At 40.9% G+C, this 144,179-nt stretch overlaps 1 long non-coding RNA gene and 2 pseudogenes across 1 annotated transcript; 1 reads left to right on the top strand and 2 right to left on the bottom strand.

Annotated features, from left to right (window-relative positions):
- Nucleotides 1-64,839: 64,839 nt before the first annotated feature.
- Nucleotides 64,840-65,619, top strand: LOC101438926 (acidic leucine-rich nuclear phosphoprotein 32 family member B pseudogene; annotated as a pseudogene).
- Nucleotides 65,620-68,552: 2,933 nt separating this feature from the next.
- On the bottom strand, nucleotides 68,553-69,225 carry LOC101444944 (lactoylglutathione lyase pseudogene; annotated as a pseudogene).
- Nucleotides 69,226-82,698: 13,473 nt separating this feature from the next.
- Nucleotides 82,699-126,579, bottom strand: LOC139437043 (uncharacterized). The gene is made up of 3 exons (XR_011646612.1): nucleotides 126,384-126,579; nucleotides 125,247-125,342; nucleotides 82,699-84,828 (listed from the first exon to the last, which is right to left on the bottom strand). It is a non-coding gene; the product is annotated as an uncharacterized lncRNA (long non-coding RNA).
- Between the last annotated feature and the right edge of the window lie 17,600 nt (nucleotides 126,580-144,179).

Genomic DNA, 144,179 nt, shown 5'->3' with positions numbered 1-144,179 from the left:
GTAAACAAAGAAGCTATTGAGAGTTCCTATATAAACTTCTTCTGATTTTCTATGATGTTACATCTTATATAAAACTGATACCTTTACCACCACAAGGAAATAATATTGGTATAGTTTAATTACTTAAGAACAGTCTATATTGGAATTTCACCCATTTATAATAAAATTATCTTTTTATTTTAAGATCCAAGCCAAGACACCACATTTAATCTTGAATTCATGTCCTTTAGTCTATTCTGGTGAGTGGAAGTTTGTGTTTTCTGTTGTATTTCAGAGGAATGTTCTGTAGATGGGAATGTGTCAATAATTTGATAGTGCTATATCAGTTCATCTATATATGTACTTAATTCCTTCCATCTTTTCTGTCAGTCACTGTGCCTAGAGTGATGAAGTCTGCAACTATAATTTTGGCTTGCCTCTTGTTCTAGTTTTCCATCAGATAGGATTTTTGTGTCTTTTGCAGAAGTTACAATATTATCAGTAAGCATTTTCCTTCTTTATCAGCAAAAATTTTGCTTTTTTTGAAGTCTACTTGTCTGAAACTCATATTGTATTTCCATTGCATATATTAACCCATCCCTCACTATTTAAAATTCTGTTTATATTTCAAGTGACTTTTTTGGGGGCAATTACACTTGCATTGTGATTATTTTATCCAATATAACTACTATTGTTTTAACTGGTGTATTAGGATCATTCACATTTGTAGCCTTTGTTTTTAGGCCAATTAAAATCTAATACCCTGCAAGGTGTTTATGTGTGGTGGGTAGTAGTGGTGGGGAAGAATTGTGAGAGTTAAGAAACTTGCAGTGATTGATGTCTTCACTAACTTGGTGTTTATCATCCAGTTTTACACAAACTGAAACATGTATTCATTTACACATATTAACTAAGTACAGCTTATCATGTGAAATTATATCTAAATTAATCTGTTAAATAGAACAATTGATATATTAATATTTGTTTGGAAGGAGGAATAGAGAAATGAATAAAATGTCAGAGATTACTTAAAATTCACTTGCATTGACCCTGGCTATCACTACATTCTTTAATCCTAGAATGCAACAAAAGTGCACAATGCTCTCATGAGAGGAAGGGTGATCATGAAATCTCACATGGCATGACCATCTTCATCCTGTACTTGAGGGGAATTGTGGTGTCCAGTGTGGAGGAGCACAGGCCCAGACACTGGGGCTCTCTCACCAGGTATGAGCTCTTGGAAACATTACATACCACTCTTTGCTTCCATTTGTAGTTTTTCATCTGTAAGTGGAGGTAATATTGACACCTACTGCACATGTTTTGTGAGCACATGCATACATGAAAAAGAGGAGCAGAGCTATGTGTTTAGCCAAGCTCACTCACATAATAAGAAATCCCATTTTCCCAATGGCTATTAATCCCCAAGACCATCATATTTGCTGTGAGCACTGCCTTTTCTGAAAATATCCTACCCCAGAGCTGCTATATAGTGATAGGACAAGAAAATATAGGTCCTTCATTCTTGTGGTTAAAGCTGGTTCACCATGACCTAGCAGGTCTCAGAGAGAAGCCCAGGCCCTGAATGCTCAGGTCATTCCCATTGATGTTTAGCCCTGAGCTGAGGCTATTCACCAGGGAGTTTAGGCTTAGATGGGTTTTTCTTTCTGCCATTTCATAAGGTTATTTATGGATAGCACAATATGTTGTATACACTAATGGATGTGAGAGAGGAAAAGAATGGTATGTGGCAGTTTTCCAGACCAGAATATCTTTTGGTAGATAGGTGTCCAGTATGATATATAGAAGTTTGAGTCTGGGTGAAACTTGGCACAACCTTGGGGGCCTCTGTGACTCTCCCCTATAGTCAGTAGATCTACCTGCAGTAGTCGTGACCTGCAGTAGTTGTGACATGAAAAGGGTCAGCCAGAACACAGGGGAGTGGCCATAGATGATCTCATAAATTGGTAGTGGTGGTGGTTATACATAGTTCGCAGACTATGCGATGGGTTGACTTGCCATCTCCAGGGACAATGCACAGAATACACTGTATGTTCAAATAGGCAGCCTGAGAGCCAAGGATATAGCTTTTTGTTACTGTTCAAAATATGTATTAAGGGCAAGTCAGTGTGAGCCATGAAAGAAACCTCCTATGACTGGAAGACCTGGTTGTTCATCTGGGTTTGTCAGGACCCACTAAGCCAGCTGACAAGCAGGTGTCAATGGGAGACTCTTTTCCTGTAAGGGTCTGGGTCTTATTAGCCATCTAATAATTCACCAAAGGACATCTCTAGCCTTAGGATTTTATATGTACTGATGTCTCTGAATTAGGAGTTATTCATAGTAAATAGAGGAAGCAATCTCACATCATTAAAAAGGTAAATGCCAATTTTGCAGACAGAAAAAAGACAGGTTTCTGCTAGAGACAGGGGGATTTATCAGTCTATGATGCAAGCGTGACCCTGGATGGAGTTAGGAAATCTGAGTGATATTTTCCTCACCCACTGGGCAGTTCATGGATGATACAGCTAGGCCCATGGAGCATCATGGAGCCAAAGGTGGCAGTCAGTGATTCCAGTGCCTCTTAGAAATGGCCTGTCTCAGTATTCCCCAGGTGTCAGTCATTGCCTGGGGAAGCCCACAGATTACTTGTCTTTTGCACTGTCTTACTTTGCCAGGCAGACAGAATATATACCACAAAGGGTGTTAAATCAGCAACAAGAATTTTTTGGAAAGTTACAAAAGGCATTAGAGAGGCAAATCTTTCTCTCATGAGTGTGTAGAGTAGTGGTGCTTGCTTGCTACAATCCTTGAAGTTCCATGGCTGGTACCCTTGCCTCCTGTCACATTGAGACCCCAATCCCCTTGTTTTTGTAATTCAGATTTCCTCTGGCTTCCTGCTGCTATTCCTCCCTGAAGCTTTCTCTGGCTTCTGACTTCTGGGTACCTCTATTTATATTGTTTCTAAAAATAGAAACTAAGATCCATCCTGATTCAATTTGGCCACCATAACTAAAAACAGCATATTCGAATTTTCCTTTTAAAAATAAGTTCACATTAAAAGAATATGGATTTAAATTAAGAATGCGTTTTGAAGACCTACATAACTTAGTAAAACAGCACGCAAAATCTCCTGGGTTTGAAATTGCAGAACATAGGTCATTGGGCAGTATGTTCAGTGGAGTTAGAAAAAAGGCAGACTTTTTATGCAAGAAAATATGGTTAATTTGAATCTCCTTCATGAGGTAAAGAAGCAAACATGTGGACTATAAATAACTGCGGGTACAAAATTTACTTCAATTGCATCTATCCATATTTCTGTGGTATGTCCTGTGGCCCAGACATGACTTTCCCATTAGAAATTGTTAAATATACTGCAAGAACCCTTATTACTATTTTCTCTCCATCAACAAAAAATATTTGAAAAGAATAAGTTTAGACTTTTCCCTGTAAATGTTTTCTGTGTTCTGACTACTCCACTGACTAGACATTCCTCCCATTTTTCTCTTTCATCAGATTTCCATATTCTCAGAGTTTAGAAGAAAAACAGTGCTCACTGGGATGTGGAGACCAATGATTGCAGGGAGAAAATTTATTGGGAAGCTCTCCCAATAGAAGGAGTCTGCAGAATAGACCAGCTCCCCTGCCAGCATGGTGGGGGTCTAAAGAGAGACTTCAGCCCTCCCCTGGCAGAGGCAGTCATAAATTTATACAGTACATCTACAGGCAGGAAAATGCTTAGTCAGTGGGAGAGGGCTGGGGTTGGGGTTTGGGGAAGATCTGAGGGACAATAGGGAACTGTAAAAGTGAAGTTTTCCCCTTGTATGACAATCTGGTGGTGGGCTAGGGGTAGTGAAGTCTAGGAATATAGGAAGGTTTGGTGGTGCCATGTGGTGATTTGGTCTATTATTGTGAGGAAATGAGCTGTATCTGAGCACATAGACTCTGGATGGGAGTGTCCTATGTCATGGAAATGTGTCACTGTTTTTTCAAATATATTTTTATTTATTTTTAAAAGATACATCCAGTCTGCCCTTTTCCCTCCCCCCGACAGCAGCAACAGCCAGGCGTGGGCGGGAAACTCAAGTCTGCCCTCCACCCCAGCAACAGCAGCCACCAATCCCTAAACCCTGCCCCTTCCCCCAGCAACAGCGACAGCCAATCCCTAACCACCACCCCTCCCCCGTCCAGTACCGCCCACTGACCTTTCGCCGGCAACCAATCAGAACAGGGCGTGGCTTCGACCAATCAGCCTTCCCCAGCCCCTATAAAACTGTTGCCTCTCCCTCAGTAAAGTGGACTTGCGTGTTTACCTTGTCTCCGCGGTGGTTCTTCTGCCGTGCGCCCTCCAGTCCTGAGAGCCCCCGACAAGGGCCTGGCCTCCCTTGTCCCCAGTTCGTCGCCTGCTTCTCCGGGCGACCCCTTCGTCGCCTGCTTCTCCGGGCGACCCCTTCGTCGCCGGCTTCGCCGGGCGACCCCGTCAGCCGAACCACGCAACCCCTTGTGAGACCGATCCCTCGTCTGCTGCCGGACCGACCCCTCGTCCCAAGTGGGACCGACCCCTCGTCCCAAGTGGGACCGACCCCTCGTCCCAAGCGGGACCGACCCCTCGTCCAGAGCTGGACCGACCCCTCGTCCGCAGCCAGACCCCACCTCTACCGACCGAGCAAGCCGCCGCAGATACATAGATCACACAATATATTACATTAAAAATACAGGAGGAAAGCCACTGTTAGCCATTGTAAATCTTGTGATCTGTTAATCATTATAAACATTGTAAGGGAGAAACCTTTAACATTTCTAACATATATATATATATATGGCAAGGGACCTAAGTAGGGGTGAAAGGTACTGGGCTAGATAGAAGGGTGAGAGGATTGGGGGCATTGGATTCATCTAATTACTTCCTGCTCTCAAGGTGGGGTTTCCTTTCCATTCTGCTCTGGTTGTTCTGATCCCTGGTTCTGAAGAGGCTGATATAGGCATTCATGCTGCAGAAATATGCTGTTCATATATTTCTGAGTTATTGATTGTATAATTTGATATATGAATTGGATGAGGAGCTGTACGAGACAAGGCCTAAAGAGAAAAAGAGGCACTAATATCAGTAGTGGTGTTACGAGTGGTAAAATGATTGATTTCAGGGATGAGGAGAAATAAGAAGAGAAATGAGGATAGCCATGATTGAATGGGTTTTATACCTTGTTAGGCACTACTGGAAAGGGGATAATGAGGAATGCTTCTGAAAGAGGGTTTAAGATTATTATAACAGGTTGGTGCTGTGTCATGACTAAAGGGGAACTGGTGTCCCATACATGGGTACTTATTTCTGTCTGCAATGTGAGAAGGATATCAGAAGGAAATGGGGAAGGTATGAGTTTGGTGGACATAAGAAGAAGGATTTTGGTTTGCAACAATGGGAGGGTAAAGGAGATAGAGGAGTGTAGTTGGACAATATGTCACAACCTTGAAGAGGTGAAGGACAAGTAGGGATTATAAGGAACTGATGAAAAAATGTGAAATTCTCTAATGGGCATATAACTGATTTGGTGATTAAAGGAGAAGAGGCGATGCCATCAAACCCACAATAGAGATTAAGGAAGTGGATAAAAGTTCTGAATATTTTAGGAAGACTGAATATCTGGCCCTCATATTAACTACAAGGGAGATTGCCTAACCTCCACCCTTGATGCTTAACTTCGGTTTGGACTTGTTGATGGAGATGTAGGACCATAGCAAACCAGGGAATCATCAGTCATTTGTTATTAATTCACGGAGGTATGGAAAGGAGGATGCCAGACCCAGGTCAGTAGGGCATGCTAGAGGAACTTTCCTGGAAACAGAGTTTTCAGGACATTCAAACTTCCAAAGACTTTTATGACAATATACTGGTCAAGGCCCAAGTATATGCCTGGGGTTAGGACAGGAGTGTATTCAGTGCCCTTCCTTTCTGCACTTAAAACAGAGTCCCATAGGTGGCCAAAGAGAGGAGGGGGAATTAGGTTTCTGAGATTGGACCTGAGGGCAGCAGTTATGAGGGAAGCTTTAGCCTGATTCCATTTATGTTTTTATAATTTGGCTTCCTCTTCTCTGTTGTTAAAAACCTTAAAAAGTTGCTTTAATCAGGTAATTCTGAGGGGTTTGAAGGCTTTCTTCCTAATTTCTATAACTTTTTCTAATGTCTGAATAAGATTGTGTGATAAAGCGGGTGTGTAGATATAGCTGACTAGAGTCTGACTTAGAATTTAAACTGGTGTATTTAAGGAGGGACTCAGTTATTCTATTCATAAAAGCAGCTGGATTGTCATCAAGACTTGGTGAAGCATCTTTAATTTTATCATAATTAAGTTTCATAAGAGCAGTGTTTCTCATTCCTTTTATTATCCAGTTTAAAAAGTTGGCCAACTTCCTCCCCTCAGCTCTCTGCTGTGCTGTTTTCTGCCCATCCTTTCACTCCTTCTCACATTCATTTACACTAATTTACATCCTCCCCCACATCCATAAACACAAAATTAACCCCTCTCCACCTCTTAATTCTATGCAAACATCAATAACCCTCTTACTTTTCAGAGAAGTAGCAGAAGCTGAAGGAAGAGTTAAGGTGCATGTTACCTTCTCACTCTCAGATTTAAGTCTTATAGAAAACCAGTTATTCTCATTCTCTAAAAGTCCTGCCACATACATTAAAGAATTCCAAAACCTCACCCACTCACATGATCTCAAATATCAGAACATATATATGATCCTTACCTCTTCAACTACACCCGAGAATAAACTGCACTTGAGGGTCTGCTACTGCTTTTGCAGATTCCATGCACTTCACACTCAAAACCCCAATAAACACTCAGCAAACCCCACTACAGTTTCAAACAATAACCAACCCTGGGACTGTCAGCTAGCATCTGCTGACCTCCCCACATGGCCCACTTTTTAACCTGTATAATAGAAGACTTGAAAAATGCTGCCCTTAAGGCAGTTAATTATGATAAAATTAAAGAGATTTCATAAAGGCTTGATGAAAATCCAGCTGTTCTTATGAACAGATTAACTGAGTTTCTCCTTCAATACACCAATTTAGATCCCCAGTTAGACTTGTTAGCTATACCTACCCACTTTAGCACACAGTCTAATTCAGACATTAGAAAAATGACAGAAATTAGAAAAAAAAAACACTCAAACACCTCATAAAAATCTGAGAAAAGTCACTTTTAAGGTCTTTAACAATAAAGAAGAACTCAAATTACAAAAACACCAATGAGATCAGGCTAAATCCTCCCTTCTAGCTGATGCCCTCAGGTCCAATTCACAGAAACCTAATCCCCCTTTTTCCCTTCAGCCAGCTCTAGGACCCTGTTTCAACTGTGGAAAGGAAGAACACTGAATACAAACCTGTCCAAGTCTCAGATATACATAGGTGCCTTAACAAGTATGTTATTATAAATGTCATTGGAAGTCTGACTGTCCTGAAAATCCTGTTTCCAGAAAACTTCTTCCAGTGCACCCTACAGATCTGGAGCCAAAATCTTCCTTTCCAGACCTTCTTGGCCTAACTAAAGACAACTGACAGTTCCCAGGTTTCAGCACCAAATGTAGAAAAGAAACAGTGCTCACTGGGATGTAGGGACTGATGATTGTTGGGAGAAAAAATATTGGGAAGCCCTACCATTGGAGTGAGGCTGAAGTCTCTCTTCAGATCCCTGCTATGCTGGTGTGGGCCTGAAGTCTTTTCTTCAGACACCCACTATTGGGAAAGCTTCTCAATAAACTTTCTTCCTGTAATCATTAGTCTTTCCATCCCAGTGAGCACCACTTTTCTCCTACACAGTGATACCAAATATTGAAATTAGGCCAATAGATACCCACACAATGTAATCTTAATGTACAAGAGAATGGAAGGGTCACACTTCTCTCTAAATGAAAATCTAGAAATGATTACTCTTAATGAGGAATTAATGTGAAAGGCTGAGATAGGCCAACATTTAGGCCTCTTTTGCCAAACAGTCAACTTGTGAATACAAAGGAACAATTTTTGCAGGAAATTAAAAATGCTGCTCCAGTGAACACATGAATTATAAAAAAGCTAAACAGCCTTATTACTTATATGGAGAAAGTTATAGTGGTATTTATAGACAATCAATACAGCCACAACATTCCCTTGAGCCAAAGCCTAATTCAGAGCAAGACTCTAAATTTTTTAAAGTTTTATCTAGTCTGATAGAGGTGAAAGAGATGCAGAAGAAAATTTTAAAGTTAAAAGTGTTTGTTTTACGAGGTTTAAAGAAAGAAGCCATCTCCATAACATTGAAATGCAAGACACAGCAGCAAGTGGCAGCAAGTATTCCAGAAGATATAGCTATGATAACTGACGAAGGTAGCTATGGTAAATAAAAGATTTTCAATGTAGACGACACAGACTTATATTGGAAAAGATGTCATTAAGTTTTTTTTGTGCCTAGAGGAGAAGTCAATGCCTGCCTTCAGTGACTCAAAGAATGAACAGAATCAAATGCAGGTCTAATCAGCTGGTGACTTTAAGTTGAAGTCAATGCTCATTTACCATTTCAAAAACTTTAGTGTCTTAATATTTATGATATGGACATGGTGGCTGATGGGTATGGGGAATGGCAGGAAGAGATGAGATGTGGAGGCGCCTTTGGGACTTGGAGTCACCGGACATTGTAAATCCTCCCAGGGCCCACTGGATGGAACGGGGGAGAATATGGGCCATGATGTGGACCAGTGACCATGAGGTGCAGAGATGCCCAGAGATGTACTTACCAAATGCAATGGATGTGTCATGATGATGGGAGTGAATGTTGCTGGGGGGGAAGTGGTGGGGTGGGGGTGGTGGGGTTGAATGGGACCTCATATTTTTTTTAATGTAATATTTTTACAAAATCAATGAAAAAATAAAAAATAAAATGTGGTATATACATAAAAAAAAATTTATGATAAATCTACTTTACCTGTCCTCTATAAAAGGAACAACAAATCCAGTATGACAGCACATTTGCTTACATCAGTGTTTACTGAATATTTTAAGGTCGCTGTGGCAATATACTGATAAAAATTATTCCTTTCAAAAAAGAATGGTTTGCTGAAATTGCACCTCATCATTAAAGAGCTCTGATGGCTGCAGACTTGGCCCAGTGGTTAGGAAATCCATCTACCACATGGGAGGTCCGCGGTTCAAACCCTGGGCCTTCTTGTCCTGTGTGGAGCTGGCCCATGTGCAGTGCTGATGCGCGCAAGGAGTGCCGTGCCATGCAGGGGTGTCCCCCGCATAGGGGAGCCCCATATGCAAAGGAGTGTGCCCCATAAGGAGAGCTGCCCAGCGTGGAAGAAAGCGCAGCCTGCCTAAGAATGGCGCCGCCCACACGGAGAGCTGACACAAGATTACACAATGAAAAGAAACACAGATTCCCATGCTACTAACGACAACAGAAGTGAACAAAGAAGAAGACACAGCAAATAGACACAGAGAACAGACAACCGGGGTTTGGAGGGGAGGGAAGAAAGAAAGAAAGAAAGAAATCTTAAAAAATAAATAAAGAGCTCTGATGGAGATGTACAATGAGATGAATATTGTTTCATTCCTGCTAACACCACATCCATTCTGCAGCCCATGAATCAAGGAGTAATTTTTCATTTATTATTACTAAAGAAATAAACTTCTTAAAGCTATAACTATCATAAATATTCCTCTAGGAGATCAGGCAAAGAAAATTGGAAACTTTCTGGAGAGGATTCCCCATTCTAGGTGCCATTAAGGATATTTATGATTCATGGGAGGAGGGCAAAGATCAAAATATCAGTATTAACAGGAGTTTGGGATGACTTGATTCCATCACTAATTGATGACATTAAAGAATTCAAGACATCAGAGAAAGGATCTTCAAATGTGGTGGTAATAGCAAGAGAACTAGATTTAGCAATGTAGTTTTAAGATGCGACTGAATTGCTGCATCTTAAGTTAAAACTTTAACAAATGAAGAATTTCTACTTATAACTGTGCAAAGAAACTGGTTTCTTCTAATGGAATCTACTCCTGGTAATGATGCTGTGAATATTATTGAAATGATTTAAAAAAAGAATTTAGAATATTATATTAACTTAGTTGATATATCAGTTGAAGGGTTTATGAGGATTGACTCCAATTTTGAAAGAAGTTGTACTGTGTGTAAAATTCTATCAAAATATATCAGAATAGCATGCTACAGAGAACTATTTTGGGAAAGGCAGTGTCAATCTATGAGGGAGAACTGGGCTAAGAACATTTACAAGTAACCTGCGAACCAAGTAAACTGTCAAAGTTAAACACAGATTTCAAAGCTAAACAGAAGGGAGACTTTTATGCCTTTAGCATTTCAAGGAACTCTTTGACCCTAATTGATGGCACATGAAGTTTCTTTTATTTTGATCACTAGTCACATCTTTTATAGGCACAACTGAGTTTAAACTGAGAAGTTTCATGTTTATTTCCTCATTTCTTTAAGGAGACACAATATGAGGTTTCTGGGCCTCAGATTTATTTGTTTTCTTTTCTTACAAAGGTTTAAATAGAATTCAGGGTTCTATGCAGAGGCTGGTCTTGGCTATACTGTGGCCATGTGGACAAGAAGTAGGCAGAATTTCCTGATTTCCTAAGAGACTCCTTTGGGAAGTTTGCTGGTAGGCTAGAGACCACACCCATTATTTTAGGAAGAATGAAGACACACCCTTTAGTTGACTGTTCAGGCATCCCAGAGACTATTCTGACTAAGTTCACTGCTCCACACAATTTGGAGCTGAAGCCCTGTCTCAGGGTCCTGAATATTTATTTTCAGGGTGTAATTGGCTCACAAGCATCCTTGTGGGCAGTTCTTGAGATTATCTGATTCTGGATATCAGATAAATGAGTCCAAGCTGACTGGGAGGCCTGAGCAGTGGCCCCCAAATCAAAGCACCTGAGATATTTGTCCCAGGAAATATTTGGCTACTTTCTGAATGGATGGGCCCAAGGAATTGGGGCCATTCAGTTTCCTGCCTTGGTTCTTGGCACCCCTACTTTCCAGGGTCCAAGGCTGACCCAAACAGAAGTTCCTGAGTTAAATTTCAGGAAATGTTTGGCTGCTTCTTGATTTCTGCCACCCCAGGAAATCAGAAAGGCCCTGTCACTTGGTATTCCCAGAGCAGGTGGGACTTGGGAGACAGGCAGAATTGATTTTCAACCTGAAGCTTCCAAGCCAAATTGTGCTTCTTCCTCCTATCCTTCCAGAATTATTAAATGGAGTCTTAGTTCTGACTTTAATGTCTGAGAGTTTTCCAGTTAAACCAATTACTAAAAGGCCATTAAGTGATTAGAGGTTAATTGTATAAAGTTAACAGACTCTAGGGTTTTAAGGCAACAATAGCTTCCTTGCTAAACAAAGGCACCTTCCATAAGAACTTTATTTTCACAGTTTTTAAAAAACAGACCAAAGCATAAACTTACAAAGAGAGATTCAGCAAAAATGTAAAACATTGTTAAAGATTAGAAATTGCAAGGGTATTCTGGTCACGTGGCCTCCCTGAGGAAGGGAGTCTCCCACGGTATGGATATTGGCTCTGAGGCACTTCCCATTCATCCCCCAGGGAACTGGGTGTGGTCAGACAGGAACTCCAATTGAAGAGGCATGGATCCAGTGGGAATGGTAAACTCTCAGGCTTTCCATTACCACCACATTCGCATTCCCTCTAAAGAGGGTGGGAAAAGGCAGTGGTCACCCACCCCACAGGCAGAGCCTCCTGCTGCTTAAACAGCTTGAAAGACCAGGAGCACAGTGAAATTCAGTTCTGTGATACAGTCCTCCTGACTACTGCTGCACACAGGGCAGGGTGTGTGGCAAGGATGCAAAGAATTCTGGAGCCTCAACCCCTTCCCTTCTGGGATTACAATCTGCAGGGGTTCATACCCAAACCCAATTAAAATAGAGAACCAAAGGAAGGCACTAAGCAGGCTGTAGGCCATAATTTCACTCACCAATAAACTCCTGGACTAGCTCACAAATATGTTACCATATTCTATTTGGTTCTTAGCTATGATGCAGAAATGAATTTCAAAAGAATGCTGGGTGAGTTATACCAGTAATTTATTCAGGTAGGGAGGGAAGAGAAATGTGAGAAAATAATAGAAAATAACAGAGTGGGGGCCCCATGTAGTGAGGAAGAGGATGAAAAGAGATGAAGAGGGCTGATTTACAAGCTACAATTCCCCATTATTGATTATAAATCCCCAGGTTTACTAGCATGACCATGTGGTGGAGGAAAAATGGCAACAGCATTGCAGAAAGGGAAGGATGGGTCCAGAGATGAGAGAGCAGGGTGAGAGTAATGCTAAATGTTTAACAGGAATTTTTGCCTACCCTTGCTGCCCACAAAATAAGCTCATTTGCAATCTGGCACTGAAACAAAGACTTATTTCTGGCTAAATCTTTCCACGGTTTAACTCATATTTAGTCCAAGCTTGATTATAAAAACCAACCCACATTTCTGTAACCAAGAGTTTCCAAGTCCAGACAAATTTTTCAGGTGCATTAGGACTTAAAGCCATCAAAGTCCTTTTCCACTATAATCAAACCTTCACTATCTTAGTGGAGGCAGAACCAAAACCAGATGCTAACACACAGTTAGCTAAACTTAAATATCAGGCTTTTATTCCTTGTCTTTCAGACCTGGAGAAGATAGCTTCCTCCTGAATTTTTGGAGGTACTGGGGTCTTCTTTGGGAGCTGGTCAGGCTCATTTTCTAACATTTAAAATTAGGTCCCCCTGGGGTCTTACCTTTATTTTTCTTCATTCTCAGGGTCTCTTTTCAACTCTCCAGTGCCTCTGGATTTTCTAGGAGGGCCCTGGTGGAGTCCACAACCTTTTTCTGGACTAAGGGAGTCCATGAGCAGTCAGGACTGGGGTGCACCCAAGCCCTCCCAGCTTCCCCAGAGACATTCAGGAGGGGAAATCAGCCACTGCTGTCTCTGGCCCTCTCAGCATGTCCAGATGAGCCCCCAAATGTTGTGGAGAGAGAGAAGTTTGGTGTACATGGTACTGAAGTCCAGGACATGTGAAGCTGAGAAGGAAGATTTATTACAACTGGCTGGACTCAGCAGACTACTATCCTAATGAAAACTGAGCCCCAAATAGGATTTTTTGGGTTCCTTTTATACAGAGGATATAGGAGTGGGGAGGAAAACAGTGCTTATATGCAAAAGGACTTTTTGCTAGTTTCTTAGAGTTCCGAGATGTTTTATCTGAGCATTAGATAGGTTTTATTTTATTTTTTTATTTCTTTTATTTCTTTTTTTAAAATTAAAGTTAATAGATCACAAGGAATGTTACATTAAAAAACATTTAAAAAAACAAGAAACATAAGAGGTTCCCATATAATCCACTCCCCACCCTCCACCACATCATTTTTGTAAATTGTATTTTTTAAAAAATGTCTACATCACAAAAAAAAGTTAAACTAAAAAATATAAGAGGTTCCTGTATACTCTCCACCCCACACACACAGTCCTCCCACACCAGTAACCTCCCTCACCATGCAGCACATACTCATCACACGTGGTAAACACATTTTGGGGCATTGCTGCACTACACAGATAATAGTTCACCCTGTAGTTTGCACTCTCCCCCAGTACATTCAGTGGGTTATGGCAGGATATATAAGGCCAGCATCTGACCCTGCAATATCATTAAGGACAACTCAAAATCCCAAAAATGCCCCCACATCACATCTCTTCTAACATACTCTGCAGGTAAGCTTGAATTAACACAGACCCGCCACATTCCAGATAACCTTGAATTAACACATTTAGCTTACACACACAGCCTAGCTTATTTATGAAGAAATACACAGCCCCTGCTCACAGCCCATATCAAACATAGTTTGTCCTCATTGTGATTCCAGGGGAGATGAGGTGTGTCCTCCTTCCACCGAATATAGTGCTGAAGAATAAGTCTGATAAGATTCCCCCAAATTCTCCAGAGATCACACTGATTCCCAAAAGAACTTCCATATCAATATTCTGAAGAGAGGGACTCTGACAACATGGCCTCAGGAGGAGACATGTGATCCCCCATATAATAGACAACACCACAATTGGGACATATGACATTGAATGGATATGCAACACTGAAGTTCATCTTCCACAATTTTCCCTCAGTTATCAGTTCCCAAGTTGCATACTAAGAATTACTTTCAGGGAAGTGGACTTGGCCCAAGAGATAGGGCACCTGCCTACCACATGGGAGGTCTGTGGTTCAAACCCTGGGCCTCCTTGACTCATGTGGAGCTGACCCACATGCAGTGCTGATGTTGTGCAAGGAGTGCCTTGCCACACAGGGGTGTCCCCTGCATAGGGGAGCCCCCCGTGCAAGGAGTGCACCCCATAAGGAGAGCCTCCCAGCACAAAAGAAAGTTCAGCCTGCCCAGGAGTGGTGGCCACACACACAGAGAGCTGATGCAGGAAGATGATGCAGCAAGAATAGACACAGATTCCTGGTGCCACTGACAACAATACAACAGTGGAAGCAGACACGGAAGAACACGCAGTGAATAGACACAGAGAACTGACAACTGTGGGGGAGGGGAGAGAAATAAAAAAAAAATTACTTTCAGGATTTCTTGGATCTTGAGGACCAACCCATAGAAACTTTCCTGCTCCTGGGAGCTGGATTCTTCAAAAGAACCATGTGTGATTATGATAACCAGAGAGGGCATAAATATTTAATAAATCTTAGCCTACAAAATGAATGCCTATATCTATATATTGAAATAAAATATTTATTGTATTTTTCCAAAGCAAACAATATATTAATAAAATGTATACTAAGGGAAGCAGACTTGGCCCAGTGGTTAGGGCTTCTGTCTACCATATGGGAGGTCTGTGGTTCAAACCCCGGGTCTCCCTGACCCATGTGGAGCTGGCCCACATGCAGTGCTGATGCATGCAAGTGTTCTGCCACACAGGGCTGTCCCCCGTGCAGGGGAGCCCCACGCACAAGGAGTGTGCCCAGTAAGGAGAGCCACCCAAAATGAAAGAAAGTGCAGCCTGCCCAGGAATGGTGCCACACACACGGAGAGCTGACACACAAGATGATGCAACAAAAAGAAACACAGATTCCTGTGCCACTGACAACAACAGAAGTGGATAAAGAACACACAGCAAATAGACACAGAGAAAGACAACTGGGACAGGGGGGAGAAGGGAAATAAATAAATAAATAAATTATAAAAAAGAAAATTTAAAAATGTATACTAAGTAGCAACTATAGTTTCAGATATAAATGGAAATCCGATTTCATGTTGTTTTCTTATTACACACATGACACACAAATGGTTTTACAGAAATACATACATTCACATGTAGGTGGTGATATAAATTCATTTGAGACTATATAGAATATGGCATAATTTTACCTCTTAAGAAAATACCAGGATACTTCCTTCATATTAATGAAAATCTTACAAAATACCCAGCACAAAATTGCACTACCACAAGTAATTAATGCAGTATTAAATGTATCATTTTTACCTGGTGTTTGTTTTATTTTTATAATAATAACAATAAATAAATGCAATTTGAAATTAAATTGTCTTTTTTAAAGGTACATAGATCACAAAAAAATGTTACATTAAAAAATACAAGAGGTACCCATATACCCCAACCCCATTCCCCACTCCTCCCACATCAACAACCTGTTTTGTCATTGTGGCAAACTCATTGCATTGGTGAATAAATTTTGAAGCACTGATGCACTGCAAGGAATATAGTTTACACTGTTGTTTCCACTCTCTCCCAGCCCATTCAGTGGGTTATGGCAGGATATATAATGCCCAGCATTCATCCCTGCAATATCATTTAGGACAACTCCAAACCCCCACATCTCATCTCCTCTTCCCTCTCCTATTATGTAAGAGTCACTGAGAACATATTACAGTTTAGTTAACCACAGAAGTGAAATCGTTAGCAATTTTAACGTTATTTTCCTGAATATGTTAAAATAACGTCAACAAAAATGTACAAGAAAGCTTCTACCACTAAAGATAATGGTATTAGGTTGGTACAAAAGTAATTGCTGAATTGCATTTTGAAATTTGCCACTTGATATTGGATATATTCTTAAATTTATATGGCCATATTATTCATGATTTTAATGTGCATTTCTCACTTTAGGTTTTTTGATAATGATTTATTACATGTTATTTGTTTTATATTTATTTTAGACTATGAAAATGATGTTAGACAAAAAGCAATTTTGAGAGATTTTCTTATTTGAGTTCAAAATGGGTCATAAACCAGTGGAGACAACTCACAATATCAAGAACGTGTTTGGCCAGAAACTGCTAATGAACATACTGTACAGTAGTGGTTCAAGGAGTTTTGCAAAGATGAGAGCCTTGAAGATGAGAAGCATAGTGGTTGGCCATCGGAAGTTTACAATGACCAATTTAGAGCAATCATTGGGGCTGTTCCTCTTATGACTACATGAGAAGTTTCCAAAGAACTCAATGTCAACCATTCTATAGAAATTTGGAATTTGAAGAAAATCGGAAAGATGCAAATGCCCAAGAAGTGTATACCTCATGAGTTGACCAAAAATTTTTTTAAAAAAATCATTTTGAAGTGTCATCTTCTCTTATTCTATGCAACAACAACAAACCATATCTCAATCATGTTGTGACATATGATGAAAAGTGGATTTTATACAACTAGAGATGACCAGTTCAGTGGTCGGACTAAGAAGGAGCTTCAAAGCACTTCCCAAAGTGAAACATGCACCAAAACAAGGTCATGGTCACTGTTTGTTGGTCTGCTGCTAGCCTAATCCAACACAGTCCTATGAATCCTGGCAAAACCATTACACCTGAGAAGTATGTTCAGCAAATCAATGAGATACACTGAAAACTGCAGGGCTTGCAGCTGACATTGGTCAAAAGAAAGGGAACAATTCTTCTCCATAACAACAACTAACTGCACATCACATTGCACATCCAATCCTTCAAAAGTTGAACGAATAGAGCTATAAAGATTTCCCTCACTTGCCAAGTTCACCTGACCTCTCACCAGATGACCACCACTTCTTCAAAGCATCTCAACAACTTTTTGCAGTGAAAAAACTTCCACAAACAGTAGGATGCCGAAAATGCTTTCCAAGAGCTTATAAAATCCCAAAGCATGGCTTTCTTATGCTATAGAAATAAACAACTTATTTCTCTTTGGCATAAATGTGTTGATTGTATGGTTCCTATTTTAATTAATAAAGATGAGCCTAGTTAAAATGATTTGAAATTTATAATCTGAAACCTCAATTACTTTTGCACCAACCTAGTACAAATATCACCATGACTTTCTAAGTGATAATAGGAAAATGCAAGTTCATGAAATTCATACCTTCATCTTGCTTACTGAAACATTATTTTAATGTATAACTCTAACTTTCTACTAATAGAACTATGTTTAAAAAGGGTCATTATAAATTTATAAACCAATCATAAAATGAAATATTGCTGGAGGAATATTCATTATCTAAGTCACATGAAGGTGATGTGTGTGAATATAATGTAACACATAAGGAGGCCCATGAGTATCTCCTTATATGATCCATTATTTGTCTATTATTGGCAAAAAAAAGAGAAGGTAAACCAAGGTTTAACAATAGCTAAACCCAGAATTTATATTGCATACAGTGTGCTCTTGGTATTTGACATACCATTAAGTACAAAGGTACAGTATATTGCAATGGCAACCACAAAGTTAGAGGTTACTGGGTGTAGCAGTTTGATAGTATTGATTAATTCCAAAAAGAATTATTAGATCATGTCTGTAAACTAGTCTTTTCTCCTGGTCATGTTAGATTATATTGGATTCAGAGGCTTAAGTAATCAAGAAAACCTCTTTGCCAATATGGTCTTGAGTCCTCGCACATGGTGGGTGGGGACTCACAGATAAAAGTCATGCCAAAGGAGATAATATGAAGATTTTTGTTTTGTTTTGTTTTAATTAATTTCTGGAAATATATAACCCACACACAAGCATACATAAACAATAAGTGTATAGTAATAGTTGTGAATTTACAAAACAAACGTATATAAGAACATGCAGGACTCTCATAACTCACCCTGCCACCAGCACCTTACATTCTTGTTAAACCTTTTTAACTAATGATTAAAGAGCATTGTCAAAATATTACTACTAACCAAAGTTTTCCCCCCAATCCTCCCTATTATTAACTTTATACCACTTATATATGAACACAGATAAACAATTAAGTGTATAGTAAAAGTTGTGAATTACAAAGCAAACATGCATAACATCATACAGGGGTCCCATACATAAATCCTCCACCCACACCTTGCATTGTCATAAGACATTTGTTAAAAATTATGAAAGATTATTGTCAAAATCTTACTACCAATCATAGTCATTATCTTGCATTTGGTGTGTTTTCCCCCAACCCGCCCTACTATAATTTTTTAAATATACTTTTTATGACAGAAGTTTTAAACTTATAAAACAATCATGCATACGTGCAGAATTCCCAAAGAAAACCCCTCCATCAACACACCACACTGTGGTGGAACATTTGTGACAGATAGAATAATATCATCTGATTTTTACCATATCAATAGGATACATTTGTCTCATATTTTCCACACTGCCTCTTTATCAACACAGTACATCTTTGGCATCAATGCAAGAATATTATATTATAACTGCTAACCACATAGCATAGGTCATACCAGTTGTATATTTCCCATGCTTCTCCACATTCCCAACACCCTGCAGTAGTGACAAACATTTGCTCTAGCTCACAAAGGATATTCTTGCATCTGTATCCTCAACCACAATTCTCATTCTCCTCTTGGTTTACTGTGCTATTCAGTTTCTCAATTATTCTCTAGCATTGTCAATTAGCATTTACATACCTATACTACCATTTTCAGTCACATCCCCATTTATAAACTAGCTGTTCCTCACTGTGTGTTAGCATCCACTCTATACGTTTCCACACTTTTACAGTAAATCTAATTAAAACTTCTACACACATTAAACATCAATCGTCCAGTCAGTCCTCCTCTTATCTCCTTTAAGAATCCACCACCTACCACCATGTCTTGAAGATATTTTCCTACAATATCTTATACAAGTTTTATGGTTCTTGCTTTTATTTTTAGGTTTTTGATCCATTTTGAGTTAATTTTTGGATAAGGTGTCAGATAGGGTCCTCTTTCCTTCTTTTGGCTATGGATATCCAATTCTTTCAGCACCATTTATTAAATGGATTGTTCTGCCCCAGCTGTGTGAATTTGACAGGCTAGTCAAAAATCACTTGACCATATATGTTAGGGACTGTTTCTGAACCATCAATTTGGTACCATTGGTCTATTATGTCTGTCGTTAGGCCAGTATCATGCTGTTTTTACCACTATAGCTAGGTAATACGATTTAAAGTCTGAAGATGAGGGTTTGCTTTTTCTTTTTATGGCATTTCTCGCTATTCAGGACCCCTTACCCTTCCAAGTAAATTTGATGATTGCATTTTCAATTTTTTCTTTAATGCTGGTGGAATTTTTATTGGAATTGCATTGAATCTGTATATCAATTTGAGTGAATTTGGCATCTTAACGATATTTAGTCTTCCAATCCATGAGCATGGAATTGCCTTCTAGTTATTTATGCCTTTTTTTAATTTCTTTTAACATTAAGTTGCAGTTTTCTGAATACAAGTGCTTTACATTTTTGCTTAAGTTTATTCCAGACTATTTGAGTTTTATCTGTCATATTTTATTGTCACCACTCTTTTGACACTTTTACTTACCTTTATTGGTATAATCTTCATTTCTAGACTCTTCCAGGCCACTCTCTCCTATCTTTTCTTTTCAGGCTCTAGCACACCCTTTAGTATTGCCTGAAAATCTGGTCTCTTGCTTAGAAATTCTCTCAGTTTCTGTTTATCTGTGAATATTCTAATCTTGCCCTCATTTGTGAAAGAGAATCTTGCTGGATATAAGAATATTGGCTGAAAGTTTTTCTCTTGTAGTATCTTAAATATATCAGACAACTGTCTTCTGCCTCCATGGTTTCTGGTGAGAAATCAGCACTCAATCTTATTTGGTATCCCTTACGTATCAGGCTTTGCTTTTTGCTTGCTGTTCTCAGAATTCTCTGTCTTTGATATTTGACATTCTGATGAGTATGTGTCTTGGAGTTGGTCTATTTGGAATTTTTCAGATGGGAGTATGTTGTGCTTCTTGAACATAGATATCTATGTCCTTCAATAAGATTGGGAAATTTTCTACCATTATCTCTTCAAATATTCCTTCTGCCCCTTGGAACCTTCTTTTCTCCTTCTGGGACATCCATGACATGTATGTTTGCATGCCTTTCACTTCATTCAGTTCCCTGAAACTTTGTTCAATTTTTTTCCATTCTTTTCTTCATCTGTTCTTTTGTACGTTCACTTTCAGAGGCTATTTCTTCAAGCTTCCCAATCCTTTCTTCTGCCTCCTCAAATCTGCTATTATATGATTCCAAAATTTTAAAAATTTCATTTATTGCTCCTTTCATTCCCATAAAGTCTGCTATTTTTTAACGTATGCTTTCAAATTCTTCTTTTTACTCATCCAATGTCTTCTTAATATCCTTAATATCCTTAGCCATCTCATTGAATTTATTAAGAAGACTTGTTTGAACATCTATGATTAGTTGTCTCCACTCCTTTATGTCATCTGGAGGCTTATCTTGCTCCTTTAACTGGGCCATAGCTTCCTCTTTCTTGGTGTGGATTGTAATTTTTGTTGGTGTCTTGGCATCTGTCTTCACATTTATTCTGGCTGAGGTTTTTCTCTTTTGTTTAAGGCTTCCTTTTTCCCTTGCTGGTTGTGAGGTAGGAGCCAAGCATATCGTTGGTGCTGTAAGCTGTGGAGGCTTATGCTGTACTCATTGTGCCAGAAACCAATGTAGCTTCTTCCAACTTTCTCCTCTGCAGGGGCAGGGACAGAATCACAGCTGTGTGGAATAATCCAAGTTGCCCAGAAAGACTGATGAAGCTTCATGCCCCTTTCTCCCCTGCCTATGGTGGGGGTAGAGATGCAGGTGTGGGCAGCAATCTATGCAGTGTGGATCCAAGATGACTGCAGTTGCCCTGGTAGACTTCCAATTTTCAATCTGTGCCAGCCAAAGTTAAGTGAGTTACCTGGATAGGTTGGTGCAGGGCCCTCCAGCATCATCCCTGCCAGAGGTGTGGTTGAAACCTAGCTAGGGCTGCAGGATGATCTGGGTGAGAGAAACTGGTTCCTCCTGTCACTGAGATTTTCAGTCAATCCAGCTTGCCCTCAGACTGGGGGTGGAGTCAAAATGGTGACCACTAGCCTCATTCAGACTTGGACTGGTTCACACCCCAGTGGTTCCCAGGGTTATACCTTAGCCAGCCAAGCCTACCAATCAGTAGCCAAAATTGGCAGCCAACCATCTTCTGTTTTTGGGAAATGGAGCTTCCAATTCTGGCCACAGAATAGCTCCTGGTTGCTTATACCCCCAGAGTAGGATAATCACTGGCCTCCACAGCTTGGCCAGTAATTTTCCGAAGAGCCTGGCACAGGTCCCCGCAGCTTCCTCCCTGCTGTATATGGCACTGGGCCTAGGATAGAGCTGCAATCTGACCTGGATAGAAAGAAGCCAGTCACCACCAGCACTGTGATTTTCAGTCTGCCCTGCTTCCCCTGTGTCAGGTGTGGAGTTAAGATGGGCAGCTGTCAGCCTCTTTCTGGCTTGGACAGGCTCAAACTTTAGCTATTTTCAGGATTATACTTTAGCCTGCTGAATTTACTCATCAGTAGCTGAAATTGGTACCCAAATGTCTCTTCCTCCCCTGTTTTTGTTTCAATTCCAGCTATGGTACAGCTCCGGAGGTGGCTTGTGCCTACAGTGGAGGATGGACATTGGCCTCCAGGGTGTGGAGCCTCTACTTACAAGTCTTCTCTGCAGATGGGCAGTCTCCTCCTTCCATTCCTTCAAGGATGTGGCAGGATGACCTTCTGACCTCCTGAAGTCCCCAAACAGGTGCTTCAGCTAGCTCCAGAGAGCTCTGGTTGTTTACTAACTGCCCTGTAGCAGAAGTTGACTCTAGGAGCTCCTTTTTCCATTGCCATCTTGCTGGTTCTCCACTAACCATTTTATTTTAAGGCAAAATACACCTTAATACATTTCAGTTAGCATTCCCACAAACTTTTTACCTTTTTCAATATTCACTTAACTTTTACATCTTTCATTTTATCCTGTGATGAAAAATAAATTATTCATTTCAACTTAAGCAAGAACTATTTTTATGAAGAGACTTATAGTAATTCTATTAATCAAGACTTACAACTATAGAGATCTCACTACCATTTTAAACTTAGGTAATAATATAAGTGCTTATTTAATTTTTTGGCCATTTGAATAGTACTCTTTCAGAACCTTCTATTTATCAAATTATATCACCATCTGGAGGTATCAAAATATACACTAATTATTTCTTTATTTCCTTTTCTTTTTTCCTTCCTTTCTCTTTTTCTTTCTTTTTTGAACAATCACACACACTGACACAATTACAACACACACACTGACATTGAACAAACACAAAAGCAGTTCCAAATCTATTCTAGAATTTCTTCATTGCTTCCTTTTTTAATTCAATATTTCTTTTCTCCCTCTCAATTTCCTTCTAAATTTCTTTCTGTCCCCAGCCATACTTGCTTTATGATGCCATCCTTGAACAAGTTCTGTAGTTTAGATAAGTTGATGTAATGCCATTGTTGTCTTTGGAATGAGACCCAGCCATGCAGTTTCCAGTGTCTGTCTCTCCATCTGCATGACCGGAGGTTCTGAGTTCCACAGGAACTTTTGTTATCTCTTGCTGTCCATGACAGGATTCCATCCATTGAACTGGCACCCACACAGGATGTTCTCCATCTCCTGGGGAAATACAGGCAAAGACTTAGAAGACTTTCCAAACCACTCAGGCCTCTGCCCTGTCACAACCTCTTTAGTTTTGCTTGAAGTGATCCTTCTTCACTTTGGATCCCTGTTCAGGTGTCAGTTGCTCTGAGCCTTCTTCCCTTTGAGCCACACATTAGGTACCATTTGCTGAGCTTCCCTTCAGGCCCCACATTGGGCACTAGTTTCTGAGCTTCCCTTTGGGTCCCAAGTTTGGGTGTCAGCTGCTGGGATCAGCTCAATGATAGGTTGGCTCAAAGGGAAGGTAACACAGAACTTTATGAAATAAAGGACAGAGAGAAAGACACAAGAGAGGAGAAAAAGATGGGACCAGGTGACTCACAACTTCTGGAACCGAGAGCCTCAACCCTAGTTTCCATATTGTATTTATTGGAAACTACCAAGAAGCTGTTTTCTATCAGAACTACAACATCATCTACAAAAATAGGGAATAACTGGAACATCTACAATAAGGAACAACTGCAACATCTACAATAAGGACCAGAACATACAAAGTTCAAATACAATTTAAACTCTTTTTCCCACAGCCATTCAATGAAGGGAACCAAAGATACAATTCACCATGGGGTTTGACTTAAGCTGAGTTTTTATTGTTGCATTTTTAAAAGGACCTTTATGGATAAAAATAAATATTAAGTATATGAGTGTATATAAGTGAGTGAAATAATGAGTATTTGTGACAGTTTTCTGACTAAGATTTCTTAGTGCCTGGAGGTGCCAAATGTGGAGTGCAGATGGTAGAGTTCGGGAGAGACTTGTTGTGGACTGAGGGGGACTCTGATACTCTCCTGGACATCCTTTGGATTCACCTTCAATAACACTTGATGGGCTTGTACCAAGAGGGTCCCAGGAGTGGTCTGGAGTGATGGAAGTATGTGTCACACTATGCAGATTCTATAAAGGGGCAGTTCATCATCTCAGGACCAAAGGCCTAGAGCATGCTGTGTCTGCAAATGGATAGACTGAAAGCCAAGGACACTGCTGTGCATTAATGAGTGAGACCCAGTGAAGGGAGTTAGTGTGAACCCAGACTCAAACCTCTCCTGCAAAGTAGTCTCCAGGGGACTCAGGACCCCATAGATCTAAGATCATGTGGAGACAGAGGCATGAGGTGGCATTTTTGTCATCTGAAGATTTCTCTATGGGTCTGTGTTTCTTCTTCTCTCCCAGTGATCAGTTCTGATCAATAATCAGGGTCCCTATGGATACATTAAGAGGTCAGCCACTGAAAGCAGAGTAAGTTCAGTACCCACAGGGTCTTTGGGAACCCAGAGGAGCCTGCAGATCCTGGGCATCTACAACAGCACTACTGAGCACAACTGTAGTTCAGTCATCAGTGGCCAGGGCTCTTACCAAGGACAGTTCTAGGCACCACCTACAGAGAACCTGAGTGCTAAAGATGAAAGATTTGCTGTGTGGGACCTACTTTGCACAGAAGAATATAGGAGCCCAGGCCTACAGCTCCCTATTGGACCCACAGAACTGAGTGCAGGGGGAAGTCAGGAACATGAAACCCAGGGACAAGGACAAGGGGCAAGGGAGGGGAAGCTTAGTATCACTTAGCCAAAAAGAAGGTACAGTGGAGTTACAAGGGGAGCTCCAGATCATGGGGTCCAGGGACCTAGATGGGCATTAGGTGGAGGGAGAGTTATGGACCAGTGAGTCCAGGGGCCATGAATATTGACAGGTTCAAGGGAACTCAGCACTACTGAATCCAAAGGGCAGGACCTGGAGCAGTTGTAGGGAGAGCTTGGGACCATGAGCCCTAGTATCCAGGGCCAAGGCAGGGGCAGAAGGTGTTGGGCCTTAAAGCAAGTGTTCATAGTTAAACACAGACTGTAAAAAGAAAACCTCAATATGAGAATTACATAAAACTAACATTTATTATGTCTGCAAACAGGAGACAGGGTCAATCTAAAGTGAATCAGACCCAACTCCCTGTGCTGTGGTTTCACTCTTGCTTAAAAACCTGTTACTACTTAGCATTTGCTTTGATTATGCAGTACCTTTTTTGCATACAAATGAATATACATAGCTAGTGATAAAATTGTATGATTAGTGTGTTCAGGAAATCATGCTTGCACATACATTCCATGGTCAAATTCTGGGGTGGGAATTTTACTCTGTTAATTAAGGAAATTGAAGTCACAGCCAGGGGCTTCTTCTACACAGGTCCAGCCAAATGTTTGAAGCTGGTATTTCAAAATTCATTGCTTCAACAGGATTCTTGACCACAAGTAATGGAATCCATCATGAAAGGAGGTTTACATCTCATCACCTTCTAATTTACATAAAATTATGTCCTTTGTATCCTAGCAACAGGGAATAAATAAGTTACTTTCAGATATTTGGTCATCCTACATCTGCCAATTCCCTCCTTCTAGTTTTTGGCAATATTCTTATTGCAGCGGAAAGGGTTGAAGCTCAGATCTCCTGTAAACACTTCCTGCTCATACTAAGGGCACTAATCTCTTAGGAAACTGTGGTAAGAGGGTGGTCTGAGGAGGAAAAGTCAGTCTGTTAGAGTTTACAATTGCTTTTGGATAAAGAATTGCATGCAAAATATGAGTATGGGTGCAACTACCAAAATAATTAAGATAATAATAAATGAAAGGGAGTGGCCACTTGATGAAGCTGGTTGTATTTGAGGAGAAATTATTTCTCTGTGATATGAGGTCACTGGATTTGTTCTTTAAATTTTTTTAATGCTTCCTTTTAGAGTAATGGTGCTCACTGGGATATGGAGACTGATAATTGCAGGCAGGAATTTTATTGAGCAGCTTTCCCAATGGAGGGTTTCTGAAGAATAGATTTCAGTCCTCCTGCCAGCATGGCAGGGGTCTGAAGAGAGATTTCAGCCCACTCATAGATGGTGGTGGATATGAATTTATACAGTACATCAATAGGCAGGGAAATGTTAATCCATGGGGAGGAGTTTAGAGTCTGAGTACAGCCTGGGGCCAATAAGGGGCTATAAAAGTGAATTCTTTCCTTGTATGGCTAGGGGTTATTGGGCTAGGAGGTAGGGTATTCTTGGAATGTGGGAGAGTTTGATGGTGCCTGGTCCCAGAAGGAATGAGTATCCTTATCTGCTCCATCCCACCCTGGTACAGCTCTTTGTTCTTCCTTGAGGTGAAATGCACTGCCTTCCCACATGTAGGCTGTAGCTTGCTCAATCAATCAGAATGGAGTCAGAGCCTTATGACCTACTAAGCATTGCAGACCTTGTAGTTGGGAACCTCTAAAATTCTTAACATTTTGATTATATATATGTATATATGACAAAGGACGTAAATAATGGGAATGCTGGACAGAAAGGAAGGGTGAGGGATTTGGGATGTCAACTCAGTCTGGCTACTACTTCTTGCTCTTATGGGGTGGCAAAGAGTACCCTTCCATTCCATCCAGTGGGTTCTTAATAATGTTCCCAAAGAGTTTGGTATTGGCATTCATGTAGCAAAAAGATGCTGTTTACATATTACTGAGTTGTTGAATGTACAGTTTGGCATATGAATGAATGGGAAGCTGGAAGAGACAAGGGCCAAATGAAAAAAAAAAGCAGCAGCAATAATAACAGTAGTGGTGTTATAATAGACAAAGGGATTGATTTTAGGGGTGAAGTAAAGTAAGAGATAAATGAGATTAAACATTACTGGTTCCCATAATTATTATCTCAGTCTCTGAATGATTTCTGTTTTCTTTTAGGAATTAAAGATTCTCTCTATCTGCCCTGTCCTATTAATAGAGAAACAATAAGTTTCATTTATGATTGCACAGGTACTTGTTGCAATTTTGTAGTATTCTCATGGTTGGTTTTGAGATTAGTCCATCTGGTTGGTTTAGGTGCAGTGGTGGGGTTTGGAGTCATCTGTTATTGGGGCAGGGGTGACCTGCTGGCACTGACCAGGGTCATGGAGGTTATTTTGCTGAAAGAGATTAACATTCCCAACTCTTTTTGATATGGTTCAGTGGAGAGGGGAACAGAAAGGTGGGTGTTGATCACCTGGCTGCTTTCTGCTGTTATGGGGGATTGTGGGATCCAGTTATTGTTCCGCTTTACTCATTGATATACTGTGACTTCTGGCTCAGAGGGGCTGGCACAGTATTTTTGCAGCAGGAGAATATATACAGGATCATGGGTGACATTTCAGATGGCTGTTTGGATAAACTGAGTTACTACATAGAAGATGTATGGACCTGCTGATAAAATGAGAGTTTTAATTGTGGTAAGGACAGGAATTGACCATGAAATTTAGGGTAGGCTGTGAGGTTATAACCTCCAGGAGCCTGAGGAGAAGGAATAATAAGATTATACATTCAACATTGAGCATTAATGGTTGACAGTGAAATTACATGATTTGGTGGACTTACACACATAGAGTTTTAGTGGAAATAGGAGACTTTAGATTATTATCTGTGGTTTCATAATAGTGTTTCTGAGTGATTTTTTGTTTTTCATGGATTTAAGATTCCCAACCAGTGGGGTTGCATAGGCCTATAGCTAAAATGATTTTATCTTCTCCCAGTTTGTATAGTTTGAGACATAGGCAATAACAAATTATTATTATTTCCCTTTTTGTGCCACAGGTTAAGACTGGATACAGTCTCTTAGTTCATTGTTGTAAAGATTTCTTATCACCATTTATTTATTATTTTAAAAGGCAATTTATTCTCTCTTTAAGATCTGCATAGTAGGCTGCTGATTACAAGAGTTTCATGGCAGTGTCTGTGGCAGTGAAAGCATACCTTGCTCCTGCCAAGAGTAGGAGAGGACCAATATATCCACTTGACATCATCTACTGGAGACTGCTCAGCCAGTATGTTTCATCCAGTGAATAAGTGTCACAGTCATTGGAATGAGCACAATAAACACTCATGGGTGATGTTTATCAGCTGCTGGTCAGTGACAGGAAGTTGGAAATGCTGGGCAAGGCATTACAAGAGCTGACATCCATGATGTTCAGCTTTTTGGTGGAGTCACTCTGCTGCTTTTTGGGACACAATAGTATCACAATGGATCTTCATGAAGGCATCTTTCTCAACAGTCCCAAGAGAGATGTTAAAGGAGAGCACAGGAATATAGACAGTTAGCTGTCACTGCTAGCAGGCATCTCAGAAGTTCTTTTCAGATCCCTCTCTCACCAAGGGCAGCCCACAACAGTTCATTGTTCCTGTCTTGTTTTTAGTATCTGCAATCCACTCCTGCATAGGGATGCTGAGTGACTGGACACTACTGAGTTAAGCCTTTTTTTTTTTGCATTTTGGACTCTTCCCACAATTGTGATTAAAACCCAAGGGGTATTTGTTTAGAATGTTGCCTCTGCCACAAAAACCACCCAAAGCCAATATTGGTTCTGGCTACATAAAATTTACAGGGTAAATTAAGGTTCACCACCCATGTTACTGCTTAAACTTGTGTAATTGTCCTCTATAAAGCAGCCTGCCCAGGGTATTTTCCCATTTCCATGCACAACCTTTTCTGGTTAATACATAAAATGGTTTTAATATCTGAGCTAAAGTGGGGATGAAGGATTTTCATATCCCAATACTATGAGCCTTATTAATATGAGAAAAAAAACTGTACTTTATTAATTACAGTAGTTTTTTTTTAATTTTACTCAAATGAGCACAATTTAAGAATTTGGTAGACAGCCAGGACTTTGTAGCTTGTCCTAATTGTCTATTCCAGGCTCTTAAGATAACATTGGCTCTGATGCTTCTTATAATTCTGAAATATATGATTACTGATTAATATAATATCAATAGGGTTACAGCCACAGGGCTTTTTTTCCCACACAACCAGAATCTTTGCCACCAGGCAAGGACAAATGGTTGGGCTATGCAAACACCCTTGCAGAAGCCCTGCAAAATCCACTGTTGCCCTTCTCACATGAAGGTGAATGCGGGCTGGCTTGATTTACCAAAGAAGATACTAAAAAAAGCCTTAGCAAGTTTTAAAACAAGGTGATAGTGACATAATTGGATATTAATTTTTGCAAAACATTTACAATATTAGGGGCTGCTGCAGATAGCAGTGATGTTACTATAATTCATGATTATCTACTGTTATGCACCACCTCTGGCAGTTCACAATGAACACTCTTTTTCTGCTGCCATAGAGCTGCTTCTTTAGTGGAGGTGGGACAAATCAGAACATGAGGTAAAGCACTGGCCTCTTGATTTCTAGGTATACATTGTTTCTGTGACACACATTTCATTTTTTTCAAGGTGAAAGATATTTTTCAGAACTTGACTGTGAGAAGATAGGTTTGAAAATTATGTACTTTTAAAAGAACCAAGGAAATGATAAGGTTAAAGTAAAAGAAGCTATTTTTATAAAAGAGATTTTTCCTTTGTGTACTGATTATTCAGGAGAAAAACTTTTTGCAAACTTTTGCTGAAACAGACTTTGATTTGGGCAATTTTGTTCTTTTAACAGAGAAAGAACAAAATTTTAACTTTGCATCAGTATGTTATTTAATATTACAGCTTTTAAAACTTTATAGATGGACACAAATTTTACTCAACTTTACAAAAATTTCTGTATTCATTCAGGTTTTGTTTTATAAGTTAACTTTTCTTCATAAACAGACCTTTTATTTTTTGACAAAATTACCATCTCTTTCTTTAATAATAAAACTGCATTTTATGCACCCTACATGCATAAGCTATTAAAATGATTTTGGGGGAAGAGGACTTGACCCAGTGGTTAGGGCATCCATCTACCACATGGGAGGTCCGCAGTTCAAACCCCGGGCCTCCTTGACCCATGTGCAGCTGGACCATGCACGGTGCTGATGCACACAATGAGTGCCGTGCCACACAGGGGTGTCCCCATGTAGGGGAGCCCCATGTGCAAGGAGTGTGCCCCATAAGGAGAGCCGCCCAGAGTGAAAGAAATTGCAGCCTGCCTAAGAACGGAGCCGCACACATGGAGAGCTGACACAACAAGATGACGCAACAAAAAGAAACACAGATTCCTGTGCCGCTGACAACAGAAGCGGACAGAGAAGAACACGCAGCGAATAGACACAGAGAACAGACAACAGGGGGAGGGGAGAGAAATAAATAAATAAATCTTTAAAAAATAAAATAAAATTATTTTGGGGCTGTCTCAAAGCAAATTTCTTGCAATATACAATTACCATGATTACATTAATTAACAGGTATTTTATTTTAGCAGTGCAGGAAAAACTTTCTCCATTATTTTATGAAAATCTAAGGTTCCCAATGGAAGCAAAATTATCTTATGCCTATTACTGCTTTAATATGCTAATTTAGGTGGCTGCTGACAGATTTTTCTGTTATGCATGAATTCAGTTTCTCTTTAATAATGACTTTCTGTAATTAGCTCTTTGAATATTCCAGTTTAACCAATGCTTCAACAAACTTCTGATAACCATTCATAACTACATAGAATATGGTTCCTTTATTTCAAGACAAATTCTGCCTTCACAGAACACATTCCCTTACTTAGTTCTACCCCAATACTTTCTACAACTTGCCATATGCATTTAAGTTTTGTCCTACATACTTTCATTCTGATTTTATGAAAACCAGCCATCTCATCTTAGGACAAAATACACTTCTTTGAACAAACATCAAATTTCAGTCAGTACTCCCACAAACGTTTTACTTTTTTGAATATCCGTTTAAGTTCACATCCTTCATTTCACTTCATGAAGAAAAATAAACTATTCATTTCAAATTAGACAAGAACTATCTGTTATGAGGAAATGTATAGTAATTTCATTAGTCAAGACTTACAATTTCATCACTTTAAAGATTTAATATAAATAATGCAAATTTATCTTCTTAGCATTCCTAATTATTAATATAAGCAGTTATTTATTTTTTGGCCATTTGAATAGAGCTTTTTTTAGGATTTTCATATATCAATTTAATATTACCATCTGGAGGAATTAAAATATACACTGGCTCTGAACAAACTGACAAATACAAAAAAGAGTCATGACACTCTGAAAGAAACATAAATCTCATTAATTTGACCGATAATTCTTTCTCCTTTCATATGGGTATTTTTACTGCCTTTAAGATTTTTTTCTGGAATTAGTGTTGCTTGTAATATACAAGCTTGTTGTTTGGAAAGACTTCTAATAGTAATCAGCAACCAGTTAGGAATATTTGAGCATTGTAAATGCAGTTAAGCTTTAATCTAGCAGTTTAGGTAGACAGGTATTTGACACATATGTTTTGGATTATTGTTTTATAGGCATGCACTTAGACTTAGGAGTCAGCTAAATGCTTGTAAGAGGCAAGCAATTGTATGGTTTTTTTTTAAAGATTTATTTTTATTTCTTTCCCCTTCCACCCCACCCCCCAGATTTGTCTGATCTCTGTGTCCATTTGCTGCATGTTCTTCTTTGTCCACTTCTGTTATTGTCAGTAGCATGGGAATCTGTGTTTCTTTTTGTTGTGTCATCTTGCTGTGTCAGCTCTCCTTGTGTGGGGTACCATTCTTGGGCAGGCTGAACTTTCTTTCATGCTGGGCGGCTCTCCTTATGGGGTGCACTCCTTGTACGTGGGGCTCCCCTATGTGGCGGGGGGGGGGCACCCATGTGGCATGGCACTCCTTACATGCATCAGCACTGCACGTGGGCCAGCTGCACATGGGTCAAGGAGGCCCAGGGCTTGAACCGCAGACCTCCCATGTGGTAGATGGACATCCCTATCCATTGGGTCAAGTCCTCTTCCCTAATTGTATGTTGATTTGGAAGAACTAATTGATAAAATGAGAGGAATCAGAGGAATAGGATTCAGATGGTGATAGATTTGCGAGAGCTCAGAGAGGGAGAAGGGGATGTTGACATGCATAATGTTTTATGACTTGGGCACTTCCTAGAGAGGAAGGACTGCAGCTGGGGAAGGAGGCTTGAGAGTGGAGATTTGGGCTTGAGAGTGGGAAGTGGGTGGGTGTTAAAGGCTTGCAATAATTAACAAGCTCAGTTTCCTCTGATATGCATTGGCCAAAGGCTAAGTCCATCCCCCATAAGCCGATGTGTTTAATGGCACAGCACTTCCTACAATTTAAACAAAGAAACTATGTACATAGAGATGGGAGTAAAGGGAAATGGAAACCTTCCCTACCTGCATATTAGAGGGAGATTTAAAAAAACTTTTAATCCCTACAGATCAAAGAAACATATGCCCCGGCAGCATTCCAAGAAACAATAACTCCCTAACCCACTATTTTCTAGTCACTATCAGGGAAAATTTTCACCTCTAGGACTTCCTATTCGTCCCTGCACTTCACTCAGACCCCTGATACCCTCCCACTATCATTTCCCTGCCTAGGAAAGTTCTATATAAATCAAATCCCCTCCTTCCATGAGTGGGCTGAAGTCTCTCTTCAGACTCCCACCATGCTGGTGTGGGGAGTAAAGTCTATTCTTCAGACCCCCCTCTGTTGGGAAAGCTTATTCTGTTGGGAATAAATTCTTTCTCTGCCTGTGGTCATATCAGTCTCTGTGTCCCAGTATGTGCCATTTTTCTCCAACAGTGGGAAAAAACAGAGTGAGTGCAGAAGGAAGTGTGGGGGAGGGGGAGTTCAGGAGGCACTGAAGAGGCATACAGTGGGGGAGGCGGGATGTGACTGGAGAGATCAGTCAGAAGAAGGTTTCTGTTTGCAGAAGGGGGAGGGCCAGGGAGGAGATGAGAGCACCAGCCTTGGCACCTCTATGAGGAGGGGATAAAGTTGGGATAGAAGGCAGTGATGACAAGGAGGGGAAGGAAGGGGAATCAGAGGATGAGGAGGGTGAGGTGGAGGTAATGTCTGAGGTTTATATGGAGGAGGTATATGGGGATCCTGATTAGCTGGATCAAAGTTGTGGTTTTCATGGGGATTGGAGGTGGAAGGGAGGAAGAAAAAAGCTTTTGAGGAGTTTTTGGTGTAAAAGAATAATTTGGTAAGAAGAACAGGATTGACAGAGAGAGGAGGGGTGGTTACCACGATGACAGATGGCCTGAATATAAGGAACTTTGGGCCCATTGTTACTGTGTTGGATAGCTTTTTAAGACTTAGACAACTTGGATATCAAATGTGTGCTTTCTGGGCATTGAAATTCATTGTCTAATTCATATTATGGCCACACGGGTGTTGAAGAGAAAATGAGTTTCTTGGGTCTGACGTCTTTCCTGGGGTACAGTGTTTTAAGGTTGTGGAGACAGGCTAGAGTGTGTTTTTTTTGGGGGGGGGGGACAAATTTGAATTCCCCATTTTAACTGACTTGGGTAAGACCAAAGGGTTTTTATGACAGGGGAGATTCTGAGTGAGATGGGCCTCCCTGAATAATTCATAAATCACCCAAGGAAACAGGAAACCATGCTTACAGCCCAATATCACTGGACTCAAGGGATTTAATCTCACAAGGATGCAGGCTTTCTGACCACCATGGCCCTCAGAGACAGTGAGGATCACTGATATAGCACTAGGATTTTTGGTAGGTTATCCTGGTAAAACAAAAAAGAGAAGAAAGAGAAGAGCGCTCTCCAATAGAGAAATCCTCAACTTGTAAAGTTGAGATTCAATATCTGGTGAAAAATGGGCATTCAGCCATAGCAGGGGGAGATTCCTCACCAATCAATCAGTCTCAACTCAACACCAGACCTGAACTTTCAGCACCATATATTAAAGAAATGGCACTCACTGGGACATGGAGACTGATGATTGCAGGCAGAAAGTTTATTTAGAAGCTATCCCAATGGAGTGCTCTGAAGAATAGACTTCAGCCCCCCACTGGCATGGCAGGGTTCTGAAGAGAGACTTCAGCCTGTTCAAAGAAGATGATGGATATGACTTTATACAATACTCAATAGACAGGGAGTAATCCATGGGGTGGTGGTTAGAATTTGAGTACAGCCTGGGGCCAATAAGGGGCTGTAAAAGTGAATTCTTCCCATGTATGGCTAGGGGATAGTGGGCTAGAAGGTAGAGTACTCTTCAAATGTGGGAGGGTTTGATGGTGCCTGGTCTCAGAAGGGATGAGTGTCCTTATCTGCTCCATTCCCACTGTGATATGGCTCATTTATTCATTCTTGGGGAGAGATGATTTGCCTTCCCACATGTAGGCTGTAGTTTGTTCAATGAGTCAGATGGAGTCAGAGACTTATGACTTATTAAGCATTGCAAAACTTGTAAGGGATAACTTCTAACACTGTTGTAGCGCTTTGATATTATTGATGAATTCCAAAAAGAAATATTGGATTATGTTTGTAAACTGATCTTTTCCTCTGGGCATATTAGATTATATTGGATTCAGAGGTTTACTTGATTAAGTAATCAGGTAAACCTCTTGTGCCAGTAGGGTATTGGACAGATAAAAGGTATGACAAAGGACAGAGTTGAGGGTTTCTGATGTTGGAGTTTCATACTGAGGCCTTAAGCTGGAGCCCTGGGAAGTAAGCTCACAGAGGAAAGAGAAGCAAGACCTAGAAAGGGAGGAACCCAGGAAACCTGAGCCCTCGCAGATGTCAGTAGCCATCTTGCTCCAACACATGAAAATAGACTTTGGTGACAGAAGTAACTTATGCTTTATGGTGTCTGTAAGCTACTATCCCAAATGAATATCCTTTATAAAAACCAATCAATTTCTGGTATTTTGCATCAGTATCTGTTTGGCTGACTAATACAAATGTCAAAGACTTTGATTTATTTACATAGTGATATTGAAAAGTTCATTTGTAAATTGCTACTTTGGAAATCATAGTAATATCAAAGTTCAATAAGAACATCAATTAAATGAAAGCAACTAAATGGAAATGAGATCAAACAAATTTACATTTAAAGAGGGCAAACCCTGGCAGATGTCTTGACGTAGTTGAAGATGTGATTGTATTCAATGCTGCAGGAATGAGTGAGGGAATAGTTTAAGTTTTTATTTTTTTTTTTATTTTTAAGTATCCATGGAGGAAAGTGTGTTTGGCACTATGTTCTCCAATTTGTAGATATCTTTTCTCAGTTGTAACATCATGTGTGAAATTTTGGTAGGTTTTCAGAGCTGTTATATATGTTCATTACCCTTATTAGTGGTATAATCCCCTCTAGGAGTCAGAGAGGACCTGTGTGTGCCCTCCCTTCTGACCACCATGCCCAATCTCCGCTTGCCCTGGTACTGCCCCTGAGATGTCACACTAGTGCTATGGCAGGTCAACCCCACTTACCCTCAGGGTCCCCATTTAAACATTGATTGGTTTTGCTCCACTCTTCACTGAATGTCTTTCTAGCTTTTTAATTGATGGACAGAACTGAAAAGAAGCATAATGCAGCCTGGATAGTCAACATTATATGTTAAAATTTAAATAAATTTTGTAAGACCTTTCTTTCTACCCAAGTTCCAAGTTGGTGAGGCAGCATTGTGAGTTAAAAAGGAATTTGCCAGGACAATAAAGACACAAATAAATACATTCTGTTTAAGATGGCAAAAATATCAATCGAAATCCATTATAATCAACATTGAAAGGGAATATATATATTATATTATATAGATATGATATCCATATATATGGAATAGATATGCATGTAAACATACAGAAATAAATAAATGCATACATATATGTATATGTACATCTATATGTATATGTATATTATGAATGTATGTATTCTGGAATTACGATTCAATGACCATATTCCCAGAGCCAATCTTGATCCTTGGCCTTGGCCACATCTGACCACCATTCAACATATTATCTATTTGGAAGTAAAGGGAACTTGGTTTCATAAGGGGCACCCTGTGGAGAGGACCATGTCCTCTGAGGGCTCAGCCAGTATCCCCTTCCATTGTGCCCCTAAGACAAGGACCTCCACTCAACTCCTCTCATTTCACATACAGAGTCACCTCCCAAATGTAAATCATTACAGAGAAGAACAAAGGAAACCAGAGCAAACATTTACTTAAATTCAGGTTCCTCCTCAGTCTGGAAAATATTTCCTGGGACACATGGACCTCATTCACAACAATATGAAAGTCTTGATTTTCTTCCTCTTTCTGGTGGCAGTTCCCAGATGTGAGTGTCTCAGGATTCAGACATGAAGGTAATGGGATGATGCATCTGGACACATGATTCACTGTGATTTTCCTTGTCATCAGGTGTTCTGTCCCAGGTGCAGTTAAGGAGTCAGGACCTGACTTGGTGAAGCCCTCGCAGAACCCCTCACTTACCTGCAAAGCCTCTGGATTCTCTTTAACTGGCTATGATATATACTGGATCTACCAGTCCTCATGAAAAGGGCTGGAATGGGTCGGCAGGATAACTAGCAGTGGAAGCACAAACTATAACCCAGCACTTCAGTCTCGACTCAGCATCACCAGGGACACATCCAAGAATGAAGTTTATTTAAAACTGAGCAGCCTGAGAACTGAGAACACTGCCAGGTATTATCGTGCTGGAGACAGTGAGGGGAAATCATTGTGAGCCCAGACAAAAACTTCCCCTGCAGGGCACTGGAGGTGGCTGGACTGCAGGGGAAGATTTTGGCCACCAGAGGACGATCAGGGTCCAACCCCAGGGGCACTGGGGAGGCGTTTCTTACCCTTTCCTTAGGGTCCCTCTTTTTGCTTCTCAACATGAAACCCCCAGAGAACAGCCATTGCATCCTTTCTAAGCAGTGCTATGATGTACCCAAGATTCAAACTCAGAAAAGTTTCTTTTAATGTTACTAAATACATGTATAAATACATTCTTACATATATAACATATGATTTTATGTAAATTGTGCGAATTGGTTCTGTCTTGTGAATATCCTAGAAAATGTGAAGAATATTTACCATCTCTGTGAAGTTACTTCCCTCAATTTAACTCAAATTTCTGAGAATTCTCAGTAAAATTAACCCCCCATTCTACATTATGTAGAGTCCCATGTCCTTAGATGGAAGGAGAAGGAATTGGAAAGCCTGGCCCTCTCTAGGAAAAGCATCCAAGTGCCTTACTTTATTTTTTCCATTTCAGGTAGCATCAAAGATCAGTTCCCTGCACTCATAAGTCCCTTAGACATTATGATTCTATTATAAAAAATGACCTCATTTTATCATTCACACAGCTTTCCCATATAATAGATAAATAAGATAAAAAAAGCAGATATACACAGGGTGGACTGAGGGAGAGTGTAGACTACAATTTAGACCATTGTCCATGTGGTCCAGCTGTGCTCCAAAATGTATTCACCAGGTACAGTGAATGTACCACAATGATGGAAGAGGTTGTTGATGTGGGAGGAGTGGGGTGAGGGGGTTAGGAGGTATATGGGTACCTCATTTTTTTAATGTAACATTAAAAGAAAATAAAGAAGAAATAAAAGAGCAGGTACATAATGAATCATTTTTAATCCAAATAACATTACTGATTCATTTATATTTAATTAAAGATTATTTTAATTTTTTTCATACCTGTACCAATCACTCATTTGTCATCTATTCTTTTCCCTAACATCAACAAATATTTTACATATATCTAGTATTTACCTCCCTCTAATAAATTTCTTTGAAGCAAGTCACATCTTCAGAAAGAACTGCTGACACTCTACTCTTCCCCACACATCCACAGTTATCCAAAGGCAGAGCTGACCTGAGGGTTCTGACAGGGAGGACTGACCTAATCAGAATGTGCTTGACCTCATATTCCAGTACATTTTGGGAAGCAGAGCATAACTCCAAATGCCTCTTCCCTGCTCTGCATCTCCCTGTGGGAATCAGCTTTATTATCAGTGTGACTTGTGTTAAAGAGAGTACTTGTTCCCAGTTGTGCAGGCCCAAATATGCTTATAGATAACAGTATTAGGTACTTAGCTTTGTTTTGAAGATGCATTTCAGGCTGTTTAATGATTGGTATTCATATGCTTTCACAGGTGTTCCTGGTGAACTGGCACCTTTTTGGACAGTTGGTTTTATTCAGGATTAGTGAACCAAGTTGGAAATTCTTTTAGCTGTGGGAGTGATCAGAATTACAGAATAAACATCTTTTTCCTACATTTTGGTTTTAATTGAATAATTTCTGGTAATTTTGACTGTTTAATAGGTGACCCACTGCTAGTAGCAAGCTTCATTTTGTTGCACAGTAGAGTACAGCAGAGTAGTAGGATGGTGAGCCTGGTATTAATTAACTGGTTACCTGGTAAGCAACTAGTGGCCCATTGTTTTTAGCTAAGATGGCTATTTTATTTTATAGATGTGTTCATTAACTATTTAGAAAATGAAGTTTACCAGGAATTTAAAATGTCTAATGTACTTTTGTACCTGATTTAGAATATAAAAGATAACATTATAATTATTAGGCATATATTTACAACAGGATAAAGGTACTGCACTTAATATTAATTAATGTATTACTTATTGCATAAGTATTCTGAGTTGCAATTAATAGTTTTAAGTTTCAGGTTTGTAATATTTTACATGTTATCTCTCCATGGGAGCAGGCCATAATGCCAATTGTGTTTAAGTTCTACTTACAGTATTCTGGTATTTATTGCTCCACTTTATATGTTTTTCACAGAAGCTACAGTACCATTGATCCTAGAGAGAAACTAGGGAGTAGATTTCACCAGCCTGGTGCATAGTGCTCTCTGGCACTATGAAACAGTACCAGTTTAAAGATAATACTCATTTATATTTGGCTGTCCTTAGCCACTATTGACTGCTGCAGGAGCTCGAAACTTCAAAGTAGTTTCCATCCACGTTAGGAGCATGACCAGAAAGGTAGTAGTTATTTATTGTTTTAAAGGTTAGTGACCAAATTAGCCAATAACTCATATGGAGAGGCAACCTGCAATGTATTCAAGGCCTGGCTTGAATGCGCAAGAGAGTTTGACAATGTTAAAGTTTATCCCTTGATTTTATATATTTTTAAACATTTTTAATGCAACACATCACATATCAAATGACTTTATTTTTACACTTTACCATGAAGATATTAGTAGGCATTTTACCTTAGTAGCAGAAGAAAAAATGATTTTTCATTGTTAAAATGAAAATGGAAGATTTCTAACAGAATTAAAGTAACCTTTTCTTACCATTACTTAAATATGCACCTCGTGGTGATTTTAGACAGGTTTCATTACTATGAAATTACTTCTTGTCATTAATATTAATCCAGGTATTTAGTTAATAATGGCTTTTTAGAACTAGAACCATTTAAATGCTTCAGTTTGGAAAATGCTTTTACAAACATTTACAACTGACCACGATTATAGACTGGCAAATGTACTTTAGATTACAATTAGTGACTAATGGAATTTACCTTATGCATTTAAGAGAGAGCAGTTCTATATTTAATTTAATTTCATTAAACATGTGCTTACAGTTCTTATTTTAAAGATCCAACACATATGTTAACTTATTAACCTGCTATTCTATAAACTTAAGAGTTAATACTTAAGCTGAACAAGTTGAAACTGTTATTGATTAAACAAAAATGTTGTTTTCCTTTTTTTACAGGGGCTTAAAACTTTTGTTTTTGATAATTTAAAAACTGTGAATAATTTCAAAAGCATACTAACTTTTAGGTTCTGGAATATAAAGCAATTATTTAACCTATTTTAATTATAATTTAATAAGGATTTCATAGCTTTTTAACTGTTCTGTATTTAGATTTTTTACATGACCTTTTATACCATTTAGTTTAATTTGGGTTTCAGGAATATATATATTACTTATATAACTGCATAATTAACTTTAATAATTTGAGCAAATAGGCAGACATGAATAGTTTGATACAGAAACACAATTTAGTTATTTAAAACTTTTTCTTTGCTGGTTAATTTAAAATATAGTTCCCTCACTAGCTTTCCTGGTTATATTGCTGTTTGGAGGGAACCTGGCAAGCATTTGGGATTCTGTTTAGACTGGAAAGAAACTGGGTAGCTTTTACTCTTTTTTTTTTTTTTTTCTCTGAGACAGCCTGAATACTGGGGGTTGCTTAGTAAGGCCTGGAACATTGGCACTTTCTACTGGATCCCTCCAGTGCCCACTGGACATTGGTTTCATTTGCATTTCCCATGCAGAAAAATTGTTTTTTAGTGGAACTAAGGAGGTGATTGTGGGTGTATAGCATGGGTCCTACTTCACTTTTGAGCACCTCTCTGCCTTTATATTTTAAGATTTTTCTTAGCTCTGTGACATCAATTTTTGGACATGCTGAGGACATTTTGATAATTTGCAGTTTTCCAACAAAATACTGGTTTTGTTTGCGTTCCACATGCAAGTTAATTCTTTGTCCTGTAGTGGAGCTAGGGAGGTTGCTGTGGGTGTATTTCTACAACGTATGCTCTTCCTCTTGGGGATAGGAGTTTTGTTTATTTGTTTTGCATATTTTATGCTGTTTTTGGGGGGTGTTCTCCCTAATTCTGCAGGAAAAGAAGGCAATACAGTAGCAATCTGTTCTCTAAGAGACTCTCTTTAGCGAATTTGCAAATAGTTAAATTTGACTTTATCAAAATCAACAACTAGTGATTTAAGGGAATCCACATTAAGGGAATAAAGCTAGAATAGATAGAATGAGAGAAAACATTTATACATCCTATATCTATTAATGGCCTTGTATCTAGAATATGTTAATTACTTACATCTCAACAAAAAAACACAGAAAGATGTAAAAATGGTTAATAAGCAAATGGAAATAGTGTTGCATGATTTGACATCATGGGAATATAAATCAAATCTACAGTAAAATACTATTTTACACCCACAAGGAAGGGTAAATAAAAATTAGGAGAGCAACAAGTATTCAAGTGGATATGAGAAATAGCCACCCTTTTACAATGCTGGTGGGAACGTTAAATAATCAAGATGCTTTGAGGGATGCGGACTTGGCCCAGTGGATAGGGTGACCATCGACCACATGGGAGGCCCATGGTTCAAACCCTGGGCCTCCTTGACCCATGTGCAGCTGGCCCATGCACAGTGCTGATACATGCAAGGAGTGCCGTGCCATGGAGGGGTGTCCCCGCATGGGGGAGCCACACACACAAGGAGTGTGCCCCATAAGGAGAGCTGCCCAGCGCGAAAGAAAGTGCAGCCTGCCCTGGAATGGTGCTGCACACATGGAGAGCTGACACAAGATGATGCAACAAAAAGAAACACAGATTCCTATGCCACTGACAACAGAAGTGGACAAAGAAGAACATGCAGCAAACAGACACAGAGAACAGAAAACTGGGGGGTGGGGAGTGGAGGGGAGAGAAATAAAATAAATAAATCTCTAAAAAATAATTCTTTGAAATACAGACATGAAAGCCCTCAAATTATTAAAGGATAAAACTATCATGTGAACCTACAATTCCACTTCTAGATATATACCACAAAATATGAAAAACAGATTCCAATATATATTTGTACAGCAAAGTTCATACTAGCACAATTTACAAAAACTAAGTTTTAGGCAATTCAAATTTTTATCATCAGATGAATGAACAAATGGCTACACACAATAGACTATCAGTCACTTGCACAAAGACAAGACACACGGTATAATATGAACACTGAAATGTGCACTTGAATTAAACAGGTCAAGTAAAGAGGGAAAATGTATGATTCACTAACATGTAATGCCTAGAAAATGATAATACATTTACAAGAAGTAGATTAGTGATTACCACATTAAGGATCAAATTGAGAGTGATTTCTTAATAGGTACAGATATTCTGATGTAATGAAAAATTTGGTGATGTTTGTTGGTGACTCTAGCATACAACTGTGAATTCAATGAGTAGTCCTCAATCATACACATATAAGTGGTTAAAGTTAGGATGTTGTGTTGTACAAAAGTCACACAAATAATTTTTTGGTTATAAAATAGAAATGAAGTATTGATACTTGCCATCACATGGACGAACATTGAAAACAATATTATAACTGAAAGAAGTTGGTCATGAATTATAATATAATATGTTTCTTTTAATATCAACGTCAAGAATAACTATAGAGATAAAAAGTAGATTTATTGTTTATTGTGGCTAAATGGGAGGTAGAAGAATAGGAGGATATTATTTAGAATGTGTTTTTTCTTTGTGAGTTAATAAAAATATTCTAATACAGGCTGGTGTTTTAACAAATATTTATGTATAAAATAATAACTATTCAATTATATGCTTTAAATAGATGAACTATATGGTATATGGCTTGTATCTTAATAAAACTTTCTTATAAAAAAGAAGCTAAGTTGTTCCTTGGAGAGAAGGGAATACGTGAGAGGCAGAAATTAAAGTAATGAAGGAAAACTTTTGGGAGTTCAGTATCAGTGCGGTGGTGACGGTTACCATGTGTGCATATATGTAAAGACTTAACAATTGATACACTTAAATATGTGATGATTATCAAAGGCCAATTATGCTTCAATAATGTTGATGCAAATAAATCAATAGATATGAGTAGAATGAAGAGACAGAGAAATCATGATCTGTGAAATGGAAGATAGTACTTTAAATACATCTGCATTCTCTCTACATTTTTTAGGTAGAGTCTAAGTATGCAGCAATACCACACAATTTTCTCATTACACAAAGAGGGATCTACACATCTATCTAGGCATGGCCCACTCTGTCCTCTAGTAGGTTCAGGGGAGCCATGGGGTCTAGTGATGAGGAACACAGGCCAGACATTGGGGTTCACTATCAGTATACACAGATTTTGGGTATTGACCAAACAATCAAACTTTTTGTTTGAAAGTTTACTTCTGCAAATATGTATAAATGAAGTAAGATCAAGTCTTCAAAGTGTTTATTCCAGCACTATCAAACAATATTGTCCCAAATACTGCCATTGCCACTCAACTCCCTAAGGACACTCACACCTGCTCTGGGCACTTCCTTTTTCCAAGGCTCCACCACAGAGCCAATGGTATATTAGGAGGACTTGCAGATTGTTTCCCTCCAGTTGCTGATGTAAACCAGCCACCCCTGATCCTGCAGGTCTAGGAGAGGAGCCTCAGCCCAGGGATACCAGATGTTCCAATTTATTGATCAGGAATGAACAGAGACAAATCCGTATGGCATTAATTCTCAGCTGGGTTTTCTCATCACTATTTTAAAAGAGTAATTTATGGGGAACAAGAGACATTGAGTATGTGAGTTGATATGAGTGGGAGAAACAAGGGATAGGTATGGCCATTTTCCTGACAGGATGTTTGTGCTTTCAGGTGTTCTGTTGGTGGAGTCAGGGTGAGAATTTATACAGCACAGGATGTCTCTGACACTCTCTTTGGAAGCTTCTAGATGCACCCCCAATAGCTGCAACCTAAACTCGATCCTGCAGGTTCCAGGAATGGGCTCCAGTGAGTCTCAGACATTAGTTATTCTGCCATTTCCACACACAATACAGAACTCTGAAGGGTCAATTCACCATCCCCAGATGGTTTTGCATGAACACTCTGTCTGCAGAGAGAGAGAGCTGAGGACACAGCCAAGTATTGCTGAGGGAGACACTGTGAGGGAAGGCAAGGAGATTCCAATCTAAACCCTACCTTGCAGGGGTTGGGAGGTGGTTAGGATGCAGGGGTAGTCAACACTCACTGAGCACAGGTCCCACTAACAGGAAGAGGGAAGAGGGGGTTTAACGGATGGTTTCCTCTTAGGTCTGGGGCTTCCACTAAATATAATCTTTTCTCCTGGGAACTGCTCCAAATTGTGGGATTTTCCACTGGATTGACTGAAGTAGGAAAGTGTTAAGATCAGTTTAGCAACAGGTTGGCTAAAAGGGAAAGCAATGCAGAACTTATGAAATAAAAGGGTAGAGAGAAAGACATAAGAGAGGAGATAAAGATGGGACAAGGGGACTCACAGCTTCTGGAACTGAGAACCTTGACCCTAGTTTCCACATTGTATTTATTGGAAACTACCAAGCAGCTGTTTGTTATCAGAACTGCAACAATCATCTACAATAATAGGGAACAAGTGAAACATCTACAATAAGGCAACAGCTACAATAGAACAGGTGAAACTCTTTTTTTCCAACAGGAAAGTTTCATTGCATTTGGAGGAAACATTCTTACTCAGAGACTCTACTTATGGAAAGAGAAATGGCTCTGCCAGCAGTGGTCTCTAGGATCAGATATCCTATGCAGCTCAGGGCAGCTTGGTGAGTCTTTTCCCATCAGACTCAGGAAAAGACATCAGTGTGATTCTCCAAGCGGACAATCTTTGTAATTCAGGTCAGAACCAAGAGAAATGGTATGCCAGGGTCAGTATCTTTAAACCATAATAGATTTCTCATGTAATACTCCTCTACACACAGAATTCTGCATATTAGACTTAACACTGGTCTGGTTGTCTCTTTTTTTACCATTTTTACCATTTTAATTTTCCCTATTATAGCAAGGCTATTTGGATGTACCCGAACCAAATTTGCACATCAAATGAATACTTTGACTCCCAGGACCTGTTTTGCCTTAGTATGGCTTCCAAGCTTAGTCCTTGGCTCAGAGTGGCCCCCAGGTCTCCTGTCTTTCACACGACCATGGTGATGAGCTCCAGGAAGAGCAGCTGGGCCCTCACTCCTTTTTTCCCTCTATGTGGAGGAATGGGAGGGACATTTTCATAGCCAGGACACTATGTACTGCTATTAATACTAAAAAAAGTATTTTTTAATTTTACTCATTTTGATGATATAGGCTCACAACTGTGACTGCAAAAACTTTCATTGGTCACATTCAAACCCAACTGCATTATTTCTGGGTGCTGTGTGATTAATCATTTTTAACTTAATTGCATTATTCCTGAAAGTTGTGCTATATGCTGTTGCTTACATGTCTTTCTCATTAGGAATTATTAAATGTAAAGTATTGACATGTGGTCCCAATTTCATTGACTTTTCTCCATGTAAAGTTCATGCAATAGAGTAAGATAATCCCTTTCCACACACTGTCCCCTATTTTCCCAACAGAATAGCAGAGATTTACCTAACAGCTCACTGTGGAGGAGACATGGGTCCTGCAATCCTCAAAGTCTGCAGAGAACACCAGCTGTGGATAAATAGATTCAGGGCATTCCCAGTGTTGGAAGACCTTGAGGTGCCCCTGGCTTTGAGTGCTGCTTATGTCTATGTAATGAAGGGTTCAGAATCCAGAAACTGACACATCTTAGCTCCTTCTGCTACTCATACTCCTAGGAATAGATGTTGCGATGTAATCTCCATCTTCATAACACCTGTTTCTCTTTCTTGTGTGCTGTAAGTTTGATTAGAAAGAAGTGCTAACATTTATTTGGCCTCCTCTATCCTAAGAATCTGCTGAATTTTTATAGTGAACAACAAAACACTGATTTTTCAATACACTGTAATGTGTGAATTTGCAAATGTCAATGATTGTCTAGAATCCTATTTATATCAGAAAAATCAGTAATCACCTTTGTTACCTTCTTTTATGAGGAATGAGAAAATGTCATTCCAACACTGGTAGATATGTAAGAATGATTCATTTGAAAAGAATTTTAGTGACTTCAATTTTGTTTATATCCCTTGAAGCATTGTGACTAAATTCATGAGTAGATAGATAAACTGTTTTCAAATGCTGGATTAATGAACAGTTTAACTATATATTCTGGGGGAAACTCCTGAGTGTTCTGTGTACTGAGCCCAGCTCCCATTGGGTGAAAACATGAAACTACAAGTTACAGGGGAGGGAGGGCAGGGAAGAGCAGGGCAAGGTAAGAAGGGGTTACTGTCAGGATACAGGCCTTCCTCTCCTTGGGGTTGCCTATGTCTCTTTTCTCTTTCTAGGATACTGTTGGTTTTGGGGAAAAACCTCTCAGTTTACTTTAATGTACTGACTGAACTGAGACATGAGGTTGTAAAACCTAGCTTCTTAGGCTGCCCCTTCAGAATGACCTCTGGAGAGCCAATCCCCTGTCCTTTTCTCTTTATCCTGAGTCTGCAAACCCTGTGCTCCTCTCCTCACTCTGCTTCTTCCCTCCCCTCCCCATCATGGTAACTTCTACTTTGGCTCCTGGAAACCTGATGGTCTTCTGGAGCCCCTACCTCTGGTCACCTGCTTCTCCCCCTCCACAGGCATTTCATCCCCTCCGCTGCCCCAAGAAGCACTCCTTGTTCTATCCTTGCTCATGTTCCCCCTTCCCCAGAGTCAGGCAGGCGATTCCAACAGTGCCATTGCTATCATACTGGAATCTTCTTTAAAAATGGTCTCCACATCTTTCGCTGATCTTCTGGCTCCATCTCCCCTTTGCTTGCTGGATGTCTGCACCTGATGTCCCACAGCAATTCTGACCTGCCCTAACCTCCAGCCTCCCTCATTCCTGTCAGATTTTAAATGGGTTTGTGACCTGCCACTTTCATGCAAACCTTTCAAAACATAATCCAAAATTAGAGTGCATTTTAATAGCTTAACGTCAAAAGACACATTCCCTTAAGGTGTTCTTCACTCAAAATGCATTTGAGGATGATTCAGAAAATGGAAGGACAGCCCTTGGCTCCCACAGAACAGGGTGGCATAAGAGTCTGAGTCTGTGCTGTAGTTCCCTGCCTCAGCTGCTGCTGGAGGTGAAGGACTTAGGGGGACTCTCCAGAAAGAGCTACTCTGGAGCTTCTTCTGCTGCAGTCTCCCCAGAGAGAAAGGAACCTGCCAGTGAAACCAAGAAAAACACTGACATTTTGCTAAAGGCCATTGGAGACACCCCCATCATGAAACAAAGAAGATAGTTATAGAACAAACCTGAAACATCCAAGGACTCATCAAACTCTTTAAAAAGTTCCTTAAACTTGTGGACTCAGAACAGGTATATGTTTATGTGAATCCGGTGTCCAATTCTCCAGACCTGGAAATTAGAATGTTCTATTAGCATTTTGGCAGTGATGGTAAGCTGTTCCTAAATTACTGCAAATTTCAGGCATGGGAGATAAACCACTGAGGAAAACCACCTGCACCCTAAAATTAATCTGCACACACAAAATTTGCAGCTCTGACACATTTTGATGCTAGCAGCAAGAGATTTAAGATATGATCTATTCAGCATGTATCTACTATGATTTATGTTTACATATAAGAAAGCATCCATAGATTGAACTCATAAAAATATAACTTGCATTAATATACAAATTATAAAAGATAGATTATCCCCATTTCTGTACTCCATAATCCAGATTTACCTCCAAGATACTGGGAAAAGACTGTATAAAGCTTCATTACCTGGTTCTCAAAATGACTAAAATTGTTTATTTGTAGAATTAGCACAAATTTGATGTTTTTTCACTGTAGAAGTTCACTTACTAAATATTAATTTTGTCTTATTCAGGGATGTTCAGCTTCTCAGGAGTGTGGGGTATACCTCTGTGTTTGTCTGTATATATACACACAGTTGTATTTTTAAAGTATCTAGTTATCTTTTTTCTCTGTTTTTTAAAATGTTACATTAAAAAATCTAAGGTCCCCATATACCCCCCTTCCCCCCTCACTCTACTCCTGCCACATCAACAACTTCTTTCATCATCGTTGGACATTCATTGCATTTGATGAATACATTTTGGAGCACTGCTGCACCACATGGATAATATTTTACATTGTAGCTTACACTCTCCCCCAGTCCACCCCCTGGGCCAAGGCAGGACTTACTGTAAAACATCTGCTGGCTGTATTTCTTATATTGACCAAAAGAGGGCAGCATAGCTGGCAGAAAGTTGAGCAGTTCGGTTTAATTTCTTTGCCAGGTGATAATGGGGGAAAAGCTGTTCCTGCTAATTTCTAGTAAGCACCCAGCCAGGAAAGCAAACAAGTTGACAAAGACAAAATCAGAGACTATGCATAGTTTAAAATGATTTTTTTTTTCATTGGGAATGGGAAGGAATTTTACGAATTTTTTTTTTTTAAAAGATTTATTTATTTAATTTCCCCCCCTCCCCTGGTTGTCTGTTCTTGGTGTCTATTTGCTGCGTCTTGTTTCTTTGTCCACTTCTGTTGTCGTCAGCGGCAGGGGAAGTGTGGACAGCGCCATTCCTGGGCAGGCTGCTCTTTCTTTTCACGCTGGGCGGCTCTCCTCACGGGCGCACTCCTTGCGCGTGGGGCTCCCCCACGCGGGGGACACCCTTGCGTGGCACGGCACTCCTTGCATGCATCAGCGCTGCACATGGCCAGCTCCACACGGGTCAAGGAGGCCCGGGGTTTGAACCGCGGACCTCCCATATGGTAGACGGATGCCCTAACCACTGGGCCAAAGTCCGTTTCCCCATTACGAATTTTAGATGATGGAATGAATAGGTCTTTTCAATCCTATCATTCAATGATTCCTGAACCCCAGTGGTATAACTGCAGTGTTTATCTTTTATTTATGCAATTTCAAAAGCAGCTGTTGGGTATTACTGGAAAGATCTTTGTGTGTTTCATATGTAATTTCTAACAAGAAAACCTTCGAAGAATCATTGAAAAATACTTTAAGTATTATGTGTATTTCATGCAATGACTAAAAGCAAATCATTTTTCTGATGCTACTATGATAGGTAATCCTTGAAGTTAGAATTCACTATTTATTCATTCCATATTGTGTTTACAATGTATCTTTTTTAAAAAAAGCATTACAATAAATTCAATGGAATGTCCGAAATGAGTATATATAGAGTATTTACTAGAAGTGAAAGCATCTATTTTCAAAGATAATGGTGGAGAACATGATTTTGAATTACATTTATATCCCTTAAATCCTTGAATATCTTATGATTAGTGAGCTGCCATACTTTAGCTTTAGATCATGCTATGTAGCAATTCAGTTCACTGTGTTGAAATCCTTCAAATCTCATTTTCTGCTCCAAAACATGAATTTTTGAATCCCATTATACCATCATCCCTGTGTAACAATTTAATATAGCCAATAATTAGCACTGGGAAAACAAAGGTTGAAATGCGCAAATTTATCTTATACAGTTAGATAAGAAATTTGTACATGTGCTTGAAAGAAGGTAAATTATTTTGGAGTCAAATAAATTGGATGTAGTAAAGATCCGTTCTCTAAATTTGCCCACTTACAGTTAAGTTTAGAAGATGCATATATTTACATATATAATTAATAGCAAAAATGTTAAATTTATGCATTAAGTTTACCTTTGAGGTTTTAGATAGAATATTTACTAAGTCAACAATCATACTTGAGTTTTAGATTTGTAACAATGATTTAAATGTCCTTTTCATTTTAATGACTTATTAGTTTATTAAATTAAGATTAAATTAAGGTTAGCTAAAAAAAATGCAGTGACAATCACCCCTGCACTTACCTCTAGATTCACCATCGACCAAACACCTTGCCTATGCTCACAATACATATATTCGATTTTTTCAAATCCTCTGGTTGGTAGTTTGCAAAAGACGACATAGTGTCTGTGTGTGTATGTGTGTGTAAGAGAGAAAAAAGTTGTGCATGTAGAGACATCCTGTCCACATACACAACTGTCACTCCCATTCCCCTGTGATCATAGTTTGCACACATTTCCAGGCCCTTCATATCAGGGATGGTTATATGATTAATTACGCAAAATGGAAAGTATACAGCTATAACCTATGCAGCTTGCAGACTGGACAAGTAGAATATGCCACATCTGAAATCCCAAATTCTCTCCCATTCCACACTTAATATTCTATACATGAGATGAGGATACATGTTATAAGTAGGTGCATGTCTGGGTTCTTGAGCAATTTCTTGAATCAGATTCCACTCCTTAGCAAGACTTCCAACCTTATCACTTTATAAATAAATGTGAGCAAGCTATTGACCTTTCTTGTTAGAATTTTTTCCACTGATATTTGGGTGTGATTGTTAAAAGACTTTGAGTACTCTGAAAGGAGACCTAGACAAATTGAGGTGGACAATTAGACCTCCATAGAGTCAGGCTCAAGCTGTAGGAAACAAGGTGAAAGCCAATCAGGAGGAGCAACTCCATAAACCTTTTTTTTTTTTTTTAAGTTCCATAAACCTTTACGCTAACACCTGTACTTTGTCTCACTGGCCCAAGGTACAGCCCAGACATTTTGTTGAATGAAGGATTTAAAAGTCTCTAAGCAATACTGGAAAAATCTACCTTTTATTGTTATTCCATGACATTGTTAATTGTCTAATTCCTACAGGAAAATAAAACATCAAGAATTAGTTTGAGATCTATTTTGTAACTCCCTGACAGTTCTGTGTCAAAACCAGGGGACCTTTTCCTTGAACACGCTCAGAGGCCAGGGCATGGCTATATGCATTCTGTGCATATCAAGTGAGTGGGAGCATGGTCAGCCCTGGAGGGAGGGCAGAAGGGGGCTGCAGGGAAAGCTCTGGACCCTCTGGACTCAGGGTCCCCCAGGGGCAGGTGCAGATGGAGGCTGGGGAGGGGCCTCCTGTCAGGGTCTGCAGTTTCCTCTCCTTGTCTGAAAAATTGTTCCCAAGGGTAGTTAGTCTTCTTCCAGTCACTGAGATGCCCTCATTTATTTGACTTTTCCAGACAAGTGATATATTTGCTCTTCAGTTTTGTGGTGCAGACTAAGAAGCCTGCCTGGAACAGGGGCTTTGTCAGTTCTCAATGTGAGGTATGGGCTGCATAGAATCCCTAGGTCATTTGTTTCATTTTGCTTCTGAGTATATAAAATAATTGAATCTTTAAAATATTTTTAGTGCTTTTCTTACAATTTACAATATGCATTTTAACTATTCTGAATCCACATTCAAGTAACTCAGTCAAAATAACACTATACAATACAGGTAACTGAAAAGAACGTATTCTTAATTCCTACCTCACATCCCTTATAACGTCATGGTCATTGATTATCCATGTTATCATCATGGGATACCACACCATAACTGCTTAAACAATTTTATTTTAGGTCGATTAAAATAAGAAAAACTAACATTTGATTTAACCTCATTTTTTATTATCATGCTTTTCCTTCTTTGTGGAAAGGAAAATTCCCATTTATGTAATTTCCTTTCTCCCTGAAGAATTTCTTTTAGCATTTCTTTATGGGCAGCTCTGATAGCTATGGAGCCTGCCTTTTTCTTAGACTGCAGTAGCCATTATTTCTCTTTCCTTTTGAATGATATTTTCAATACAGAATTTTTGGTGTTTTGTTTTTAATTACTTTCAACATTTTATATATTTTAATTCATTCTTTTTGTCTGCATGACACTTGATGGTATGTGCATGAATTTCTTATTCTATTTACGCTATAAAAAGTTATATTTTTCCTTTTATTGCTTGTTTTGTCAAGGTTTTTCTCCAGTTTCACATGATATGTCTATGTATTTTATTATATATACTTGGTAGTCTCTGAAAATTCACTCTGTATTCACTTTACATCACAAAATATATCGGACACTTCAAGTTGAGTAACACAGTGAAAAGGACGGTGACATGATCAAGATACTCAACTAGCAACAAGCTAGTTATGAGGAAGAGCACATCTGGGTATTTGACCCTCATTTGTGCAACTGCTGGAGAGGGACACAGAGGTGAAGGGGCTCTAAGTGAACTGGTCATCCTGGCATCCAGGTATTCATACTCTCATTTATCCCCCCCCACAAAATCGCACACCTGCACAAACTCATGTGATTATGGGCAGGACTTGTACAGTATCACTCTGTATCTCCCTTCATCACTGGCTTGGAAGAAACAAGCAGCCATTAATCCTACAGCCTCAAAAGCATTAATTCTGCCAATAATCTGATCCTGGGATGCTGGATAACAACTTGATGAATCTTTGTGAAAATTGAGCAGAAGATCAAGCTAAACAGACTGCAGACTCCTCAGGAACATAAAATGAGATAATAAATTTTTTCTTTTTTTTTTTAATTGGACAAGCAGCAATATCATGTTTGTCATTTAATGTAGATACAATTATTAGGTTATCTGTCATATTACAATATTTAGGTTTTTAAAAATTTTATGTCCTTTAAGATACAATAAAAAAACATTGAGATAATAAATTAATGTTGTTTTAAGGTTCTAATTTTGTGGGAATTTCACAGACACACACACAAAAGCATATATTGTGGAAATAATCACATTATACATGTGCTTCAAAATTATCTTCCCTCTACTCTTGCTCCCATTTGAACAAATTTCCCTGTAACATGCATCTCCACACTACATGCAAATCATTCAACTCTCCAGTTCTTATTCTCCTCAGCCTTATTGGGAAAGGAGTTAAAGTGATTTCATTTTGGACCAAGTGGCCTAAGGCATCATGAGTAATCACATGAGGGATGCAACCTCAAGGTTATAAACCAGTAGTTGCAGGATGATCACCAGGTACTGCCTGGGCTCACTGTACATTTTTTCTTCCTTTCTTATTTCTCCCCCGCTTCCATCTGTGTCCACTCACTATGTGTTCTTCTGTATCTGTTGTATTGTCATTAGGCAGCTCCAGGAACCCATCCTGGGACCTTCTGGAGTGGGAGAGGGGTGATCATTCTACTGCTCCAATCTCTGGTCCCGAGTTCATTGCATCTCATACTGTCTCTTCTCTGTGTCTTTTTTTTTTTTGCATCATCTTGCTGCATCAGCTCTCCCTGTGAACGACACCATTCCTGGCCAGTCTGCTTTCCTGTGCAGGGCTGCACTCCATTGTATGGGGGCCACTCCTTGCACTGGGGGCATCCTTGTGTGGGTTGACACTCCTTGTGTGTGGCAGCACTCCACATGGGCCAGTCTGCCACACAGGCCAAGAAGCCCTGGTTATCGAACCCTAAACCTCCTATATGGTAGGCAGAAGCGCAATCTGTTGAACTATATCCACTTCCCTCACTGTTCCCTTGATAATGAGCAGGAGGAGGCATAAATCTGGCTCCTCCATGGGGCATCAGTGATGGCTTCCACCATGGCCATGTCCATCCACTGCAGGACACTGGGGATGGAGACAAAGGAACTGGAGGGTGGCCAGAAGCTTCATTACAGCACCAGATTGAGGAGAATTGGGGATGCTGTGAAGAAGCTTCTAACTTCACCACAGTGAGCCCCTTCTTTTCCCTATCAGGCCCTCACCAGCACACTCAGCAGAGATCTCTTGTCTGTTCTGTAAAGGTCTCAGAGTTGTAGCAGTTACCCCTATTGAGAGTAGAACGTCAGTTTATACTCTCTAGGGTAGAAGTCCACACATAGCCTGAGACCCTTAACCAGAAGTTGCAGGAGAGCAGGGAGGAGGACTGGAGGGAGAGAAACATTCATTGTCTGTGTGATGTGCAGCACGGTTGGGAGGAAGTTGGTTGCTGCCCCACCTACAAGACTTCCAGGCAGCACCTCCCTGATAAACCACGCAACTCCTTTGAATGGAAGATGGGGTGTCAGGTGGAAGCTCACAGGGTCAGACCTAGCAGGTCATTAAGCTTAGCCTCTGGTTTATTTCCCTGTGGAAGCAAAGGAAACATGATGTGATTCCCCATTCATGGGGCAGCTGTTGTAAGCTCTGACACACAGTTGTTCAGAGACTCTGTCTCTAGCTCCCTGAAATCAGCTGATGGAGGACAGAATATGCTTGCTGTCATGTGAGCCATGTGGGTGTGACAATGGGAGAAACATGGACAGTACGGACAGTTCTTCAGGAGAAGGTGGAAGGAGAAAGCACTGTACTGTTTCTAGTACTGAAATGCTTTTCCATGCTCTCAGCATCAGAGAAATCTTTCCTTATTGTCACAGACAGCTCTGGATGCAGAGACTACAGGGCAAGTGAGAGCCTCAGGTGCAGGGAGGGAGCTGATGTGCCCTCTGGGGAGAGGACATGCAAATGGGGTCCCTCCCTCTGGTCCTGAAATCCAGCCCAGGCCCAGACCTTGTAGCTCTGAGAGAGGAGCCCCCTACCCTGTGTCTGAGCTCTCCCTAATCTGAGCCCAGGACTGAGGAAAAGGAGGCACCATGCAGTGTGTACTGGTCTGGACTTTGCTTTTCTCAATTTTCCAAGGTAATATTAACAAGAAATTGGTTTTGCTGCAGTATGAATGTGTGTGAATTCGTATTGTGTGTGCCTGTGTGAGACTATGCATGACTCAACTTCTAATATCTGTTCACAGGTGTCCTGTGTGAAGTTCAGTTGGTGGAGTCTGGGGGTGACTTGAGACCACCAGGAGGATCTCTGCGCCTCTCCTGTTTAGCCTCAGGATACACATTTGATAACTATTACATGAGCTGGGTCCGCCAGGCTCCAGGGAAGGGGCTGGAGTGGGTCTCATACATTAATTATGGTGGTGGTAGCACATACTATGCAGACTCCGTGAAGGGCCGATTCACCATCTCCAGGGACAACAACAAGAACCAGCTGTATCTGCAAATGAACAACCTGAAACCTGAGGACACTGCCCTCTATTACTGTGCTAGAGACACAGTGAGGGAAAGGCAATGGTGATCAAGACAAAAACCTCTTCTGTGTGGTAGCCACAAGGGGATGCTCAGAAACCACTGAGCACAAGGAGCAGTAGCAGGGCTGGTGTAGCAAGGTGGTTAAGAAATGGTTTCCTGTCAGGATCTAGAGTTCCTCTTCAGCTGTTTCACCAGGAAGCATCTCTAAATTTATCATCCTGTGCCTATCACTGATGCAATAATTTAGAATAGTTTTATTCCATAGGGGGAAGCATAATCTCATGCAAAATCAGCAAACTCCCTTATGAAAGCAGAAATGGCTCTGCCAATGTTTGCCAGGTTCAGAATTCTGAGTGGCTCATGGCAACCAAGTGAATCTTTCACAGTGATGAAAGGCACATGATTCAGTAATATACATCATTAGGAACAACTGTGCTTCACATGTGAACCAAGAGAGAGGTTGTTCCAGTGTCTAGATTGCACTAGATTTCAAATTGCACTCCTATACATGCCAAAGTGTTAACATCAGACTCAGCATTGACCTGATTATCTATTTGTCTGATGATCTATTTTCCCTGAATCTTTTTTTGTTCTCATATTTCCCTTTGTTCCTTATATTCCCTATCAATGTATTATGTGTTTCATGTGGTCTAAATCCCAAGGATCAGGCATATTACCTACAATGTCTGTGGCTCCTACACATGTCTATGAAAGGGTGAGGGAACTTCATAATATGCCATTGCCTGAGACTCTCCTCTGTCCTGTGTGCATGGCATCATGTGGGAAATACAAATGGCCAATTCTCTCCATGTGGATAATGGTTGTTAGGTCAAAATGAGGTTTAAATATCAAGTCAAAATCTTGTGCTGCTGAAACTGTCATGCTGTCACCTCCATTTCCTCTGGCACTGGGAAGAGCTGCTGAGTCCTACTGTGCTGTGAGTTCTGGAGGACAAGACCAGGTCTCTCTTTGTGAGCTGAGTCCTTGTTTTTCCACATGATGACCACACAACTCAGGAAGCAGAATGAGAGCTGCATGAAGTGACCACTTCCAGGTGGCCATCTAAGAACTATGGGTTTCCTTCCCTAACCTTTCTATGACTATCCTCACTCATTTATTTTCCCTCCATTCTCTAATGGAAAAATAACACAATTTTTGGCATGCACAGAACAGTGAAGAGGAGGCAATTTTCATGTCTTCCACAATGCTTCAGGTAAAAAGAAAAACCATGCTTTACAAAATATACTTTCCTAAATGAGAGTGTTTAATCATAGGAATTCTGGTAGAAAATTTGGAAATTGATTTGCCTCATTGAGAGATTTCCATTCTTGCCTAACTGCTGCATTTACTTGGAGATAAGTGTGTGCTCATTTCATGTAGGAATTACAGGATTAGCTGCTTTCTTCCATGGGGATGCAGATGTGATGTCTTCAGTAGTGACTGGTTGTGGGTAATGGGAAAACATTCATTATCATCCCTTAGCCAGGACAGGAGAGGGCCCGTTCAGCATCATATTTAACTAGGGTTCCTTCAGGTTTTGTTTTGTTTTGTAGGTTTATTCACAAACTTTGTCTTTCAAAAATTTTGCAATGTAAAAATTTCTTGTCATATATAAAGAGCACCACCAAGTTATTTCCTTTCTTGGTCTTGGTAAGCAATCATAAAGAAAAGCCATCACTGTGCAGGATGCTGTGGGGTACTGAGGTGAGTAGCATAGAAGGGGCTTTTAGCTTGTGGAGTGGACAGTTTGTCAGATTGTGCAGGTGTCCTGCTCTGGGGGAGAAATCAGGGCTCAGCTCTCATTGCTGATTGAATTGTCAAGGGTAGGTGCATCAGGGTCTGTCCGTGAAATGGTGTTTTGCCTGATACGATCATGAAGAATATGCATGAAAGGAAAAGCTTCAGAAATCACCCTGATTGTCTCCCATGTGGGGGTTTCAGGAGAGAAAGTGTTGATCCATGCATCAGTCCTTCTTACAAATGGAGGGGACAGAGGCAGAATTATCCACCTTGTGGACCCTGTTAGAGCAACACTCAAGTGAAGAGAAGAAGAGCACTGCCATGACTAAATTGATGAATAACACAAATAAATGTGGGCCTATCAGTTTATCATGGGAAAATAAAACCATAAGCAGTTTCATTAAAGTATACATTGAATTTCCTCTGAATATCATCACAATATATAATATACAATTTTAAGATCTAATATAATCCCTAATTTCTAAGCATGTTTGAACATGGATAATTAAATATATATATATATATATATTTAAATCATATATAAATATAGTATGCAGAAAGTACAAAGTTCTCATATATTCATCCACAATTTTATCTATTATTATGCATTCATGTGTTATTTTGTTGCAACTTATGAAACAATATTATTATAATTGTACTTTTAAGTCTATTCTTTAGGACTCACTGTGTTGTAAAGATTTATGTTTCTAAAAATTTTATTCTGATAGTATCTATACAAATACTTTTCAAGTAATTCATGAACATTTTGTATTTTACATTTGCTCATACAGGATCTTCTATTCAATAAGTTTATTAGGTTGCAACAGAAGGGACACTGAAATGCCAATAAAATGAATTACCAAAATCTATATTAGCAAAAATTTTTTGGTTGTGCTGTGACTGGAATCAGTAATTACAAATAAATTGTGTATGTGTATCATAATGTGTAGAATCACAGCACTATGACTGTCATAATCCACCATTAGGGGGTATTAATCTTTTCAAATTTAAGAGCATGTCATATAAGGCTGTTAAATGGAGTATCACTGGGCATTAAGATCCTTTTATAAGTCTTATACAGATGGTTTCTATCCATGGGTATCATTTTGTTAAGTCAATTTGCAATGACATAAACTATATAACCATAATTTTTAGTCATTGGTCAGAGCATCCATAGCATTATGGAATATTTCTGGGAAATAGGGGCTATGACCATTGGGAATTTATGTAAGACAAAGTTTTCAAATTAAGGTGAGGCATATCTGTTTTTCCTTCCTTTCATATTTGGAAATTCTCATAAGAATATATGGGGCGCTGTATTAGATTAACATGCTGTTATAAAAAAATAGCACTTATTGGTTGGCTTGACAAGAGAAATATGTTATCACACATATTACAGAAGCTAGAAATCCAAAACTGAGGCACAAGCAAGACCGTGCTACCTCCCCAAATCTCTAGCATTATGTGGTAGACTTACCCCAAACTTAGGGTTCATTAACTTGTATATCAGCCCACTGTTATATTACATCCTCTCCAATTTCCACTGACTTTCAACTTCTCACCCCTCTCATTGAGTCCAATTTTCTTCTCTTACAAAGGCTTTTATAGAAATTGACTAACCTCATTCAGTTTGCCACATAACAGAACAATAGAAGATCTATTTCAAAAATATAGGTTCACTCCTAAAGTGATATTACATAATCAAAGATGTCATTTACAAAGGGTTCATACCATGAGGAACAACAATTAATATAAAGATATGTCGTTCTTTGGTACTGCCAAAGTCAGCCTTCTGGACCCCATAGATATGTTCTTTCCACTTGCAAAATGCATTTACCACATAGCAATAGCCTAAAACCCTTAAGCCTTTCAGTAACTACTCAGTCATAGAAAGATCAGCCATGAGTGTGTTCATCCTAAGGAAAATTCCTGTCCATCTGTCAAATTGTGAAAGCTGGACAACCACTTATTCATTTCCAAAATATGATGGTGGGACAGGTGTAGTGTCAAAATTTCCACTCTAGTAGGGAGAAACTGGAAGATAAACTGAGTTTACAGTTTACCTGAACTTCATCAGGGTAATCTCTATTAGGTTTTTTTCACCTTTTTATTTTTTTAAAGTTTCTTCAATTATATAAATGTTACAGAGACTATATAGGGGATTCCCATATGTCCCACTTCCCACACCTCCCACATTTTTCCATATTAGCAACATCTTTTATCAGTGTGGTACATTCCTTGCAATTGATAAACACATTTTGGAACATTGCCACTGAGCATGGATTATAGCTTACATTGTAGTTTACACTCTATCCTATTTGACTCTGTGGGTTATTGCCAGATATATAATCACCTATATCTGTCATTCTAACGTCATTCAGGATGATCCATAAATCCAAAATATGTCCTCTATTACACCTGTTTTTCCCTCTCCCTAATGCCAGAACATCCATGGGGTACTTCCTCCATAACAATGGTATTTATTCTATTGCGAGAATCACAATAAGTCTGTAATAGAACACTAGTAAGTTTACTTTAGTCCATAGTTTGTTTCCCAATCCTGAAGACCCCGGGATGGTGCTGCCCACTCCACCACTAATTTAGAGGAACATTGATCATATACATCCAATAGATGGGACTCTCCTGCTTGCAGTGATAGGCACTCTCAAATCTGTGGTATGCTGTTTTTCCCTCATCTCCTCTCTGTTAGTTGTCCTGAGTGAGTCCATTGAACTGGAGAGTAGGTGTTGCAACTCCATTGAGATTCAGGACTCAGCTGGCACATGGATAGCCCAAAGATTCAAGTCTCTTGGACATATACCTACCAACTCTAGTACTAATTATATGTTCAACAGAAGGACAGAAGAGGCATACATAGGGAAACCACTGCTGAGTCTGTCAAACAGGGCAAATATCAGATTAGGGTCCACTGACAAGGGGCCAAATTCATGAGCTATTTGCCCTGATTACAGTGTCTAGATGTCTACATATCCTTCAGGAGCTTTGTTACTTGAAGTAGTATCTATTTTGACTGTCAATGTGATGCTGGTGAGATGTGCATAAGTGCTACAGCTGGGATGGCCTCCCAACTTAGTTTGAAATCTACTAAATTTTAATGTCTGAAAGTCAACTTCAGATACACTAGATTTCTTCCAGTCCTGCTGGAATTGCAGCCAACATTTCCACAGCCTTGTGCAGAGGCCATGCTCTCCCTGAATGCTGGTGCATAACCCAAACTCTCTCCAAACACTAGGGTGTTGTATTCATACTGCAATGTCTCATCCAAGCACCCTTTTGTCTTGTCCCAATTAGAAATCTTCAGTTCTTACTTCTGCTCCCATGGTTCTGTCCATTCCACCTCTATTTTCATCCAGGCTGACAGTATTTTGGCTCTTGCAAAATTCTCAAAAACATTGTTGATTTATCAGGTAGTTCAAAGGGGTCCATGTCATTAGAAAAAAAAATCTATTTTCAATTCTAGCTTCCTCTGCAATTGGTGACTGGATACATAAGTTCTATGCCTACTCTCCATAGAAAAGCAAGTTTCGGGTAAGCCCAAAAGTGCAGTCCTGTTCTCTTTGAAGTCATCTTGGGGAAGCATACTGCAGGCTATTGAGAACCACCTCTGGCTTGAGTCTCAGAATAGTCTATCTGGGTAAGTTGAGAATTTTCAGGTACTGCCTTCTTTTGGACACTAGCACATACTTCTACTAAGCTCAATGTCTCCTCATACCAAGGATCTCTTTTCTTTCAGTTTTCAATATTATATTCATCATTTCATTCTAGGGCCTCACTGGAACTGGCTTCAGCATCCTTATTTTTACCAACATTCTGGCCATAATAAGTTACATATTCTATATAATGGTAGCAACTTTCTCTTCTTTCACCTGTTTCTAAACTGCTACAGAAATGTCTTTAATATCCATACCTTTCCCAACATTTCCTTCAAAGCAATCCAAGCATTTCTTACCAAGAAAGTCCAAATTTTTTCAGCCAATATTCATTAACCATTTCCAAGTCATTTCCACATTGTTAGGTTTATGTAATAGTAGCACCCCACTTTCTGGTACTAAAAGCTGCCACTGATTTCAGACTACTATGACAAATGCCACACTCTGCTTTGCTTAATAAAAGAACTTTATTAGCTCATAGTTTGAGTCTTTAACCAATGAAGATTTGTAGCATGATCTAAAGTCAGGCAGTGTGATTTATCCAGTTTAAACTTTATTTTTCAATATATTTTTGATTATTCAGTGCCCTCTGACCTTCCAAATAATTTCATGATAGACGTATCCAATTCAGTAAAAAATGCAGTTGTAATTTTTATGGAGATTGCATTGAATTTGTAAATTAATTTGGATAGGGTAGATATTTTAATGATATTTATGTTACAATCCATGATCATGGAACATTATTCCATTTATTTAGGTCATCCTTAATTCCTTTAACAATGTTATGTATTTTTGTGTGTACAAGTCCTTTATATCCTTAGTTAAGTTTATTCCTACTAGATATTTTCATCTTTTTGTTGCTATTGTAATGGGAATATTTTTCTTGATTTCTTCCTCAGATCGTTCATTATCGGTGCACAGAAATACTACTGATTTTTCTGCGTTCATCTTAAAACCTGTGACTTAACTCATTTATAAGCTCTAAAAGCTTTCTTGTAGATTTCTCAGGACTTTCTATGTATTGGATCATGCCATCTGCAAATACTGAAATTTTTACTTCTTCCTTTCCAATTTGGATGCTTTTATTCTTTTTCTTGCCTAAGTGTTCTAGTTAGTACTTCTAAAATGATGTTAAATTAGAGTAGTGACATTGGGCCTCCTTTTCTTGTTATGGATATTAAGAGGGAAATTCTTTAGCATTCCACCATTGAGTATGATGTTTCCTGTGGCTTTTCCATATATACCCTTTGTAATGTTGAGGAAGTTTACTTCTATTTCTATCTTTTGAAGTGTTTTTATCAAGAAAGGATGTTGTATTTCATCAAATGCTTTTTCTGCATCAATATAGAAGGTGTTTTTTTTTTCAATTTTTTAAAGTGGTGTATTACATTGACATTCTGATGTTAAACCCACTTGACAAGGGTGTAAAATTCATTTAATATGTTGTTGAATATGATTAGCATGTATTTTGTTGGGGATTTTAGCATTCAGGTTCATTCGAGAGACAGGTCTGTAGTTTCCTTGTGGCATCTTTATGTGACTTTGGTATTACAGTGATTTTGGCATCGTACAATGATTTATGTAATGTTCCCTCCACTTCTATTTCTTTGAAGCATTTAAGCAGGCTTAATGTTAGTGTTTTTTTCTGGAATGATTGGTGGTATTTACCCATGAAGCCATCTGGTCCTAGACTTTCCTTGGTTTGGAGGTTTCTAATGACTAATTTAATCTCTTAGTTGTGATTGGTCTGAGATCACCAATTTCTTTTCTCAGCGTAGGTTATTTCTGTGATTCTATAAGTTTTCCCATTTCAGCTGTTGTCTATCTTCTTGGAATACAATTTTTCAAAGAATCATCTTATGATACTCTTTATTTCTGTGTGCTCAGGGGTGATATCACCACCCTTGTTTCTTTAAAAATTTTATTTATTTACATTTCCTCCATTTTCTATGTTAGTCTGGCTAAGGGTGCATCAATTATATTAGTCTTACCTAACAAGCAGCCTTTTTATATTTCTAGGGCTATTTTATTTTCAATTGCACTCTGTTTTGCTCTTATCTTTGTTATTTCCTTATTTTTGCTTGCTTAGCAATTAGTTTATATTTTTTTAAATTTTTATTTTTAGTTGTACTTTTTTGAAGCTATATAGATCACAAAACTGTTATAATAAAAAATATAAGAGGTTCCCATATACCCCACCCCCATCCCCCCACACCTCCCACATCAACAAACTCTTTGAGGTACATTCATTTCATTTGGCGAATACATTTTGGAGCACTGCTGCATTGCATGGATAATAGTTTACATTGTAGTTTACACTCTCCCCCAGTATATTTGGTGGGTTATGGCAGGATATATCATGTCCAGCATTTGTCCCTGCAATATCATTTTAGGACAAGTCCAAGTCCCAAAAATGTCCCAACATCACATCTCTTCTTCTCTCTCCCTGCCCTCAGCAGAAACCATGGCCACTTTCTCCACATCAATCCTATAAATTCTTCCATTACTAGACACAATGGTTCTATAGTAGAATGCTAGTAAGTCCACTGTAATCCATATTTTATTCCTCCATCCTGTGGACACTGGGATGGTGATGTTCATTCCACCTCTATATCAACAGGGATCTTAGATCCCACATGGTTGTTGAATGCAATTTTCCTGCTTGCAGTTACAGGCAATCTCAGTTCCCAGATGTAGTGGTTGACCATCTTCACCTCCCTGTTAGCTGACATGGGTAAGTCCAATGAACCAGAGAGTAGGGACTGCAACTGTGTTGAGGCTCAGGGCCCAGCTGGCACACGGCCAGTCCAGCAATTCAAGTCTCCTGAGTATACACCAACCTCAGCACCAACCACAGGTTCAGTAAAAAGTGACAGGAACGGCATGTGTAGAAAGGTCACACACAAGTCCAACTGCATCACACTCAGAAACACGAATTCCAAAGTAGGGCCAACTGATACGACACAGAACTCCAAAGCCATCTGCCATGACCACAGAACCTGTGGGTCTCCATAGCCCTCAGGAGAACCAGTACCTGGGGTTGTATCTACTTTGGATGTCTCTGAGGTCTTGCTTTGTGTGCATAAGCCTGACCCCTCTGATGACCCCCTGACTCTTTTGTGAAGACTCTTAGCCATATAAACTCATTTGTCTTTGCCATTTCCTCCTTTTATTCAAGGTCAAAAGGGAATTTTTAACATATGATCCTACATGTAGGCTGAGATATTCTCCTGGTCTGAGTTTACCCTTTTACTCAAGGTCTCTTTCTAGATTCATCACCAGTTAGTGATTGGTAGTAATCCCTTGGTGCCAGGGAGGCTCATCCCTGGGAGTCATGTCCCATGCTGGGAATAAGGTAATGTATTTACATGATGAATTCTGCTTCTATTTTCTCCAAGTGTGCAGTTAGGTCTTTGATTTTAGCTCTTTTATTCTTTTTTAATAAAATCATTTATTGCTATAAATTTCACTCTCGGCACTCCTTTTGCTGCATCCCATAGGTTTGAAATTTTTGTTCTAATTTCCATTCATTACAAGATATCTACATATTTCTTTTGCAATTTCCTTGACTCACTGATTGAGAGTGTTGTTTAAGTTTCATATCTTTGTGTATAATTCAGTTCTGTGCCCTTTATTAATTTCCAGTTTCATTCCATTGTAGCCGGATAAATTACTTTGTATAATTTCAATCTTTCTAACTTCATTCAGACTTGTTCTGTGACCTACCATGTGGTCTATCCTGGGGAATGATCCATGTATATCATAAGCATCTATTTTCATTCCATGGTTTCTCAGGATTTTTTTCATAATTCATTTTTTTCATAATTTTCTATAAGCAATTTCTTTTGTTTACTTTTTAACCTAACTTCTTTCAAGACTAACAGAGTTAATACATAATTTACCTAGATACATTTTCTATTTTGATGTTTCCTTAATTTTGGTTTTGTAGTATTTGTTATTTTTCCTGAATTGTTCTGTGAGCTTCCTGGAGTCTTGGGGTATACAGTCTCCAATTAATTTTGGAAAATTCTCTCATTCTTGATTCAAATATTTCTTCTCTCCTCTCTTATTCTTCTGACTATTCAATTAAACATGCCACATAATTAGAAACTGCCCAATATTCTCGGTGACTGAACATTTTTCATTCTTTTCTTGCTTTTCATTTCATTTTGGGAAATTTCTATTGACCTATACTCAGACTCAGTGGCTCTTTCCTCATCCATTTCCATACTACTGATGAGCTCACCACAGATATTCATCATTTATATTAGAGCATTTTTATTTTTTGTTTCATTTTTTCAATTTTTTTTCCTGCTTATATTACCCCTCTACTCTTTCACATTGTCTATTAGTTCCATTAGCGCCCTTACCATATAAAACATGATTTTTTTCTAAATCCCTGTTTGACAATTCTAAAAGGTGAATCATTTCTTTGTGTAGATCTAATGTTTGATTTTTCTATAAAAACTGATTTTCCTTTCCTTTTAGTATGTCACATGTTTTTTGAAAGCTTAACATGATGAATTTGCTAATAGGAACTGAGGTAAAAAGACTTTGTCCTCCGAATTTGTTAATTTAGACAGGAACTGGGTTAAATCTGGTGTAAGTTATAATAGTAAGTACCGGAGACTTATTTTATTGGCCTTGTTCTGTAACTCCTTTTCACTATGGGCTACATTAAAATGCCCTCCTCATCTGAAAGCCTGTGTCTTGCCATTTTTTCAGCTTTAGTCCAAATTTATTCATAAGCTGTGATTAGTATAGTTCACTGTAGGTGCTTTTGTGAGGTTGGAGGAGAAAGCATGTTTTATACAGTCTTATGATAAATCTCAATGTTTAAAGCCGAGCAGCCACAGTGCTGTGTCACCAGCTTAAGCGCAGGTGCAGGCCTCGGCCTGAGGCAGCTGAAGAGAGAGACTAGATTTGCTGTGCTCCAGCACCTTTTCCCTCCAGAGTTATCTTGGCTTCCAAGAGTAATTTGGCTCTAGGGGCTGCGCTTGCCGCCCCACCCTCACCCGCTGCCCTGCTCCACCCGGCGCTGAGGCCACCAAGAGTACTCCCAGTGGGCTCCGCTGCGCAGGCTGGGTTGCCTCTACCCACTCTGCCCCACCGCGGAAAGTTAAGTGTGACGATGGCGGTGGGGGGGGGGGGGGGCCGGGGAGGGGGGGCCATGGACTTGAAGAGGAGGCTCCACCTCCACCTGGAGCTAAGGAACAGGGGAACAGGACCCCCCAACAGCGGTTCCGGAACTTGTTCTGGAAAACTGCAAATCAAATGATGGGAAAAATGAGGGCTTAACAGCTGAATTTGTGAACTTAGATTTCCTCAGCTTAATAAATGTAGGCTTGATTTCAGTTTCAAAGCTCTCCAAACTACCTAAATTGAAAAAGCTTGAGCTCGATGACAAAAGAATCTTTGGAGGTCTGGACATGTTAGCAGAAAAAACTTCTGAATCTCACACATCTAAATTTAAATGGAAATAAACTGAAAGATATCAGCACCTTGGAACCTTTGAAAAAGTTGGATTGTCTGAAGAGCCTGGATCTGTTTAACTATGAGGTCACCAACCTGAATGACTATGGCGAGAGCATCTTCAGGGTCCTGCCGCAGCTGACCTATCTGGATGGCTATGACCAAGAGGACCAGGAGCCCCCAAATACTCTCCAATGCCGAAGTGGACAGTGTGGACGAAGAGTAGAATGAAGGAGAAGATGAGGAGGATGAGGACGGTGAAGATGAAGAATTTGAGGATGAAGAGGATGAAAATGAAGATGAAGATGTGGAAGGGGAGGAAGATGAAGATGAAGTCAGTGGGGAGGAAGAGGAGTTTGGACATGATGGTGAAGATGAAGACGAAGATGACCAGGATGAGGATGAGGAGGAAGAGAAGAAAAAAGCAGGAAAGACGAAAAGAACGAGAGAAACAGAAAATGAAGGAGAAGATGATTAAGACCCCAAATAACCTGCAAAAAAGAACTGTTCAGGGGAAACGGACTTTGGCCCAGTGGTTAGGGCGTCCGTCTACCATATGGGAGGTCCGCGGTTCAAACCCCGGGCCTCCTTGACCCGTGTGGAGCTGGCCGTGCGCAGTGCTGATGCGCGCAAGGAGTGCCGTGCCACGCAAGGGTGTCCCCCGCGTGGGGGAGCCCCACGCGCAAGGAGTGCGCCCGTGAGGAAAGCCGCCCAGCGTGGAAAGAAAGAGCAGCCTGCCCAGGAATGGCGCCGCCCACACTTCCCGTGCCGCTGATGACAACAGAAGCGGACAAACAAGACGCAGCGAATAGACACCAAGAACAGACAACCAGGGGAGGGGGGGAAATTAAATAAATAAATAAATCTTTAAAAAAAAAAAAAAAAAAAAAAAAAAAAAGAACTGTTCAGTATTGGTTGGACCACTCCTTTGACTTCAGTAGCTGTTTTTTTTTTTTTAAAAAAAAACAGTGGCTGTGATGTAAGCCCCAGGAAACCCACCCAAAAGCCAGAGAATAGTTCCTGTGACATTCCGCCTTCCTCCATTTAGTCCCTCTGGGAAATCTACCACCAAGCTTGGGGACCTCACCCCAACAAAATTGTAAGCACTGTTATGTTTTTACATAAGATTTGCTGTAGCATGGCCAGCTGTGATGGTGATTCCTAACAACATGTGGCTACCAGCTACACTGAGGTTGTAACACCATTTTTTTTTTTACATCTATTTTCTTTTTTTTTTTTATTGACTTTGTAATAATATTACATTAAAAATATATATGTGAGGTCCCATTCAACCCCACCCCCCCACCCCCCTCTCCCCCCAACAACAACACTCGTTCCCATCATCATGACACATCCATTGGATTTGGTAAGTACATCTTTGGGCACCTCTGCACCTCTTTTTACCTTCTGTACAACAAAAGAAGCTTTGTAAATAAAACCTTAACATAAAAAAAAAAAAAAAACAACTCAATGTTTCAGAGTGTCTGTGAACTTCACAAATGTTTCCCCTTTGTACCTTACACCCCTGTCAGATTGCAGAGTTCCCTATCTATTTCCTTGATGAACTTACCCCTTTTTATTATTTTTAGTAGACAAAGGCAGCCAAAGGGGAGTCTAGAGCAGGGAAGGTTTTCATCCCCAGTCTGGAATACAGGTTTGGAAAAACCCTTACCCTCGAGAGTGGCTTTATTTATAAGAAGGATTTGAGTCTATTTCACAGGGATTGATTTTCTGCAACCCCTTTGAGAACTAGAAGAGTACCTTTTGGTTCTGCATCTTGATAACCTGGTGAAATCCTACAAAATTTTGAGACCTCCTTAAGATAGTGACACCCAGCAGTTCCTTGCTCTCAAGCTTGCCTATACTCTTCCATTCCTCCAACAAAATTGCATCTGATTCTTCTTACCAGTTTATGGCTCTGCTGGCTTCTGAGCCAGGTAAACGGAATGCAGCTGTGTCTACATCATATTAGTGGTTTGCTCATTGAACTCAGTTCACTGATGGGTCTAAGAAAAAATAACATTTTTCTTTTTTTTAGCCTATTGCTAAGTGTTTAGTTTTGTATATTTGGATATGATCACCAGACTCTTTTTTTTTCACAAGTTAAACACAGATTTATTTCAAATTTTATCTTATTTAACTTTAAAAGTACAGATATTTGTTTGAATTGTTTACATAAATCCATTCCATCTTAAGAAGGAAACATAATACACTTCTAGCAGTGCAAACAAAGTTGGCATACCTATCCAAAGATCTTCCACCAGTGTAAAAAAAAAATTTCAAATGTAGTTAAAACATGAACTGGATGCTTTTATTCTTAGGAACACAAGAGATTTTCAAAATCACTTTGATTTCTAAAACTAATCAAATATCATTCACAGCAGGGAAGATGACTTAGCTGATTTCTGATATGTTATCAATGAACATAATTTATAAGAAATGATTAATGGCATAATGAAGGCCTTGGGTTAGAGCCTCTTCAGGAGTAACAAAGACCATTTGTGCAGAAATAACCTGGCTCTCCCCAGGAGAGTCATGTGCTAGAGTTCCTCCATTGCTTATTCCACACCATGATAATCAGGCCTGAGAGCTGAGAGGATGGTGCTTATGCTTGCCTAGAGTTTTTACAGGAGATTAGAGAAGAAGGTATACATGACAATAAGATCTTGAGCCTATTTATATTGCCTTCAATTTACTAAAGTTACATATTCTAGTCTTTCTCATGGGATAGTTGTGAGGATAAATTAGATAAAATATGTGCCTAGTCCAGTGTGTATTAAGTAAAAAAATATTCTCTTCCTCCTCCTCCCCATCCTAAAACAAATGAAATTAGTCCTTGAACTCTGGAAGTACTTTATAAATGAAAAGAAATTTTTACTATCAGCATCCTTGTCAGTGTGATTCTGAATTGCTCCCGAGTACCTTTTCTTCTGTAAAATTAACACTTCATTGTGTTTGTTTGAAGTACACATGAGGTTTCATTTTTGTTCAGTGTTCTTTGATTTCCATTGGGAGAAGTTATTTCTGAGGTATGAAACCCCAGAAGATATCCATAACAAAAACACATTCAATGTTTTTTGAAAATGATGATTCAAATCATCATTGAGGAGATGTCATATTTAGCAGACAGATGAAGGCCAATGGAGCCTTGAGGGAATTGTTCTAATAATTACTTTAAAAGGTAAAGTTACAGAATCACATTCAAGGGCTTAAGATAAAGCACTACTTTAAAATGAGAATGACTGAACATTTAGGTGATAAAGGAAAAGGAAATGGACTTCAGAATAATTTGAATTGGGAAACCGATCCATCAGTGCTAAATGCTTCTGTTACATGAATATCTTGAATCACACTGTTTCCTTTCTTTTACTACTGTCTTCATTGAAATCACAAAGAAGTCTTCTCACAGAACTAAGTAATAGTTATCATTTTGTTAGGATTCAAAAGTTCAATCCAACAGCTATCAGCATCTTGAGTAAATGCCAGGCCTTTCAAGTTACCATCATCTGGTTTCTTCACAAATTTGATTCACAGTTCTTCAAATCTTTTACAAGCACATCAGGAAGAGCAATTCCAATATGACCAAATCTCCAGGGTCTGAAATGACAGTGTGTTAACTCAGAGTTGCATCTTCTTCTGTGCCCCAAATATGTGTCAGCTCAGAGGTTTTCTTGGAGAATACCCATGCTACTCTTCCATTTTTACCTTTGGGGATGTCATTTTTATCCTCATAAGCCAAGAAATAGGGTGGAAATTTCAGTGAGAAAACCTAATTTTTCAGTTAGTGTCATTCCAAGAATTCTATCATAAATATCAAATGACTTCTTAGGATTCTTAATTTGTAGCACAGTCTGCTGCAATAGGAAATCCTTGGTTCTGGGGTCCACATCAGAGCAGCAACTGAGGGCAGGCTTGTCCATAAGGCCAGCAGCCATGGGCAGCGGCTCTGCCATAGCTGCACTGCTGAATTTCGAATGATGTGCCAGAGGAACCAAGGAGCCACTGACACCCCTCCTGAGTCCTCAGATCATCAGACTTTAAACAGGCCTATCATTATTTTACACACAGTAAAAATTTAGAAGCAAGTATAAATACCTGCAATAGAACATATAAATATAAATAAAGATGAATATGAATATGAATAGAAACATGAATATGAATGTAAAAACCACTTTCAGAATAAAAAACAGAATTAAGTGAAACAAATATTTTGCTTGTATATCCTAACTTTTTGATAGCTATTCTTATGTCATATATGCTATCAGTTACCTTTTAGCCATATCCAAATTATCTATAAGTAATTTCTTTTAATTTAAGCATCTGGCTCTTAGTTTTCTCTTAAATCATCCATTATCATTGATTTCAACATAGCATTTACAATTTCACTGATGTCACAGTGCCTTTAGCATGACTGATCATTCATCTCTAAGTCAACACTAAATTATCTCTCAAACAACTGAATTAGCTACATTCCCTGAAGATAAGCCTCATGACACCACCTATGAAAATCCCTCTTAATTCACCTTTTGATCACTGTTCTTCACTTCTCTTCCTTATTCTTCCTTTTTCACTGAATCCTTTCCAGGGCTGACTATTTCCTTACTCTGTTCCCTTTCTTCTCTCTGTATGACTGCACAAAACATTCTCAAATCTGCCAATCCATTTAATACTCCCAATGAATCTCTATCCTTATTCTGTTAGCTCTCAATAATCTCTATTCTTTCTTGAATGTTAGTTTATGTTCACAATTTTTGCAATATCACTATCACTGCCCCATTCTGTTAATAGAAGTCATCTTTCTATAATCAATAAATTCTCAATCACCCATCTTCTCCAAACCCTTTCAATTCCTCCATTACCTCTCTTGTCTCCATTTTCTATCATTACTTTATTATCAATTTATTTTCTTTCCCAATCTCAGTACCATTCATATCTCTTAATTTTCTCAATATTTTCCTTCCCCATCTATCACCATCATATTTTAAAATCCTGCAGTATACCTTGGTAACAAAAATCCCCATCATCTCTCAGTTAGGAACTTCTCTACATTCCCAATAACATCTGTGTACTCTATAAAAAGGCAAATCTTTATTGCTATTTCAGACTAGTTTTTGGGTCAGTGTCAGATCAATCAAATTCTTAACCATCCTCTCAGGCCTCTTATTTATGACTAGCACTTTTACCTATATCACTTTAAATTGAATCTCCTCCATAGGCGGACACCTCCAGCTGACTATGTCTTTTGTATACATGTCAAACATCCCTGGAACTCCTATCTTGATCTTTCCACAATCTTTTTTCAACTCATCTTCAACATCATCTATTGCCTTTCAAAGAATTATTTCAAAATAAGCAATCTCTTTTTATTCACTCTCAGGCACCACTCAACCTTCTTTAAATCACCTTTCCATCATCTCCCTCGACCAATTCTCCAGTCCATCTATCATTGCTTCCTCTCTTTCATCACTTCACAACTCCATTACTTCTCAACCAACACTTGATAGCTCAGTAACGTCCATAAAAACCAGAAAATATCCAGCATGCATCATGCAAAATATGATAATATCCCTAAGAGGGTGGTGTCTTGAGATGCAAATAATTTTATATTTTCAGAGTGGGAAGGGATATTTCTATTTGGATGGGCAATGATTTTCTCAATTGAAATTCAAATTTTTAAGGGAAATCTGATAGAAATGAGGAAGCCAGCCATGCAAGTGTAAGAACTTTCCTGACCTCAGGAGAACAGGAGCAAACACCATGATGGCAGGAGGCCAAAACAATGCCCAGAGGCCAGAGTAGAGGTTGTGTGGTAGGACTGTGGAGACAAAGTCCAAAAGTTAACACAGACAAAACACAGGACTCAGAGGCCATAGCATTGCATGGCTTTGAGGATGAGAGTAAAAAACTCTTCAGGGCTGTCAGCACAGGTGTGAAAAAGGTATATATATATATATATGAGATGAATTATTCTGTTTGCTCTGTTGAAAATAATATAAATTGATGCAAGGACAGAACTTAAACATTTCTGAAGCATACATCACAGTGATACAAATAAAGAACAGTGGTGTCTCGCAACATGATAAAAATGAGTGTGAAAATAATATACTGTCAATCTGGGATATATTTTGAAAATAGATGTGATATAACTGAGGATTTAAGTTGGTTCTGAGTAACCGGGATGGGTAAATTTGCAACAATTGAAACAGCAAGTCTTAGGTAGAAGACAACTACCAAGACATGATCTAAAATAAATTAGATTAAGTTTTATATATACCATAATATAATTAAACATATAGAGATGGCTAATTTACATGTCAGATTGGCTGGATTATAGTGCAAGTTGTTTGGCCATTAATATGAAGGTATTTTGTATATATCAATAGCATAAACAATCAGTTGTCTTAAAAGAAAACAGATTACCAATTCCTGATATCAAGGGCTTGAAGAGATGGTGATTCCCATCAAATCACCATTCATTTCACTTATTTGACCTGTTCAGTAAACAAATGTCAGCTTTCCATCTCACAAGATCAAGTAAAACAGTATGCTCTATCACTAGCCAATCTACAGATGGTACTAGACCATTTCCAACAAGAGGAAAAAGCAATGTATACTGCTGAACTAGAAAAGCAAAATAAGGTCATATATAAATGGAAGGCAAAGGCAGAAAATCTGGAAGGAAATCTTGCATCATTACAGGAACATTTGGATGAAGCAAATGCTGTGTTGGACTCAGCATTGAGACCTACACAACAGTTAGATCAGAAGGAAGAAGAAATTGAAAAACTTGAAAAACAAAATGAGCTCCAACAAGAAATGCTTGATTATTTACTAAAGAAATTTATTAATTTAGTAAACAACAAAGAAGGAAAAGTAGACAAAGTCCTAATGAGAAACCTCTTCATTAAATATTTTCACACTCCAAAAAACAAGCATCATATGTATTAAGATTAATGGGAAGCAGCCTGGGAATCAAAAAGGAGGAAATGGAAGAGCTGTTCACTGAAGATCAGGGTGGAGTTACTAGATAGTGAGTGGGTGGCTAATCTCATCCATCTGTCCCACCACCAAAGCTTCCTGTTCATGATATGAAACTTGGAGATTTACCGGGAAGGACAAAACTAGGCACAAATGTACCATCATGTTTCAAAGATACAGCAGGGTTCAGAACCAGTAGAAGAGCAGGTGGGAATCCGTTCTTAGCTACCCACTCTGTCGCTGGGCCTCTTATCAGCCTTACTGGACTTGGAAATGGTGAGTCTGGGAATATTGTGAAGCCCATTTCAGATGTGTTACCCACATTTACATCTTTGCCGTGTTACCTGACAACAGCACTGGAGATGTATTGAAAGACTTTTTAAAACAACAGGTGATTCTCAAAACAGAAAAAAACTTCCCACTTTAAAACAGTGAAACCAACCTTGAACATTATATCTATATATTTTATCAAAACACAGCCTTTTGGAATAGTCATGTGTTTGTTTGTAGTTGTAATTTCCCTGTAATTAATAAAAATATCTTTAACACTTTTAGAAATTGCAGATGTCACAGAAAAAGTGTGCTACATAACCTGCTTTTTTCTCTGATTTGAACCAATTTAAACTAAGTCATGTATCTTTTATCATAATTTACAAAAAGAAAAAGAAAGAAATGCAAATAGCCATAGATCAGTTCTTTATTTCCTTCTCTGATTATATGAGAAACAAGCCCTATGTCTAGTTTCCCACAGTGGAGCTCCAGGAGACAGTAAGTTCCGGAGGGGAAGGCAGGGATCTCACAGAAATAGGCAGCCATCTTTGCCATGTGACAGGACCTGAAGATCACGAGTGCTGACACTGTTGAGAAAGAATCTCTGCTGGTGTATTGATTTGGACATTTCACAGCCTCAGCAATATAAATTTCTATGCTACGTAAATCTCTATTATGATTTACTGGATTTATCTAAATGTGTCAGGAAGAATATCTGAGGATTCTATACATTAGGCCTAACTCCCAGGGCAGGACAGGGGTGAGGACATCCAAGTTACAGGTCAGGGAGAAGAGATGAAGAGTGTGATAGTAAGGAGGGATGACTTGCTGCTTCCAGTGTTTCCTCTCCTATGAACACTCAACATCATGTTTCTCATTCTAATTCAGTACCTTGATGGAAGCCCATGCAAAAGGATGTAAGAATCTGCTCCTTTCAGAATTAACACTGGGATCCCCAAGCCCATGGTCCTTCCTCTCTGTCCTGACTCTGCACTCCTGTTCCCCCACTTCCCCTGGGTCACCTCCCAGTGACTGCATGGCCACTGTCACCATCCTCTCCATCATGACACCTTCTGCTTTGGCACCAGGAAGACATGACAATCTTGTTGACATCATATCTCTTGTCTGCACACCAGTGCCTCCCCAGCCTCTTGATCCCCTCCCCCCATTCCATGTGCCACCCCCTTGAAGTCCACCCATGGTCATATCATCCATTTCCCCATATCCAGAAAATCCATTCCAAGAGCACATAGCTAGCTCACTATAACCTGCTTTATAAATTGGCTTTATGACTCAAGTAGTTCCTCTGTCTCCACCCCATCTGCTTGTGGGAACCCTATGCCTGAGTCAAAAGTTCCAGCTCACCCAACTTCATAGCTGCTAAGACTTTCCTGTCTTGCATAGTGATACTCACATGCAAAATGATGGGACTGGCATATTTAAACTACTCCATTCCTTCCCTTCACTTCACCAAGTGAGTTTCTCTCATTTATTATGAATATTTTATTATTTGTGTAAGTAATAAGTCTAAATGATGACAACACTAAAGTAAATTATGAGTTTTACCATGGAATAATATCACTGACCTACAATGACCAATTAATCTGAATGGTTTGGAATTTCTGGCTGGTATTGATGTACAGCTCTTCTGACCACATTTTATATATATATAAACAGAGAGATAGAGATAGAGAATGTGTCCTAGGGACAAGTGTCTGTGCATGGGCAGGTATGCAGACAAAATGAGTTCCTCTTTCTTGGAAAATGCTGAAATCACAAACAACTGCAGCACAAAGTGCTTCATCAAGAGTCACATGTACTCCAAAGGACAGTGAAAAGCTGTGTCCTTCCCAAGAAAATCTCGTGAAGCTGATGCCCTGGAATAGAAACACCTAAGATATGAGGATTCACTAGTTGTAAGAATAGAAGGCAAAGGCAATGAGTGTGGAAGTGTGAGACCAGAACCAGGTCTGCCCTTCAGGGGGCCCAGGAGGGGAATGGGCTGAGTGGGATCAGGACCAACAAGCACAAGCTCATCCCAGGAGCAGGGACAGGGGAGGCAAGGGAGGGGCTTCCTGCCAGGGTCCTGGGCTTCCTCTCTCACCTCACCTCCCAGCTTCAAGTTTCTGGCTCCTTCCCTGACTGTGAAAATTACAAGCTATATTTTTAGAGAAAATGTCTATCAGATGTGGGCAGAGCCTAGATTGTCACTGAGAAAGAGAGAAGAGGCCATGGCTTTCATTTTTGCCATTGTTATGTGCCCTGGGGGCCCCAGGGCAGCCCCTAGGTGCCTTTCCTCATCTGACTCAGAAGAGATCTGAGGGAGATGATTTAACAGAGCTTAAAGAGATTAAGGAGAGAAGGAAGGGAACTCATATAAATTAAAACAACAAAGTGATAAAAACTTTCCAGTATTGACTGTGATGGTGATGCCTATCAGTGAATAAAATGAATACCTCTGAATTTTACACTTGAACTGTTTGACATTTAAGGTATAACTCAACAACCTTATTTAAAAAGGGAGATCAAACATTGCCTGGAGAAATAGGAAGGGCTGGATTTATGAATTATAGATGGAAAAGAGAAAAATTTAGGGTGTTCACTATCTACTTTGTAGTAATGGTCATACATGTTCATGTATATGTAATACTGTACTTTTTTATTGCAATAAAATATTCTCTAGAACGGGAATGGATTTTAAATAATTTTCTATGCTAGTTTAGTTCTGACAAAGGGAGGGGTTGGTTAGAAGGTAGCTTTAGAAAGCTCTCTTGCAACTGTGGTATTCTCAGGGTTAATTCCAACATTCTGGAGCTAGCTTGAGCAATTTAACTGAAGTTTCTGTGTGATACTGACCCTGGTCAATGTGTGGACATTTTTTTCCAAAAATCAATTAGGTCTATGAGGTTTATTAATCATTTTCTATTATCTGGTGATGTTTTACCTGAAATTGTCTTTGCATTCTCCACATTTTCTCTATTACCTCTTAAGTAGTTTTTCTCTTTTTTCATGAAAAGTATGTGTTGTGGGGTTCCACTGACCACTCCTATCCTATAGACTTTGACACTGTATCTTCAGCACCTAAATTTGATACGGAAAACATGGGAAGGAACAAAATATGTTTTACCCAACTCTACACTTCCAGAACCAAGCATGATGTACTCTGCTGTCATACAACCCAAACTTATTTTGCAATGATTGGTCCTGAGAATGAAAACATACCCAGGTTTATGTCAGTGTAAATAATTCACTAAAGTCTTAAAGAAGGTAAAGATTTGAAATTGAAGTAAAACAATGCAGGAAAGACTAGGTATTGGTGACACAATCCTAGCCATCAAATAAAATGGCATTGCATTTAAAAAGAAAATTATTTTTTTCCAACAATTTCTTCAAGATAGAAACATGGAATACCATAACATAATCAGTGGCAAATGACTAAACAACAATTAAAAAAAAAATGACTTTTATGTATTATCACCGATGACTGTCTCAAAACTTCAATTGGGTATTATTGCTGGTTCAAGTCCTATAAAATATTAACAATCTTGCCATAAATATTTACACATTCGTTTAAAGAATGGTGGTTTGATATCACTTTTCCATTTGCTATAGTGGCATTTTTCACACCCTTAAACTTCCCAATGCTACAATTTTAACAAAAGTGAAGGCATCTTTTAATGGACAAATAGCTGCTCTAAGGAATTTTCAGGTGTTAGACAACGTACTCATGGTTGTGACTCAGTGGAGGACAGTGGAGTTATTCTTATGGGATGAGGAAGACTTAAAGCATAAAGATCAACTCAGAAAATTCTTTCTGTCCAACTGACTTCTAGGAAATCTCTGATTGGTGAATCTTCTGCATTGAGGGATAATAAACCATTGACAAAGTAGACACACCCTAGGGTGCTGAATAAAATAGCACTTGGGCTGGTATAGGGACATCATGATTAGAAATGTCCCATCCATGTCTAATTTCTCAAGTTGAAAGGAAAAGTTAGATGTGTATTAAATACTGAATGAATAGCACCATTAAGTTTCACCTTGAAGGTGTCTGTCTCCCTGGAGCTTCCTTTTCTGGCACATGTAGGATGAAAATATAATTCCTACCTAAAAGAACAGACTCATGTTCCTAGATTTCTCATAAAATCACTGCTTCTCTTTCTCCCTAACCAAGGATCTCTGGACCTGTGATTGACATTGACTTTGAGTGGAGGGCATGAATTTAGCTAATGGAGAGGCCCTGGTCTCTGCTTGTAGGTCTTTACAATAAGCCTTAACTCTATGGGCAGTTTTGATTACACAGGACTCCACAACTGAGTATCTATTCCCATAGCAAACTTGTGAGTCAGCACATCCTCCAAGGGCACACTTCCCAGACCTGCCATCCTCTACAATGTCCTGTGCTTTGTCCTCCCCAAGGTAATTCTATGTATCAGTGATCTCCCACCAATAATAGAATATATTTGTAATTCTAGAAACCACTTCCATGAATAAGATATATTTTCATATATCCTTCACATCATTAGTTAGATACTGGTCCAGGTCCTCCAAGAAAATTAGGTTCTCATGCCCCAAGCTACAGAATGAATTGGTAGAGTTCATTACCTCATGCTTTTTGAGGGAACTGCAAATATTTATACAATAGCCCCACGGTCTAGTGTAAATTCCTGGATTACCCCATGCAGCTCTTCCCCTCTATCACTCACCTATCTCACAACCTTCTCTTCCCAGCTTGCATGATTATCATCTGGTTCCAGAGACTGTCCTCAATTCCCAAACTCTGCCCTCAAAGTGGGAGAGACTTCTGTCTCCCAACATATCAGCCCTACATCATTTTCCTTTTAATTCAATTATTATTTAATAAACACCCTGTGATATTCTGTATTCCAGTTCATCAGTTCTAGGTACTGCTATTATTCCCTCTGTGTGAACATACATATATACATATTCACATATATTATAAAATGGTATATATAAAATACGGGATTTTTTCTCTTTCTGAATATGCCTGTAAGTGTGAACAGAACTTATATTTACCATCTCTTTGAAGGTTTTTCTCTCAGCTCAAGTGAGAATGTCCAGACCAAACTGTAACCACCCACTATCAATGTAGAGGCCATATGTTCTCACGGAAAAGGAGGAAGGGGGAAATTCTGGCATGGACATAGGTGCATCATCCAAGGATTTTTCTTTCTTTCCATCATCTCATGTGGCATCAAGGAAGAGGGTGGCAAAGTAATTTAAAGACCCTTATAAATTATGATTCAATGCAAAGGCCATTAAATTTATGTCATGCTTCTTACACACACACATGCAGGTTTTCAAAACTGTATAGTAGAAATAAAAAATAAAAATAGCAGAATGTATTATTTCTTTATCCAAAATATATTTGATACCATTTATATTTAATTTAGAAATTGCTCTTAATAATTCACACATGTATCATTCATTAGCATATTTATTTTCCTAAAATTTAAGCCAATTTTTAATATATAATGTCCAGATCCCCATCAAAGTGTACTATGATGCCAGTAGATCAGCAAAAAATTGTCCCATCCCTCATCCATGGGTTTCTGAAGGCTGAGCTTAACTGATGGTCCTCACAGAGAGGCCAGACCTACACTGAGATGTGTATGTGTGAAGTCCAGCATGCCTCCAATTGCCTGCACCTTGCCTTGCTTGTCCCGGGGGAAATGGCTTCCTCATCATTGTGACTTGTGCTTAAGGAATAAGAGTTCCTCTTACTGGTAGAGAAGGCCCAAGTGCACCTTTAGTGCCAAGTACAAAGACAGGAACACCCTTCCAGAACAGGTTTTTAGGCTGTTAGACATTCTGATTCTCAGGTTCCTGGGGAGAGGCTGGGATATGAGGTGGATGGACAGTGCTGGGAACACTATCCAAGTTTCTCAGCCCTCCTCCCAGACAATGCTTAGCTTATAATAGATTTCTTCCCCCTCCCTGGTGTACACTATCTTTTTTTCCCAGTTTTCCCTCCCCAAGGTACACTGGTTTCCCACCAATGTCCTCATCTTATTTTTTATTCCATCACCTGCTTTTATTTCTCAGTGATAAGGCAAATATTAGAGGAAATATAAAGTAACCAGGGCATGCCTAATTCAAATACCAAAGTGATTTTTATTCTCAAACTCTCCAAGACACTCAAGGAATCATTTCAATGGAAGGATCAAATCCAGGGTTACAGCTCTAAGATACATATTTAACACCACAGAAAACAGTAAGAAAATGTGCTTTGTATTTCAAGTGCATGGATAACATATTTTTCCACTAATATAAATTATCTTTAAGAATGCTCTAGAGAATATCATGCAAAGACTGAGGGGAATCCTATGGAAAGAGCTTTACTTTCCAGATTTGTGGCTAAGTTTTTGCTAACATACACGGCATCCCATTGAGAGTCATACAAAATCTACAAAGATTATAAGATAATTACAGTAGAAAAATTGTGATTCAAATTAGACTTTTGTTAGACAAGTTAGATTTTTGTTCCTACCAGAACTCGTTGCCTTAACAGATCATGTAAGACTATCGAAGACTACACATCTGTTTTAATTTGAGGTGCCCCATGATGTAATAGTCAATAGCTTAGGTCTCAGCAAGTCAATTTCCCATGGCTGCTTTAAATCTGTGGTTCATTATGCTATCCACAACCACCCTGTATTAGGCGATTAGGTGATACCACTTTGCTTCTGCCAGCTAGGATTCTGGTTATTCCAATTTTGTTTAAAGATCCAAGTTCAGTGACAGCAGTCTCCATTGTAATAGCTGACATGCAGAGATTATCAAAAACAGATCTCTTCTGGGACTAAGGACTTAATCAAAATTAACAAACAGAACCCCTTCTAACTCCTTGAGTTACAAAACTAAATCCAGAATCTCTGATTAGTGGGCCCATATCAATAACTTCATCCTGATCCAACTTCATATTCCTTTCACCATTACTTCATATCCTTAATAAGCATTTCCATGCATATTCCCCTGATATCTGCCTACAGCAAGCCAATTACCTCAGGGCATTCCTTTGCAGTTTCATCTGGTGAGATAGGATAGGGATAGGATTCCCTAGGTTAGGATACAGCTTGAGTGGTGCAAGTTTACCGTTGGGTGATCTCCTCAGGGTGGATCAATACATGTTAATTTGGCAAAATCTCAGGAGAATTTCGAGTTTAATTGTCCCCACTGCCATAATTATCAACCCAAATGTCTCCATCCCAATCATCAAGATTCCACAACTTTCCAATCAATGCATTCACTTGACAGCAGATACCTTGCAAAGTTGAGATTTTCATTTCCACTGTAACTCTGCTACTCATATGATACTCTGAGTCTTGTTTTCAGAGACCTCAAATCTGTACCTTCAGGAATAAAATTTTCTTTCTCCACAAAACTCTGGTAAGGTGTTAAAAACACTCTCATCCAGATCCTTTCATCTTATGAATATGGAAGTAGTCATATCATGTAATATTTTGCATATCTCTATTGCCAACTCATGCTATGAACTTTCACTGCCATCTTGATTATCAGAAACAGTCCTTAGTGTCCTTGAATATAATCACAGTAGAGAATCAATTTTAAAACTCCCAGAACCAATTCAGAAATCCCATTTTTAGATTTAGTTTCTCAAGACACACCCTAGTCTTGGTTCTAAGCTATATTAATCAGGGATTCCTAGGAAAACAGAACTGACAAGAGATATACTTGACTACTATACAATTTTATAAAAATGTCTCATGACCATGGAGATGCCCAAGTCTAAATTCCATAAGGTAGGCTGCAAGCCAGAGACTCAGATGAAGGTTCTCACTGAATTCCTTGGGAGACTTTAGCTATCTTAAATAGAGATAGGAATTCTCTTTCTGAAAGATGAGATCAGTTCTCCTTTTAAAGCTTTCAAATGATAGGAGGAGACATCACTCATTGCTGATGGCAATCTCCTCATTTGATTGTAGATTTAATCTGCCATCTTTGCAATCAACTCACAGATGATTAAAGTCCGCAAAATGCCCTAATATTGCAATTAGCCCAGACCTTTCCTGAACAGCCAACTGCATAGCATTACCTGCTTGAGGTGACAAAGCCTAACCATTACACCAATTGAAAATGGGCAGAGTTAGAGTTAAATCTTTAGTCTTTTCATTTGCTGGTTGAGCCCTGAATCTCAGCAGAGGTTTAAGAACACCTACTCTCCCAGAACATCTAACAAAAGGATGTCAAAAGTCAAGGAGTATCTACAAATGCAAGCAAAATATTTCCTTCCATCTGCCCCATAAGATCTAACCTCCTTGCTGTCTGAAGTATGGCAGGCATCACTATTCCACATTCCTCAAGACTGAGGAAAGAACAATCATGAGGGGGGATGCAAACATGGACCAAAGTAGACCTTCTATTATTCAAATAAAGGAAAACCTTTTAACACTGATTTAAAGGTAGTGGTTACCAGACTTTCTCAGGGGAGGAGGAGGGAAGAATAGTTAAAAAATCAAGACATTTTCAGGGCAATGGAATTGTTCTGCATGACACTGCAATGATGTTTATGGGCTATATTAGGGTTTTCTAGGGAAACAGAATCAACAAGGGATATCTGTCAAGAGTATATGATTTTTTAAATCTCTCACACAGCCATGGGACTGCACAAATCCAGGTTCTGCAGGCAGGCTGTAACCAGGGGCTTCAATGAAAGTACAATGAAGGTTCTTGATGAGTTCTGGAGATGCTGGCGATACAAAGATGAGCTGGAAATTTCTCTCTCAATGCTGGAATCACTTCCCCTTTTAAGGTATTCAACTAATTGAATTAAGCATCACTCATTGCTGATGGCAATCTCCCTGACTGATGTCATTGTAATCAGCCATCTGCAATATATCACTGCAGTAAATTCAATGGTGACTAAAGTCCATAAATACTCTTGTATTAAAGTTAGCCCAATGCTTGCTTGAACTAACAATTGGGCACAATTACCTGGCCAAGTTGACACAATAGTCTAAGCAACCCATTGGCCATTTTACTTTTTGCCAATACCTATACAATTACATGGTAAAAAGTGTAAACCGTAATGTAAACTACAGTGCATAGTAAGTAGCAATGCTTCAGTACTCACCAGGTGTAACAAATGTAACACATTAAAGGAAGAAACTATTAAAAGTGGAATTTTGAAAGGCAGACAGGTGGGGTATACTGACTCCCCATCTCCTTGGTGAGCTGATAAAATTGGCCTCTTACTTAAGAACACACATGGAAGAGGAGAGAGTTCTGTTATGTTTGATCCTGGGGCCCTGAGGAGAGTTGAATCATTCACTTGACATTTTGTAACTGAAGAGAACATATCAGTTGAACATGCCCAGAAAGAAATGAGACCTAAGCCAGAGACTGATACAGGAAGCCCTGAGAAACCAGGCAGAGACCTCCTGCCCTCTTGCTTCAATACATGGCAAACGACTTTGGGAGAAAACAGCTTTCAGTCAGACTCTTTAGAGTCTTGTATTTGTACATGATTATCCCAAAGAAATAGTCTTTTAAAAAGCTAACAGATTTCTGGTGCTTTGTATTAGCCCCCTTTGGCAGACTAATACAGAATTTGGTACTGGGAATGGGGTCATGCTTTTGCATTACCAAAAATGCTGGAAAAGTTTTATGAATGAGTAAGGGATATTACTGGATGGATTTTAAGATACTTGATAGAAAAGTCTAGATCACTGTGAAGAGAATGTTGGTAGGAATATGGCTGCTAAAGAGACTTCAGATGAGGACTTAGAAGTAAATACTGAAATTATTATTGGAAAGTGGAAGAAAGGTGATCTGTGTTTTAAAGTTGTGGAGAATTTAGCAAAATGGACTCTTGATTTTACATGGAAGGCAGAATTTGAAAATTACAAGCTTGGACATGTGGTCAAGGAGATTTCCAAACTAAATGTAGAAAATGCAGCTTGGCTTCTCTTTGCAACTTATAATTAAATACTAGAAGAAATAGATAAGCTGCGAACTGAATTGGTCAGAAAGAAACCAGAAACTGAGCCCAGAAATAACAAGCCTCTGGAAATCAAGCCCTCAGATGATAGAAACCCATTTGAGGAATTAACTTGAAACTTGTAAGTCAGGATTGAAAGTGCAGTTACATAGGAAAGACTTGTCAAAAGTAGCTTGCACACCTACTTCCTGCATGCAAAACCAACAAGCTTTTCAGAAGATCTGTATGAACAAAACCCCTGTCAGCCTGGACTAAAAGAGACAAAGAGGGAAGAAACAGAAGGGAAAACAGCTTTAAGAGGAAAGCAATGGAAGCTGAGGTCTGGGATTAAGACATCTCCTTAGGCCAAGAGAGGATCCCCACCCATATATACGAAGAGGTGAGTTTGCCCCGGCATTTGAAGAGGGTGGATGTTCCACCCAGCTGTTCAGAGAGAGTTTTGCTGCCCAGGCTACAGGGAGGGTGGAGCACATACTCCAAGGGTTGGGGAGACTGAGGTCACTGTCCCAGTGCTCTCAGAGGGGCAGGCATTTTCACAAGTGGGGAAAGTGAAATTTGACACCCCAGGGCTCTGAGAAGAATAGGGCCTGTTACACATGGATTAGGGAAGGCCAGTCACCACCTCATTTTTCTCAGGAGACTAGGCCTATATTTCAGAGATTAGAAAGAATGCTGCTGCCATCACACTGTACTAAGGGATGTGAAACTCTACCCTAGATATTGGGTAAATTGTGGCCATCACCCCAAATTTCTTAAAGGGTGAGGTCTGGAGTGTGGTCACCACCCTGACACTTGATGAGGACCAAGAAAATGGCCATTGGGAAAGCCTTGGAAAGAGTGGGTCTCCATGAGGCCCCTCGGAGAAGAAATCATCTTAAGAATGACTCTCAAACTTTGAAATCTAAGGTTTTTGGAAGTTTTTTAGACCAGTGATACAAGTTTTCCTCCCAAATTCTCCTTGTGGTAATGCAAATATTTATCCTATGTCTGTCCATTTGTATATCGAAAGCAGATAAATTGCTTTATCTTTGTCTAATGCATTACTATTTTAATTCTTTTATATTTTATCTTTTTCTTCTAAAGATACATGGATCACACAAAATGTTACACTAAAAAATAGAAAAGTTTCCCATATACCCCACTCCCCCCACTCCCCACTCCTCCCACATTGACTTCTTTCATTAGTGTGGTACATTCATTCCATTTGATAGGTACATTTTGGAGCTTAGCTACACAGCACGGTTTATAGCTTGTATTGTAGTTTACATTCTCTCCTAGTCCATTCAGTGGGTCATGGCACCATATATAGTGTCCAGCATCTGTCCCTGCAATATCATTGAGGAAAACTCCAAGTCCTGAAAAATGCCCTAATAGCACACCTTTTTCCCTCTCCCTACCTTCAGCAACTCCTGTAACTACTACCTTCACATCAATGATATAATTTCTTCCATTACTAGAGTCACAGTATTTCTATAGTAGAATACCAGTAAGTCCACTCTAATCGAAATTTTATTCCTCCATCTCAAAGACACTGGAATGGTGATGTCCACTCCACCTCTAAATGGACAGGGGGCTTAGATCCCCCATGGCTGATGGATGGAATTCTCCTGCTTGCAGCTGTAGACTCTCCCAGTTCCCTAGTGAAGTGGTTGACCTTCCTCACCTCCCTGTTAACTGACCTGGATAAGATCAATGAACTGAGGAGTAGGTGTTGCAATATTGCTGAGGCTCAGGGCCAGTTGGAACATAGACAGTCCAAAGATTCAAGTCTCCTGAGCATACACCAACCACAGCACCAACGACAGGTTCAGTAAAAGTGACAGAAGAGGCATGTGTAGAGAGGTCACATCTGAGTCCCATTCCTTCATACTCAGGAGCACAAATTCCAAAGTAGGGCTCGCTAGCAAAGCACTAAACTCCATAGCCATCTGTCATGACCATATGGCCTGGGTGTCTCTGTTGCCCTCTGGAGCACCACTACCTGGGGTTGTATCTACTTTGGCCATCTCTGAGACCCTGCTGAGATATGCATAACTGCAACCTCTGTGATGGCCTTCCAGCTCATTTTGAAGTTTCTTAGCCATATAAAGTCATCTGTCTTTACCATTTGCCCCTTTTATTCAAGGTCTTTTTCTAGTTGCATCACCAGCTGGTGATTGCTAGTAATCATTTGGCGCCAGGGAGACTCATCACCAGGAGTCATTACCTATGCTGGGGGGAAGGTAATGCATATACATGCTGAGTTTGGCTTAGAAATTATCACATTTGAATGACACGGAAGCTCTCAGGAGGTAACTCTTAGGCAACCTACAATTCTATGCCTAGTTGAAATTTCAAGCATACAGGCTCATCAGCATAGTCATCAGTATCAAGGACCATCATTGGACCTTTCTTCACTGGTCTTTGTCCTTGTACTTGGAGGATTGTTCCTGCTCCATTGGGGAGTGACAGAGTTTCCTGGAATGGGAAACATAAAATGGTTACATTACATTTTATATTATGGTCTACATTTTAGACTATACACCTTTGTAAGTTTTTGCTGATATTTAGCATGGCCTGAATCCATCACTGGAGGATCATACAGAACACTTCTATTTTTTCCCCAGTTGCCCCCTCTTCCAACTATTATATTCCTCTCTCCCCCTTCATTCAGGGCCCACAGTTACAACCACATTTCATCACATGAAGGACTAGGGTCATAGATACTTGCAACAATGCTAAGGGTTTCAGACACTAGACTGTTTTCTGCTTTTGAGAGCCACCCATGCTCTCGAGAGACATGCTCCCCTGTTTGAGAACATCAGCCCTCCCCAGGATGGGAGCATAACTCCTTCCCACTCATTGTATGGGAATGTCATGACATGATGAGCACTCCACACTTCATAGAAGCCTGCCCCAGATGCACCCAATGAGAGATGCCCCCCATCAAACACCTTAAAACAGTAACCATTCCTTATTATCTAAAGAGTTTTCTTTTGATTTCCACTTTTAAAAAAAAAAAATATTTCAAATACATAAATGTCACAGAGAGCATATGAGGAATTCTCATTTGCTCCACTCCCCACACCTCCCACATTTCCCACACTAGCCACATCTTTCATCAATGTGGTACGTTCATTGCAATTGATATACACATTTTAGACCACTGCCACTAAGCACAGATTATAATTTACATTGTAGTTTACACTGTCTCCCATTCAACTCTATAGGTTAGGACCATATATATGTCATTGTATATGTCATTGTAATGTCATTCTGCATGATTCTCAAGTCGCCAAAATGCCCCGTTATTACACCTCTTTTCCCCTCTCCCTAACCACAGAATATGCATGGTCACTGTCTCCACAACAATGGTATTTCTTCCATTGCCAGAATCAAAATAAATCTATTGTAAAATAATAGTAAGTTTATTTGAGTCCATAGCTCATTTCCTAATCCTGAGGACTCTGGGATGGTGATGCCCACTCCATCATTCACTGAGGGTGGCTTCAATCCCATACATCCAATTGATGGGACTCTTCATGCTTACAATTGTAGTCATTCCTGGTTCCCTGGTATGGCTAACTTTCCATCATTTGCTCCCTGTTAGTTGTCCTTGCTGAGTCTGTGGCACTGAACTGGAGAAGAGGTGTTGCAACCCTGTTGAGATTCAGGGCTCAGCTGGCACAGAGATATCCCAAAGATTTAGGTCTCTTGGATGGACACCTACCAATTCTAGTACTGATTATAGGTTCAAATAGGAGAACAGAAGAGTCATGTATAGGGAAATTACTGCTGAGCCTAACTCTGTCACACTGGGGAATATAAATACCAGACTAGAGCCCACTGACAAGGGGCCAAATTCTTGAGCTATCTACTCTGACTATAGTGTCTGGATGTCTCCATATCCTAGAGGAGCTTCACTATTTGGAGTAGGATGTACTTTGGCTGTCAGTGAGATCCTGGGCATAAATGCTCCCTCTGGGATGGCTTCCCAACTCACTTTGAAGTCTCTTAGTCATACAAACTCATTTGTGTTTAGCTTTCCCCCGCCTTTGGGTCAAGGTCTTTTTTTTTTTCCCAAGTACACTGCTTATTGGTACTTGGTAGCAATCCCCTGGTGTCAGGGAGGCTCATCCCCAGGTGTCATCTTCCACACAGGGGGGGTGGGGGTAGTTATTGTTTTTATATGCAGAGTGTAGCTTAGAGAGAGGCCACACTTGAGCAACAAGAAGGCTCCCAGTAGGTTACGCTTAGGTACCCAGCATCACTAGGCTAACTTTCTATTTCAAGAGCAAAGGCTCATAAGCATAGTCATCAATATCAAGGGTCCTTCAATGGATTGGATAGCCTCTTTCACAAGTCATTGTCCCTGTACTTGGGACATTCTTGTTGTCCCATTAGAGAATGTAGCAGAGCTCCCCTGATGGGAATGTGGTATTATTTGGTTATTGTGTGAATCGCCATGCACTGTGACATTTGAACCCATTTATATGCCTCTTATGCATACCCAGGTGAACTTCCTCCCATGTATCTCTCTCACTGACACCCCACACCAATGATTCTCCCCTGTAACAGTTGTAACCCTTTGGTGATCTTAAAACCTCTCAAAAAATGAAGCCAGTATAATAACCACATACTATTAATAAGAAAATGAAATAATGATAGTTTCATACATAAGTGTAATATAGAAAAAAGAAGTAAAAATAAACCATTTTTTTAAATGAATAATTATTTATAAAAACTTTTTTCGCATTTTGCCTTTCATCACTGTAAGACTGTTGTCCTGTATGCACAGTGACATTTTCTTCCATTTATTCCCCCAGCGTCTTACTATTTTTTTTCCTCATGTTTTCTTCAAAGAAATTTTAGGTCACAGTAGAGTCATATACAGAATACAGGGGATTCCCATATGCCCAACATCCTCCCCCTTTACCCCTTTCCTCATTTTCCCCATCAATAACATTTTATGTGTGTATGGTACATTTGTTACAATTGATGCACAAATATTGGAACATAGCTACCAACCACTATCAATGGTTCATATTATGGTTTACATTTTGGACCATATTCTTTTATAAAATCTGATAAAATTTAGCATGGCCTGTATACATCATTGCAAGATCATGCAGAATCTGAAGGTTTCTGATCAGGTTTATTATAGCCTTTCATATCTAATTTCATTTACATTAATTTTGAAAAAGTACATTCCAGTACATAAAATGTATCAAGATCAAAAGCTTTCATTTATTTGAAGTGGTGTTACTCATTACTTTTCCTTCTATATTACTTTTTATGGGAATAGGCATGAATATTTTTTCTATTGGTCATTATATATTTTTTTTTTCTTGAAATTATAGACCTTAATATTTCCAAACCTCACAAACCCGTCTCTCTCTCTCTACTGTTATTTTTCTGCAATGCTAAATCTATGGCAGCTTAATTAATTTTTTAATTTTTGTTTATTTTTAAAGAAGCTTTAGATTACAAAAATGTTACAAAAAAATATAGGAGATTGCTATATGCCCCACCCCCTCACACACTTTCCATGTGAACAATATCTTTCATTAGTGTGGGACATTTGTTACAATTCATGAATACATATTGAAGCACTGGTACTAACTGTGGACTACAGTTTACATTTAGTTTACACTCTGCCCCTCATAATTTTATAGGTTTTAACAAAATGTATAATGGCATGCATCTATCATTGCAATGTCATGCAGGACAATTCCAATGTCCCAAAAATGCTCCCTATTACTCCTATTGTTCCCTCTCCTTCCCCTCGGAACCTCCAATGACCACTGCCTTTATATCCCTGATAACTGTTCCTCCATTGCTAGAATAAAAGTAAGTTTATATATTAATAGAATAGTAATGTTGACTTTAGTCCATTGTTCATTCCCCAATATTGAGGATTTGGGGATGCTGATGCCCATTCTGTTTCTAATTGAGAAGGGGCTTAGATCCCATTGGGATGGATGCTAAAAACTATGGCACTTACTTCCATATTTCCTGCTTCTGAATTTCATCCACTCTTAACTATGGGTCTTCATACTACTTATCTCCACTGGACCTGTCCTTCTCCAGTTTGTTTCTTCATCTGATTATTGTCCCTTATTTAAACTCTTATTTTGGAAGGGAACAACTACAATCTTGTCTAGACATTACCTTTAAATGTGCATATATTTTCAGAATCAATTATCTTTAAAGGTGTATTCAGCTACATGTCTTCAAACGCATTTTATTTATGGATTTAAGCTTATATTTATGAGTACTTTCTTATGATTAAAATTTAGTTTCTTATTGTATTTTAGTGCTGCATTTTCACTGACTTTTATCATTCATATGAGGTATTTGATTTCAGAGTTATTTTATTTTTATTTAGTTTTTAAGAATTTGGTTTTAGTGGTGGCATTTATTTATAGGTGTGTGGTTTTTTAAATTGTGTTTTTTTAAAGGTAAGTAGATCACACAAAATATTACATTAAAAAATATAAGAGGTTCCCATATACCCACTCCCCACCCTCCTCACAAATGAACAACCTCTTTAATTAGCGTAGCACATTCACGGCATTTAAGGAATACATTTTGGAGCACTGCTACTCTGCATAGATTATAGTTTACATTGTACTTGACACTCTCCCCCAGTCTGTTCAGTGGTTATGGCAGGATATATAATGTCCTGCATCTGTCCCTGTAATTTCATTATATGGGAACCTCCTATATATTTTTTTTTATTTCTCTCCCCTTACCCCTTACCCCCGCCCCAGTTGTCTGCTCTCTGTGTCGATTTGCTGTGTGTTCTTTTTTTTTTGTTCACTTCTGTCAGTGGCACAGGAATCTCAGTTTCTTTTTGTTATTGTTGTTGCGTCATCTTGCTGCATCCACTCTCCGTGTATGTGGCGCCATTCCTGGGCAGGCTGCACCTTCTTTCACGCTGGGCGGTTCTCCTTATGGGGTGCACTCCTTGCACATGGGGCTCCTGTAAGCAGGGGTCACCCTTGTATGGCAGGGCACTCCTTGCGCGCATCAGCACTGCACATGGGCCAGCTCCACATGAGTCAAGGCCTGGGGTTTGAACTGTGGACCTCCCATGTGGTAGAAGGACGTCCTATCCACTGGGCCAAGTCCACTTCCCATCCTATATTTTTTAATGTAACATTTTGTGTGATCTATGTATCTTTTAAAAATAAATTTAAAAAATATGAAAACGGATTGAGTCTATAAAATTTTAAAAGCTGTAATTTCAAATAATATACTGATGCAAAGTTAAAATTTTCTTTATTAAAATAGCAAAATCTCTTAAATCATTAATGTTTTAGCAAAAGTTTATAAAGAGATTTTCTCCTAAATAATCAATACAAAAAGAAAAAAGTCTGTTTTATCAAAATAACTTTCTGTACTTTAATCTTATCATCTCCTTGGCTGTTTGAAAAAACAAGTCTTATTACTGAAAAAAAAAAAAAAGGTCAAACCTGCTTCCTCTAAGTCAAATCCTGAAAAATATCTTTTATTTCAAATTATTGCAAAAGATTTTTTCTTTTACCTTGAAAAAAGTGAAGTATTAAAATAGTTGGGCTCATTTAATATGTTATAAATTGAATGAAAAGTGCATAAAACTGTTATAAAATTATGCCACAGTGATGAAAGAGGTTGTTGATGTGGGAGCAGTGGGGGTAGGGCCATGGGGAGTGGGGTATATGGGAACGTCTTATATTTTTTTAATGTATCATTTTGTGTGATCTATGTATCTTTTTTTAAAAAATAAAAAGCATTATAAATTTAAGAATTCTTTAACCCTGTTAATCAAAGTTGTATGAGTAACCTGTTCATATGAATACTTAGAGTGTATACAAATTCCTAAAAAATTAACAATGTTTCAACATATTACATAAAAGTATAATGTTGTTGATCATGGTTTTAATTATTTTTAAAAATGGTATGTGTCACAGAAACAATCTCTCTCCTACAAATCAGGAGGTGAATGCTTTAACTTGGGTTCATCAGATTTACCTCACCTCCGCTAAAGAAGCAGCTCTAGGGCTGCAATAAGGAAGAGTCCATTGAAGGCTGCCAGGGGTGGTGCATAACAATAGATAATTTTAAGCAACACCACTGCTGTATGCAGCAGTCCCAAATACTGCTAGTGTGTTGCAAGAAATTAATATCATGATGTCACTATCACTTTGTTTTAAAACTTGCTAAGGCTTTCTTTAGAATCTCCTTATGCAAGTAAAAACAGCTGGCATTCACCTTCATGTAAAGAAACCAACAGTGGATTTTGAAGTGCCTCCCCAATGCTGTGTGCACAGCCCAACCATCTGTTCTGGCCTGGTGGTAAAAAAATCAGGCTTCATGAAAAAAAAAAAAAAAAAAAAAAAAAAAAAAAAAAAAAACCTGTGGCTGTAACCCAATTTTGTTATATTGATAAAACTATGTTAACCAGTAATTCCTTTTTCGGAATTAAAAGAAGCATCAGAGACTAGCAGCTTATCTTTTCTCTCTTTTTTTTTTTTTTTTTGTCTTTATTTATTTTTTTAATGTTACATTAAAAAAAAATGAGGTTCTCATATATCCCTCACCCCCCTCACCCCACTCCTCCACCCTTAACAACCTCCTCCATCATCATGAGACATTCATTGCATTTGGTGAATACATGTCTGAGCACCACTGCACCTCATGGTCAATGGTCCACACTATAGCCCACACTCTCCCACAGTCCACTCAGTGGGAGGACATACAATGTCCGGTAACTGTCCCTGCAGCACCACCCAGGACAGCTCCAACCCCTGAAAATGCCCCCACATCACATCTCTTCCTCCCACTCTCTACCCTAACAATATTTAGAGTTGTTGCATATGGCAGTGGTGTTACTTTAATTTATGATAACTTACTGTTATATATCACCCTGTGATAGCTTTCAATTTGAATTAGAACAGTATGAGTTAAAGCATCTGTCCTGCAGCAGTTTTCAGTGTGACCCTAATGAGTTAAAGCATTTGCATTTTGATTTCCAGGCAGAGAGGTTGTTTTTATGATGCATAACATTTTAATAATAATTAAAACTATGATTAACAACATTATATTATCTAATATTATGCTGGAACACTTAAATTTTCAGAAATTTTGTACACTCTATTTATACGACCAATTTACTCATACAACTTTAACAGAGAGTTAAAGAATCCCTTTTTAACTTTATAGCAACTTCTAAACACTGTTCATTTAACTTACAACATATTAAATGAACTCAATTATTTTACTACCTCACTTTTTAAGATGAAAGAACAAATCTTTTAAAATAATTTGAAATAAAAGATACATTTCAGGATTTGATTTTAAAACAGCAGGTTTGAATGTTATATTATTTTAAGAGTGATATGACTTGCTTTCCTTAAATAGTCAAGTAAATATAAAGGTTAAAGTACAAGAAGTTATTCTGATAAAAGAGAATTTTTGTACACTGATTAATCAGGAGAAAATTTCTTTGTAAATTTTTGCTAAAAAGATTAATGATTTAAGAAACTTTGTTACTTTAATAAAGAACAAAATTTTAACTTCACATTGCATCAGTATACTATTTCATACAATAACTTTTAAAACTTTATAGATCGACCCAATTATCTTTTTCAACTATAACCACAAAAATTCCTTTTCTATGCACCCTCTGCACTTTCTGTATTCATTCAGGTTTTGTCCCACATTTTATTCTTTCTTAATAACCAGTCCTTTTATCTTAGGAAAAAATTACTTTCTTTTTTCCTTAATACAAAGAAAATAACACATTGTGTATTTCTTCCATATATATGTTACCAAAACATCTTTGGAAACTGTTTCAAAGACATCTTCTTATAGCATACAATTACGATCAAAATTAAACAAACTTGTCAGACTAATGATTTGATTAGATACACACCATTTTGACTTACAATTTTGCGGCGGCTTGCTCAGTCGGTAGAGGTGGGGTCTGGCTGCGGACGAGGGGTCGGTCCAGCTCTGGACGAGGGGTCGGTCCCGCTTGGGACGAGGGGTCAGTCCCACTTGGGACGAGGGGTCGGTCCGGCAGCAGACGAGGGATCGGTCTCACAAGGGGTTGCGCGGTTCGGCTGACGGGGTCGCCCGGCGAAGCCGGCGACGAAGGGGTCGCCCGGAGAAGCCGGCGACGAAGGGGTCGCCCGGAGAAGCAGGCGACGAACTGGGGACAAGGGAGGCCAGGCCCTTGTCGGGGGCTCTCAGGACTGGAGGGCGCACGGCAGAAGAACTACCGCGGAGACAAGGTAAACACGCAAGTCCACTTTACTGAGGGAGAGGCAACAGTTTTATAGGGGCTGGGGAAGGCTGATTGGTCGAAGCCACGCCCTATTCTGATTGGCCGCCGGCGAAAGGTCAGTGGGCGGTACTGGACGGGGGAGGGGTGGTGGTTAGAGATTGGCTGTCGCTGTTGCTGGGGGAAGGGGCAGGGTTTCGGGATTGGTGGCTGTGCTGCCGTCGGGGGAAGGGAAAAGGGCGGGCTGGATTTTTCCGCCCACACCCGGCTGTTGCTGCTGTCGGGGGAGGGGAAAAGGGCGGGCTGGACCTTTCCGCCCACACCTGGCTGTTGCTGCTGTCGGGGGAGGGGAAAAGGGCAGACTGGAATTTTCTGCCCTGCGCCTGCGCAGGGAGAAAGAAGGCATCGTGTGGCGCAATCCGGGAGGAGGGGCGGCCGCGGAAGCATGGCTGCCGAGAAGGGGAGACCCGAGGGCACTCTGCGCCCATGCCGAGCTTCCTTCAGGGGTGGCGGTGAGTTCGACCAGCCACCCTATTATGGGGGCAGCGGCTTGGCCTACCGCGGCCGCTCCCCCGCCAGGCCAGCAAACCACGCTTCAGCCCGAGGGGTGACCGCATTTCCCCCTTCTTTTCAAATAAGGGCCAGGATGGCAGCAGCAACAAGTAGCTGAGGCCCAAGAGGCAGTAAGCAATGAGGGAAGCGGGGCTGAAGAGGGAGGCGAGTATGCCGGCGATAAATGTACAATTTGGGGGGCAGTATCTTGCCGTTGCAAGCAAGGGTGGCCAATGTCCAATTCTTGTTGATCTCGGTGGCTATAAGGTCCATCTGCTTGTTAAAAGTCCAGGATGACAGCGCGTTACAGGTAGTTGATCTCTTCTTGGTGGCGAAGAGCGGTAGAGGCAGACTGTGTGATGGTCTGGAGGATCGCAGCGGTGAGGACAAGTCGCGTCAGGGCACCAGCGATGGTGGTGGCGGCAGCGTCGGGAGTGGTGGAGACGTAGGCGAGGACAATAAGAAGGCCAAAGTCTTCACGGGTGCGAGAGAGGCCGATGTTAATGGGGCGGGCCGACATGGGGCGGCCCAATCTGCAACGCAGTAGGGGTTCAAGCGAAAAAAGGAGGGGGGCGGGGGACGAGAAAGGACGCTTTGGATGGCTGAGAAGAGGAGTGAGGTCGAGACAGGAGGAAGCTCTGCAGAAGTATGGGGAGCTGTTAAAAGCAGAAACGTTATTAGATGCTAGAAAGCAGGCCGCAGGCCGGGGAAAGCAGGTTGCGGGCCGTTTCGCGGGGATGGAGCTGCTTGAGAGCGATGGCGGCATGGGGGGCTGTGGTTACAATCTTCTGGGGTGGTAGTGGCTAGACAGATGGCGGAAAATATTATCAAGAAAGCAAAGGTTATGAGAAAGAAATAGAGTATTAAAGGCTGTGGGGGAAGTGAGAAGATCATTTAGAGGATAGGGTTGAGAATGGTATGTTTAAGACAGAAGCTTTGTGGTTTGTAGGAGACTGCTTTATAAACGAAGGAGAATGAGGGCAGTAAATATAGTAACGATAGATAGGAAGATGACAGTGAGGAGGAGTCTTTGTTTAAGGTTTCAATCGTCTGGCGCAACAGTGGCTAGGCCGATAGCGAGGGGTGTTGCTAAGTAGACAATGGCTGCAAAGACAAAATCATCCTCTGTTTCCTTAAGAATAACTTTTCTTTAAATACTTAGTAGCATGCAATATTAGAAACCGTTTCCTAAAAGCAAGTTGGCAGGGGAGCTTGGTTGCTGTTAATCTTTCCTGTTACAAAATTACCTTTTATTATTATTATCATCAATTTAGTTTTATATATATATATTTAAGAATGACCTTTTGGAATTAGCCATTTAATACCTTAATGTAAACTATTGAAGATAAATTTTATCTTTACAGAACACATTCCCTTACGTAAAGTTATCACAATACCTTTTACACTTGCCGCATGCAAATTAAATTTCAAGAGTTTATGAAAAATTAGCCATCTTACTTTAGGACAAAATACGTCTTTTTGCAAAACTTATTACATTTCCGTTAGCATTTTTACAACTTTTAACCTTTTTAATATTCATATAAGTTTTACATTCTTTATATTATCCTGTGAAGAAAAATAAGTTATTCATTTTAATCTAGGCAAGAACAACTTTTTATGTAGACGTACAGTTAATTTTGTTAATTAAGACTTACAATTTTTTTTTAAATTGTAGATATCTTATTAACATTTAAACTTATGTATTAATATAATAAACTTAAGTATTAATATAAGCGCTTATTTAATTTTTTGGCCATTTGAATAGAGCTCTTTTAAAGATTTCTAGTAATTTATATTTACCATCCGGAGGTATCACAATATACGTTGACATTGAACGAACAGACAGACAAACACAGAACAATTACAACACATTAACAGAAATATATAATTTATTTACAGTTGACTCATAATTCTTACTTTCTTGGTATAGCTGCTTTTAAATCTTTTTTTATATAGCATATCATAGATTATACCCTTCAAGATTTTTTCTGGACTTTATGTTGCCTGTAATAAGCCAGGAGGGAATCTTTTACCTTCCTGCTCCACAGCAAAAGTGACCCTATCTATAAGGCGAGTATAGGTGTCCGGGTCCCAAAGCTGACACGTGGTAAGCCACGGATTAAAGGGGAGAAGAAGGTCCCAATATACTTGAAGCTGTTTGAAAGAGATCTTACACCGGTGAGTGTCTAGGAGACCGGTGAGGGCCCGAACTTGTGGGGCTTGCTTAGCAGATAGGATGTTACCCATTGCTAATGGCCTTTTGGAGCCGATAAGAAAAGGGGCCCTTACCTTGAGAGCGCGGCGATGGGAGCCGAGGTGCGCGGTGAGACGAGGGGTCGGAGCCGGTGGGGCTCCGACGGTGGTCGCGGGCCAAGAGAAGGCCCCGACGAGGGGAGGGCGGGACGACGAGCAGTGGAGCAAGGCAAAGGGGAGCAAGCATGGAGGGGAGGAGGCAGAGGTGAAGGCAAGGGTGGAGGTGCTCAGGCACGTGCTCCTGAGAGTTTTATTGGCGCCTCTTAATCATAGCGGGTCGGTATAAGCCCCCGACATGGAAGGAGAAAGCCATCCAGCGATTCTCCCAGACCGCCGTGGATCATATGAGGTCACCAAGGTTCAGGAGCAGCAATGCAGAGCGAAAAGATAGGGGTGAGAAGAGAGGAGAGCATAGGGCTATGGTAGGGTTACTTCAGACGTGCAAGCGCATGCTCCCGAGAAATCCAAGGCTCCTCTTAATCATAGCGGGTCGGTATAAGCCCCCGACATGGAAGGAGAAAGCCATCCAGCGATTCTCCCAGACCGCCGTGGATCATATGAGGTAGCCAAGGCTCAGGTAGCAGCAATGTTGCACGAGAGAAGTCCCAAGGTGAGAAGAGAGGAGGGGGTAGGGCTGTGGTAGGATTACTTCAGACGTGCAAGCGCACGCTCCCGAGAAATCCAAGGCTCCTCTTAATCATAGCGGGTCGGTATAAGCCCCCGACATGGAAGGAGAAAGCCATCCAGCGATTCTCCCAGACCGCCGTGGATCGTATGAGGTAGCCAAGGCTCAGGTAGCAGCAATGTTGCACGAGAGAAGTCCCACGGTGAGAAGAGAGGAGGGGGGGGTCGCCAGGTTATGGAGTGAGGCTGTGTGGGGTTGCCTTGCCCCACGTTGGGCGCCAGCTGCTGCAGCTTGCTCGGTCGGTAGCGGTGGGGGTGCTCTGCCCCACGTTGGGCGCCAGCTGCGGCGGCTTGCTCAGTCGGTAGAGGTGGGGTCTGGCTGCGGACGAGGGGTCGGTCCAGCTCTGGACGAGGGGTCGGTCCCGCTTGGGACGAGGGGTCAGTCCCACTTGGGACGAGGGGTCGGTCCGGCAGCAGACGAGGGATCGGTCTCACAAGGGGTTGCGCGGTTCGGCTGACGGGGTCGCCCGGCGAAGCCGGCGACGAAGGGGTCGCCCGGAGAAGCCGGCGACGAAGGGGTCGCCCGGAGAAGCAGGCGACGAACTGGGGACAAGGGAGGCCAGGCCCTTGTCGGGGGCTCTCAGGACTGGAGGGCGCACGGCAGAAGAACTACCGCGGAGACAAGGTAAACACGCAAGTCCACTTTACTGAGGGAGAGGCAACAGTTTTATAGGGGCTGGGGAAGGCTGATTGGTCGAAGCCACGCCCTATTCTGATTGGCCGCCGGCGAAAGGTCAGTGGGCGGTACTGGACGGGGGAGGGGTGGTGGTTAGAGATTGGCTGTCGCTGTTGCTGGGGGAAGGGGCAGGGTTTCGGGATTGGTGGCTGTGCTGCCGTCGGGGGAAGGGAAAAGGGCGGGCTGGATTTTTCCGCCCACACCTGGCTGTTGCTGCTGTCGGGGGAGGGGAAAAGGGTGGGCTGGACCTTTCCGCCCACACCTGGCTGTTGCTGCTGTCGGGGGAGGGGAAAAGGGCAGACTGGAATTTTCTGCCCTGCGCCTGCGCAGGGAGAAAGAAGGCATCGTGTGGCGCAATCCGGGAGGAGGGGCGGCCGCGGAAGCATGGCTGCCGAGAAGGGGAGACCCGAGGGCACTCTGCGCCCATGCCGAGCTTCCTTCAGGGGTGGCGGTGAGTTCGACCAGCCACCCTATTATGGGGGCAGCGGCTTGGCCTACCGCGGCCGCTCCCCCGCCAGGCCAGCAAACCACGCTTCAGCCCGAGGGGTGACCGCACAATTTTTAGTCTTTTGGTATGGCTATTTCTAAGCTTTTTATAATTTTACATTTCTGATTTTACTACTTTAAAGATTTTTCCTGGGTTTGTGTTTCTGTGTGATGGAGCTGGACTCAGATGTGATCTCTGTCCACAAGCCTCTCCTGTTACTTTTTCCAGATCTATAATTGGTGCTGGAGTTTAGCGTATACCCAGGGGACCTGAATCTCTGGACTGACCATGTGAGAGCCAGGCCCTAAGCTTCAACAGACTTGCAACTCCTACACTCTGGTTTACTGGACTTACCCCACTCAGCTAACATGGAGGTGAAGGATGTCAACCACCACACCATGGAGCCAAGAGTGCCTATAACTGAAAGCATGGGAATTGCATCCAGCATCCATGTGGAATCTAAGCCCCCTCTTGATATAGATGTGGAGTGGACATAATCATTCTAAAGTCCACAGGATGGAGGAATAAAGTATGGATTAGAGTGGACTTACTGATATTCTATTCATGAACCATTGTGATTAGTGATAGAAGAAAAGGTGGCATTGGTGTGGAGAAAGTGGCCAAGGTGGCTGCTGGGGGTAGCTTATCTTAAGAGCCTGAGCTTAGCAAGGAATTGAAACAAGCTACAAGGTCCCTGCTACTCTGTCAAACACTTAAGTGTTTTGTGGCCCACTGGATGCACTGGGGGATAGTGTGGACTACAATGTGGACCACTGTCAATGTGTGCAGCAGTGCTCCAGAATGTATTCACCAGGTGCAGTAGATGTGCTGCAATGATGGAAGAGGTTGTTGATGTGGGAGGGTTGGGGTGGGTGGCGTGGTGGGTATATGGGGACCTCATATTTTTTTAATGTAACATTTAAAAGAAAATAAAGAAGAAAAAAAATCTCTTAAGTGTTGTTAAAGTATGTTTTCTCACACCACAAACTCCAAAATAATTAATGGCCTTTCTGAAGTTGTTGGGGTACTGGAAACCCTTCATCCCTCATTTAGCTCAGATGTTAAAATCACTGTATACCTTAATAAAAAAAAAGATGTGCATAGAAATAAGAAACCACCCCTCACCCAAGCAAGCTGCTTTTAAAACAATAACATAGGCTCTACCAGTAAAGGGGGTGGACTTCTAACTTACCCTGAAAATTAAATGTAGCCAAGCATCAACATTAGATTTAAGTCAAGTCTGGCATAGACAATGTTCTAAACAAATACCCCTTGGGTTGTAATCACAACCGTAAAGAGGCCAATTACAATATAGCCCCTTAGTCAAAAACAACAGCAACAAGAACAACTACTGTGTATAGCATGCCATGCCCTGTGGCAAGTAAAACCTTAACCCACTAGTGTCTCGTCATTCTGAAAACTATCATCTCTATCCAGAGGTGAACTGCAGATACTAGAAATAAGAACAATGAACTGTCATGAGCCACCCTCTGTGGAGAAGAGATCTGTGGAAAAACATCTGAAATGCTTGCCAGTAGCAGCATGTAACTAAATGTCATACCCTGCCTGTCCCTCTTGGGACTGTTGAGGCAGATGCCCCCATGAAGATCCAGAGCCATGCCACCGTGCTAGAAAACTGCCAATAAATTAAGATTAGTCTTAGAGGTATTACTACTTTTTTTCATCAGTAGCATAATTACTATTTATGAATTATTACCTTTCCATTCCCAAACACTTAAAAAATACATAAGCCATTTTACACTATGAAACAATAAAAACCACATGGAAGAAAGTAAAGTTCTAGATTCTTGCTCTGGGTCTCCTGCTTACTAGCTGAAGGACACTGAGGATGCATACAATCTTTGTATGCATCCTCACTGAAAGATGGAGCATCTCATCGAAAGATGGAGACAACATTTGCCTACCTAACCATAGTTATTTAAAGGACACAAATTTTCTTTAAATATTATGAGAGTGCTTGGTAAATTTTAAATGTGCAACATTATTACCTTCTGGTAAATAGTGCCATATAGAGTCTGAGAAATGTAAATCCAGGCTGAGGTTCTAGATTAATAAAAAGCTTCTTCATTTAATAAACGTATACAATACTACCATACTTTCTCCCATGTTACAAATTTTACATTGTATTAAGTATTTTTTTGTCAAGTATTTGTTCAGTCTCAGTTTACAATCCCTACTCAGCTACAAATTCATTGAAGGCATAATTGTTTCTTTACTCTTCATATCCCCAGTAGTGTAATCCCTCCACTATCTTCTAAAAGCCTTTTTCAATTTGAACATTGACTTCAAAATGAGTAAGTATGAGATACATATTGACTTACGTGTAGTCAATTATTCTAACTGAAGGTTATAAAATAGAACTTAACACAATAAAAGTTTAAAACTAGACACTAGGTATTAATTATTCATTTAAATTTGACATATAGAGTGTAAATCTCTGAAGAGGGAAGAATACTACTCTAAGCAACTGTAAAAAAGACATAAGAAAAGTTTATACAGGAGAATATATTCTTCAGTGATGAGGGCTGTGGTAGACAGAATCCAAAGATGATCCTCCAAAATCCATGCCCTGTATACTTCCTCATCTGTGGGTGGAAAACTGTGGATATGATGAAATATTACTCCCCTGATTACAATATGTTATATAGCAAAAGGGATATTGTTGATAGATTCCTAATCAGGGGACATAGAATTCATCAAAAAGAAGGTTGTCCAGGGTGGTCAGTCTTTATCAGAGGCCATCCTTGAGGTCAGAGACAGTCTCCCGCTGGTCTTGAAGAAGTAACCTGCCATGTTGTGACAGGGCCTAGTGGAGGGGGCCCCTAATTGCTGGCTGTCAGCAAGAAAAAGAATTCAGACCCTGAATTCTTCCAACAAACACGTGTGTTTGGAGGAGGACCCTAAACTCCAAAAAGAAGGCAGCATGATGGATACCATGATAGCAATCTTGGGGTAACCTAAGTAGAGGACCCCTTTAAGCCATGCTGGACCCCTAGCCCATGCAAACTGTGAGGCAATGAATGTGCATGTTGTTTCTAAGCACCTTAATTTGTGGTAATTTCTTACACAGCATAGAAATTTTATATGAGCCCAAATATAAGACAAAAAAACAAAAATAAAAAGCCCCTTGCTTGAAATTATTTCTTGTTCCCTTACTGTCATTTTGTTCCATCATAAGCAACTATCCCTTACCCTAGAATGTGTATAAGATATTCTCACCCTGATTTAATTTTGTTACATTTATCCAAGAAACTTTATATTAATTTGACTTCTATGATTACCTAAAACTTGTTTCAATTTCTACACTGGAAATATAAATTGCCCCAACTAGATCTGCATTTTGTAGTTTAATCAGCAAACAAAAAGCTCTGATCAGAAGCTTCAGATATTGAGCTAACTCTATCATTCATTCTTTTTACACATACTATGTGCTATGTACTTTATCAGCACTGTATATTGATGATCACAAAAGAATTATGATTCTTGCCTTTAGGAAGCTACTGATCTATAATCTGAAAATATATAATGCTAAATTGCAGGAAGTCCTATGAAGAAACAGAACGGGAGCTGAATTGCTATTGCCTCAGTTTAAATCCTATCTAGTAAATGCTGGTTACAGCCAGTTTCTTTCCATGTATTTCCTGATTTGTTTTAGCAAATGTACCCTAGAAGCTAGGCATAACATTAAACACCATAGCCTAGATCTACATACCATGCTTTCCAATTTCTACTATAGAGAAATGATGTGACAGAACACTGGCGAGTGAACTAAGTGCAGTTTTAAGGAGAGTATCATTTCTCCTCCAGCAGAGAGAAAGCTTCAATAAATTTTTAATGTTCAATAATGAATTATCATAAAAATAAATGAGGGGAAAGTGGATTTGGCCCAATGAATAGGGTATCTGCCTACCACATGGGAGGTCCAAAGTTCAAACCCAGGGCCTCCTGACCCATGTGATGAGCTGGCCCACACTCAGTGCTGATGCACACAAGGAGTGCCATGCCACACAGGGGTGTCCCCCAAGTAGGGAAGCCCCAAGCCATAAGGAGTGTGCCCTGTAAGCAGAACCACCCAGCAGGAAAAAAGTACAGCCTGCCCAGGAATGGCGGCACACACACAGAGAGCTGACACAGCAAGATGATGCAACAAAAAGATACACAGATTCTGGGTGTCACTGACAAGAATACAAGCAGACACAGAAGAACACACAGTGAATGGACACAGAGGGCAGACAACTGGGGGAGGTGGGGAAGGGGAAATAAATAAAAATTTAAAAATTAAAAATAAAGCTCCTCTCCATGACCAGCTCTCAGCAGTTTAAAAATAAAATAAAAAAAATAAAAAAATAAAAACCAGGGTCTACAGAAAACACCCTACAGCCCAAGTGAAGAGGAATAAAGCATTTAGAAGGAAAATTTGGAAGAAACATTTCCCTAAAATATATGCACCATCCAAAAAATTCAATACATTGTATGATAGTCTCTATATTGATTCTTCAGTTTCAAAAAATAAAATCTTTATCTGTTCATTCAATGCACATGATGTTAAGCACAGCACATTAAAAAATGCTTTTGAGGTAAGTGGACTTTGCCCAATGGATAGGGTGTCTGCCTACCACATGGGAAGTCCGCGGTTCAAACCCTGGGCCTCTGTGACCTGTGTGGAGCTGGCCCATGTGCAGTGCTGATGCACGCAAGGAGTGCTGTGCCATGCAGGGTGTCCCCCACGTAGGGGAGCCCCACACACAAGAAATTTACCCCATAAGGAGAGCCATCAGCACGAAAGAAAGTGCAGGCTGCCCAAGAATGGTGCTGCACACATGGAGAGTTGGAGGGGGAGAGGTATTGAATAGATGGAACAAATGTAACTGTATGTGCAATAGAAGTGTTTCACAAGAGTACGCAAGGATGGATATAACACAAGTAAAATTACACCAAAAATATATAGGGGCTGAGAGGCTAAAATGTAAATCATAATGTAAAATATATAATAACTAAAAATTTAGCAAATTGTATAGTCTAAAATATAAACCACAACATAAACACAAATGTTACCTTGTTTGAAAGCTATTGTCTCAAAATCTGTACATCAGTTTCAATAAATATAGTATGAATATATAAAAAGATTATAGCTGTGGAAGGGAAAAGGTTTTATGTTGGATATGTGGGAGTGCTGTATATTGTATATATGAATTACTGTGATCTAAAACTCTTGTGAAGATAAGCTTAATAATTAGAAAAAAGAAAAGAAAAAGATAGGATGTAGACACTGAGGAAAAGACAGAAATAGTTGCCTTGCCAATTTGCATACAGGGAAACACTTATTGCAGTGATGGAAGGCAAAACATCAAAAACAAAGCTTTTGCATTTTTAAATTTTTTAATACCCCAGTTTATTTTTACCATAATTTTTCCAAATTAATATGTATTTTATATCTAACCTTTAAACTCAATGTTATATTCCATTTTACTGTTAAGGGAACCTGGCAATATATTGGGCTTCACTTTTCAGGAAGTTTTGGATCACAGAGCGATTCAACAATGGCAGCGGAGGAATACTGGTGTGGGATGTTATTGACAGGGGACACATGGTTGGCAGGGAGTTCTACAGGGCATATATCCAGGGTACATAAAAATGTCTGGATATTTTCATAGTGGATACAATTAAAAACAACTGAGGGAGTGCTGAGTTCCTAGCCAGGGGAGCTCTATCACAGTCCCTAAAGGAACAGCAACAATCCCCCAAGTGAAACAGGAAAGACCAAAAAAGAATGAAGGTCCAACAATGAGCCCTTGATACTAATGACTATGCTTGTGAGTTTGTACACCTGAAATAAGAACAAGGCCTAGAGCTGCAGGATGCCTAAGAGTTACCTACTGAGGGCCTCCCTGTTGCTCAAATGTGGCCAGTCTCGAAGCCAAACTCAGCATGTAAATGCGTTGCCTTCCCCCCGGTGTGGGACATGACTCCCAGAGATAAGCCTCCCTGGCGCCAAGGGATTACTACCAAGTACCACCTGATGATGTAACTAGAAAATGACCCTGAATAAAAGGGTCAGCTTGGACCAGTGGAATATCTCAGTCTACATATAATACCAGGAGTTAAAAATGCTTTTTGACCTGAATCAAGGGGGAAATGGAAAGGACAAATGAGTTTATATGGTTATGAGTCTCCAAAAAGAGCCAGGAGGTTATCAGAGGGGTTGCCCTTATGCACGCCTCAGCAGAGTCCCAGAGACAGATAAAGTAAATACATTCCTGGGTATTGGTTCTTCTGAGGGCTACAGAGACCCACAGGTTCTATGGACATGGCAGATGGAGTTCAGGGCCATGTCAGTTGGCTCTTCTTTGGAGTTTGTGTTTCTGTGTGATGGAGCTGGACTCAGATGTGATCTTTTTTCACAAGCCTCTCCTCTTACTTTTACCAGAACTGTAGTTGGTGCTGGGGTTTAATAATACCCAGGGGATCTGAATCTCTGGACTGACCATATGATAGCCAGGCCCTGAGCCTCAACAGACTTCAGCTCCTACACTCTGGTTTATTGGACTTACCCCTCTCAGATAACATGGAGTTGAAGAAGTTCAACCACCACACCATGGAGCCAAGAGTGCCTACAACTGAAAGCAGGAGGATTGCATCCAGCCTCCATGTGGAATCTAAGCCCCCTCTTGATATAGATGTGGAGTGGACACAACCATTCCAAGGTCCACAGGATGGAGGAATAGGATATGGATTAGAGTGGACTTACTGATATTCTATTCATGAACTATTGTGATTAGTAATCAAAGAAAATGTGGCATTGGTGTGGAGAAAGTGGCCATGGTGGCTGCTGGGTGTGGGGAATGGGAGGAAAAGATGAGATGTGGAGGCATTTTCGGGACTTGGAGTTGTCCTGGGTGATGCTGCAGGGACAGCTACCAGACATTGCATGGAACGTGGGAGAGTGTGGGCTATGATGTGGACCATTAACCATGAGGTGCAGCGATGCTCAGAGATGTATTCACCAAATGCAATGAATGTCTCATGATGATAGAGGAGATTGTTGCTATGGGGGGAGGAGTGGGGTGAAGGGGGTGGGGGGTACATGGGGGCCTCATATTTTTTGAATGTAATATTAAAAAAATAAAGACAAAAAATATAATTTAAAAAAAAAAAGAAACACAGATTCCTGTACCGCTGTTAAGGATAGAAGCAGTCACAGAAGAACACACAGGAAATGGACACAGAGAGCAGACAACTGGGGGGGAGGGGAAGAGACAGAAATAAATATAAAAAAATAAATCTTTAAAAAAATTGCTTTTGAGTATTCAACTACTCTATGAGCAGTGTTCCAAGGGAATAGAATAGGATGGGGATATAGCTTTTCAAGTCCATTAAGAGATTAAATTCTTCCCTAACATTTTTCCTGGATAAGAACTACCTTACAAATACAAAACATGGTTCAATCCTTCTCATATGTTTTTCACCACTGGACTAGAAACGTAAAGTAATGAGCCATGTAAAAATTTTGGAAAATATTTTTAATTGGGATAGTGGGAACTGGAAAGTAGAGACAAATGGAAATTCTAAAAAAAACAGTGAAATACAAAGTTGAATGTGAGGGTTACAGGAGCAGGATTTCTAAAATGTCGAAGGAGGAAATAGTTGGTTGGCAGAATTCTCAGTATGTGATGAGACAAAGGTTAGATGTTGCAAGTTTGAAAAATCATTCAGTAATCAGAGGAAAAACTGAGAGTTTCCATCTATATCTATGAGTATAGTCTCTAATTTTTCTTCCTCTTCTTGAAACCCAAAGGCTCAAAACCAAAGCAAGGAAAATCAATCATTAAGTGGAGGTGGCATGCTTCCATTACTTCACCAAAATCTATAACAGAGTTATCAGAATTAAAGTAAAAGAGACTGCAGAAAAAATTTAAGTTGAACAGTAATTCAATAGGCAAGAGTCCCCTGGAATGTCACCATGATCTTAATAACATATTTCCTACCTGTGAATAATTAAAGAGAATTGCCGGGGTAGGGACAAACTGTTTGATGCTGGATATGTGGGAATACTGTATATTGTATATATGAATTACTGTGATCTAAAACTTTTGTGAAGACAAACTTAATAATTAGAAAAAAAGAAAAAGAAAGAATGTAGACATTGAGGAAGAAATTGCCTTGCCACTGTACATACAGTGCAACACTTACTGCAGTGATAAAAGGCAAAACATCAAAAACAAAGCTTTTTCATTTTTTAATTTTTTGATACCCCAATTAATTTTTACTTTAATTTTTCTAAATTGTATGTATTCTATATCTACCCTTTAAACCCATCACTATATTTCATTTTACTATTAATGGAACCTGGCACTATATTAGGTTTCATTTTCAAAGACGTTTTGGACCACAGAAAGGTTCAACTATGTCAGGGGAGAAATACTGCTGTGGGCTGTTATTGATAGGGGGCACATGGTTGGGAGGGAGTTCTCCAGGGCATGTACACAGGGTACATAAAAATGTTTATATATTTTCATAGTGATTACAGTTAAAAATGACAACTGAGGGAGTCCTGAGTTCCTAGACAGGGGAGCTCTATCACATTCCCCAATGAAAGAGTAACAATCCCCTGAGTGCAATGGCTAAGACTAATAAAGAAGGAAAGTCCAACAATGAGCCCTTGCTACTAATGACTATGCTTGTGAGCCTGTGTGGCCTAAAGTAAGAGCTAGGCCTAGAGCTATAGGATCCCTAAGAGTTACCACCAGAGAGCCTCCATGTTGCACAAATGTGGCCACTCTCTAAGCAAAACTCAGCATGTAGGGAAACGGACTTTGGCCCAGTGGTTAGGGCATCCGTCTACCATATGGGAGGTCCGCGGTTCAAACCCCGGGCCTCCTTGACCCGTGTGGAGCTGGCCATGCGCAGTGCTGATGCGCGCAAGGAGTGCCGCACGACGCAAGGGTGTCCCCCGCGTGGGGGAGCCCCATGCGCAAGGAGTGCGCCCGTGAGGAAAGCCGCCCAGCGTGAAAAGAAAGAGCAGCCTGCCCAGGAATGGCGCCGCCCACACTTCCCGTGCCGCTGACAACAACAGAAGCGGACAAAGAAACAAGACGCAGCAAATAGACACCAAGAACAGACAACCAGGGGAGGGGGGGATATTAAATAAATAAATAAATCTTTAAAAAAAAAAAAAAAAAAAAACTCAGCATGTAAATGCACTACTTTCCCCCAGCATGGGACATGACTCCTGGGGATGAGCCTCCCTGGTGCCAAGGGATTCCTACCAAGTACCAGCTAATGATGTAACTAGAAAACAACCTTGAATAAAACGGTCAACTCAGACCAGCAGAATATCTCAGCCTACATGTAATACCAGGTGTTAAAAATGCTTTCTGACCTTGAATAAAAAGGGGAAACAGAAAGGACAAATGAGTTTACATGGCTATGAGTCTTCAAAAAAGAGCCCGGAGGTCATCAGAGGGCTCGCCCTAATGCATGCCTCAACAGAGTTCCAGAGATAGCCAAAGTAGATACAAGCCCAGGTACTGGTACTTCTGAGGGTTACAGAGACCCACAAGTTCTATGGTCATGGCAGATGGAGTTCAGTGCCATGTCAGTTGGCCCTACTTTGGAGTTTGTGTTCCTGAGAGTGATGGAGTTGGACTGAGATGTGATCTTTGTTCATGAGCCTCTCCTGTTACTTTTACCAGGCCTGCGGTTGGCACTGAGGTTTGGAGTATACTCAGGATACGTGAATCTCTGGATTGTCCATGAGCCAACTGGGCCCTGAGCCTCAGCAGAGTTGCAACACCTACTGTCTTATTCATTGGCCATATCCAGTCAGCTGATGGGGAGGTGAGAATGGTCAGCCACCACACTAGAGAATTGAGAGTGTCTACAACTGCAAGAAGGAGAATCGCATCCATCAGCCATTTGGGAACTAAGCCTCCTCTCACTTTAGAGGTGGAATGGACATCTACATCTCAGGGTCCACAAGATGGAGGAATATAATATGGACTGGAGTGGACTTGCTGGTATTCTACCATAGAACTGTTGTGACTCTAGCAATGGAAGAAATTCTATCACTGATGTGGAGATGGTGGTCACAAGGGTTGCTGAAGGCAGAGAGAGGAAGGAAGAGTTGTTACATGGAGCAACATCGGGACTTGGAGTTGTCATGAATAATATTGCAGGGACAGATGCAGAACATTTTTTATTCTGCCTTAACCAACTGGATGGAATGGGGAAGAGTGTGAACTACAATGTAAATTATGGTCCATGGGGTGTGGCAGTGCTCCAGGGTATAGTCACCAAATGCAATGAATGTGCCTTACTGATAAAGGGGATGTTGATATGGGAGGAGTCTGGAGTGGGGTGGGGAGGTAGGTATATGGGAATCTTTTATGATTTTTACCATAACATTTTGTGTCATCTATCTTTAAAAAAGAAAAACAATTAAAAAAATGAAAGTAACCAATGTTCAACTAAAAAAAAAAAAGAAAACTATAGAACAACTTCCCTTATGAAAATAGAAGTAAAACATCTCAACAAAACACTGGCAAATGAAATCAAATTACATATTTTATAAGGATTATACCCCATGACCAAGGATAACTTATTCCTGGAATGCAGCGGTGGTTCAACATAAGAAAATCAGTTAATATAATAATACAACATTGGGAAGCAGATTTGGCCCAAGGGATAGGGTGTCCACTTACCACATGGGAGGTTCAGGGTTCAAACCCAGGACCTCCTGGCCCGTGTGATGAGCTGGCCCACATGCAGTGCTGATGCACACAAGGAGGGCCATGCCATGCAGGGGTGTCCCCCATGTAGGGGAGCCCCACACAAAAGGAGTGCACCCTGTAAGTAGAGCCACCCAGAGTGAAAAAAGTGCAACCTACCCAGGAATGGCACCACATACATGGAGAGCTGACACAGCAAGATGACACAACAAAACGAGACACAGATTCTGGGTGACACAGGTGTCCGGGTGACAAGAATACAAGCAGACATAGAAGAACACACAATGAATGGACACAGAGAGCAGACAACTGGGGGGGAGGAGGAGAAATAAATTAAAAAAATAAATCTTTAATAATAATAATAATAAAACCACCACATTAATAGAATTAAATATCCATATGATCACTTTAAAAGTACAGAGAAGGCTTCTGATGAAATCTACCATGATCTCACAATAAAATCACTCAGAAAAATAGTAATAAGATATAACATCCACAACATGATAACTACAAAAAACTCGTAACTAACATCATAGTCAATGTGAGAAGGAATGAAAGCTTGCAATGAAAGACTGAAACCTGAGGTCAGGAACAAGACAAGGATGCCCACTTTTACCACTTCTATTCAAAATTATACTGGAAGTTAATTAGGCAAAAAAAAAAAAAGATAAAGGCATTTAAATCAGAAATGAAAAAGTAAAACTAACACTATTCTCAAATGATATGATCCTTCATATTGAAAATCTCAAAGAATCCACAAGAAAACTACTAGAGGAAATAAATTCAGAAAAGTTGCAGGATATAAGAGAAACACGAAAAACATGTTATGTTTTTCCATGCCAGGAACGACCAATCTGAAATGGGCAATAAAAACCAATTCCATTAGTTGTAACACCTACTCTCCAGTTCATTGACCTCAGCTAGGACAACTAACAAGGAGGTGAGGATGGATAACCACCATACCAAGGAACTAAGAGAGTCTACAAATGCATGCAAAAGAGTCCCATCCATCAGTCATATGGGATTGAAGCCTCCTCTCAATCAGAGGAGTGGGTATCACCATCCCAGAATCCTCAGGATTGGGGGATAATATTTGGACTAGAGCAGACTTACTTACTGGTGTTCTACTATAACTTACTGGTATTCTAGCAATGGAAGAAGTAACAACACTGATGTGGAGACAGTGGCGACTGGAGGTGCTGAATGCAGGGAGAGTGAAAACTGCAACATGGCGGCATTTTTCAGTCATGAAATTGTTCTGAATTACACTGCAATGCCAGATACATCCATTATATATTCTGCCATAATCTACAGAGCTGAATGGGAGTGAGTGTAATTTACAATGTAAACTATAATCCATGCTTAATGGCAATGCTCCCAAAGTGTTCATCAATTGCAATGAATGAACCACGCTAAGGAAAGAAGTTGTTAATGTGGGGAAGGGTATGAGATGTGTGGAGTGGGGCATTTGGGAATCCCTTATATTTTTTGTGTAACGTTTTGGGTAACGTATCTTCGAAAAAATTAAAAATATATATATTTTAAAAAACCCAATTCTGTTCACTATAGCATCTAAAAGAATAAAATAACTAGGAATAAATTCAAATAAAGAGATGAATGACTTATACGCCGAAAACTACAAAATACTACTGAAAGAAATTGAAGAAAACCTAAATAAATGGCAAGATATTGTGTGTCCATGTTTCAGATTTAATATTGTAACAGTATCAGTACTACCTAAAGTGCTGTACAGATTAAATGCAATATCAAAATCTCTGCAGCCTTTTTTTTGTAGAAATGGGAAAAGTCAATCCTAAAACTCATATTGAATAGCAAGAGGCCCCAATGAGCTAAAACAATCTTTCAGAAGTCTCTAACTATATAACAAGCACACAACCAGGATATCATCCCAATTTATTCAACACAACATAAAAAACTAGAAAAATCTCATCTGTTCTGAATAAACAATCAGCAGATACAGTCCCAAATGAACCAAAGAAGGAATATTAGACAAAGCAGTAGCTCAGTCTCTGCTCAATGAGAAAGTTAATCTTTGTGCAATGAATAGTTCTCAACAAAGAAATACAAACAACAAAAAGATGTAAAAGGAAACTTTAGGGCTAGACATAAATATTCAAAATTCAAGGACAACCAGCAAGATGGCAGTAGAGTAAGGAGTTCCTAGAATCAGCTCCTGCTACAAAGCCCTGGTGATCATGTGGGGGAGGGGTAGTAGGGGGGAGGAGGGACTTTTGGGGGGTTGGGGGGACTGTGGGAACAGAGGAGGGACCGTTGGGGTAAGAGGGACCTAGGGAATCAGGAGGGATCGTAGGTGGTTAGGAGGGACTATTGGGGGCATAGAAGGAACCACTGGGGATGAGGAGGGACCTTGGCTGGAGGGTGAGTGGGGGGCTGGAACCATGGGAGGAGGACCATGGGCAGAGGTGATTGTGGGGAGGAGGGCACAGCAGGGGTGGAGGAGGGACTTTCGGGGGTTGGAGGAGGGAACATAGGGGATAGGATGGGCCATGGGGGGAGGAAGGACCATGGGGATAGAAGGGAATGTGGAAGGGCAGAGGGGACAATGGGGAGACAGGGTCCATTGAGGGTGAGGCACTGTGGGGGGGTCAAGAAACTTTGGGGGAGTAGGAGTGACAGGAGGAACCATGGGGGAGAGGGGCAGTTGGGGGCCGCAGAGACCACAAGGGGTCTGCAGGGACCATGGGGCGCCAGAGGGACCATGGGGGAAGGGCAGGCCACCCTTCCCGTGGGTCCCGGGACCCTTATTCTGACATAGGGACCCGTGCCACAGGCCAGCAGGCCTGGGTCAGGACCGCCGACAGGACCCTGCGCCCCCTACCTGGCCCCTCACTGCCCATGGAGGCAGCACCCCCAGCCAGGAGTATCCCTGCCCCACACCCACCCATCCCTGAGAGGCACAGGACTGTCGACAGCAGCGCCACTGCACATAATTTTCGAGGACCCCCACGCACCAGCTCCTGCCCACAGGCGAGTCAGCAGGAACTCTAAGGGGCACAGGATGGGAGCCCCCTCAATGCAGCAAGGGGAGGCTCGCTTGCCCACTTCTCCGAGCCTATGCGGGTCCCTGCCAGGCCTGAGCCCTGCCCTGACACCAAGTCGGGTCCCAACTTACCACTACCACAGGACAGGGACATAGGTGGTGGTCCCAAGGCAGAGGGCCAAGCACTCTCCACAGCCTGCCCACACCGCGGGCCACACACCAAGTCCCTCGTGCCCTCCTGGGTCCCATGGGCACAGCTGAAGCCTGTGCAGCAGGTCTTCGAAATGCTCCCCAAACACCCAGAGCTCTTCAAGGCACCACCACGTGGACTGAGCGGGACTTGAGGGAGGGGGAGTCTGTCTGCAACCACGGTCAATGAGGTCCCGCTTGGCTCTGGGATTCGACCCTGCAGAGGGCATAGCCCAATCCGTGAAAATGGGTAGTCAGTCAACATGTTGTCCAGCTTGCACCTGGGATACCGCCAGTGCAAAAATCAGTTAACGTTTCTGTACTCCAAGAATAAGCAATATGAGGAGGAAATCAAGGGAAAAAATACCATTTACAACAGTAATTAGAAAAATCAAATACCTAGGAATAAATTTAACTAAAGATGTACATGACTTATACACAGATAACTATACAACACTGTTGAAGGAAATAAAAGATGACATAAATAAATGGAAGAATATTCCCTGTTCATGGATAGGAAGACTAAATATCATTAAGATGTCTATCCTACAAAAAATAATCTACAGATTTCATGCAATCCCAATAAAAATCAATACAGCCTTTTTTTCTCACTGAATTGGAAAACCTACCTATGAAATTTATTTGAAAGGGTAAGAGGTGCTGAATCATCAAAGACATATTGAAACAGAAAAAAGAAATCAAAGGAATCACACTACCTGACTTTAAAACATACTACAAAGCTACAGTGGTCAAAAATGCATGGTATTGGGACAAGGAAAGACATACTGATGAATGGAAGTGAATTAAGAGTTCTGATCTAGATCCTCACATATAAAGTCACCTGATATTCGAAAAGGCCACCAAGCCCACTCAACTGGGAGAGAATGGCCTCTTCAAAAATGGTGCTTGGAGAAATGGATATCCATATCCAAAGGAATGAGAGAGGAACACCACTTCACACCTTACATAAAAATAAACTTAAGATGGGATCAAAGATCTACATATAAGAGCCAAGACTGGTGAAGAATAAAAAGCATAACCTTGCAAAATATCTAACAAGTCACTCCTGCCCCGCTTCTGTGGAGCAGCCTGTGAGGGCATGGCCTTGCAGGAGATTATCAAATAACTACTGCCCCTGTTTCTGTAAATCAGCCTATGAAAACATGGCCTAGTAGAAAGATATCAAATGAGTGACTTCATCCCCTGCTTCTGTAAACCAGCCCACAACCTTGCAGCTGCATTCTGCCTCTGTAACCCTCTGCTTACAAATTTTCACCCAGCAACACATTAGCCAATGAACAAAAGTTATGCTGATCCCACCTGAAATCCTGTATAAACCTATGAAAACTGAAAAACGGGGCTCAGAATTTGGAGATTAACTCTCCTCTGGACCTGCGCATAATAAAACTGTCCATCTACCTTTCTGGAGTGCCAGTTGTGAGTTTCTATGGTTCAGAACTCCCAGCTTGGCTGCAATATTTGGTTCCCTGACCAGAAAACCCAACCATGCTGGCCCTTTGAGATCCGGCTTGGGACTGGTAGGTGAGGCCTGCGGAGATCTCCACATGAACAAGGTGGCACCACCTGTCCCCTTGATGGGGCCTTCTTTGGGGAAGGGATCTGTGTGGGCTGTATCCTCAAACCTGGCCTGACTCAGTGGAAAAGTGGATTGGACAACATCAGAAGACATTGGAAAGGTAAAGCCCCAGGGTTCTGAGTCCAAGTCAGGCCTGTCTCTGGATAGAAGGGGAGACTGATCACCTCCCAAAATCTCAAGATTTGAGATTCCAGGATAGGGCAGTTCCTTGGGTGGGACTGTATAACCTCTGAGTGATTGAGTGAATGAATGTGGACTGCAGAGGCTTGCCTCTGCTGATCCAATTTGTGGCTCCACAGCCTGTACTACGGAGTCCGAGTGGGCCCCAACCTGCACTCCACAGCTACGTCATACAGCATAACAGCTAATCTGGACTCTACACGGATGCCTTAGCTAAGACGAGCCTAAATTCTTGCAAGAGATGCAGATAGGCGGGCATCTGAGTGGCCTCATGAGGGCCCTCCCTTTGTTTGTCCTGCGATACCAGTTCAGGGATGGGATCATCACAGTCCAAACACAGTCTTAGAGTGTATGTTTAAAAAAAAAAACTTCAAGAAAAGTTTTTCCAGGGATTATGGTGTCTATATGACTCTATGACCCCCGGAACTCTCCGGATCTTGTGAGTTGGACTGGCCCATGTTTGGTATAGACTGGCTCTCAAAAGTAACCCTAGATATAATCAAGGTTCAAGCAGTCTGTCAGGCAGTCACTCAAGCCCCCAGCCACCCTGCTCAGTTTCCCTACATCAATTCCTGGTTAAAAGTTGCCCAACCCTTGCCCCCCTAGGTTTGATTCTGTGTTGAAAGGAAAGGTCAGAGAGGGGCCTAGTAGCTCAGACAGCCAGTCCTCGAAAGCTTATTATTCTACAAGGACCTGTGGAGGAAGATAGTTTACCACTGCTGTATATTCCAGTCATTCCAGGACATCTACTTGCCCTGGAGCTTCCATGACCAGATCTCCCAGAGACTCCACCTTCAGTCTCCCCAAGCCCATCAGCCTTACCTGAGGGGGGATCCCGAGACCCCTTTGGCAAGAAAACTTTGGTCTGCACAGCCTGCACTTCAGATGCCCCTCCATAAAACAGAGTCCAGCCCAGATCAGTGCAGATGGGACTATCCAACCCAGAAGGCCAACCCTGTTTTATCAGCCTTTCACAACTATAGATCCTTTAAACTGGAAGCACCACACCCCTTCATATTCAGAAAAGCCTCAGGCTCTTATCGACCTCATGGAGTCCATTTTCCAAACCCACCACCCCACTTGGGATAATTACCACCAACTCCTCCTAAACACGGTCAATACGGAGGTGAGACACAGGATCCACGGAGGCCAGAAAGTGGTTTCAAGAACAGGCCCCCGCAGGTGTCTTGGAGCCAGAGGAATGGGCCCGAGTGGCAGCACCGGAAGCCCAGCCAGCCTGGGACTTTAACTCAGATCAGGGGGGGCTGCCCTTCAGTGGTATCAAGAAGCCTTCCTCAGAGGGTACAGGGAGGAGCGCGGCAGCCCACAAACATGTCCAAAACAGCTTCTGTCACTCAAAAGCCTGAAGAACCTCCAAAAAGTTTTTATAAGCAACTTTACAAAGCCTTCAAGATTTACAACCCCTTTGACACAGAAGCCCCAGAAAGCCAGAGAATGGTCAACACAGCTTTAGTCATCCAGGCTGGACATCAAACAAAAACTTACAAAACTGCTGAGGGGAAAACAAAAAGCAAATGAAACAGCAGGTCTCCCCGTTAGCAGCAGCCTTAAAAATCCACACCCAACCAGTCGAGAAAGGCCACCCCAAAAAGGGGGGAACACTTTACACTGAAACTCCCCGCTGCTGCCAATACTGCCTGGGGCCACCTGGTTTATGTGTCTAGATTTAAAGGACTCAATTAACTTGGACTCAGCTCCTGCATAACTTAAAACAAAAACACCCCCACCTCTTTTCCTAAAACCTGTCACTTTTCTGCAGACAGAAAGAGGAACTTCTGGGTACAACTGTGCAAAAGTGAGAAGAAGGTGTGTACCACCTGCCCCAGCCTCCAGGACAGGCCACTTCCTTGCCCAGATCAAACCCTGTTCACAAATGGCAGCAGCTTTGTCAGAAATGAGAAGAGGCTTACTAAGTGTGCAGTCGCCACAGCTGAATAAGTAGTGAAGGTGGCTCCCCTACCTAGGGGGTGGTCTGTACAGCAAGCAGAACTCTGGGCACTAATTCAAATCCTACAACTGGCCACTGGGCAAATGGTGAACATTTGCACAAACTCTGAGTATGCATTTGCTGCTCTATATATCCATGGAGCAATTTACAAGGAGAGGGGACTCCTAACTGCAGGGAAAATAAAAGGAAAAAAAAAGGAAAATCCTTCAACTGATGAAGGCGGTCTGGAGGCCAGGCAGGGTCGCTATCATGAACTGTTGGGAGCTTCAGAGGAAAACAGATGAAATTGCTGGGGAAAATGTACTGGCCGATGGGGTGGCTGGGCAGGTCACCAAGGGGACCCTCAAGCTGCAGCCCCACCACTGGTGCCTTACCTGTCCCTTTTAAAACAATACATTGAAAGACTGAACTGGGAGGCAGACTTGGCCCAGCGGTTAGGGCGTCCATTTACCACATGGGAGGTCCTTGGTTCAAACCCCGGGCCTCCTTGACCCGTGTGGAGCTGGCCCCTGCATAGTGGTAATGCACGCAAGGAGTGCCATACCATGCAGGGGAGTCCCCCATGTAAGGGAGCCCTACGCGCAAGGAGTGCACCCTGTAAGGAGAGCCGCCCAGCACGAAAGAAAGTGCAGCCTGCCCAGTCATGGTGCCGCACACACGGAGAACTGACACAACAAGATGGCGCAACAAAAAGAAACACGGATTCCCGTGCCGCTGACAACAGAAGCAGACAAAGAAGACGCAGCAAATAGACACAGAAAAGAGACAACCGGGTTGGGGGATGGAAGGGGAGAGAAATAAATAAATGAATCTTTAACAAAAAAAGAAAGAAAGAAAGAAAAAAAGACTTAACTGTACCTTGGGGAAGCAGAAGTGGGCAAGGAAGGGGAGGGGCACCAGACCCCAGGGGAGGGTTGGCTACTCCCAGATGGCTGGTCTTCATCCCAGAGGAGTTGCCTACACCCTTGTTCAACAATACCACCAGCTCACCCACTTAAAACAAAACGCTTTAAAGTCCCTGCTCAGAAAATATTGCTACATTGTCTGGAGACCTCGCTCTGCACCACTCTTGGCAGTCAGTGTCAAAGCTGCACTGAGAGCAACCCCTCCCAGGATCCCCAGGCCCTGGCCACATCCAACACACAGGAACTGACCCTTTTAAAAACTTAACAATAGACTTTGCAGAAGTGAACCAGGTCAAAGGTATAGTTAACACGGCCTAGTAGAAAGATATCAAATGAGTGACTTCATCCCCTGCTTCTGTAAATCAGCCCACAACCTTGCAGCTGCATTCTGCCTCTGTAACTTCTCTGCTTACAAAATTTCACCTAGCAACACATTAGCCAACAAACAAAAGTTATGCTGATCCCACCTGAAATCCTACATAAACCTATGAAAACTGAAAAACGGGGTTCAGAATTTGGAGATTAACTCTCCTCTGTGCCTGCATGTAATATAACTGTTCATCTACCTTTTTGGAGTGCAGGTTGAGAGTTTCTATGGTTGAGAACTCCTGCCTTTGCTGCAACAAGACCACAAAGATCTCAGAAGATAATGTAGGGAAGCATCTACAGGATCTTGTAATTGGAAAGGGCTTCATGAACTCCACACCCAAAGCATGAGCAGTAAAGAAAAAATAGATGAAAGGGACCTCCTCAAAATTAAGACCTTGTGCACATCAAAGAAGTCTGTCAAGAAAGTGAAAAGACAGCCTACCCAATGGGAGAAAATATTTGGTAACCATATATCTGATAGGAGTCTGACATCAAGCATACATAAAGAAATCTATCTCAAAAACAGAGACAAACAACCCATTTAAAAAATGACCAAGTGATTTGAATTGGCACTTCTCCAAAGAAGAAAAACAAATGGCTAAAAAGCACATGAAAAGACATTCAACATCACTATCAGAGAAACGCAAATCAAAACTATAGTGAGATACCACCTTATACCCATTAGACTGGTGGCTCTTAAAAAGACAGTGAACTACAAGTGTTGGAGAGGATGTTGAGGAATGGGAACCTTCATCCACCACTGGTGGGAATGTAGACTGGTCCAACCATTGTGGAGGATAGATTGGCGGGTCTGCAAAAAGCTAAGTACAGATCTGCCATATGACCCAACAATTCCACTTCTGGGTATATACCCAGAAGAACTGAAAACAAGGACATGAACAAATACATGCACACCAATGTTCATAGCAGCATTATTCACTATTTGCAAAAGGCTGGAATCAACCCAAGTGCCCATCAACAGATGAATGGAAAAAACAAAATGGTATATACATACAATGGAATGCTAGTCAGCTGGAAGAAATACAGTACCAATACATGGGAAAACGTGGATGAATCCTGAGGACCTTATGTTGAGTGAAGCAAGCCAGGCATTAAAGGACAAATATCACATGACCTCTCTGATATGAATTAAGCAAATTGAGTCAGCTCAGAGTGCTGGAGTTTGGAAGATAGGTTGAGAGGAAATAAAAAAGGAGAAGAAGGTTGTGAGCAAACACCCACACAGGTGAAATCTATGATAAAGTTGAAGTGAGTAGTTGTGCACTGAAGAGATATGACAGGGGGTTGGGCAGTGCAAGCTTGACAGGGGACTAGGGTGGAGAGGATGGGTTGGCTGTTCATGGAGCTGGGGGGAGGGTTGGGGGAGGGAACAGGTGAACACAAGAGTTTGGCGGGCACATGGTTGAAACTACAATGGTGAGAAAACTCCTTTGGCCATATGACAAGGAAGGATTGCTGGTTTAGGGTGTTGGTGGGGCATTTGGCACAGTGTGCACCTGGGGCAGTCTTCTAGGTAGTGTGTCATAGTATATAATATCAGTGGGTGGAGATCCATACAATGAGCAAGAGGATGTTGTACTTTCATCCTGGGGAGGCCCAATGTTCGCAAAGAGCGTGGGTTGCTACTAATGAAGGAGGACAGACTAGTGTGTCAAGCCCTCAGCATTGTTGCAAGTATTATGAATCTTGGCCATTAAAAGCAGTGAAGCTTAATGTCACTGTGGGCCCCAAGGGGAGGAGGAAAGAGAAATAGAAGAGATGTAAGAGGGAGTATTTAGGGGGTGATGGATGTGTTCTGCAGGATTGTGCAGTGATGGATACAGGCCATGTAAAATGTCACCAAAATTTTATAAAATTGTATGGCCTAAAATGTAAACCATAATGTAAACTCCTAACCATTCTTAGTAGCTATGTTCCAATATTTGTACATCAATTGTAGCAAATGTAACATCCAATGTAGAAAGATCATTGGTGGGGAAGGGGGAAAAAGAGGGGAACTGTTGGGTATATGGGAGTCCCCTATATTCTCTATGTGACTTTACTGTGACCTAAAACTTCTTTGAAGACAAAATGAAAAAAGTAATACATAGGAAGAAATGGAAGAAAATATAAATGTACATACAGAACAACAGAAATTACAGTGATGAAAGGCACAATGTAAAAAAAAAAGTTTTTTCATTGTTTAATATCTCCATTTTTTACCTTATATTAGCTTTAATTTTCCTAAATTACTATGTATTTTATTTCTTATGTTTAAACTTTTCTTTACTATTTCAGTTTACTATTAAGCAAATTTGGAAATATTCTTGGCTTCATTTTTGAAGAAGTTTTGGATTACAGAAGGGTTACAACTATAGCAGGGGAGGATCACTGGTGTAGGCTGTCAGTGACGGGGGATGCATGGGAGGAAATTCACCTAGGGATACATATAAGGTATATAAATATGTTCAAATGTTCATGGGGCATTGCCACAGTGGGTAGAGATTCACACAACTATCAAAAGAAAATTGAATTCCTATCCTTGGGAGTTCTGACACATTCTCTAATGGTATAAAAACAATCCCCCAAGTACATGGGCAATGACTAGTGAAGAAGGGTGGTCCAATGATGTGCCCTTGATATTGACGACTATGCTTATAAGCCTTTTGCTCTTGAATTTACAACTTAGACTACTGATGTAGGATGTTAACACTTACCTCCTAAGAGCTTCCATGTTACTCAAATCTGGCCTCTCTCTAAGGCAAACTCAGCATATAAATGCACTACCTTACCCCCAGTGTGGGACATGACTCCTGGGGACGAGCTTCTCCCTGGCACTGAGAGATTACTACCAAGCACCAGCTGGTGAGGCAACTGGAAAAAGACACTAAATTAAAGAAGGAAAAGGTAAAGAAAAATGAGTTCATATGCTAAGAGACTTCAAAGAGAGCCAGGAAGTCACCAGAGAGGTAACACTTATGAACATCTCAGCAGGATCTCACAGATTGCCAAAGTAGACACCACTACAAATAGTAGGGCAACTGAGGGCTCCAGAGAAACCCAGGTCCTACAGTTATGGCAGATAACTTCAGAGATTGGTGCCTTGCCAGTGGGTCCTACTTTGGAGTTTGTGCTCCCAAGAGAATGGGACTTCTCTACATATGCCTCTTCTGTCCCTTTTATTTGAAACTATACTCACTGCTGGAGTTGGCAGGTATACAGCCAAGAATCTGAAATGGGGAACAGAAAAACAACAGAGCTCATGGGAATGAAAGATACAGTAGGTGAGATCAAAAACACACTAAAGGCATACAACAGCAGCCTTGAAATGATAGAAGAAAACATAAATGATAAGGAAGACAAAACAGCTGAAACTGAAGAGAGAAAAGAACAGAGGGAGAAAAAAGGGAAAAAACTGAGCAGAGAATCTGGGAGTTGAATGACAACACAAAATGCAACAACATACTTGTCCTGGGAGTTCCAGGAGAAGGGAAAGGGGTCAAAAAGAGTATTTAAGGAAATAACAGCTGAAAATTTCCCAAGTCTCACGAAAGAAATGAACCTATGTGTCCAAGAAACCCACTATATCCCAATCAGAATAAATCCAAATAGACCTGCTCCAAGGCACATACTACTCAGAATGTCAAATGTCAAAGATAAAGAGAAAATTCTGAGAGCAGTAAGAAAAAGGCAAACCATCATATACAAGGACCACCCAGTAAGACTTAGGGCTGATTTCTCATCAGAAACCATGGAGGCAAGAAGACAATGGTATGATGCAATTAGCAGACTAAAAGAGAAAAAATGCTAGCCAAGAATTCAGCAACTGGCAAAAATGTCCTCCAGGTATGAACGTGACTATAAAATATTCAAAAACAAACAGAAAATAAGAGAGTTCGTAAAAAAAGAATCCAACTTGCAGGAAATAGTAAGGAAGCCTTAGTGCCTGAAGGAAAAAGACAGCAGAAAGAAGCCTGGAAGAGAATATGGAAGAAAGAATAGCAGAAAGGATAACCAAAAGAGTAAAAAGACAGACCAAAATATGATATGACATATGACAACCAAAGAATAAAATGGTGGAAGAAATAATGCATTTACAGTAATGTCACTGATTGTGAATGGATTATACTCACCAATCAAAAGATACAGATTGACAGAATGGATAGAAACACAAGCCATACATGGGCCACCTACAAGAGACCCACCATAGACCCACTGACACAAACTGGCTGAAAGTGTATGGTTGGAATAAGAGACTCCACACAAGTAGTAACCAAAAAAGAACAGGGGCACCTATACTATTATCAGAGGAAACAGACTTTAAATGAAAAAACACTGAGAGATAGAGAAGGCCATTATATATTAATAATAAAAGATATATCTATGCACCTAACAAGGGTGCCCCAAAATACATGAAACAAACTCTGGGAAAACTGAAAGGAGAAACAGGCATCTCTACAATAATCATTGGAGACTTCAACAAACCTCTCATATCATTAGATAGACCTAGATAGAAAATCAATAAGGAAATAGAGAACATAAACAATATGATAAGTTAGTTAGACCTAACAGACATATACAGAATGCAGCATCTAAACACAGTGGGTTATACATTCTTTTCACATGCCCATGGATTCTTCTCTAGGATAGACCACATGGTAGGGCACAATACAGTTCTCAATAAACACAAAAAGATGGAAATTATATAAAGCACCTTCTCAGATCATAAGGGAAATGAAACAGAAAATCAACAACAGAGAGGAAAAAGGTAAATTCACAAATGTGTGGAGGCTGAACAAAACACTCCAAATAATCAGTGGGTCAAAGAAGAAATTGCAAGTGAAATCAGTAAACGTATTCAGACAAATGAAAACGAGATGACAACTTATCAAAATTTATGGCATGGAGGAAAGGCAGTCTTGAGAGGGAAATTTATAGACCTAAACACCTATATTAAAAAAGAAGAAAGAGCTAAACGCAAAGATTTAATTGAACAAGAGAAACTAGAAAAACAACAGCAAACCAATCCTTAAAGTATGCAGAAGGAAGAAATAAAGATTAGAATAGAAATAAATGAAATTGAGGAAAAAATAGAGAAATCAAAACCAAAAGTCAGTTCTTTGAAAAGATCATTAAAATTCACAAACCCCTAGCAAGATTAACAAAGAAAATAAAGAGGCAAAAAAATACAATATGAAATGAAAGGGGGAAAGTTATGACTGACCCCAAAAGAACTAAAAAGGATCATAAAAGGATACTGAGAAATTGTATGCCAACACACTAGATAACCAAGATGAAATGGGCAAATACCTAGAAATGCACAAACAGCCTACATTGACACTACAAGAAATACAGAAGAAGTACACTTTGCCCAGTGGTTAGGGCATCAGTCTATCACATGGGAGGTCTGTGGTTCCAACTCCAGGCCTCCTTGACCATGTGGAGCTGGCCCATGCGCAGTGCTAATGCTGACAAGGAGTGCGGTGCCACGCAGGGGTGTCCCCGCATAGGGGGCCCCACACACAAGGAGTGAGCCTCATAAGAGCCGCCCAGCGTGAAAGAAAGTGCAGCCTGCCCAAGAATGGCACCGCACACACGGAGAGCTGACACAACAAGATGACACAACCAAAAGAAACACAGATTGCCATGCCGCTGACAACAACAGAAGCGGACAAAGAAGAACACACAGCAAATAGACACAGAGAACAGACAAATGGGGCGGGGGGTGGGAATGGGAGAGCAATAAAATAAATAAATCTTAAAAAAAAAAAAAAGAAATACAGGAACTTAACAAACCAATCACATTTAAATACACTGAATCTGTCTTCAAAAATCTCCCAACAAAGAAAAGTCCAGGACCATATGGCTTCACAGATGGATCCAACCAAACATTTCAAAAAGAAGTAACACCAATCCTGTTTAAACTCTTACAAAAAATTGAAGTGGAGGGAAAATAATCAGACACTTTTTATGAAACAAACATTACCATAATACTGAAGCCAAATAAAGACACTATAAGGAAACGAAAATTATGGACCAATTTCTCTAAGGAACATTGATGCAAAAATTATCAAGAAAACATTTGTAAATCAAATCCAGCAGCATATCAAAAGACATCCATCAAGACCAAGTGGGATTTATTCCTGGTAGGCAAGGCTGGCTTAACATAAGAAAATCAATCAACATAATATACCACACATTAACAAACTGAAGGGGAAAAAAAAAACCATGATCATCTCAATTGAGGCACAAAAAGCTTTTGACAAAAACCAGTATCCTTTCTGACAAAAACAATTCAAAAGATTGGAATAGAAGGAAAATTCTTGACTATGATAAAAGGCATATATGAAAAACCCACAGCTAACATCATACTCAGTGGAGAAAGGTTGAAACCTTTCCCTCTAAGAGTGGTAACAAGACAAGAATGCCCACTAGCACCACTGTAATTCAATATTGCACTAGAAGCTCTAGCAAGAACAATTAGAGAGAAAAAAATTAAAGGCATCCAAATAGAAAAAGAGGAAGTAAAACTCTATTTGTGGAAGACATGATCTTATATTCAGAAAATTCTGAAATGTCTACAACAAAGCTAGTTGAGCCAATAAATGAGTTTAGCAAAGTGGCAGGGGCAATATCAACACAGAGAAATCAACGTTTTTGTACACCAGTATTGCACAATCTGAGGAGGAAATCGGAGGAAAAATTCCATTCACAATAGCAACAAAAAGACTCAAATACTGGGAAGTGAATGTGGCTCAACCGATTGGGCTCCCGTCTACCATATGGAAGGCCCTGGGTTCACTTCCCAGGGCCTCCTTGTGAAGGCAAGCTGACCCATGCCTGCAGAGAGCTGAAAGCCTGCGACACACAGCAAATGGACACAGAGAGCAGACAGCAAGCAAGCAGCAAAGGGATGGATTAAAAAAAAAAGACTAAAAAAACCTAGGAATCAATTTAACCAAAGACATATAGGACATATATGCAGAAACATACAAGACAATGCTAAAAGAATTTTAAAAAGACCTAAACAAATGGAAAGACAGTCCATGTTCATAGACAGGAAGACTAAATATCATAAAGATAAAATGCTTTCACAAACTGACTTACAGATTCAGTGCAATACCAACCAAAATTCCAACAGCCTACTTTACAGAAACAGAAAAGACAATTACCAAATCATTTGGAAGGGAAACCAAACACATTCTAAAAAAGAAGAGCTACATAGGAGGAAGATCATTGCCTGACCCTGAAACATATTACAAAGCTACAGTGGACAAATCAGCACGGTACTGCCACAAAGAGAGATATATCAATCAGTGGCATAGAATTGAGAGTACAGAAATAAACCCTCATTTCTGTGGTCAACTAGTTTTTGACAAGTCTACCAAGTCCTTGTTAATGGGGAAAAAAAAGTCTCTTCAACAAATGCTGCTGGGAGAACAGGATATCTATAACCAAAAGAATTAAGGAGGACGCTGTCTGACTCCCTATACAAGAATCAACGCAAAATGGATCAAGACCTAAATACAAAATCAAGTATTTACTAGAAGAAAATGTAGGGAAACATCTTAAAGACCTGCTGGTACATGGTGGTTTCTTGGACCTTACACCCAAAGCACACAAAACCAAAAGAAAAAATAGATAAATGGGACCTCCTCAAAATTAAACATTTTTGCACCTCCCAGGACTTTGTCAAAAGGATGAAAAGGCAGCCGACTCAAAGGGAGAAAACGCTTGGAAATCACATGTCCAATAAGGGTTTAATATCCAGGATATACAAAGAAAAGTTACAAGTCAACAATAAAAAGACAAATGACCCCATTAAAAAATGGGCAAATGATATGTCCAAAGAAGAAATGCAAATGGCAAAAAACACATGAAAAAAGGTTCAACAACATTAATGATTAGGGAAATACAAATCAAAAAAACAAGGTATCAGTTCACAACTATCAGAATGGCCACTCTAAAAAGCAGGGAGCTACAAGTGTTGCAGAGGATGTGGAGAGATAGGAACACTTATTTACTGTTGGTGGGAATGCAGAATGGTATGCAGCCACTGTGGAGGAGTTCCTGTGTTTGGCAGTTCCTAAAGAAGTTGAACATAAACTTGCCACATGATCCTGAAATACCACTCTTGGGTATATTGGAAGAAATGAGAGTAATGACATGAATAGACATCTGCACACCTACATTCATAACAGCATTATTCACAATTGCCAAAAGCTGGAAACCACCCAGGTGTCCATCAGCCAAAGAATGGATAAACAAACTGTGGTGTATTCACACAATGGAATATTATGCAGTAGTAAAAAGAAATGAAGTCATAAACCATGTGATGACATGGATGAACCTGGAGGACTGTATGTTGAGTGAAGCAAGCCAGACACAAAAGGACAAATGCAGGAAGCTTGCATTACTATGACATAATGTAACATAATGAATGATTCCATTTATAGAGAATATCAATATAAATCAATTTACAGAAGAAAATAAAAGTATTTGTGAAAAAAGCAGACAGAAATGGGATCTGTGGACAGCAGGGGAATCAGTGAGATTGAGAGGTGATGGATTTTCTTATTTGTTCTTCTGTTCATTATTATTATTGAAATAATGAAAAAGTTCTAATGATGACTGAGGTGATCAATGCAGAATTATATGACTGTGCCAAATACCACTGAATGTGCACTGTGGATGAATTGTATGCTTCATTGATATGTATCAATAAAATTGATTTTTTTTTTAAAAAAAAGGCAAACAGCACTTAAAAATGGGAAAATATGTGAATACCCATTTACCAAAGAAAAAACGTTTAATTCTTTTTTTCTCTAGGTAAAAACTAATATACACACTAGAATGGCTAAAATCAAGTGAATTACTACTAGCTGTTAAAGAAGATGTGGGAAAACTGGGGTCCTCATACATTTCTGGTGAGAATGCAGAATGGTGCTGCCACATCGGGAAACATTTTGTCAGTTTCTTAAAAACATAAATTTACCATAATTCTTGCTAATTCCACTCCAAGAAAATTATCTAAGACAAATGAAATCATGTCTCTGCGATGATTCCTAGGGCAAGCTCATGGCAGCCAAAACTGGAAAAAGAAATAGGAATGTCTTTTAGCTGGTGCACGGATAACAAAAGGTGGTGCATCCATAAATAGATTTATGTCTATTTAGGGGGGACCATGGGGGTCAGGAGGGATGGCGGGGGAAGGAGGGGCTTTGGGGTTTAGAGGGACTGTGGGAGCGGAGGAGGGTGGGGGGGGGGCGGGCAGGAGGGACTGTGGGGGGATCGTGGGGGGGTGGAGGAATGTAGGGGTGGAGGACTTTGGGGGGTCAGGAAGGACCATGGGTGGTCAGGAGGGACCGTTGGAGGCTCAGGAGGGACCACTGGGGGAGGAGAAGGGACCGGGGGGGGGGGGGGTCTGGAGGAACCGGAATCCGTGGAAGGAGGGACCGTGGGTGGGGGTGATTGTGGGGGCAAGGCACAGTAGGGGTAAAGGAGGGACTGTGGGGGGTAGGATGGGCTGAGGGGATGGAGGAGGGACTGTGGGGGGGGCAGGAGGGACCTGGGGGGGGGGGGGCAGCAGGGTCCACTGAGGATGAGGCAACGTCGGGGTCAAGGACCTTTGGGGCAGTAGGAGGGTAAGTAGGGGAACAGAAGGGACTATGGGGGAGAGGTGCCTTGGAGGGCTGGAGGGACCGTGGAGGAAGGAGGGACCTTGGGGGAAGGCAGGACGCCTTTCCCATGAGCCGCGAGACCCTTCTGACAAGGGGCCCCGTGCTGCATGCCAGCAGGGCAGGGCCAGGACTCCCATAGGACCCTGCGTCCTCCGCCCGCCCCTCGCCGCCCCTCGCCGCCCGCGGAGGCACCGCCCCCTCCAGGCGCGGCTCTGCAGCCCCGACCCTGGCCCTGGGGGCGCAGGATCCGCGGCGGCGGCGCCGCGCACAACTTTCCGGGACACCGCGCCCCGCCCCACCCCACCCCCAAGACGAGCAAGCAGGAATTTTAAGGGGCGCGGAACGGGCGCCCCCTCAACGCAGCAAGGGGAGGTTCGCTCGCTCACTTCGCGCCTGTGTGGGCCCCTCCAGGCCTGCGCCCCGCCCCGACGCTAAGTCGGGTCCCAACTTACCGCTACGTTGGGGCCGGGAACACAGCCGGGATCCTAAGGCGTGGGGCCAGATGTGCTCTCCGCAGCCAGCCCACTCCTCGGGCCACGCACCATGTACCTTGTGCCCTCCTGGATCCCAGGGGCACAGCCGGAGCCCGCGCAGTAGGCCCTCGGGGCGCTCCCCAAACACCAAACACCGCAAGCTTTACACTGAGCCTACCCGAGCTTTACACTGAGCCTACCCGTGGACTGGGCTGGATTTGAGCAGCAGAGCCGCAAGCACCAGGACCCAGCGAGGTCTGAACCGCGTCCCGGGACTCCGCCCCTAAAGGGGGCGTGGTCCGTTCCGTGACGGACAGCGCCCAGCATCCAATCAATGCACGGCCCGTCTCGTTCGGGTGTTCATGCAGGTGGAGGAGTGGGCCCGAGGGAGCGGGGAATGTGGGGTGACTGACAGGATGCCAGCCAATCGGAATGCGGTGTAACTCGCCGGTCCCGCAGAGGCGGAGCTCCAGCAACAGGGCGGGAACACCCAAAAGGCGGGGCCTATGGGTTTGGTCAAGTCCTCGCCAGCTCGCTCGGACTTTGGAGGGCAGTTCTTTGGGTCGCCTGGTCCCTGAAGACTGGCCGGGCACGGGGTTTCCCACCCGCAGTGCACCTGGAGGCGGCCTCACCTGGGTCGCGGGGGTTTGGGTCCCTGATGCCGGGTTGTGTCGGGGGGAAGCGCGGTCTGAAGGGACTCCGGGCCAGTCGCAGCCCAACCCAGTCCCGAATGCGTCCGTTTCCCCTGCGCTTCTTCCTCCCCAGACTTGAGGGCTAGGCTTTTCTGATGACAGTCTTCAGGAATGTTTGCCCCTGGCCGGTGTTCTGAGAATTTTTTTCCCCAAATTGATTTTATTGATACATATTATAAATCATACAATACGTCCAAAGAATACAATCAGTGGTATTTGGTAAATCATATAGCTGTGCATACATCACTTAAATCATTAGTAGTGCATTTTCATTATTTCAATAATAATAATAAAAGGTATAGAAAAGCAAGAAACTTTGCGACAGCTTGCTCGGTCGGTAGAGGTGGGGTCTGGCTGCGGACGAGGGGTCGGTCCAGCTCTGGACGAGGGGTCGGTCCCGCTCGGGACGAGGGGTCGGTCTGGCAGCAGACTAGGGATCGGTCTCACAAGGGATTGCGCGGTTCGGCTGACGGGGTCGCCCAGCGAAGCCGGCGACGAAGGGGTCGTCCGGAGAAGCAGGCGACGAAGGGGTCGCCCGGAGAAGCAGGCGACGAAGGGGTCGCCCGGAGAAGCAGGCGACGAACTGGGGACAAGGGAGGCCAGGCCCTTGTCGGGGGCTCTCAGGACTGGAGGGCGCACGGCAGAAGAACTACCGCGGAGACAAGGTAAACACGCAAGTCCACTTTACTGAGGGAGAGGCAACAGTTTTATAGGGGCTGGGGAAGGCTGATTGGTCGAAGCCACGCCCTGTTCTGATTGGTTGCCGGCGAAAGGTCAGTGGGCGGTACTGGACAGGGGAGGGGTGGTGGTTAGGGATTGGCTGTCGCTGTTGCTGGGGGAAGGGGCAGGGTTTAGGGATTGGTGGCTGCTGTTGCTGGGGTGGAGGGCAGACTTGAGTTTCCCGCCCACGCCTGGCTGTTGCTGCTGTCAGGGGAAGGGAAAAGGGCGGGCTGGATTTTTCCGCCCACACCTGGCTGTTGCTGCTGTCGGGGGAGGGGAAAAGGGCAGACTGGAATTTTCTGCCCTGTGCCTGCGCAGGGAGAAAGAAGAAGAAGGGTGCCGCCCCACAGGCATCGGGTGGCGCCATCCGGGAGGAGGGGCGGCCGCGGAAGCATGGCTGCCGAGAAGGGGAGACCCGAGGGCACTCTGCGCCCATGCCGAGCTTCCTTCAGGGGTGGCGGTGAGTCCGACCAGCCACCCTATTATGGGGGCATCGGCTTGGCCTGCCGCGGCTGCTCCCCCGCCAGGCCAGCAAACCACACTTCAGCCCGAGGGGTGACCGCAAAACTTCACCCCTCAATCTGTTTCCCCTGCTATACAGAGCTGCTTTTTCTGACTGCAATAACACAATTATTTATTTCTTAAACAGTTTTATTCAGAAATATTCACATACTATATGATCTAAAGTGTATATTCAATGGCTTTTATTATAATCGAAAAGTTGTGCATTCATCATAACAAAAACTTTTAGAATTATTTCATTACTGTAAGAAGAAAAACTCCACGCCTCTGAGCACGCCTTCCCTAGCCCTATGTAACCATTAACTGAAGTTCATCTTTATAAATTGATTTGTATTTATGTTATATAAATGGAATGATACAATATATTTTTAATTTTATTTTGTACATTTAATAATTGAAGTATAAATAATTAAAAAAGAAAAAGGAAACACAGTTGAATAAAAACATCCATTTCTCAATTAAATTCATTGGATACATATAAATTTTTTATAAGTCACATAATATGTTACACAATATATTTGGTTCATAATATCACAATCATGCAGTATTTGCCCATTTGTGTCTGACTTGCTTCACTCAACATAATATCCTCCAGGTTTATCCATGTGGTAAAATGTTTTGCTTCATTTCTTCTTACAGCTGCATAATATTCCATTGTGCGAATATACCACAGTTTGTTTATCCATTCATCTGTTAATGGACACCTGAGCTGTTTCCAAATTTTGGCAATGATGACTAACACCACTATGAACACAGGTGTGCAAATATCTGTTAACGTCACTGTTTTCAAATTTTCTGGGTATATAACCAAAAGATGTATTGCAGGATCACATGGGAAATTTATATTCCACTTCTTTGGGAACTGCCAAATGGTCCTACACTGTGGCTGTATCATTCTGCATTCCCACCAACAGTGAGAAACTGTTTCTACCTCTCCACCTCCTCTCCAACACATGTAGTTCTCTGCCTTTTTTTTTCCTCTGTTATACTTTATTTTTTTTTATTTTATTTCATTTATTCATTTTTTTGAAATATTACATTCAAAAAATATGAGGTTCCCATTCACACCCACCGCCGCCACCCCACCACTCCCCCCACAGTAACAATCTCCGCCATCACCATGACACATCCATTGCATCTGGTGAGTACATCTCTGGGCATCGCTGCCCCCCATGGCCTGTGGTCCACACCATAGCCCACACTCTCCCACATTCCATCCAGTGGGTCATGGGAGAACATACAATGTCCGGGAATTAACCCTGCAGCACCACCCAGGACAACTCCAAGTCCCAAAAATGCCTCCACATCTCATCTCTTCCTCCCATTCCCCGCACCCAGCAGCCACCATGGCCACTTTTTCCACACCAATGCCACATTTTCTCGATTATTAATCACAATAGTTCATGAATAGAATATAATTAAGTCCACTCAAATCCTTACTGTATTCCTCCTTCCTGTGGACCTTGGCTTGGTTGTGTCCATTCCACATCTATGTCAAGAAGGGGCTTAGATTCCACATGGATACTGGCTGCAATCCTCCTGCTTTCAGTTGTAGGCACTCTAGGCTCCATGGTGTGGTGTTTGACATTCTTCAACTCCATGTTAGCTGAGTGGGATAAGTCCAATAAATCAGAGTGTAGGAGCTGAAGTGTGTTGAGGCTCAGGGCCTGGCTATCATATTGTCAGTCCAGAGATTCAAATCCCCTGTATATGTCTTAAACCCAAGCACCAAATACAATTCCAGTAAAGTAGCATGAAAGGCTTGTGAAAAGAGATCCCATCTGAGTCCAACTACATCACACAGAAACACCAGCTCCAAAGAAGGGCCAACTGACATGGCAGTGAACTCCATCTGCCATGACCATAGAACCTGTGGGTCTCTTTAGCCCTCAAAAGAACCAATACCTGGGGTTATATCTACTTTATCTGTCTCTGAGACTCTGCTCAGGTGTGCATAAGGGCAATCCTTCTGACAACCTCCAGACTCTTTTAGAGACTCATAGCCATATAAACTCATTTGTCCTTTCCATTTCCCCCTTAATTTAGGTCAAACAGCATTTTTAACTCCTGTTATTATATGTAGTCAGGGATATTCTGCTGGTCCGTGTTGAACCTTTAATACAAGATCATTTTCTAGTTATGTCATCAGCTGGTACTTGGTAGTGATCCCTCGGTGCCAGGGAGGCTCATCCCCAGGTGTCATGTCCCACGATGGGGGGAAAGCATTGCATTTACATGCTGAGTTTGGCTTTGAGACTGGCCACATTTGAGTAACATGGAGGCTGTCAGGAGGGAACTCTGTGCTGTTCTAGGCCTTGTTCTTGTTTCAGGTGTATAGGCTCACAAGTATAGTCATTAGTATCAGGGGCTCACTGTTGGACCCTCATTCCTTCCTAATCCTTGCCATTGCACCTGGGGGACTGCTGCTGCTCCCCTGGGAACCACGACAGAGCTCCCCACCCCGGCCATGAACCCAGTACCCTCCCCCACTTTTGTTTTTAATTGTTTCCACTATGAGTATATCCAAACCTTTCCATGCACCCTGGACACATGCCCTGTATAACTTCCTGTCAGCCATATGTCCCCTGTCAATAACATCCCATACCAGTATTCCTCCGCTGCCATTGTTGAACCACTCTGTGATCCAAAACTTCCTGAAAAGTGAAGCCCAATATAATGTCAAGTTCCCTTAATAGTAAAATGGAATATAGCGATGAGTTTAAAGGTTAGATATAGAATACATATTGATTTGGAAAAATTCTACATCCTATCTTTTTCTTTTCTTTTTTCCCTAATTATTGTGCTTCTCTTCACAAGAGCCTTAGATCACAATAATTCATATATACAATATACAGTACTCCCACATATCCATTATAAAACCTTTTCCCTTCCACAGCGATAATCTTTTAACTTATTCATATCATATTTACTGAAACTGTTGTACACATATGGAGACAATACCTTTCAAACAAGTTAACATTTGTGTTTACATTGTGGTTTATACTTTAGGCTATACAGTTTTCTAAATTTTTTAGTTATCCTATGTTTTACATTATGGTTTACATTATTAGTCTGTCATCCCCTACATGTTTTTGGTGTAATATTACATGCTTTATATTCATCCTTGTGTACTCTTGTGAAACACTTCTTTTGCCCTCACATTTACTTTGGTTCCATCTATTCAATATGTATTTCCCCCTCCCCTTGGACCCCACAGTGACAGTCAATCTTCATTTCTTGAGGAGCCATGTTCGGAGATACTTGCAACAGTGTTGAGGGCTTGACTTGCTCAACTGCCCTAATGTCCTGGGAGCCACCATTTCTCTTGAGTGATACAGTTCCCTCTATTTGATGGCATTAGTCCTCCCCAGGTTGTGGGTCTACCTTCACTCTCATTATATGGGTCTCTACCCAATTGTATAACCCACTCTGGCAAAATGTGCATTCAGATATTCCCTCTCTGTCTTTTTAATAGTGGTAATTCTGATAAGTGTGAAATGATATCTCATTGCAGTTTGTTGTTGTTGTTGTTTCTTTTTTGTTTTCTTTGTTTTGTTGTTTTATTATTTCATTGTAGCTTTAATTTGCATTTTCCTAATCATTAGTGATGTTGAGCATTTTTCATATTGTTTTGTTGCTGTTGTTGCCATTAGTATTTCTTCTTTGGACAAATGTCTATTCAATTCTTTTGCCCATTTTTTCCTATTTTTTATTAATTTATTGAAGTATGTCACTCACATAAACATACATGAACAATAAGTGTATAATAATGGGTGTGAACTTACAAAACAAACATATATAATATCATACAGAACACTTACAACTCACTTTACCACCAATAACTTGCAATGTTGTTAAACCTGTTTAACTAGTGATTAAAGAACATTGTCAAAATATTACTACTAACCAAAGTATTTCCCCCCCCAAACAACGCTATTATTATTAAATTTAGGTCATTTATATATGAATATAATAAACAATTAGTGTCTAGTAAAAGTTGTGAACTTGCAAAGCAAACATGCATAGCATCATACAGGGTCACATATATCAGCCCTCCACCAATACCTTGCATTGTCATGAGAAGTGTGTTACAAATTATGAAAGAATATTGTCAAAATCTTATTACAAATCATAGTCCTTATCTTACATTTATTGTGTTTTTCTCCCAACCCACCCTATTACTATTATTTAAATATTTTTTATGACAGAAGTTGTAAACTTATAAAACAATCATGCATATGTGCAGAATTCCCAAACAATACCCCTCCATTAACACACCACATTATGGTGGAATGTTTGCTACAGATAAGATAATATCATCTGATTATTACCATGTCCACAGTGTATATTTGCCTCACATTTTCTATACTGCCTCATTATCAATTCAGTACATCTTTCACATAGACGCGAGAATATTATATTAGTACTGCTAACCACGGTCCATAGGTCACTCCAGCTGTATTTTCCCATGCTTCTCCACATTCCCAGCACCCTGCAGTAGTGATGTACATTTGTTCTAGCTCACAAATGAGACTCTTGCATCAGTACCACCAACCACAATTCTCATCCTCCTCTTGGTTTACTGTGTATTCAGTCCTAGATTATTCTCTAGCATTCTGTCAATTGGCATTTACATACCTAGACTACCATTTTCAGCCTCATCCTCATTTATACACAGCTGTTACTCACTACATGCTACCGTCCACTCTGTACATTTCCACACTTTTACAGTAAAGCTAATGAAAACTCCTGCATACATTAAACATCAGTAGTCCATCTCAGCCCTCCTTTAAGAATCCATCACCTACCACCATGTCTTGAAGATATTTTCCTACAATTTCTTCTAGAATTTTTATGGTTTTTGCTTTTATTTAGGTTTTGACCCATTTTTTAGTTAATTTTTGAATAAGGTATGAGCTAGGGGTCCTCTTTCCTTCTTTTGGCTATAAATATCCAATTCTGAAAGAATTCAGCACCATTTGTTGAATGGACTTCCACCTGAGCTGTGTGGGTTGACAGCCTAGTCAAAAATCATTTGACAATACATGTGAGGGTCTATCTCTGAATCATAAAATTGATTCCATTGGTCTATGTGTCTGGCTGTATGCCAGTACCATGCTGTTTTTACCACTATAGGTAGGTAATATGACTTAAGGTCTAGAGATGGGGGTTTGCTTTTCCTTTTTATGATATTTCTGGCTATTAAGGACCACTTACCCTTCCAAGTAAATTTGATAATCATGTTTTCAATTTTAAAAATGCTGGTGGAGATTTTATTGGTATTGCATTGAATCTGTATATCAATTTGTGTAGATTTGATATCTTAATTATATTTAGTCTTCCAATCCATGAGTATGGAATGTTCTTCCAGTTATTTAGGACTTTTTAAATTTCTTTTAACATTGAGTTGCAGTTTTCTGAATACAGGTGCTTTATATCATCAGTTAAGTTTATTCCTATTTGAGCTTTATCTGTCATATTTTATTTTCACCACTCTTTTGACACTTTTACTAATATAATCTTCATTTCTAGGCTCTCTTCCAGGTCTCTCTATCCTGTCTTTTCTTTTTAGGCTCTAGCACACCCTTTAATTTTTCCTGAAAATCTGGGTTCTTGCTTAGAAATTCTCTCAGTTTCTGTTTATATGTGAATATTCTAATCTCGCCCTCATTTTTTCAAAGGCAGTCTTGCTGGATATAAAATTTTTGGCTGGAAGTTTTTCTCTTGTAGTGTCTTAAATATATCATACCACTGTCTTCTTGCCTCCATGGTTTCTGGTGAGAAATTGGCACATAATCATGTGGGTATCCCTTACACGTTACACATTGCTTTTCTCTTGCTGTTCTCAGAATTCTCTCTTTGTCTTTGGCATTTGATGTTCTGATGAGTATGTGTCTTAGAGTTGGTCTATTCCAATTTTTTTGGATGGGAGTACATTGTGCTTCTTCTACATGGGATATATATGTCCTTCAATAGGATATATTATTTCTTCAAATATTCCTTCTACCCCTTTTCCCTTCTCTTCTCCTTCTGGGACAACCATGGCACATATGTTTGCACAATTTTTGCTGTCAGATACTTCCCTGAAAACTTGTTAATTTTTTTTCCATTCTTTTCTTCATCTGTTCTTTGTATGCTCATTTTCAGAGGCCAATTCTTCAAGCTCATCAATCCTTCCTTCTGCCTCCTCAAATCTGCTATTATATGATTCTAATGTTTTTTAATTTCATTTATTGTACCTTTCATTCCCATAAGATCTGCTATTTTTCTATGTAAGCTTTCAAATTGTTCTTCGTGCTCATCCAGTGTCTTCTCAATATCCTTAATCTCTTTAGTCATCTCATTGAATTTATTAAGGAGATTTGTTTGAACATCTATGATTAATTGTGTTAACTCCTATATGTCATCTGGAGGCATGCCTTATTCCTTTAATGGGGCCATAACTTCCTGTTTGTGTGGATTGTAATTTTTTGTTAGTGTTTTGGCATCTGGCTTACTAGAGTAGTTATTCCGTGTGAGATTTTTCTTTTAGTTTAGGGTTTCCTGCGCTTTCTCCCTTGCTGTTTACGCAGTACATACCAAGGTTGTAATTGGTGCTATAAGCTCTGGTAGCTCAAGCTGCCATCATTGTGCGAGGGACCAATGAAGCTTCTTCCAACTTTCTCTTTGCCAGGGGTAGGGGCAGAGTCACAGCTGTTTGGAATAATTCAAGTCATGCAGGCCTAGACTGTAGTTGCCCAGAGAGACTGATCAAGCTTCATGCCCCTTTAACCCCTGCCTGGGGTGGGGATGGAGCTGCAGGTGTGGGCAGCAATCTATGCAGTGTGGGTCCAAGATGATCACAGTTGTCCTGATAGACTTCCAATTTTCAGTCTATGCCAGCCAAAGTTACCTACAGTTACCTGGATAGACTGGGTGCAGGACCCACAACCCTCCTCCCTGCCAGAAGCTGGGCTGAAACCTAGTCTAGGGCTGCAGGCCAATCTGGGTGAAAGAAACTGGTTCCTACCTTCACTGTGATTTTTGGCCCTGGCTTCTCCTCAGACTGGGGGTGGAGTCAAAATGGCAGCCAACAGCCTCTTTCTGACTTGGACAAATTCACACCACACCTGTTCCCAAGGTTATATCCTAGCCAGCCGAGTCTACCAATCAGTAGTTGAAATTGGCAACCAAGCATCTTCTCCTCCCTTGATTTTGGGAAATGGTGCTTCCAATTCCAGTCACAGAATAGCTCCTGGGGCACTTCATGCTGCCAGAATAGGATAATCACTGGCCTCTGTGACTTGGCTGGTAATTTCCTGGAAAGGCTGGTGCAAGTCCCCACAACTTCCTCCCTTCTGGAGGTGGCAATAGGGTCCTAGGCTAGAGCTGTAATATGATCCGGATGGAAAGAAACTGGTTGTTACCAGCATTGTGCTTTTTAAGTCTGCCTTGCAGAGTTCAGATGGCAGTTACTGGCCTCTTTTTGACTTGGACAGGCTCAGACTTTAGCTGGTCTCAGGATTGTACTTTAGCCCACTGAATTTACACATCAGTAGCTGAAGCTCGTGCCCAACTGTCTCTTCCTACCCTCTTTTGGGAAGTGGAGCTTTCAATTCCAGCTGCAGAACAGCCCCTGAGGTGGTTTGTGCCTCCACTGGAGGATGGGCATGGGCCTGTCCATTTTAAAAATTATGTCGTTTGTCTTTTTTTTGTTGAGTTGTAACATCTTTTTATATATCATGAATATCAAACCCTTATTGGTTATGTGATTTCCAAATATTTTCTCCCATTGATTTGGCTGCCGTTTCATCCTTTTGGCAAAGTCCTGTGAGGTGCTAAAGTATTTAATTTAAGGAGGTCCCATTAATCTATTTTTCTTTCATTCATGTGTTTTGGGTATAAGGTCCAAGAATCCACCACCTACCACAAGGTCTTTAAGATGTTTGCCTACATTTTCTTATAGTAGTTTTATGTTCCTGGATTTTATATTTAGATCTTTGAACCATTTTGAGTTGATTCTTGTATAGGGAGTGAGATAGGGGTCCTCTTTCATTCTCTGGTTATAGATATCCTATTTTTCCAGCACCATTTGTTGAAGAGACAGTTTTGTCCCATGAACATGGACTTAGTAGGCTTGTCAAAAACCAGATGAGGACTAAAAGTGAAAGCGAAGTTGGAATTACAACCAGATACCATTGTGCTCTCACTCTCACCCGCCCCAAAGTTCTCCAGCTGCTTCATTTGGGCCATAATTCCAGTTCTTTCTGCCTCCTGTGAGGCCTCGGGCATGTCAGTTGCTGACACTGTTTGTTTCTAACCTTCATTGGTGTGTATTTTATGTGAACCCAAAATGGGTAGGCTGAGATTCTTTTTAAAAAACTCTCTGCTAGATGATAAATTCCTAGAGGAGAGAATCACATCCTTCATTCTGCACAAAGTATGTACACACACACCTTCAATAGACACATGGCAATTACACTTAAATAACACATGCCTGGGGTTATCTGCCTTTCCAGATTGCCTAGTTCTTTCTCCTCTCTTCAGGTGGATAATTCCATAGAGGGGATGCCAGAACCAAGAGGAAGTTAAAAAGTTAATAATAATCAGCTAATCCATCTTCTTGCCTTCCCAAAGGAGGGGTAAGCACCAGAGGCAATGTGACTGGTGCAGGCTAATGCAGCAAGTACACAGAGCCTCTCAGTGCTCAGCTCCAGTGGCAGAGTGGACCAGCTGTGCTCCTGTCTCCTGCTGCCCTCAGGGTCCCCAAGAAGCTTTGACCATGCCCTGCAGGTCGCCTGTGTACCTTAATGAGGGAAGTTTCTGTCCTTGGCCTAGCATCCAGCCCATTCTATGGGGAAGCCACCAAAGGAGCTGCTTCTAGAATGCCCTGCCTTTCCCTTCAACCCAGCCAGCATCCAACCCTTGCCCGCTGCTCAGCCACTTCCATCTTCTCTGCCTAGCCAGGGCTCTTACCCTCTTTCTGATCATTTTCTCCCACATTGCTGCAGAAGCACAGACCAAACAAGAGTGGGAAGGGACCTTGAGGCCCATCCACCAGACATATGGAAACCTGTTTACTCTAGCTCTGATTCTCTCCTCCCCCACAGGCAGGCAAAAGTGGGCCAGGTGAGTGGCCAGAGGGTGTTTGGGAAGGAAGAAACTTGAACCAGCACCCAGATTGGATTTAATTGATACTTTTGGTAATAACCTTTCAGGTGTTCACTCATTCCAGGGGAGCAGAACAGCCAGTGCTGGGACCCAGCACAGGGTAGAGAGCTGCTGGTGAGCTGGAGGGAGAGAGGGAAGTGGGAGAGGCCCTGATAGAGGAGGTTGGATTTTATTTTCTGTGATGATGGATGTGCTCATCAGTGAGTGCGCTATTTGGAATGATAGTCTTCCAGCTCTCTGATTTCATTCTTATATCCCTCGTTCAAAGGGTTATTGATGCATTGCTGGTGGGAATGTGCAATGGGGCAGAAGCTGGGGAAACAATTTGGTGGTTCCTCAAAAAGTTGAACAGAGAGATACCCTGAGACCCAGTAATTCCATTCCTAAGTGTTTATGTCAAAAAGAGCTGAAAGCAGGGACTCATACAGATACTTGTACATAAAAGTTCACAGTAGCCAGAAGGTGGAAGCAACCCAAGTGTCCCCGGAGAAATGAATGGATAAATGCAAGATAGACTGTGTACTCAGCCATAAGAAGTGAAGTGCTGGCACACATGCAACTGAATGGGTCAATCTTAAAGACATCATGTTCAGTGAAATAAGGCAGACTCAAGAGGACAAATATTGTCTGATATGAAATAGCTAGAGTAGGCAAATCCATAGTGAAAGAAAGTAGATTAGATGTTACCAGGGGCTGGGGGAGGGGAAGTGAGGGTCTGTTGCTTAATGGGTGTTGGGTTTCTGTTTGGGGTGATGAAAAATTCTGGTAAAGGGTGGTGATGAGGGAAGCACAACACTGAGTATGATCAACCTCACTGGAAGTTATGCTCCAGAGGAGTCAAGATAGGTAAGATTATGTTCTTTATATATTTCCACAATTGGGGGAAAAAAGAGCAACTGATGAGACAGTGACTTTTTTTCATTTTTTATTTCTGTCTTTCTTTTTTTAATGTTACATTAAAAAATATGAGGTCCTCATATACCCCCCACCCCCTCACCCCACTCCTCCCCTCATAACAACAACCTCCTCCATCATCATGAGACATTCATTGCATTTGGTGAATACATCTCTGAGCACCACTGCACCTCATGGTCAATGGTCCACATCATAGCCCACACTCTCCCACAGTCAACCCAGTGGGCCATGGGAGGACATACAATGTCCAGTAACTGTCCCTGCAGCACCACCCAGGAAAATTCCAAGTCCCAAAAATGCCCCCACATCACATCTCTTCCTCCCACTCCCTACCTCCAGCAGGCACCATGGCCACTTTCTCCACACCAATGCCACATTTTCTTCTATCACTAATCACAATATTTCATGAATAGAATATTAGTAAGTCCACTCTAATCCATACTCTATTCCTCCATCCTGTGGACCTTAGAATGTTTGTGTCCACTCCACATCTATATCAAGAGGGGGCTTAGATTCCACATGGATGCTGGATGCAATTCTCCTGCTTTCATTTGTGGGCACTCTTGGCTCCCTGGTGTGGTGGTTGACCTTCTTTGGCAGTAACATTTAAATGCAGTACATGATCCTGGATGGGATGTAGCAAAAGAGGAGAAAAAGCTCAAAAGGGCAATACTGGGACATATGAAAAAAAATTGAATTATAGATATCAGCTTTATCTCAAGGTTAAATTTCTTGAGCTTGAAAAAGGCACTTTCCCCCTATATTTTTGAAACATCATTTATGTAATCTAAAGCTTCTTTAAAAAGAAAATAAAATTGCACGTGTGTTTATGTAAGTGAATATCTTGTTCTTAGGAAATGGACATAGATGTATGAAGTATTTAAGAAGCATGATGTGTGCAATCTTCTCTTAAAGGTTTAGAAAATACGTAGATGACAGATAGATGATAGAATGATACAGTGTAGCAGTTTGATATTATTGATGAATTCCAAAAAGTAATATTAGATTATGTGTGTAATTTGATCTGTACCTGGGCATGATTGAGTTACAATTAGAGCATTGAGTCCCCATTCCTTGGTGGATAGAGACTCACAGATAAAAGGCATGGGTGTGGCAATCACCCCAACACTCTTGGAAGGGAAAATCTGGAGCTTTGTTGACACCCAAATGCTTGAGTGTGGAACCAACAAAATGGCCATTGGTCATGACTGTGGAAAGGGTGGGTCCCCATATGGCCCTAAGGAGAAGAAACCACCTTCTTAAAAATGACTCTCAGACTTTGAAATCGAATGGAGAATGCCCTGCAGAGTTACTGAACAGTAGAGAAACCATGACTCATGTTTCCCTCCCAATTTCTCCATATTGTAATGAAAATGTCTATCCTATGTCTGTCCATTTGTGTATTGGAAACAGACAAATTGTTTTGTAAGTTTCAGAGGTCTATAGCAGACAGGACTTTGCTACAAGACAAACTGTATTTCTTTAAATTGATTGTGATATGATTTAGTACTTGCATTGTAACTGATTTAAGGTGTTTTTTTTGTTTGTTTGTTTTTTGTTTTTTAATATTGCAATGGCTTTTTGGAATTCAGAGGGTGGAGTGTAGCAGTTTGATCTTATTGATGAATTCCAAAAAGAAATATTGGATTATGTTTGTAATCTGATCTGTACCTGGGCATGATTGAGTTATGATTAGGGCATTACCAAGGAGTGGCAACTCATAGATAAAAGGCATGGCAAAGAACAGAGTGGAGGGTTTTCTGATATTGGAGTTTTGATGTTGGAATTTGATGCTGAAAACTTAAGCAGGAGCTCTGGGAAGTCAGCATGCAGAGGAAAAAGAAGCCTGCACCAGGAGGAAGAAACCCTGAACCCAGAAAAAAGCAAGCCCCAGGAACATAGGAACCCAGGAAGCCTGAACCCTCACAGACATTGGCAGCCATCTTGCTGCAAATAGACTTTGGTGAGGGAAGTAACTTATGCTTTATGTTCTGGTATCTGTAAACCCCTAACCCAAATAAATACCCTTTATAAAAACCAACCAATTTCTGGTATTTTGCATCAGTACCCCTTTGGCTGACTAATACAGCAAATTTGGCAAAATGTTTAAGCTGGTGGATCTGGGTATCTGGGGAGGGGTTTGGAGTTCTCTGTATGAGTTTTGTATTAATTTGCAACTGTCCTTTCAAGTTTCATATTATTTCAAAATAAAAATTTTCCAAAAAGAGAGAGAGGGGAGTGGATGTAGCTCAGTGGTTGAGTGCCTGATTCCTGTATATGAGGTCCTTGGTTCAATCTCTGGTGCCTCCTAAAAAAAAAGAGGGGAGTGGATTTGGTTCAAGCAGTTGAGTGCCTTCCTCCCACATGGGAGGCCTCAGGTTCAGTTCCAGATATCTCATAAAGAAGATGAGCAGACATGAGTGGACACAGTGAGCAGAGAAAACAAGCAGATATGATGAGCAGACACAATGAGCAGACAACCAGTGGGAACAATGAACAATGAGCAAAACAGAACAAGCAGGGAATAGATGTGGCTCAAGCTGTAGGGTATCAACCTTCAATGGGAGGTACCAGGTTGGTTCCCAGTGCCTTCTAAGAAACAATGAGCAGACAGCAAGCAGACAACAATTGTAAACAGCAAGCAAAAACAATGAACAGACAGATGAGGGAGCCGTCTCAGTGAGTGGGGTTGTATAATAAAAGAGAGAGAGACAAAAACCAAGGATGCCCAGTTAGACTTGAATTTCAGATAAACAAGTGGCACTTTAGTTTATGGTAAGTATATCAGACTCAAGACCCAATGACGGCTCTTTTAGACATCAATCTGGGATTTGAATAATCCACTCAAAACAAGCCCCCAGCCTAGCCCAGCAGGGAGGTCACTCCCCAAAATACAAGGGAGAGTCTGGTTGCCTTAAGGGTAGAGAAAGGTGCTCTGGCTTTCAAAAGTCCCCTCTGGCCATGCGCAGTGCTGATGCGTGCAAGGAGTGCCTTGCCACGCAAGGGTGTCCCCCGCGTGGGGGAGCCCCACGCGCAAGGAGTGCGCCCGTGAGGAAAGCCGCCCAGAGTGAAAAGAAAGAGCAGCCTGCCCAGGAATGGCGCCGCCCACACTTCCCGTGCCGCTGACGACAACAGAAGCGACAAAGAAACAAGACGCAGCAAATAGACACCAAGAACAGACAACCAGGGGAGGGGGGGAAATTAAATAAATAAATAAATCTTTAAAAAAAAAAAAAAAAAGTCCCCTCTGGCCCCATGGTTGTGACCCTGAGCTGGCACCTCCTTTTGGCCACCTACCTTTGACCATAATGTTCAATGAACATCCTTCCACACCAGGACAGTGTCTTGTGTCACCTGTGCATGGGGAGCTAGATGCTTGGTTTCTTGGGGTGGGGGTGGGGCAGGGCATGTCTACATTACCACCCTTTCCAAGGGGAGCTTAGAGAAGTTGTCCTGGGTTTTCTGAGGGAGCAGACTTTGGCTGCCTGTTGGCACTTGGGATGAGGGGCACCAAGATGAGGCGTGAATGGTTGGAAGATTCCAGAGAGTGGAAAGCGGCCATGTGGCTGGTGCACTAAGTGGCCCTCTTTCTTTGGAGGTGGAGCCAAGGCCACACTGGGAGTCTGTCTGTGGGAAAGCCTGCTGTCCCTGCACCCCACAGACACATGGGTGTCCCCACTGCCAGGACAGGCCCAGGGAAAGGCTGGAAATATCCCCTAGGAAATAATCACTTTATCTTCTTGGCTTTGTTTTGTTTGAAATTTTATTATGGTAACATATATCACACAAAATTTCCCATTTTAGTCATTTGTAAATGCACAATTCAGTGGCATTTATTTCATTCATGTCACCTCCACCCATTATTCAAACTCTTCCATCACCCCAAATGGAAGCCCTGGGCCCATTAGGCATCACTACTTCCTGTGTCCCCACCACCAGCCCTTGGTCACCTCTGATCTATTTTTTTTTTTCTTTCAGCAGTTTTCTTGATATATATTCATATATATCTTCTTTAAGACTGGAAATTCCTAAGGAATTTCAATGTAGATATGCCACATGACCAGGAAATACCACTACTGGGTACATACCCAGAAGAAATGAGAGCAGTGACATGAACTGACAATTGTACACCTATGTTTGTAGTGGCATTATTCACAATTGCTAAAAGTTGGAAACAATCCAGGTGTCCATCAACTGATAAAGGGATAAACAAACTGGTATATTCACATGATGGAATATTATGCAGCTGTAATATGTAGGTCATATGTCATAAAGCATATGAAAACATGGATGAACATGGAGGATACTATGTTGAGGGAAGCAAGCCAGACACAAAAGGACAAATACTGTAGGACTGAGCTATTATGAACTAACTACATTGTGTAACATACTGTATGATTCCATTTATATAAAATATAAATCAATTTATAAACATGAAATTAGATTAGTGATTATGCACAGTTGGGGAAGGACTGCTAAGTGGTATGGAGTTTTTCTTTTTGGAGTAATGAAATTATTCTAAAATTTTTTGTGATGATGAATGCATAAAATTGTAATTATACTAAAAGCCACTGATACTAGTCTTTGGATAGATTGTATGGTATGTGAATGTATCTCTGGTCTACTTTTTAGTCTCATGAATTTTCTTATTCTGGATATTTCATATAAGTGAAATTGGACAATAGTGGCCTCCTGTGCCTGGTTCTATCAGTCAATATTGTGTCCTCAAGGTCCATCCTTATTGCAGCATGGGTCAGAACTCCATTCCTTTTGCTACTGTTTGTTTTTATTTGTTTTTAGAAGGTACCTGGGACCAAACCTGGACCCTTATACATGGTAAGCAGACACTCAACCACTGAGCCACATCTGCTCCCTTCCTTTGTGTGGCTGAGTGACTTTCCATCAGCTGGATGGACCATATTTTGCTTCCCCAAAATCTGCTGATGCAGGCTTGGATGGCTTCGACCTTTGGACTAACTCGAATAAAGCTGAAGTGAGCATTGGGTACAAGCATCCTCCATAGCCCCCTTTTTTTCAAATCTCTTGGGCAGAAACCTGGAGGTAGGATTGCCAAGTCTTAGGGTAATGCTAAATTTTACTTTCTGAGGATCCACCAGCCAGCCTTGCCTTTTTTTTTAAGATTTATTTTTTTATTTTTTTCTCTCCCTTCCCCCAATTTTCTGCTCTCTGTGTCCATTTACTGTGTTCCTCTGTGTCCACTTGCATTCTTGTCAGGTGGTACTTGGAATACATGTCTCTTTTTGTTACATCATCTTGCTGTGTCAGCTTTCCATGAGTGTGGCACCACTACTGGGTGGGCTATGCTTATTTTTTCATGTGGGGCAGCTCACCTTGCATGGCACACTCTTTGCATATGGGGCCCCCTTATGTGGGGAGGCATGTCTGCATGGCATGGCACTCCTTGCATGTAGCTGCACTGCACATGGGCCAGCTCACCATATGGGCCAGGGAGCCCTGGGTACCAAACCCTGGATCTCCTATATGGTAGGTGGATGCTCTATCAGTTGAGCCACATCCACTTCCCCAGCCTAGCTTTTGATGCAGAGCTAGGTGCTGAGATAAAAAACAAACCTGGTGAAGGAGGAGTCTGGGGTGTGGCCTGGTGGGGATTTCCTTCTGTCCATGACAGGGGACAGGGGGACATCATGATGGGAGAGAGAATGTCTCACAGAGGTGACATCGCCTTTCCAGGGGAGGGGGTAGCTCAAGAGTCAGCCCAGTGGCTGCCAGGCATGGTCTTCTTGGGAGCTGGGAC

Source organism: Dasypus novemcinctus, chromosome 19 (assembly GCF_030445035.2).
Source record: "Dasypus novemcinctus isolate mDasNov1 chromosome 19, mDasNov1.1.hap2, whole genome shotgun sequence".
NCBI classification, from domain to species: domain Eukaryota; kingdom Metazoa; phylum Chordata; class Mammalia; order Cingulata; family Dasypodidae; genus Dasypus; species Dasypus novemcinctus.
This window is presented reverse-complemented; position numbering and strand designations above follow the sequence as displayed.